This window comes from Bubalus kerabau, chromosome 1 (assembly GCF_029407905.1).
Source record: "Bubalus kerabau isolate K-KA32 ecotype Philippines breed swamp buffalo chromosome 1, PCC_UOA_SB_1v2, whole genome shotgun sequence".
Lineage (NCBI taxonomy): Eukaryota > Metazoa > Chordata > Mammalia > Artiodactyla > Bovidae > Bubalus > Bubalus kerabau.
Genome location: NC_073624.1, coordinates 6,479,853 through 6,588,858, shown reverse-complemented (window position 1 = coordinate 6,588,858; position 109,006 = coordinate 6,479,853). Strand labels below are relative to the sequence as shown.

At 51.5% G+C, this 109,006-nt stretch overlaps 4 protein-coding genes, 1 long non-coding RNA gene and 1 other non-coding gene across 9 annotated transcripts; 3 read left to right on the top strand and 3 right to left on the bottom strand.

The window, feature by feature from the left end:
* Positions 1 to 6,772: 6,772 nt before the first annotated feature.
* LOC129641397 (serine hydrolase-like protein) lies at positions 6,773 to 14,662 on the top strand. Of its 3 annotated transcripts, none has more exons than XR_008709317.1 (4): positions 6,773 to 6,901; positions 11,842 to 11,924; positions 12,715 to 13,598; positions 14,436 to 14,650. XR_008709317.1 is itself a non-coding variant. In XM_055566137.1 (4 exons), exons 1-4 carry the CDS (start codon positions 6,887 to 6,889, stop codon positions 14,553 to 14,555), a joined length of 315 nt encoding a protein of 104 aa, XP_055422112.1. In that variant the 5' UTR covers positions 6,773 to 6,886; the 3' UTR covers positions 14,556 to 14,662. The 3 variants fall into 3 exon arrangements, 2 of the variants coding, with proteins under 2 accessions (XP_055422112.1, XP_055422107.1); XM_055566137.1 differs by having other exon boundaries at positions 13,502 to 13,598; positions 14,436 to 14,662; XM_055566132.1 differs by lacking the exon at positions 6,773 to 6,901 and adding an exon at positions 10,699 to 10,823 and having other exon boundaries at positions 13,502 to 13,598; positions 14,436 to 14,662.
* RRP7A (ribosomal RNA processing 7 homolog A) lies at positions 13,795 to 21,954 on the bottom strand. The gene is made up of 7 exons (XM_055566104.1): positions 21,746 to 21,954; positions 19,696 to 19,838; positions 17,646 to 17,771; positions 16,837 to 16,954; positions 16,486 to 16,583; positions 16,010 to 16,208; positions 13,795 to 15,328 (listed from the first exon to the last, which is right to left on the bottom strand). Exons 1-7 carry the CDS (start codon positions 21,816 to 21,818, stop codon positions 15,243 to 15,245), a joined length of 843 nt encoding a protein of 280 aa, XP_055422079.1. The 5' UTR covers positions 21,819 to 21,954; the 3' UTR covers positions 13,795 to 15,242.
* Positions 21,955 to 25,143: 3,189 nt separating this feature from the next.
* On the bottom strand, positions 25,144 to 48,206 carry POLDIP3 (DNA polymerase delta interacting protein 3). 2 transcript variants are annotated; one of them, XM_055566069.1, is made up of 9 exons: positions 48,018 to 48,206; positions 35,740 to 36,130; positions 34,900 to 34,986; positions 33,838 to 33,933; positions 31,834 to 32,013; positions 31,171 to 31,248; positions 29,521 to 29,650; positions 28,385 to 28,451; positions 25,144 to 27,409 (listed from the first exon to the last, which is right to left on the bottom strand). In XM_055566069.1, the coding sequence occupies exons 1-9, from the start codon at positions 48,074 to 48,076 to the stop codon at positions 27,232 to 27,234; spliced, it is 1,266 nt and encodes a 421-aa protein (XP_055422044.1). In that variant the 5' UTR covers positions 48,077 to 48,206; the 3' UTR covers positions 25,144 to 27,231. The 2 variants fall into 2 exon arrangements, with proteins under 2 accessions (XP_055422044.1, XP_055422054.1); XM_055566079.1 differs by lacking the exon at positions 34,900 to 34,986.
* Positions 48,207 to 48,234: 28 nt separating this feature from the next.
* Positions 48,235 to 51,610, top strand: LOC129641365 (uncharacterized). Its single transcript, XR_008709310.1, has 3 exons — positions 48,235 to 48,448; positions 50,810 to 50,865; positions 51,344 to 51,610. It is a non-coding gene; the product is annotated as an uncharacterized LOC129641365 (long non-coding RNA).
* Positions 48,459 to 48,608, top strand: LOC129642435 (U12 minor spliceosomal RNA). The gene has a single exon (XR_008709710.1). It is a non-coding gene; the product is annotated as a U12 minor spliceosomal RNA (small nuclear RNA).
* LOC129641354 (NADH-cytochrome b5 reductase 3) lies at positions 51,548 to 76,441 on the bottom strand. Its single transcript, XM_055566090.1, has 9 exons — positions 76,291 to 76,441; positions 66,763 to 66,894; positions 63,258 to 63,330; positions 62,788 to 62,894; positions 60,519 to 60,648; positions 59,985 to 60,068; positions 59,697 to 59,782; positions 56,179 to 56,278; positions 51,548 to 52,680 (listed from the first exon to the last, which is right to left on the bottom strand). The coding sequence occupies exons 1-9, from the start codon at positions 76,309 to 76,311 to the stop codon at positions 52,508 to 52,510; spliced, it is 906 nt and encodes a 301-aa protein (XP_055422065.1). The 5' UTR covers positions 76,312 to 76,441; the 3' UTR covers positions 51,548 to 52,507.
* Between the last annotated feature and the right edge of the window lie 32,565 nt (positions 76,442 to 109,006).

Sequence of the window (109,006 nt, the reverse complement as noted above, 5' to 3'; positions counted from 1 at the left end):
GTTGGCGTGAGGTGGGGAGAGTCCTGATCTGGGTGGTTTTCGTGACCATGGACAGTCCCATGTCAGCACCCGGCCGCTGCAGCTCTGACTCGGTCACGAGCTGGGCTGCCCTGGGGCTGCAAGCCTGATTTGTTTTGACTTGTGCACTTGAAACACAAAAATTTGACACGAGGGGAATTTTGAATAGATCGCTTGTATTTAGAATAGAAAGACTGTGTGTGAAAATGGAGAGTTCCACTTTCTTTTTGTTCGTTTTTTTGGCTGTGCCAGGTCTCAGTTGTGGCCTGTGAACTCTTAGCTGTGGAGTGTGGGATGTAGTTTCCCAACCGGGGATCAAACCTGGGCCCCCCGGGGTTGGAAGCACCGGGTGTTAGCCGCTGGACCATCAGGGAGGTTTTCTTTTGAAAAACGCAAAGAGCTGGCCACACCTTCCCCATAGACAACAGCAGGTGGACGGAGACCCCACCACGTGCCGGTGGGTGCAGCACCCGCTCTGCCCAGCTCCTGTGGGTGTTTGAGTCCATGAGCTTGGCAGGTCCCAGTAGAGAAAGGGAGTGGTGTGCCACCTTCCCAACACCTCCCGCAAGCTCTCCAAATGCAGAGATTTCTATGGGCTTTACCCCATAGGCATGCTGCTGCTGCTGCTAAGTTGCTTCAATTGTGTCCGACTCTGTGCAACCCCATAGACAGCAGCCCACCAGGCTCCCCCTGTCCCTGGGATTCTCCAGGCAAGAACACTGGAGTAGGTTGCCATTTCCTTCTCCAATGCATGCAGGCATGCTAAGTCGCTTCAGTCGTGTCCAACTCTGTGCAACCCCAGGGACAGCAGCCCGCCAGGCTCTTTTGTCCATGGAATTCTCTAGACAAGAATACTGGAGTGGGTTGCCGTTTCCTTCTCCCAATTCAGCCTCTAGTCCCTCTCTTTTCCCCAAAGGACCAGGGTGGAGCTGAAAGTTCCAAGCTCCTAATCATGGCTCGATCTTCCTGGTGACCAGCCCCCATCCTAAAGCCATCCAAGAACCACCCAGGATCACCCCATTTGAACAAAAGACATTCCTACTGCCCAGGAAATCCCAAGGGATTTAGGAGTTCCGTGTCAGAGACCAACTGTTAGGACAAAAGATGCCCCTAGCATTTCTACCGCTTTAGGAAGGGACAGTTTTTAGGAGCTCTGGCCAGGAGCCAAAGAGCAGGACTCAAAAATATGTTGTATTATATCACCATGGCAGTCTCAAACTATCGGCTGTTGCAAGAAAGGGGGGAGTCTAGGGTTCTCATAACATCCCCTGCCTTCAAAACTATTTTCTTATAAAATGTACATTTCATGCAACTTTCCGGGGATTTCTAAACCCTTGGAGGAGGCATCCCTCACAAGTCAGGGGCTGGGCCAGCCTGAGGGGTCCCAGCCGCCAGGCCAACCTCAACCTCAACCCTCCCTGGTTCCTTCCCAGTAAAACAGATGCTGGCATCTGCCTCTGTGTGGTTGTTGAGGGAATTAAATGAGGTGAATTTGCCCAAAGCCCTGCTCATGGCTGCTGGCACGTGGTGACTGTGGGATTGGAAAGAGACCACGCACCAGTCTCTTTCAGGACCAGGAGCACCAGGGCCACTTGCTTTTGGACCTGGTGCTTGGACTTCTTATTTAAGTGACATCTGCTATGGCCCACCAGTCTGAGAAACACCGTTCTTGCCCTCACAAAGGTCACTGTCATAGGAGAGGCAAGCAGAAAAGCAGGCAGGTGCGGGAGTGCCCAGGCGGGGCGGGTGTCAGCTGGAGGCGAGGCTTGGAAGAGACAGAGGATGACCTCAGGGCGGGGCAGGGCCTCAGGGCAGAGAAAACAGCACAGTGGGGTCCTCAGTACCTTGGGAGTCACCCCACCCCCAAGATAAACCCCCCCTTTCAAGTCTTTTCACATCCTCTGAGCAGCAGAAGCTCAGGCTTAGGGGAGGGAGGAGGGCAGTGAGCCTGGAGGCCAGGAGACCCAGAGGTCAGCTCCAGTCCTGCACATGCAGCGGAGCCAGTCATCTGTGCAGGGAGGTCGTGGCCGGAGCCGAAGGCGGCCCAGAGGCCTCGGCCGTGGTTGCATCAGACAGCAGTGATCTGGTAGCGCAGTGACCAGAGAGTCTTCCAATTACACGCTCCTTCTAAGTCTTTTGAGTCACGAATGCCTAAGAACCGCTGCCAACAATTAGCTATGGGACTGCCTTGGTGGGCCAGTGGTTAAGAATCCGCCTGCCCATCAGGAGACGTGGGTTCCATCCCTGATCCTGGGCTCCTAGACTCCACTTGGCGAGGGGCAGCTGAGCCCGTGAGCCCGTGCTCCTCATCAAGAGAAGCCACGGCAGTGAGAAGCCCACACCACAGCGGGAGCAGCCGCCGCAACCAGAGAAAGTCAAGGGCAGCAACGAAGACCCAGCGCAGGCAACAAGACTTTAAAAAAATCAGCTGTGGACAAAAAAGAGACCAAATCCCCATGTCCTCGTGGAAGCTGTGACCTAGCAGAGGAAAGAAGCACAGAGGGTAGATGACAGAAGGCATTAGAAATTTCTGGGGAGAACGGAGAGAAAGAAGTCATCTGTGCAGGGAGATTGGGTGTGAAGGAAGGTCCTGGAGGCCTGGCTGGGAGCGTGGTGTTTGTGCAAAGGCGCGTACGAAGGAGGGAACAGCCTTGCTTCTCTCAGGCAGCACGTCTGTGGGGTGACCCATGTCACGCATTCTCTCCCCTACTCAGGCCCTACACTACTCAGATCAGGCTGCGTCCAGGCTCTGAGATTCTGTACCCTCCCTGACACCCTGCAGCCCTTTCTTTTTTTTTTTAAGTATGAAAGAATGCAGGGAAAACTGTTGGTTTTATTGGTATTAGAGGGTAGTTTTAATATAAGCTTGTTAGATATTCAGTCACTTATCTTGCCAAACAACATGCCAAGATGAACCTTGAAGCATTTATACAAATGAAAATGTTTTCATTTTTAGAGTCCTCAATTAACTCTAAAGACTCAGTATACAAATGCAAAAACTTGAACTTATCAATGATCCATCAAAATGTTGCCCTACTAATAACTGAGCAGTAAAAAAAAAAAAAAAAATTCTGATTTTAAAATTAAATAGCTCCAAGTGAAACCATGTAATTTCCCACATCTATTATTTTTGTATTCTGCACAGAGTTACAAGGCAAAGATTGCTTCTAGGAGAAGGAAATGGCAACCCACTCCAGTACTCTTGCCTGGAAAATCCCATGGACGGAGAAGCCTGGTAGACTGCAGTCTATGGAATTGCAAAGAGTCGGACATGATTGAGCTACTTCACTTTCACTAAGGAAAAAAATAACATCTATACAATGAAAGATTTGTATTGAAATATTTCAGGGGAAAAAAAAAAAACTTGGTTTAGACAGCAATCTGGAAATACAAACTATTATGGAACACAAATGAAAGAACTCAGTAAATAAGAAAAAGCACAGCACCCAGACTCAGAACTCTGAATGTCATGCAGACCAGATAGAGTTTCAACTTAAAGAGTTGAAAATATCAAAATAAGCCAGAAAGAAAAACACCAATACAGTATACTAACGCATATATTTGGAATTTAGAAAGATGATAACAATAACCCTGTGTATGAGACAGCAAAAGAGAGTGATGTATAGAACAGTCTTATGGACTCTGTGAGAGAGGGAGAGGGTGGGAAGATTTGGGAGAATGGCATTGAAACATGTAAAATATCATGTATGAAACGAGTTGCCAGTCCAGGTTCGATGCACGATACTGGATGCTTGGAGCTGGTGCACTGGGACGACCCAGAGGGATGGTATGGGGAGGGAGGAGGGAGGAGGGTTCAGGATGGGGAACACATGTATACCTGTGGCGGATTCATTTTGATATTTGGCAAAACTAATACAATTATGTAAAGTTTAAAAAAAAAAAAGATTGCTTCTAGCTTTATGTCCTACCAGAGAGGATGACCCATGTGGCCGGCTCATCATGGCCTCTTAGCCTTCTTTCCTGAGAGATCCTTCACTTCTTTAGGGGGAGGCATAGGAATTGGTTTCCATGGAATTGGGTTATAAAAGGCTGGTTCTGGATAAGAATCCCCACTGTAAAAAATGGGTTCTTTTTCTGAATGCATCCCTCGTGCTTTTCTTCAGCAATTGTCTTTCTCTTTTCAGGTTCTTCCACTTCTTTCTTTCCAGCTGTTGATTTAATTCCTACTGGTCTTGGAGAGTCTCCTAGGCCAGCATGAGGTGGCTGTGACTCACCCTGGGGACATGGGCACTGGTGATGGAATAGCTGGCAGTGTTTGGCTACATGAGCTGATGGGGCTGCCGTCCTGACTCCTGCAGCCCTTTCTTGAGGGGACATTGCCCAGGTGGGAATTGCTGGGTCATATGTCACTGTGCTGTGCTGTGCTTAGTTGCTCAGTCGTGTCAGACTCTGCGACCCCATGGACTGTAGCCCATCAGGCTCCTCCATCCATGGGATTCTCCAGGCAAGAATACTGGAGTGGGTTGCCATTTCCTTCTCTGGGGAATATTCCCCACCCAGGGATCGAACCCGGGCCTTCTGCACTGCAGACAGATTCTTTGCCGTCTGAGCCACACGGGATAGGTGGCCCCCGTAGGGACCGTGGCAGAGAACCCAGGTGGAGCTGGGACCACCCAGGCCTCCCCCGACACACAACCTTTCTTTTTTGGCTCAATTTCTCTCCAACAAGTGATGATGTTCTTCTTAGCTTTTTGGTACTTCCTGGAACATAAAGATCCCAGTGAACATTTCAGGGCTCCCAGAGATGAGATTGTGATGCCAGGTGGGTAGTTGTTCCCACCACCTCCGTCACTCTGTGCTCCCTCCAGGATGGCCCGGAGGCACCTGCCTGGGCCACTCCAGTCCATGGCAGGGTAGCTATGGGCAAGCTCTGCTCTGAGGAAGCCCGAGAGGATGCTCAGGGTGGTCCCTGCGGGCCCAGACTGAAGCAATGAGCCCTGGCTGCAAGGACCCAGGGTCCCTGGAGAACCGAGCTGTGTCTCCACCCCCCTCCACTTGCAACTGGCGGTGCTGAGTCCACGTCTCTCTGCTTCCTTCCAGGTGTGTGGCCGAACAGAGATCGGAGGATCACTTGGGTGAGTGCTACTGTCTTCTCGACCTTTCACAGTGCCTGTCAACCTCTTTCCTTTTTTATGGTAGTAAGAGATATATATGTATAGGAGGATAAATAACCATTTTCAAACCATCCGTGGCATTAAATGCATTCACGATGTTGTGCAGTTTTTACCACCCCAAAATTGTTCATCATCCCCAATGAAACCTCCGCACCCGCTAAACACCACCTCCCCCGTCCTCCTCCTTCAGCCCCTGGAAACCGCCAGACTGTTTTCTGTCTCTCCCAGTTGACTCCTCCAGGCGCCTCATATAAGTGGGATCACACAATGTGTGACTTTGTGTCCGGCTTCTTTCACGTAGATAAATGTTTTCAAGGTTCCCTCATGTTATAGCATGTGTCGGAATTCCATTCCTTTTGTGTCTGAGTAACATGGACATGGGCGTCCCTGGTGGCTCAGCAGTAAAGAATCCCCTGACAATGTGGGAGACACGGATTCGATCCCTGGGTCGGGAAGATCCCCTGGAGAAGGGAATGGCATTTTTGCCCGGGAAATCCTGTGGGCAGAGGAGTTTGGTGGGCTACAATCCATGGGATTGAAAAAAGTCACCACCACTCAGCAGCTAAACAACAACAAATATGGATATACCATTCATCCGTGAAGGCAAGGCCTGCCATCAGCCACGTCGTGGGCAGACTTGCAGTTCTATCTCTTTTCTTATGAGTGTCTGTGTAGAAAGACACTCTACACAGACAAATACAGACATTCTACAAAGACAGACTTTTGTTCTAGGGCTTTTTTTTTTCATTGCTTAGGTGTTTACATGTTTAGTCGCAAAGTTGTGTCTGCTGCTTTGGGACCCCATGGACTGTAGCCCACCAGGCTCCTCTGTGCATGGGATATTCCAGGCAAGAATACTGGAGTGGGTTGCCAAATGGTTACAAATGCTTAGATGGATTTGGAATGACTGGAAGGGCAATAGGAGTTCTAGGGCAGGCCAGCCGACAGCTGGGGGAGGGCGTGGTCAGAAGTCCCTTAGAGCAGGTGGGCCGTGCCAGGCCCCAGGAGCAGGGTGGAGAAGAGAAGGATGCTCAGGTAATTGTGACCACACAGGTAAGGCCTTGGAGTCAGTTCTGGGCATCTGAGGGCGTTCCTGCTGGAGGGTTTGAAGCCTGAACGAGACAGGAGAGGGACTGGTTAACAAAAGGCCTTAGAGGACTTCCCTGGTGGTGCAGCGGTTATGAATCTGCACTTGAGGGCTCGGGTGTGATGCCTCGCTGGGGAAGTTTTGCATGCTGCAGGGTGTGGCCAAAAAACAAGCCAACTAAAGGCCTCAGAAACTGGCAGGCAGCCTGGAGGCAGCCTGGTGTGTGACAGGAGTACTCTAGAAACTCAGTCATCTCTGCCACAGAGAGGCTCTGTGACCTTGGGCAAGGCACTTACCCTCTCTGAGCCTCAGCTGTCTTGTGTGCAGAAAGAAAATGCATTCGTTCATTTATTCATTCACGCAGCCAGGTGGTGAGCCGCCAGGAGGTGCCAGCCCCTGTGCATGCCTTCCTGGGGTGGCTGTGAAGACTAGCTAAGGTCACGAGCTGAGTGACCGGGCACCGTGCCGTCACTTCCGGCGCTCACAGATGAGGCTCTTTCTGCGACCGTGTAAGAGGGTTAAATGCTCTACACTGTGAGACGCTAGCATTAGAGGAGGGACATTCTGGCCCCATGGAGCCTGCTGAGAGCTGTCGCCCAGGCCCAGGCATGGACACGAGGCCTGAACCAGGGCATCAGCCAAGGGGATGGTAATGTTCAAGGTTTGTTTTTGATCCAGCTGGAATTTGTTCTCAAGCAAGGAGGGGTTGTTTGTTTGTTCAGTTGCTCAGTCGAGTCCAACTCTTCGTGATCTCATGGACTGTAGCCCACCGGGCTCCTCTGTCCATGGGATTTCCCAGGCAAGAATACTGGTGTGGGTTGCTCTTTCCTCCTCCAGAGGATCTTCCCAAGCCAGGGATCGAACCCAGGTCTCCTGCATTGGCAGGCGGGTTCTTTACTGCTGAGACACTAGGGAAGTCCATGGAGGGGTAGGGATCCATTTTCATTTTTTCCCCAGAGGAACACCAGTGGGTCCACCGCCAGTTATCCAGGGCCATCCCCACCACAGGGCTCACTCTCTGTGGCTTGTCTTCTGGGTGCCCATCCTTGGCGGGGGAGGCGGAGCTTACAGCTCGATCCTAATCAGCAGGATCCTGGAGGCCCTGATGGAGAAGTCTTCTTCCAGGGTGTCTCCTGGCTGGCCCCCCTGGGGCTGAGTCAGGCTGCCGTCCCAGCTGTCCGCTTCCCAGAGCACAGTTTGGGTTTTTTTTTTTCAGTTTCTGTAGTAGTACTACTCTTGCCAGTTTATTATTTTTTAGACTATTTATTTACTTGTTTATTTATTTGGCTGCGTCAGTTCTTAGTTGCACCACAAGGAGTCCCCACTGTGTCTTGTGGGCTCAGCCATTGGGGTGCGTGGGCTGAGTTGCTCTGCTTAGAGTCTTAGTTCCCCCACCCAGGGTCGAACCTGCATCACCTGCATTGCAAGGCGGATTCATAACCGCTGGACCACAGGGAAGTCAGTTTGTTTTTGAGGGTGTTTGGAAATGCCCTTCCAGCCTCGGGGACTGTGCCCACAGCTGTTCTGCAGGGGGAGCCATGTGGTCATCACAGGGCCAAGGGAGAGGGCCACCCACAGATGGGAAGACTCCCCTTGGGGCAGAAACTAAATCACCAAAGAGACAAATTCTAGGATGGGCCTGTCCCTGCTTTTTATGCCCCATCAATCTCTTTGTCCGCATCAAGTCACACATTCTGATTCCTGTTTCTTTCTAATACGTTTTGATACCAGAACTAGTCCACTCTCCTTGTTCTTTCACACATGTTCTTGCTTTTTCTCACATAGTCTCACTTCTGAATGAAGTTTAGAATCATTGACTTCTGTTAAAAATTATTTTGGGATGAATTTGTAGAATACTTTGGGAATTTAATTATGAAAGTTATGAATGAGGCTCTCCCAACTTATAATAAAGGCACCACCTCAGTTCACTGGGGGGCGGGCAGTAGGTTATCTAGATGGAAAACTATGACCCCAGGTCCCTGCCTCACACAATATACAAAAAATTAATTCACCATGGATCGTAGATCAAATATGAAGGGTGAAACAGTAATGTTCTAGAAGAAAAATTAGGGAATGGTTTCATGACCTTGAGGTAGACAAATATGTTTTAAGTAGACTAATACACACACACACCATGAATCAATGAAAATGTTGATAGATACAGCTTTATTAAAATTTAGAATTTCTATTCATCAAAATAGAATAGTAAAAAAAAAAAGAGGGACTTCCCCGGTGGCTAAGACTTTGTTCTCTCGATGCAGGGGCCCTGGGTTCGATACCTGGGGAGGGAACTAGATCCCACATGCTGCAACTAAGACCCAGTGCAGTCAAATAAATAAATATGAATAAATATTTTTTTAAAAAACAGAATATTAATGAAAAAAGGGGACTTCCCTTGTGGTTCAGTGGCTAAGACTCTGTGCCTCCAATGCAGAGGGCCCAGGTTCGATCCCTGGTCAGGGAACTAGAGCCCATGTGCTACAATTAAGACACGACAGAGCCAAATAAGTACATAAATACACAGGTTTGTTGAAGGACTCATGTCTGGAATATGTAAGGAACTTCTACAAATCAATAAGATTAGAGGCTGACAACCTCATTTTTAGAAACTGGCGAAAGATCTGAACAGGCCCTTTCTGAAAGAGGCCATCCAGATGGCCGATGAGCACATGAACGGTGCTGGACGCCATCAGTTATTAGGGCAACGCAAATCAAAGCCCCAGCGAGAGACCTCCACACCCGCTCCAGAGCAGCTAAAACCGAAGTCATGACAGTAAATACCAAGTCTCGGTGGGGATGTGGAGAATCCAGAACTGTCCCACACTGCGGGAGGAAGTGTAAGTTGATGCAGCCATTTTGGAAAACTGGCAGTAACTACCGAAGGAAAATATATTGAAATTCTCTGCCCAGCAATCTCAATCCTAGATATACAGCTGGCAGCACTGCGTGCTGTGTGCTCCAGAAGACATGGCAGCTTGATTCATAATAGCCCCAAAGTGGAGATCACCCAAATGTCTATCAACAATAGAATGTGTAAACTGCCACACATTCATACAGGAATGTGAAAAACACACATACAGACCAAAAGAAGCCCGAACTCGAAAAGAACACTATGACTCCTCCTATATGAAGTTCGAACAGCGGCAAAATTGATCTAGGGAGCCAGAGGTCAGAACAGGTGGTGTCCATGGAGAAGACCCCCAGAGGGAGCCGGCTGGTTGCTGAGCAGTTCCAACCTCCATCTGGGTCATGGTTACATCCTTACGTGACACATGTATCCATGTGTCAGAGGCCATGATGAGGTAACACTCAGATCTGTGCACTTCATTATAAGTTATACTTGAATTTATTGTTGTTGTTGAGTTGCTAAGTCGTCTGACTCTTTTGCAGCCCCATGGACTATAGCCCATCAGGCTCCTCTGTCCATGGGATTTTTCAGGCAAGAATACTGGAGTGGGCTGCAATTTCCTTCTCCGGGTGATCTTCCCATCCCAGGGATCAAACCCATTGAATCTCCTGCATTGGCAGGTGGATTCTTTACTGCAGAGCCACCTGGGAAGCCCACACTTGAATTATAGAAGAAAAATATAGATCAGGGAATGGAAGCAGACTAGGAAAAGAAGGTCAAGAGAGGGATGGAGAAGAAAAGAAAAAAAGACAGAAGGAGATAAGATGCGGCCAGCAGCTGTCCTCAAAGGCTTTTTGGAGCCTTCATATGGTTGCCTTCGAGGAAAGCGCTCCACAAACAGATCTGTGTTCTGTTTTCACGTCTGGAGACGTGCATGGAGGTGATATCTGTCAACCTCTGCCTCAGAGACCTGCCTGTAATTCTGTTGAGGGCCTGCCTGGGCCATCAAGCCACAGGGTCCCAGTCCTGGTGGGAGAAGCAAAATTAAAGCAAGGCTGAGAGACCGAGCATCGAAGAATTGATGCTTTTGAGCTGTGGTGTTGGAGAAGACTCTTCAGAGTCCCTTGGACTGCAAGGAGATCCAACCAGTCCATCCTAAAGGAGATCAGTCCTGAATATTCATTGGAAGGACTGATGCTGAAGCTGAAGCTCCAATATTTTGGCCACCTTATGCAAAGAACTGACTCACTGGAAAAGACCCGGATGCTGGGAAAGATTGAAGGCAGGAGGAGAAGGGGATGTCAGAGGATGAGATGGTTGGATGGCATCACAGACTCAATGGACATGAGTTTGAGTAAACTCCGGGAGTTGGTGATGGACAGAGAAGTCTGGCATGCTGCAGTCCATGGGGTCATAAAGTGTCAGACATGACTGAGTGACTGAACCGACTGAAATGAGAGACTAGGGGTGGGGGGCAGTCCATGCCTGAGCTGAGTCTGGCACCATCTCCTGTCTCACCGGTTGTTGTTTAGTCACTAAGTCGTGTCCAACTCTTTTGTGACCCCTTGGACTATGTATAGCCCGCTAGGCTCCTCGGTCCATGGGATTTTCCAGGCATGGATACTGGAGTGGGTTGCCATTTCCTTCTCCAGGGGATCTTTCCAACCCAGGGATGGAACCCACATCTCCTGCCTTGGCAGATGGATTCTTCACCGTTGAGCCACCTGGGAAGCCGGTCAGCTGCTGACCGAGACACAATTGCTTTGCCTTTCTGATCCTCTGGGGAGGGGATAACATGTGGCATGTCTGGGTCCTCAGTAAATCTTCATCCAGCAGGCCTTGTGGTTGACAGGGGTACCTCTGTTTCTGGACATTGCAGCCTGAGGAGAAGGAGATAGCTGGGAGGGGTCAGGGCAGAACAAAGATGAGTTTTCTTGGCTGACCAGATAGGTGTGGGTGTGCGTGCAGCTTCCTCTAGATGCTGTAGGGGAACTGGACATTAACAGTCAGTCCATGTGGGGGCGCTCTTGAATTAACCCACTCGGCACACACTCACTGAACCCCGTGCCTGTCACACGTGTGCCGAGAGCTGTGGACACAGGAAATCCTGAGTGCCCGCCCTCAGAGGGCTCTCGGCCCAGAGCAGCGCAGTCCAATAGAAGTATGACGTGAGCTCATGTTAAAGTCTCACCTTCTTGTGGCCATACAAAAAGAGTGAAAAGAAACAGGTGAAGTCAACTTTCATAATACCTTCTAACTCAGTGTATCCAGGTGTTGTCACTTCAGCATGGAATCAACATAAAAAAATAGTTGAGACATTTGACATTATTTTTTCACACTAAGTCTTTAAAATCCAGTGAGACAGCATGTCTCAGGCTGGACAAGCCCCATGCCAAGCCCTCAGCAGCCATGTATGGTTACCGTGTCACGCGTCAGTCCTAAAACCTCGGCCCGAAGCGCCCTGGGTCACTTCTCTGCATGTAGTTGCATGGCCTCACCTGGCAGAGGGGGGCCATGTCGTCTGACTGGGCAGCCATGAGCCCAGGAGGAGGGAGAACGATTACGGGGACTAAAGTCTCCAGTCTGAGGGAGGTGAAGCCTCTCTTGAGGTGGTGATGTGGCTAGGCAGTGGGCTTGGTCCTGGTTGGGTGCCCGAGGTGGGTGTCTGCTGCTCCCAAGAGAGCTGGGTTTCCACCCACAGCAGCGCCTGGGGCCTCATGGCAAGAATTCACTGGGGTTTTTTTTCTCTGCAGGCAGAGCACTGCCTCGATTTCATCAGCAGGGAGCTGTTTGTGCACTACATCAAAAATCTGGAGGCCCACGTCCTGCTCGTCAAGTAAGTTGGAACCAAGCACCCCAGACAGACCCGAGTTTCAGGAATGCCCAGGTCTCCTGGTATGAGACCACTCTGCCATCTTTCCTGGGCAGTGCCCCCCCCCGACCTGTCACTGGTACATGGAAGGCAGGCGAGGGGAGGGGCACGGGGGAGGGCACTGGGGGTGGGCAGGGACAGCACCACACCTTTCCACAGATATCTGTGTCTGGGGGGCGGGGCACACTCAGGTGTGGCAGAGGGACCAGCAGTCAGTACCGCCTGGCCCCATCCTCCCAAACCCTCCAGCCACATTGGGCCCCGTGCACCCCCAGGCCGGCCCTGTGCCTCCATCTGCTGTCCCCCCTCCGCCATCCTCAGTCAGAGGCCATCCGCCACCTCCGGGACCCACAGCCCGTTGAACATCCTTCGCGGGGGCTCAGGTGCCACCCCTGCTCCACTGCATTCAGCCTGGACCTGGGACCTGGCAGGAACTGTGACTTCCGGGGACTCGTCTGCCGAGAACAGGGGTTCAGAAGGCAGGGACTCACGGGGGGCAAATCCCAACTCCAGGGAGGGACGCTGCGCACCCTCTGGGACATCTAGACTTTACGCTGAGGGCCTGGAGGAGCTAGAAACTAGAACCCTGCCAGGCTGCTGTGCGACTGTAAAACAGTGCAGCCACTTTGGGAAGGTCTGGCAGTTTTTCAAGCCTTGAGATCACCATGTGACCCGGCAGTTCCGCTCCTCGGTGGGATCGCAGCATCTGCCCACACCACAGCGAGTGCTGGTGGCTCACAGCGGTGTCCTTCAGAACAGAATGAGCCGAGCATGGGAGGCAACTCCCATGTCCCTCAGCTCACCGCCAAGCAAACGGGCTCCATCCACACGATGGACTGATGCCGCAACGAGATGGAATGACGCAGACACTACAACAGGCAGGAACCTTGAAAACGTTAGACTCGTTGAAAGAAGCCAGTCAGGAAAGCCCTCGCACTGTGTGATTCCATTCACTTGCAAGTCCACATCCATCATGTGCTCAGTCGCGTGCAACTCTGCGACCCCGTGGATGGTAGCCCTCCAGGCTCCTCTGTCCATGGGATCTCCCAGGCCAAGAATACTGGAGTGGGCTGCCATTTCCTCCTCCAGGGGATCTTCCCCACCCAGGAACTGGACCTCCTGCATTGCAGGATCCCCTATGGCTCAGTTGAGGTGATAAATAGGATCTAAAATTGACTGTAGGGATGGTTGCTCACCTCTGAATGTACCAAAATCCATGGAACTGTACATTTTAAATGGGTGGAATTAATAAAGCTGTTAAAAAAAAGAGAAAGCACGCACTCAGAAGCTGGTTCAGATCCTGGCTCCACCATTCAGTGGCTAACCCTGGGAAGATCCTGAGATTAACCTTGTACAGGTCTCGCTGAGCTGCGAGGCCCAGTGGGGACTAAATGACTCAGCCCTGAACTAAACCTGGGCTTGAAGGGCCCGGCGGTGGGAAGGTGAGAGGAATGCTCGTGCTTGGGCCCGTCTCAGAGCCCAGGGCAGAGACAGAGCATGCAGGGAGCGGTCCCAGGTGAACCTTCCTTCTCATCTTCCAGAGCAACCGAAGGACGTTATGCCTTGAGAAGAGAGGACGACACCGACAGGGAGACCGTGATGTTCGTGGTCAGCTCACTTAAGTCTGTCCTGAAAGAAGTGGGTGCCCAGGGCTCAGGGCAGCTGGGGTCGGCAGGGGCTGCCAGGCTGCCCTGGGCTCCACCTGTCCATCTCTTTTCTTGCACTGGGACCCCTGCTCTGGCCCCAGGTCTGACAGGTAACCCCAGGAGCAACCAGGCCTCATGTTGCTACTGCAGTCCCTGGAATCACATGTAAATCAGCACAGAAAGCAGGCTTTTCATTGGCAGAATCTCCTGGTTTTATTGTCCTCCTGTATTCCTGGGCCATGCCCAACTGAGTGGTTCTACAATTTCCTAGGGTCTCAAATGGGAACAGATGACCAGTCCCACCAGTGGGTGCCAGACTCCAAGCTGGAGGGCTGGGACGTGCGCTGTGACTTTGATGTTTGCCTGGGCTTCTGGGAGCACCTGGCATTTCAGGAGCATCATCCAGTACAGACAGCTGACCCTAGGGCCTGAGCAGATGGCCGGGCGTCATCACAAAGGGGAAGCCCCTGTGTGGCTAGCCAGGCAATGTTCAGTGTCTTTCTTCCTGCCCTGTGGGCCTTTCTTCTGGGCCAGTTGGAAAGGCTGCTTGTTCCTTCTTCAAGTGAATATTATCTGATGACCAGACCCAGGAGCAGCCCCTGGACTGCGGACCCCTCCCTAGCCGAGCTCTACAACTTCAGCTCAGAATGGCCTAGAACCCAAGGGCTGGGCACTTCCCTCCCAGGAAGGCCCTTCCCACTGGCTCCGAGCCAGGCCCGACTGGCCCCTCCCCTGACTGACTAGGGCCCGCAGAGCTGTGGACACGCGGAACTGCTGGGAGGCGGCCTTCCACTGGGTCACCTCATCCCATGTCCCCTTCCCTCCCCAGAGGTTCCAGTACTTTGAAGTCCCAGGCAATCACTACGTCCACATGAACCAACCCCAGCAGGTGGCTTGTGTCATCAGCTCCTTTTTACAGAACAAGGATGGGACCCCAGCCTCCCTGTAGCCCTGGGCCTGGGGCTACAGCCGCATGCTCCCAGCTCCCGAGCCCAGGCCAGTGTGCTGGGGACAGGGCCCCTGGTCCCAAAGACCAGCACGGCCAGAAGCGAGTGCTATGGCAGAGCTGGGGGTGGGGGCGCGGAGGGGTGTAAGATTATGACTTTAACATCTGTGACTTCCAGGGGGCAGGGATGGTGTCTGTTTTGTGACTGGGCAGAGGGCATGTGTGAGGCCTGAGATAGGCCCAGCTGGCTTTTGTAGTCCTTTCTTGCCACCCAGCTGCATGAAATATAAAACGTTCTTGTATTCTGCTTGTGAGGCCGTCTCACTGCCCACAGGGGCTTCTCCATCAGGAGGAAGGGGCGAACACAGCGGACAGTCAGCCCTGAGAGGAGAGTCCGGAGCCAGGCAGGGACAGGACCCAAGACAGGGAAGGAGCCAGCTCTGGGCCAGGGGCTTCCAGAGGCCAAGTCCTCGCTCCGGGCCCTAGGACAGCTGAAGCACATGGGAACCAACGGGTGACTCTGTCCTTCACCCCACCCCGTGGGCTCAGGTCTCTGGGGTTTCACACAGCAGCCCCTCGGCCTGGGCACAGCCATTGAGACAGGTGTTCCAGGACCCCGGGTCCTCGCTGGCCACACACTGCCACCCGGTCACCACCCTGCTCCTCGAGGCCCGTGCGGACGGGAGAGGCTCAGTAGGGTCGGAACTTGCGCTGGGCCCGCATCAGCTCGATTCTCTGCTTGTCCTCCTCGAACTTCTTGCGCAGCTGCGCAATATCTGGGGTGAGAGGTCAGGAGGGGAAACAGGACCGGGATGAGACGGCAGGCTGGGCGGGAGCTATGCCCCGCGGCCCACACTGGAGAGGACAGCAGCTCCTCCCCTCAGCCCCCACTCCCCTGGTGGGCGCTCAGTACGACCTCCCCCATTGCCTCTGTGCTGGGAAACGGTGCAGATGCTGCCAGGAAATGGAACTGGGCCGCAACCCAGTCAGAGGATGCAGGCTGAAGTGGAGAAGATGGCATGCCTGAGGTTTCAGACAGAAACTTTACCAGGTCAATGGGGCTTCCCTGGTGGCCCAAGGATTAAGAATCTAATCTGCCTTGCAATGCTGGGGACTCAGATCCCACACGCAGCAGGGCCACTAAGCCCTCATGCCACAACTACCCGAGCCCAGGCACCTCAACTAGAGAGAGACCCACCCATCACGGTTAAGATTTAAAACCCAACAAAACCAAATAATAATAAAAAAAACACAATCTCTGTTGTGCCCCCCACCTCCAACACACAGCCCAAGGTGAAGGAAGAAGGTTTTGGGGGTGCTGGGAGACCCCCAGGACCCCTCGTCCAGCCTAACAGACCAGGAAGCTCCACACAGCTGGGGCTGGCAGAGCGGCCACGAGACCACGGCCCAGGCACGCAGGCAGTGGGGTGAAGGACAGGGGCCCTGGGGCGCCTTACGCTCCATCTTGGTCTCGCGGTGCTGCCAGGCATAGAAGTTGAGCAGCTCCTTGCGGGCCCGCTTCCGCCTCTCCCGCTCCAGCACCCGTAGGCTGGCCGCCTCTGTCCTCGGGAGCACTGGTCGGCGGCCCCGGCGGGTCACCTTCACCCAGCCCTCCTCGTCGGGGACGCCTTCCTCCTCCTTGGCCTTGGCCTCCTCCTGCAGGGAACAGGGCCCGTGATGGGCGGGCGCCTGGGACCCACCCTGTGGCCCCAGGAGCCCCTCGCCGCCTCCTCTCCGCTCTCCCTCCCATGCCTGGCACCACGCTGCCACCTCGGCTGCTCCCTCCACGCCCAGCACCGCGTGCCCTCATGCTGCTCCCCTCCAGCCCTGACCGCCCGGCCCGCCAGAGACCATTTCCCACGAGAGGACCGTTTCCGGCTGGATGTTACCAGCAGGGAGGCCCAGCCAGCTGCCGCCCGTGCAGAAGCCCCACCTCGGCTATCTTCCGGTCGTATGTCTCCATGAAGGCGTCCACCTCAACCCTCAGGGCCTTGGGGTCTGGCACCGAGTCCGTGTAGTCTCGGATCCACTCTGAGGGAGAAGGGGGCGAGGGAGACGGGGATTCCTAGGCCCGCCCCTCAGGGTCCCCCCAGGACCTGGCAGCGGGCCGGGATCTCCTCGCCCAGGCCGCCAGGATGCTGATGCGTGGGCCCGGGTTCGCGCCTGAGGATAAGTCCGGGGGCGGCGAGCGGGGGCCCTCACCCCTGCCCACCTGAGGGCCAGGCGACACGGGCAGACATGGCCCCCAAAGCTGCCCTCCCCGCCCGGGGCCCACGGTACTGACTGAGGACGCCGCTCCTCACAGGGTGACTCTCAGTGGAGACCAGCAGGGGGCCCTTCAGGGCCAAGGCGGCCGACACACTGCCTGGCTTCTGGAACAGCACGTAGGCAACCTGGAAGCCCTGGAGGAGGTGAGAGTTCAGTGGCCGGAGCCTTCCCCAGGGGGACTCACCCCAGGGCCCCCCACCCGCCCTCAGCCTGACTGTTGCGGGACCAGGAGGAGGGCTGTTCTAACCCAGGGGTGGGGCGCCCACACTCCTAGCTAGGCAACTTCTGCTAAGAGTGACCTGATCCCACATCTTTACCGGGGAGCAGTGGACCCTGGGGGCCCCTGTTTCACTTGTGGGAGGGACTCAGGGGAGGGCGTGCTCTCCTGGGGCCAGGAGTGGACGGACAGATGGGGCGGGGGGGGGCGCCCACAAAGTCCCCTCAACAGGAGGAGGTGTGGGCACCGGACGCAGAGAAGGGAGACCAGGGCCACCGAGCCTAAGGAAGAATCGACTTCCGCGGGGGGAAGCCAGCAGCGGGGGTGCTCGGGGAGGCCCCTCGGGCGGGGAGCAGAGATGTCTCTGAGCTTCCCCACTCCCAGGATGATGGAAAGAGCCGGACAGGGAGGCTCCAGGACGTGGCAAATCCGGGTGGAGGCCACTCAGCTGACAGGACTCCTAGACCACACAGGTCAGGACGGGCCTGACCACAGGGAACACCTTAATTGCCGCAGCCACCCCCGATGCCACGTTCCCCTCACACGCCGGGGACACCGCTCGGCCCCGCCCACACCCTCACTGGCGCGGCCCGGTCCTGCAGGCTTACGGGAACTGGTTTGGGGTGAAAGAACTTCGACGGGGGCTCCTTTGGGCTCTCAGCAAGCTCCGGCTTCTCCTGTAACTCCACCGACTGGACGGGCCCGCACGGGGAGAGGAGGCGCAACAGGCACTCCTGCCGGGGTGGAGAGAAGCGCAGGGTGAGCCTCCCGCCACACCGGAGCCCCGGAGTCCAGCCTGTGGAGCGTGCACAGAGAGCCTGGGCACACCACCCAGCTCCTCAACACCGAGGTCACAACCCCAGCCCCCCACGGCCCAAGGGGGCCACCTTTTTTGACTTTGTGTTCAAAGCTGTGGGTAAAAAGGGACTCCAGAAGGAGGATACAGAGGGGAGACAGAATTCAGGTATAATTGTTTGGTTTTATGACCTGACCCTGCTGGAAGCATGTGCCCAGGGTATGCTCTGTCTGTTCCGGAAAGGGACTGCTCCCTTTGAAAGGCCATCTGGCTGAAAGATCTTTCTTCCCCTGTCAATGTCTCTGAAGGATCTCCAAAGGAGGAGTGGGTTCTCAACTTTTCTTTTTCCCCCTATTACAAGAATGCATGCGTGCTAAGTCACTTCAGTCGTGTCTGACTCTTTGCGACCCCATGTTCTGTAGCCCTCCAGGCTCCTCTGTCCATGGGATTCTCCAGGCAAGAATACTGGAGTGGGTTGCCATGCCCTCCTCCAGGGGATCTTCCCGACCCAGGGACTGAACCCAGGTCTCTCAGAATAGGTGGGGAAATTTTACTACCTGAATCAGCCATTTAGAAAGAATTAAATCTCCCCTATTGGAATCAGGTTGGTGGTTATCCTTGGCAGGGGGAAGGGGCGCAGCGGGATTTCTGGGGTGTGGGTGATGCTCTGTTTTTCAGTCTAGGCGCTGATGACACAGATTTGCTCAATCTGTGAAGTGTAGTGAGTGCTACACTTGGGCCCACGTGCTTCTCTATTCATACACTAGTCTTCAGGAAACATTAAAAACGACATCCTCCCCTCTCTCTGTTTTTCTCTTTAACTGCAGAGGAATCTTTTAGAAATTAATATTTCTTTTCTAAAAAAAAAAAAATCATCAAAAATCCAGCAATTCCTTTAGTTTCTCTTCTGTAAATTAAAGGAATACTAAATTTAGTAACTTTTATGAAGGAAAAAAATAACAGACATATCTGCATAGTAGTGCATGCGTGCTAAGTCACCTTAGTCATGTTCAACTGTTTGCAACCCTATGGACTGTAGCCCACCAGGCTCCTCTGTCCATGGAATTCTCCAGGCTAGGATACTAGAATGGGTTGCCATGCCCTCTTCTAGGGGATCTTCCTGGAGGGATTGAACCTGTGTCTCCTGCATTGGCAGATGGGTTTTTTAACACTAGCGCCACCTGGGAAAACTCTGAATAGTAGACTCAGAGGTAATGTTATTTTCTCCTACTTTTCTTATTTTTTTTTTTTACTATGGATGAGTATCAATTAAAAAAAAATGTTTATGTTGTCAGACTTCACACAAGTAGTTAGCACAACCTTCACAATACTCAAGAAAACATGTGAGAACAAGTGTCTGTCCTGGAGGAGGGCATGACAACCCACTCCAGTGTTCTTGCCTGGAGAATTCCATGGACAGAGGAGCCTGGCAGGCTACTGTCCAAGGGGCTGCAAAGAGCAGGACACGACTGAACGACTAACACTTTCAGTTTCAAGTGTCTCTGTCCTCGGGTGGGATTATGCTTGGCAGACATAGTTATGCAGCAACTGCTTTAGGCAACAGAACACTTCGGCTGTACTATAATACTACCTGCAACGGACACATATCAATTTTATAATCGGGGGAAAAAACACGTAATTCAAACAATTCTGGGTAACATATAAAAAGCTATGGGCTCCCTAGAGAATTATATTTAAAAAAGGACACCTTTAAAAAGCCAACTTCCTGTCACAAGAGATGCAGACTTCCAGACACCAGGGCTTCAGTTAGCTGCTTCCCTCTCATCACTGAGGACTGGGGGGTGGGGGGCCCACAGGAGCCCCTGCCCCAGGCTCAGGTTCCCTCCCAGACACCCATTTACCTCTGTGCAGTACGGGGGCACGTTGAGGACAAAAAGGGTCCGCTTCGGAGGCCAGGGAGACTTGGTGCCTTCTCGAACTTTGTGCTCTCTCACATAGAGGTAATGAGAGGATTGCTGCTTTTCAGAGAATTTGATCGGAATGGCTGGAAGGAACATGGGGACAGTGAGGGACGACACACGAGTCAGGTTCAGGCTGTCCCTTTTTAGTCCTGTGTGCCTGTTGGTCCGCCCATCCACCATCCATCCTTCACTGAACCCTTCTCCTAGGCAAGGCCTGTGCAAGATGCTTGGGCAGGCTACGCGGCTGGACGAACACCATCTGCCCAGGAGGGGCTCCAGTCGGTAGTAGAGAGAATGAAAATGAGATGCAAAAGGAGAGAGATTCAAACTCTGCTGCTCTGGGGGTAAACCCCAAATCCTTACCACGGTTCCCCGTGTAGCCTCTCTTCACCCCATCTTCCCCTCTCCACACCACATGCCTCCTCTCTGTTCCTCCAATCAGCCAGGGCTTCACCCATGCTGCTCTGAAACATCAGCCCTCATCCTTCCACCCATTCTTCAGGTCCTCACTTCCTCGGGAGAGCCTTGCATGCCAGGTTAGAGCTACCTGCTTTGTGCCTTAACATCTCTCTCGGTCTCTAAGCCCCCTGCTGTGTGATGATTTGGATAATCGCTGGCATTCCCATAAAGTTTAATCCTGTCACAAGAGATGCAAACTTCCAGACACCACCTCTCTGGGCACAGAGAGCATGGAGAGAATCCAGCTGCAAGCCCTGCACTCAGGAAGCTCACGTGGTAAAGTGGGAGGACAGAACAACTCAGCATGTAACAAGCTGCTATCAAATAGGAAGGAAGCACACAGAGTGAAGCAGAGCAGGCTGATGGGTGGCAGAGGCCTTTTGGGACCACCTCTTTGAGGAACTAACATTAAAGCCTCCACCAGGGGCTTCCCCAGAGGCTCAGTGGTAAAGAATACACCTGCCAATGCAGGAGACACAGGTTGGATCCCGGATCCGGGAAGATCCCACATGCCACAGAGCAACTAAGCCTGTGCACCACAGCTACTGAGTCTGTGCTCTAGAGCCCGGGAGCAGCAACTGCTGAAGCCTGCATGCCTACCTAGATAGAGCCGGTGCTCCACAAAAGAAACCGCTGCAATGAGAAGCACGCTGCAACCAGAGAGCAGCCCCACTCCTGGCAACTAGAGAAAAGCCTGAGCACCAACCAAGACCCAGCACAGCCAAAAATAAATAAAATTCCAAACAGGAAGGAAACACACAGAGTGAAGTAGTGCAGGGTAATGGGTGACAGAGGCCTTCAGACAGGCATCTATCAGGACCACCTCTTTGAGAAAGTAACATTAAAGCTTCGACCAGAATGACACGAAGCCCTGTAACACAGCAGAGCTGTCTGAGGAACTCAGAGGAAAAAGACACAGTAAGTACAAAAACTCTGTGGGTGTAAAGAGCTTGTTGTCTCGGAGAAACAGACAGAGCTATAGGTTAGCTAGAGCCAGGATAGAAGTGATGTGATGTCTGGATTTTGTTTTACGTGCTAACTTTAATCACTGAAGAGAGTTCGTCGGGGATGGGCGTGTGAGGCAAGATCTGAGTTAAATCTGACTTTAGAAAGTACATTCTGGCAGCTGAGTGAAAAACAGAAGGCAGGGGAACCAGTGAGGAGGACACATAATAACAGGCGAGGTGAGCGCTGAGCGGGCTGGACCAGAAATTGCAACGAGGGGCTGATAAGTGGATGGGTGTATCTCAGGGGAGAGAATGTAGACAGACACAAGTTCGCCCTGGAAAAGTGTAGACGGAGGTGCATTCACTCAAGGAAAGCGTTGGCCAAACTAGGTCCGTCCCGAGCCAAGTGAAGCCAGACGAGAACAGGCGCCGCGTGGGCTAAGGGGGCCCGGGACTTCAGAACCTTCTGCGGCTCACGTCCAAGCGTGTGACGGCTCCTTGGGGTCCTGAGCCACTGCCGACCCCCCAGGCTCTTCGTGGAGAAGCATGGCCACTCCCCGGCCTCGCGCCCCGCATTCCCTCACCTGAGTAGCCGGGCAGGGTTGGAACCCCCGAATCAGATTCCGGCACCGCACGCTTCCTTCTGCGCGCCACCATCTTGCCGACCGGAAGCTGCGGGGGATGCTGGGAGTTGTAGTCAGTCGCTGGCGGCCGTTTCCGCGATGACGGCGCCTCCTGGGGCCCCGCCCTCTCGGCTCCAGGCCCACCTCTTGCGACCCCTACTCCCCGACTGCCCCCTCCCGCGGTCCTCCCAGGGCCCAGCCTTCAGTTCAGTCCAGTTCAGTCGCTCAGTCGTGTCCGACAGTTTGCGACCCCATGGACTGCAGCACGCCAGGCCTCCCTGTCCATCGCCAATTCTTGGAATAAGGAATTACATTAAAGTACATAATTATATTATGTATATGTAAAACAATACATGAATATGTAAACATTATTTTATATGTAAATATTTATTATGTAAATACATATATTAAAAAGTTACCACAGTATACTAGTTGATATTTTATCAGTGTTGATATTTCTAAGTGCAGAAACATTCCTTCTCTAGATATCCCTCAGCCCTTTCCCATTTATAAAATAATTGTTTTAAATATTTCCTTTACATTCACTGAGAACATCGTTACTATTTTTGCTAATCACTAGGCCACCAGAGAACTCCCAACAGCCATTATTTCTTCGACTTTTACTTTTCTTCTGGGACTCATGTGACAGATTTTAGACTTTTTGTTACAGTACCATAGGCCCCCAAAGTCCTTCATTATTTTAAAGTCTATTTTTCCTTATTGTTCAGATTGGGTAGGTTCTATTGTTTCACCTTCAAGTTCACGGATTCTTCTCCATTGCTTTTTTGGGGGGGCGGGAGGGGGAGAATGGTAATTGTACTTTTCAACTTTATTTGGCTCCTCTGTGTGGCTTGTAGGATCTTAGTTCCCTAACCAGAAATCAAGCCCACAGCTCCGGAAACGAGTGCAAAGTCCTAACCACTGGACCTCCAGGGAATCTGGTGTATTTTTCAACTTGAAAAGGTTTTCTCTACCTTTGAAACCAACTTAAAATGGTTTTCCATTTCTTTATTCTTCAATTGTTTGAAGTTCAAACATTCCATCAATTGTTTCGTGTTAATTGCTCATTGACACATTTTTAATGGTTGCTTTTAAATCCTTATCAGTAACTAACATCTCTGTCATTATGGAGTTAACATCCATTGTCTTTTCTCCTTCAGGGTGAAATTTTCCTGATCTTTAGTATGATTTACTGTTGACTGAAACATGGGCATTATGAAAGGTCTGTATCTTATTTAAATGTTACAGCACACCTCCTCTAATGGGCATGGAAAGAAACTGCTTCATTACTACCAGGTTATGGGTGGCAGTGAGGTCCATCATCCTAGACCCTCTGCTAATACCCTGGTTGGGAGGAGCTGTGGGGGGTGCCCATTTCTCCTCCTGTGGCCTCCACTGACATCAACTTAAAAGTCCCAGCTCCCTGTTTGGCCTTCTCTGACTCCATCCCTGCAGATTTCGGGGTGCCCCCAGTACAGCCTAGTGAGTGAGGATGCATATCTAGGACTCAACTTGGAATTTACTAGTGAAGGTGAGGCTGCAGTTTTTCCTGTGGTGTTTCACTAGTTTTTTCAGTCTTGTTAAGCTATCCCTTTTCAGGTCCTCACTTGGGTTTTTGGTTGGTTGTTGGTCTGCTTATTCAGCACCCAACTTGGCATATATGAAGCAAAAAGGAAACCCAGGGAACTCAATGCCAGTCATTCATTGGGTCCCCAGCCAGTCTCTTTTCTTTCCACCTTCCAGTCTTATGTTTTATGTAAAATATACAAGGTTGTATTTAGTGGAAAGGATAGAAATAAAATACTTGCATTCCATCCTCCCATAAATGAATGTAAAATGGTGCACCCACTGTGGAAATCAAAATGGTTGAGCCTTCAAAAAATTAAAAATCGAACTGCCACATGACCCAGCAATTCCGCTTCTGGGTATACACCCAAAGAGCTGAAAACAGTCTTGAAGAAATATTTGTACATTCATGTTCATAGCATTATTCACACTCGCTAAAACATGGAAGCAACCCAAGTGTCCAACAGATGGATAAGCAAAATATGGTACAGACACACAGCGGAGTATTATTTAGCCTTAAAAAGAAATGACACATGCTACAACATGGATGAACCTTGAGGACATTATGCTAAGTGAAAATCAATTCAGTTCAGTTGCTCAGTCGTGTCCGACTCTTTGCAACCCCATGAATAGCAGTACGCTAGGCTTCCCTGTCCATCACCAGCTCCCAGAGCTTGCTCAAACTCATGTCCATCGAGTTGGTGATGCCATCCAACCATCTCATCCTCTGTCATCCCCTTCTCCTCCTGCCTTCAATCTTTCCCAGTATCCAGGTCTTTTCCAATTTCCCATCAGGAGGCCAAAGTATTGGAGTTTCAGCTTCAGCATCAATCCTTCCAATGAATATTCAGGACTAATTTCCTTTAGGATGGACTGGTTGGATCTCCTTGCAGTCCAAGGGACTCTCAAGAGTCTTCTCCAACACCACAGTTCAAAAGCATCATTTCTTCAGTGCTCAGCTTTCTTTATAGTTCAAGTCTTACATCTATACATGACTACTGGAGAAACCATAGCTTTGACTAGATGGAACTTTGTTGGCAAAGTAATGTCTCTGCTTTTTAATATGCTGTCTGGATTTGTCATAGCTTTTCTTCCAAGGAGCAAGTGTCCTTTAAATTTCATAGCTGCAATCCAACCACCATCTGCAGTGACTATGGAGCCCAAGAAAATAGTCACAGAAAGACAAATATTGTATGAGTCCACCTATGCAAGTAGTTAAAATCATGAAGACAAAAAGCAGACTAGTAGTTGCCAGAGGCTTGGAGGGTGGAAGGAGAATGAGCTGGTGTTTAATGGAGACAGTTTCAGCTCCATAAGATGAAAAAGCTCTGGAGATGGATGGTAGTACAACTCTTGTGAATGTATTTAATACCACTGAGTTACACTTAAGACAGTTAACATGATAAACTTTATGTATATTTTATCACAAAATCAAAAAACCTACCAACTAATTTTTTTCTAGTACATAGTTGATCTAAGAGGTAAATTTTACCTGTAACTTCAAGGCAGCGACTCCCCTGCTCCCTATGAATAGACCTATGTTCGAGTTGACCATGCTTATACTCGTGAGGCACTTTAGGCCCAGGAGGTACTGAGTTTCTCTGCTAGGTCCTTCCCAGACATTCATGCTCATATTCTCTCAACTGTGAAGACCAAAATTCAAAGAGTCCTGTGAGGAACTGTCTGAAGGTCATAGCTGGTGAGCAGCAAAGCAGAGGCAAATCTCTTGTTTTCTGGTGCCAAATTCCAAGAAGCCCCTTAACATAATCTTTTAAGAAATGACAGCTCAAAAGTAGGAATAACAAACGTTTATTCAGAAATGGATAAGTAACACATAGTCTCCTCCATCCCTTAATGCCTCTTCCTCTCCTTTTGGAAGAAAAAAAAAGAGACAAGACGGGGAATGTAGGGGAGTGCGAGGTGGAGAGGGACACAAGGACTGGCCTACCACCTTCTCTTCTGTTTCCCACGATGACACCTGCCTGTAGAACGGGGGAAAAACAGACTCTACCCTGCAGTAGACCACACAGCCACCCAGAGGACAAGGTCCAGAGGGCCGGTGGGAGGATAAAGGCATACAGCCAGGGTAGTTACCTTCCCTACTGAACGCAGAGTCCAAGCAGTGATCTGTCTGTCTCCAGACCCGAGAAGCCAGCTCCTAGTGTCTTATGGACACTCTCTGGGGTCAAGAAGGGGAAAGTGTAGGAGGAATGTCTTCTAGCTGATGAAGAGAACTCAGTTTGCACCCATTCAAAGAGGGAGAAGAGAACAAAAGCAGCCTTCTTCAAAGTACTGCAAAGTGGACCACCATCAGGCACATTCCCTGGACTTCCCAAGCCTGGGCAACCTCAGAGCTGGAGGACTGAGCTGAGTTCACACCTGGGTCCTTGCTGCTTGATCTAACTCTGTGGAAATGTGAGTTTCCAGGTTTTTCTTCGCTGGACTGGCCCCAAGTAGGTCATGAAAGACTCTGTCTCAGGTCCCCCCTACACTTTCTAGGCTTGTGCCTTTTACACTATTTACTTACAGAATCTTGCTACCCAAGACTTGCCAGCTCTGCTAGGCTGGATTCCCTCTACAGTCCCAACAAACCAGCAAGAAACTGAGGATGAACACCCCTGGAATAATGCTGTTCTGGTGTATTCAGGGCTTCCCCTTTGGTTCTAGAGTTGTGCCCCCAATGCCTGGAAGCACGCTGAGGGGACAACCTGTCCACTTGCCTGGAAAGGCTGCTCCACTCTCTCAACTCCCTCCCCACTGCCCCCTGCTCCCCCCCCACCTCAGTCAAGGCAGGAAAATGCCCCTCTGGTCAGGATGGATGGATGGGTCACTCATAGTAGTGGAGACAGTGCCCTCTGGTGGCTGCTAAATATCTGCCACCTCTCAGCATCCCTGACTATTGCATGAACCTGAGGCCAGGAAAACACATCTTGGAGCAAGCCAACATCCTTATTCAAACAACCCCAAGGTCCTCAGTGTCACAGAACAGGAGGCAGACCCTTTGAAAACCCAACTAGCAGACAGCTGACATTTGCACCAAAACCAAGTGTGACGAGTGCTAGGCTGGGTGAGAAATGAGGGGCTAACAAGGCAGCCCCGCCCAGCAGTGACACTCAGAAGGCCAAGAGAGCTGGGCTGGGCCACTCGGCACAACTCAGGGAAGGGGAAATGTAAGCTTGAGCATTTATTCTGGGTTGACTGAGACAGTAGGGTCCCCCAAACCAAGAGCTAGGGTACACTCTTCCTGGCAGAGCAGTAGCCTCACCCTGCCCTTGCCACAGGGCTCTCTCCAGAAAGCACTGGTCTGGAGCCAACTGCGGGGAGAGGACAAGGAGCCCGCGACCTGATCCCCACCTAGGCCATCTCCACTGACCAGGAGAGTGAATGGCAGAGCTTTTGAGCTGATGTGGTTCCTATTAGGATGGCAGGGGCTTCCATTCCCTACTTTGTTTGAAAAGTTTTAGAAAGAGAAAGGGGAGTCAAACCCTCACCCTGAAGAAAGCAGTATCCTTCAAATAGCCCCTGCCCTGTATTCTATGGGGCCACAAGAAGGCCACTCAGAGAATTTAGGGCACCATTTCCAGATTTTAAAAAATCTATTTGGGGCTGAGTTTAGGGGGAAACACTCTGAACAACACAAGTCTACCCTGGTGATGAGGTGGAGAGAGAAGAAACGCACTACAGGAAATGTGAGCACACAGAAGAGCACAGGCAGAACACAACACAGAAAGGCGGCTGCCGTCCAGCGAGGAGGCTTTCTACCCCCATGACCCTTCCTGCACTCGGGGGCCCCCAGCCAACGGCCCATTGGTCACAACTTTTGTTTAAGGAAACAGAGCCACCCTCCTCTGCCCCCGCTTCTGGCTGTCTCGCTCCCCCGCTCAAAGTTTGATTTTGAATTCTGTGGGCTGTGTGGTCACAGAGGCCCCCGATGACTTGAAAAGCGCCTTCAGGATGGTGTCAGGATCCACTTCGGCTGGAGGGTTGGATGAGGGGGCAGAATTCACTCTGCGAGGCAGCTCACTCTCCTTTTTCACTGAGGGGCTATCACTCAGCCGTCTGTAGAGAGCAGAGAAGAGTCAAAATCCTAGTCAGGTTCCCCTTCAGTGGAGAAGGGTCCCACCATTAGCTGGAGATCTGTTATAAGCTAGGCACCAAACATAACGCTTTCCATACCCTTTTACCCTATTTCTTATAGCAAACCTACCATTCTTTAAATTTGCTAAGAAAGTCGAGATGCAGCCTGCTAAGATCTGGGTTTTTTTTTAAGTTTAAGCCTCAAGGATAGCCAAACACACATCAGCATATCACACATTTTGAGAAGCCCAGTAGATTTAACTGGGTCTAGCTCAGTGGTTCCCAAATCCACTAGGTCATAAAACCCACATTTTTCAGAATACAACTTAATCCTGGAACACAGTTTAAGAAACTCATCTAAATCACACAATTCAATATCCAGGGTTCAAACTGCAGTCTTTCTAAATTTCAAAGTCTATTACAGGCCTGCCCCGCATACCCATGTTGGCAAGCCTAATATTCTCCCTGGGTCTCTGTCTCCTCCTCAAAAGGACCTCCTTTTACATATCAATCTAGACATTTTCTGCATCTCAGGCTTCAAAAAGTCCTCAGTCCTGGGCCAGGCATGTACACTGGGTGTGTAACAAAATAAGGGGGAGCACCCAGCACAGTCCCTATCAGAGTCAATCATGAGGAGGGGGGTTTTCTGCTCATCTGAAGATGCACACCCAATCATGCAAACAGGGACACAACCAGCCTGCTCTCCACTTTCTAAATTATAAGGCAGGGAATGAAGTTAAGTTAGCCCCTGTGGGGTCAATCTCCTGTAGAAATGATATAACAACCCACTCTGTACAAATTTAAGCCTCCTAGTCGGCTGGCTGCTCTCAGAGCAGAGGAAATGGAATGGAGCTGTTATGCAAGCATTTCTCTCCTCAGAACAGAGAGATGATCATGCCCAGTAAGCAAGCAGAAAAGCCCCACATGGTCCCCAGCACCTCTGCCTTTGGAACTTACAACAGGATGGGCTGGTCTGAGGTGATAACGTTCCCATTCATGTGGAGGTTGCACTTCATTGGTTGCCCTGAAAAACCAAGAAAGAAATGCCATGAGCCCTCAGCTCCTCACATGGAAGGACAGGGACTGCCACTTTTGTTATCAGAAGTCAAAGCACCCACCGCTGGCAGCTCTGGCTTCACAGCTAAGGCTGGGGCTGTCAGGTGTCAGCAAAGCCCAGAGACTACGAGGGTTATGAGGTCCATGAAACTTCGGTAATGACAGTGTCAAGAAGCAAACTGGCAACAGACCCTGCTTCATGCAGGAGGAGATCAGAATCAAAGTAAGGGGGAAAGTACACACAGCATGAAACAACCCAGACTGGTTGCGAAGCGAGTAGAAAGGGGAAATGTTTATGGTACAAAATCAAGTGAAGAAGAATTTGAAAGCGTATGTTCAGATTTCTACTTTGTCCATGAAAGATTAACCTTACAAGTACCAGACTCCCACTTTGCATTTTATGTAGTAAGTATAACAATAACAGCACAAAAAAAGGGGAAAGTGGGAATAGAGCCTTATTGGAGTAACATTTCTAAATTTCACTGTGGCTACATTAATATTAACCTGAAATAGACTCTGATAACCTACAATATATACTATAAATCCTTGAGCAACTGTTAAGAAAAGAAAGTGACTCAAAAAATATAGTGGAAAAAATCATTAAAGGAACTAAAATGCTACACTAAAAAATACTTATATAATGCAAAAAAGGCCACATAAAATGTATGTAAATGGATTAAATAATACAATCAAAAGGCAAAGGCTGCGATAACCAACAAGGGATCTATTGCATAGTATAGCACAGGGAACTATTCTCAGTATTTTGTAATGACCTTTAAGGGATAAGAATCTGAAAAAGAAGATATATATAACTGAATCACTGTGCTGTATATGTGAAACTAACACAACATTGTAAATCAACCACACTTCAATTAAAAACAAAGCATCACTGCTTATTCTTAGTACACAGGAGGCCCTGGAGAGTTTAAAGCACTAGGTAGATGTCCACCCACTCGCCCCAGAGGAGGGCTTCCCCCGAAGGCCTGCTGTGAATGGCGAGGGGCATCGAGGTGAGAAGGCTGCTTTCTCTGACTTACCATCCAGACACCGGTTGTTGTACTTCTTATACGCGGTGATGGCATCGTCCTTCTTTACAAACACCACCTCTGCTACCCCAGGATGGACCAGCCGAGCACGCTTCAGGGCTCCACAAACACAAAAAAGCTCCTATGAAGAGCAAGAGGGCTTGGGTTGGGGAAGAATTTCAGGTGGTTGTTCTCCCTGCCTGCAATTCACACATTTCAGACAGGGCTCTGGGTTGACAGGTGGCTTCACTCTGATTGAACATGCCAAGCAGCCAAGATTTCAGGAAGGCTCCATGTCAGGTAGTATTCCTGGGACATCCAGAAGCCTCAACCTGGGGCCAGGTGAGGGGACAAGTTGTGCTGGGCTCATAAGCCTTGTGATCCCTATGACTTCAAGTCACCCCCAAAGTCCTCCTGCCTCAGTGCCCACTTCCTCAACAAGGGTAATAGTTATGGAATATGGTATTTCTGTCAAGAGTGCTGTGTCATGAAAATGGATGGACATGTAGGACTCCAGTGGATGTCCACATGGATGGACAAAGAGTGGTTAATATATCACCCAGGAATCAGTTAGAAACAAAATTCCGCAGTTCAATGCAGGGTAACCAATCATCCTGGTTGGCAAGATTGAGGGGTCTCAACTGAAACCATTTTCAAGGCAGTGCTTTGTACACGTGTCGTCATCATCCTTTACTCCCATCCCTCACTTCTCAGGTGAAGAGACTGAAGTCAGAGAGGGAACACAGTATGGACACAGACTGCAAAGGCTAACTAACAACCACACCATTTCTTCACCTGCAACTGCCTTCACAAGGTTGTAATGAGGACAAAGGGAAGATCTGTGAAAACATCGTTGAAAAGATTTGCAACAATAAAAGGGAAAATGGTACATATCAAAACCAAGACACAAAACTGAATACTAAGTGTGATCCTAATTTTATTATTATTGTTTTTAAAGATCTACTTTAGGCCATGCTGTGCAGTATGTGGGATCTTAGTTCTCCAAGCAGGGATTGAACCCAGGCCCCAGCAGTGAAAATGCCGAGTCCTAACCACTGGCCACCAGGGAATTCCTCTGGCTCTGGTTTACAGGCTATGAGGAAAAAGGGTTAACATATCTGGCCTGCCTGCTCTCCTTTGGAAGGCCTGCTTCCAAGGTTGACCCTTAGCTCGCGTTTGGGATCTTGGATTCTGGGAGGGCGCTCATCACCATAACTGGTAAGAGTGGCAACTTGCAACTAAATTGTGCCAACAATGTGCTTCACGCCAAACACTTGATTTCCTTCTGTATCTGGAATTTTGGTATGTGGCAGGCAGACAGTGCATATGTGATTAGTCCCTGAGAAAAACTCTGGGGACTGTGTCTCTAATGAGCTTCCCTGGTCTTTACAACTGACTGCTGGGGGAGTAAGTGCATCCTGTGTGACTCCCCTAGGAGAGGACTCCAGAAGTTTGAGTCTGCTATCCTCTAGCTTTTCCTCCACAAGTTGTCTCCCTCTGCTGATTTTGCTTTGCATCCTGTAATGCATCTCAGCCCGGACACAACTCTATGCTAAGTCCTGTGAGTCCTCTTAGACAATCAGCTAACCTGGGGGTGGTCTTGGGGACCCTTGGAACAGAAGTGGCTTGAGATCTGAAATTCTGGCAGGCCACAGTACTCACAACAATGTCCTCCTCGGTGACTCGAGGGTGCAGATTATTCACGGTCATCTTGGTGCCTTCCAAAGGGCTGAGGACAGGCTGCCACAGATAGAGGAACGTTACCAGAAGTTACCAGAGAACAGAACGTTACCAGACAACAGCTGTGCTCAAATGGCAGAACTCACTTCAGCAAACGACCAGGAAGGCCCAGAGGAAACCTCTATGGAGAGTTTCCTACCACAGCTGGGCCCCTCTAATCATGTCCCAGTCACCTTATGCTAAGGAATGGAACTTCTCATGTTTCCCAAATATTCCAGGCCCTTCCAGGCCTGAACCTCTGCACAGAATGCCACTCGTGTTTCAAGAACCATCCGGCTCAAATGGCACTTTCTCCTTAAAGCCTTCCTGTATCCCTGGTGGAATGAGAGGCTCTTTCATCGGTGCTCCTGGCAGCCCTGTGCTGTGGCAGACAGTGCTTCGTCTGCAGCTCTGTTTCCCTACTGGCTTGCCTGTGGGCTCTCTGAGGGCGGGGTCTACTGGATCTTGGTCTGCTCATTTGTAAGACAGAGGTGGCAACACCTACCTCCCAGAGGCACTATGAGGACCCAACGAGATGCACACTGCCCACCCAGCTCAGGCTAACTCTTGACTAGTGTGAACACTTCTCCTTCGCCTTCACCTCACCTCTGCAGGCGGCAGCTCTTTGGGGGGCTCCTCCTTGTTCACTAACGTCCGGGACATGTTGGTCAAGGCTTTTGTCCGAACAGAGGAGGAGAGAGCAGGAGCAGTGTACGCATCATTCTGAACCACTTTGGTGAGAGGAAGGGCCTTGGACATGGACAGCTTGGAACTGCTCACCCCGGCCTAAACAAAGAGGCAGACAGCAATCTGAGAAGCCAGGGACCCAGATACCCTAAGTGACTGACGACCCCCAATCTCAAGACCTCCTACCTCCCCAGTTCCATTACTGATCTAAAGCCAGAAAGATACCAGCTGCCAGGGAAGGGACAGGAGGAGAGAAAAGTAGACTGCACACGTGCTCACAGAAGCCACGTTCCAATGTAGGTAGCCCTTGGGAAGCATCCAGGCAGTTCCCGAACAGAAGCCGCAGCTCAGCCATACCATTTAGATTTGATAAAAACCTACAATCTGGAGTTAGAGTCCAAAAGCTTGGAGTCAAGTTCATTCCCAGATATGCTTCTATCACCATGGGCTGGCTGGGACTAGGAAGTCACTCTGAAGAAGGCCCAGACCCCCGCTTTTTGGTCCCTGTTCTAGTCATATAGAGGAACCACAAGCAGCTCACCTGTGCAGCTCCCAGATGGTCAGGTGCATGCTAGCAGAGTCAGCACGTGCAAATCAGCAGAAACCGTTCCCTCCCTCCCTCCCCTGCTACCCTTAACTGGGGAAGTGATCCTTTAGAAATATAAACCAGCGAAGTGCCTGGTTTTAATGTGTCTGGAGAAAAAAAAAATGCATGAGGCAGAAGCGGTTAGTGGTCTTGCTGACTGAGGACAGTGTCTACCAGGCATTGATTCATGGAGAAAGGAGGAATGCAGCGGCCAGAGAGACAGATGATGGAACAGAGTTAATTCACCAGCTTCTCCCAACCCAGGTGACTCAGTGTGGATCCCACACTTCTCAAGCTGTTTCCTGAGTTTCAAGAGCCAGCAGAGTGCATTGGTTAAAACATGGCCTGGGAGCCAGATTGCTGAGGCTTAAATCCTAGATCCACTACTTACAAGCTGAGCAGATTTATTTAACCTCTCTGTGTCTAACTCCTAGTCCATACAATAGGGGTCGTAACAGTACCCATCTCACAGGGTGGGGAGAGAGGGAACTCTTAAATAAGTTAATATAAACAGATTTTTCCAATTAGGGTTAGCCACTAACTGAGTTAGCTGACAGCCCCCCTGGTAACAGACACAAGCACTCTAATGACTAGAAAGGCTCAGCCCCTTTGTAACAAACTGGCATCATTCAGCTTCACATTTCAAAGTTAAGAGCTTCAAGGGTAACCAGGAAATTGGTCCACATATTCAGTGCAGTGACTAAAACTGAGTCTTTGGGTGCCTGAAGACCAAATAAAGGCATGGGTACCCATGTCTTTAGCGTGGGCACCCTCTCGCCTCCTATGTGTGATTTGGTTCCATGCACTGAGACAAGCAATGCAGCGCTCCCTGATGTTCCCAGATATACCGCTTTCTTTCCTTCTCTGCATGGCAGAACATCCATCAAACTTTCCCTCCACGCAGGCAGCACCTGGTGGAGCTTTCAGGAAAGGTTCAGTTTATTCTTGCTAACACATCAACCAATGGAATCCAGATTCAAGAATGGGGCCAGAGCTGATGACCACAGAAGGAAGGGAACCAGCAGAATGTCCTGCCCTAAAGGAAATAAAATGTGATTCTGTCCTGTGGGATCACTCACATTTCCCCTGAAGTCTCCAAACACAGCAATTGGGAACTAGAGCCTGCACTTCACTGTCTGTTGGATCTTGAACAAGTCCGCAGACATGCTAAGCCTCAGTATTTATAAAAACCAGGGGCTGGATTAGTTCCGGTTCTAATAATCTTAGGACCCAAATAAGGAAATATCTCTGAATTGAAAGATCCTACTCTCCACCACATCTCCCATGCACCTAATCAGACACACACAGAGTGTTAAGAAGAATGTAAGATGACATACCATGTGGTGGAGAAAGCTGCCTGAGGCTGCAAATTTCATCTGTTTAGTAGGAATGGGAGCTATAACATCGTCATCATCATCCAGGTCGTATAAATTCTGAAAATAAAAAAATACATGCTAATGTAGCATGCAGGCTCTCAGCAGACATTTGGAGTAAGGACAGCAGGGAGATGAGAGCTGGAGTAATTAAGCAAGGCGTAGGGAGAAGTATGTACACGTGGAGTGCCTGGGCAAACTGGCCTGGGTGACTGGGGCTCAGTTCTGGCAGGCTCCCTGCCCGTAAGAGCCAAATGAAAATGCTGTGAAATTTCAGGTACATCAGAAGTACCTTTCTACAAATGGGCAATATCTATTAAGGATCCCTAAAATGCCTGTTTATATCCTTTGGCTTAGAAAGTCTGTGCCGGGTAATCTAGTCTATAGAAATAAACTCAAACTGTAGAAAGAGCTTTATCCTCCAAGATGTTCACAGAAGGATGTCTAACAGTGAAAATTACAGGAAAATGGTTGAAGTCAACTAAATGTCTACTCAATGGATCAAGCAGTTGTTAAAATGTTTACAGTAAATGTGAACCACAGAAAAATGCTTGAATTATAAAGTGAAAACAGAACAATATGAAACTGGATAATAACATAATCACAACTACAGCTATGCATTAAATAAATAATAATCTCTCTCACATATACACACACACAAACAAGAAAAACACAGGAAGAATTCAGGGCAGAATTTCAACAGGGGCTCACTATGGAGAGCCATAGCATAAGAACTACCCCCATCCCCCCAATCTTTCTGTTTTGCTAATTTTCTATAGTAAGCACACACTACTTTTACTTTAAAAAAATAAAAAGATTTTCAACATGCCTCTCTGCTTCTATGCATTCAAGAAATTTCTTCTTAAAACTCATAAACTGCAAAGTGTCAACCTCCAACTCTTCAAATTGGAACCCTGGGCCAGGCCTCAGTTAATCCACTTGGAAGATCACATCAAAACACACACTTGTGTGCAGTCTCTCTCTCTCTCTCTCTCACACACACACACACACACACACACACTCCACCTGTTTGGCCTGGTGGTTATTGACGACATTGATCCTCATTCCAGCAGGATGAGCATGAATTGGTGCCATGGCCTTCTGCTGTGGAACCTAGAAACACCCAGTGGTCATAATTCATCCCACTTGGCCTATATGCGTTCTCTACAAGTAGGGGATAAATGAACTTTAATATGGTGGGCATTCAGTTTTGATCTGTAGTAAAAGGTCCTACAGACTGCCTCATTCGCAAAGCAGGAAAGCGACAGGAAGACTCATCATCCCAGAGATCATGTAACAATGCACCTGCAGGGCTCAATGAACCTGGCTTAATAAATGTTCACCGCTTCAGTAGTTCCTATTACCAAAGTTGCTATGAAGATTAAATGATACTGTTTCTATTCCCTTTGGGGCTGTGGCTCTGCAGGTGGCCAGGACTCTGCACTAAGAGCCAGGTCTGACAGGGCTTCTATCCTGATGCGTCCACTGACCAGATGTGTAACTGTGCACAAAGATTCACATCTTTGAGACTTAGATTCTCCTTTGATAAACTGTGGTAATAACTGGGATTGCATGAGGAATAAATATTCAGTGTCTGCACACAGCACTAGCTCAACTAGTCTGTCCTCTCCTCTCTTCCCTCTACCACTATTTCACCTGGAAAGTCACTTAATTTCTCTGGACAAATCCCCACCACCACCCCACCCATTTTCTTTTACACGAAACTGAGATGATATCTTGCCTCCACATATGGTTACTCTTCAAACAGTTGGGGGGACTGTCATTTTGCTTAAACACACCTGGTCTCTGCCTGATTCCACAGTTGTTACTGGTTTTGAGGAGTTTTTGGCAGGAGTCTCAACCTACCTGGATGGTTTTAGTGAGCTTCAGAGCAGGGGTCACTGTCCCGATGGGTGGGCTCATGAAGGCAGCAGGGGAATTCCGCTTCAGGCTGATTTTCTCCCGGGCATCAGCAACCTGGTGGGGCTTCTGGGGCACTGTGCTCTGCTGCTTGCGTGAGTTCAGCATCTCTCTGGCATCCTGCACTTTCCCTTTGATCCGGAACCGAGCATCTTTCTGCAAAAGCTTTTCCCGGGCATCCTTGACTCCCAGCTTGAGGCGGGCATCTGAGAGGCCAATTTTCTGCCGGGCATCAAACCTCTGCTGGAAGGTGGCTGTGCGTGCTGGCTGGCTAAGAAGGCTCTGTTGGATCCCAACACGCGATCGGACACCTCCCACTCCTGGTCTGGCATTGAGCCTGCAAATAAAAACTGCAGTATTAAGAAGATCTGGATGTCAACAGTAGCCTGTAGTAGTAGTAGAGTCGTGGTAATACTGGGAACAAAGGAGGTCCTGGAGAAACCAGAAAGCTGCTTCCTCTTAGAGCAAACAATTCAGTCTATACAGAGACTTCTTTCACAGTTTTATGCCTTTTAAATCTGCATGGTAAACAAAGGGAGGAGGGCCTGGTGGTTTCTATCATTAGGCAAGACTGCTTTGCACCCCAGACCAGGTGTTTTGAGACACTATCATGGATAATATAACCTCTAAACAATACCAAATGAAATAAGAATATTTCCCAGATATCGTAACCCCACACAGCGAAAGACTAACTTCAGTTTCCAAAATTCTTTCATTCCTTGTTCTCCATCAGCCCTCTCAACACCCTGTGAAGCAAGCAGTATTATGCCCATTTTACAGTGGAAGACACAGGCTTAGAGAGGTTCAATGATCAACAAAGGGCGCCCAGCTGGCCTATGACAGTCTCATGTCTCCAGGGCAGGTAGACACCCTCAATGGGCTGGGACCAAGAAAGTCAACACATGGGTCTGTCTCGGAGTCTGAGGTCTAATAAAAACATAAAGACTTGGAAGAAAAGAAAAATAACCACTGTCTGAACTGTTTCTATTCATAACACTGTGACTTCAAATGTGTAGGATTTTTCCACATGCCAACGAATTCTCCAACTCTTGAGATACAAACTCGGTGTGTGACAGCCCAATTTTGACACTACCTACCTAGAGCTGGCACAGACTCCACTGGTTAAAAGCTCAGTCCCACAAAACTGCCCTCATTTCAGAGAACAGTTTCAAGTCCTAGGCTTGCTGTTCATTTGACAAAGGTTATAAAATGGAGGGTTCACAGGACCCTCCCCTCAAGTTAAATAATTTGCTAGGGTAGCTCACAGGACTCTGGAAAACAATTTACTTATTATTATTACCAAATTATTACAAACGATACAACTCAAGAACAGCCAAATAGAAGAGATGTATAAGGCACTGTATGGAGAAAGGGTATGGTAACACCACCCTCCTGGCACATGGATGTGTTTATCAACCCAAAATTTCTTCAAACTCAACTGTATGAGGGTGTCTATGGAGGTTCTATTACCTAACATAATTGATCAAATCACTGGCCACAGATGATAATCGCTTAATCTCTAGATCCTCTTTTCTCCCTGGAGGTCCAGGGCAGAGAGTGGGGGTGGAGTTGCAAGTTTCAACAAGCTAAGCAGGCCTCCATCTTTCTGGAGGCCAGCCTCTGTCCTGAAGCAATCCAGGGGCCCACTGAGAGCTGCCTCATTAGAACAAAAGATGCTCCTAACACCCTTACCACTCAGGAAATTCCAAGGGTTTTAGAAACTGTATGCCAGGGACAAAGACCAAGTATATATTTATTACACTCTGACACAACAAGAACATCAAGTTCAGAAACTTAAAATTGGAAAGGAACAAAACTCCCTTAAACAAGCCCCATTCTCTTCTGGGGCTCCTTTGTTGGCTCTTCAATGACTTGAGAGTAAACAGAAGAGCCCTTCAAGTACAATCCTTAAAGTCCTCCAGGGGGTCTGCGGGCTTCTGCTTCACCCCACCTGCCCACACCACCACAAGCCTCCAGCCACACATACACTCCTCCTGTGGCAGGTGCCCTGCCTGGGGACACAGACTCCCACAGCAACATCTCCTTTTTGGGAAACCTTCTCTGATCCTTCCAAGACAGCCCTCCTTTGTGCCTATTATCACGACTGTTTGTGTTGTTCTTTTCTCTCCCCACCTTGGACTGGGAGGGAAGGGGCAGATGGGGATCACTCCTGTTTCAGAGCCCTGTGCTTTGTAAGTGTTGCTCAGACCTGGCTCAGTATCAGAAACATCTAAGGAGCTTCTTAAAAATACAGCTCTCTCTTTTAAAAAAAAAAAAAAGGCAAGGAAGAAAACAAAAAGATACAGCTCTCCAAACCCTACTCCAGAGCTACTGAGTCCAAAATTTGTGTAAAGGCTTGGGCATATGCATTTTTCACTCCACAGGTGATCCTGGAGGATAGCAGTGCTGAGAATCTCTGGCCTGGAGTTTAAGGCAAAACTGCTGAATAAACAAGTTCCTGCATTATGTCCCACATTACAGCCCAAGCCTCCCAGGAGGCATTCTTCATCACCGGCAAGCCTCTGGGTTCTCCTACTGCCTCGTGCTTCCTCAGCTGGAAGCTGGAGCGAGACTTTCTCAGCTCTTCTGCTAACAGCAGAAGCACACCCAAAGGTGAGTCTTCCTAGCACCAGTAAAAGAAAATCTGGACCTTCATCTTGTTATCCAAGCACAGCGGAAAAATACCTGCTGCCTCTAACAGGCCAGAGCCAGACCTAAGGCAGTGATGCACAGTACCATTTTACTTTGAAAATCGACAGATTAGGATTTAAGTACTTTCCAGTGGATTTACACAAAAAACAGGTGGGAGAGTGGAAGGGGTCATTTACAGAATCGATCAGATTAGGCTGAAGGTGGGTGGGACTGCTTGTGCATCCCTGCTCTATTTTCCCATGTAGTCTCTGGGAGACTGAGGTGCTAGAAAAAGCAAGGCCCAAAGGAATGAGGTGTTTAGGGAGACCAGTAAGCACCATCAGGGAGAGGGAAACAGCTGTGTGCAGCAGGAGCATCTATTCATCCCTGAACTGGGCTACCCTAGACTTTGTAGCCTGTGAAGCCATGGGAAATAGTGAGGCTATGCTCTGTGGTAAGCACAGAAAACTGTAGCTACAGAGGGGCCCTTGGTATTTATGGAGAAACTCTGTAACAAAGCCCTGTCCCCAGGACCAAATGGCAGGTAAGGCCTCCACTAAGGCTTGTTTGGTGTTTTTAAATGCTTTCAACTCCCTGTATCTGTTGATGATGCCCATCAAAGAAAAGCAACAGGTTTTCGGTTCAGACCAGGGTCTACTACTGAAAGTCTACTCATAAAACGTGGGGAAAAGATTTGGATCAACATTTACATGCACATCCAGATGAAACACGAGTTAGTGGAAAGCATGCCAGATGAACTTCCTCACTCGTCAAGCACTGGAACCCTCTGAAGGCAGTGGCCTTGGGTACCAAAAGGAGCACAGTGAGGAACAGGATGCCAAACTATGGGGTGGGGTGGAACAGATGGGACATACAGATCAACAAATAATCAGCATGCTCCCACTCTAGGAGAGGAAGGGCCAAGGTCTGTGGGCTATGGGCAGCCTTCCAAGATTTCTGGCAAGAGTAGTGTCAAAGGACATCCTCAGTTCAGTTCAGTCACTCAGTAGTGTCCAGCTCTTTGCGACCCCATGAATCGCAGCACGCCAGGCCTCCCTGTTCGTCACCAACTCCCGGAGTTCACTCAGACTCATGTCCATTGAGTCCTTGATGCCATCCAGCCATCTCATCCTCTGTCGTCCCCTTCTCCTCCTGCCCCCAATCCCTCCCAGCATCAGAGTCTTTTCCAATGAGTCAACTCTTCACATGAGGTGGCCAAAATACTGGAGTTTCAGCTTTAGCATCAGTCCTTCCAAAAAACACCCAGGACTGATCTCCTTTAGGATGGACTGGTTGGATCTCCTTGCAGACCAAGGGACTCTCAAGAGTCTTCTCCAACACCACAGCTCAAAAGCATCAATTCTTCGGCGCTCAGCTTTCTTCACAGTCCAACTCTCACATCCATACATGACCACTGGAAAAACCATAGCCTTGACTAGATGGACCTTTTCCAAATATGGAAAGGACCCCCAACAGCCCACAGCTTGCAGCTTCTTTGCTCTTGGAGCCCTCAAAACACTGGACAAATCTCCTATCAAAGCACTTACCATGCAGCATCACAATGATTTGTTTACAAGCCTGCATCTCCCACATGACTAAGAGCTTCTGAGGATAGATCCTCAGGTCCACCTTATAGGGGAGAAACCAAATCAAAGAGCACAGTCTTTCCAATAACAGATTTCAAGCTCCCCTCTTTCCTACTCCAAGCCTCAGGGGAGTTAAGATGGGAGAAAGGATGGCTGCCCTGGAAGGGCTTCTCCTAGAGAAGACTGCCTCTGCAAAGGCAGTCCTCAACCGTGCCCTAGGATCCTGGCCACCAATTGCTCTCCCAGCTGAGAGAGGGCACCCACAGAGCCATGGCACAGGGGCCCCTCTGGTCCTTACCCCAAAAGTGGACCGTGATGCCATCCAGCCATCACGGGTCTTGTTGAACTGCAGGCACTTCAGGAAAGGCCTTCTAGAAGAGAAAGCAGCTGGTCTCTGACTGAGTGGACATTACAAAGGGAACCAAGCTACATAAACACTGACAACGAAGGCATCACTGATGACCAGGTCCACCACACAGGAGGAGTCAGACACATCCACATACAAATGTGAGCAGGTCCTGAATGAAGATCTCCTATCTTCATCTGTCTTCTCTCATCACCAGGGTACCCCTACCACAGGCTCCTGATATTTATAACTATAGGAGGTGCGGTGACCTTATCATGTAATACACCATGATCTTCAGTTCAGTTCAGTTGCTCAGTCACGTCCCACTCTTTGCGACCCCATAGACTGCAGCACGCCAGGCCTTCCTGTCCATCATCAGCTCCTGGAGCTTGCTCAAACTCAGGTCCATCAAGTTGGTGATGCCATCCAACCATCTCATCTGTTGTCCCCTTCTCCTCCTGCCTTCAATCTTTCCCAGCATCAGGGTCTTTTTCAATGAGTCAGTTCTTTCCATCAGGTGGCCAAATGATCTTACCACACCATAAAACTGGGCAAATCTAGACCCCGTGGCATAAATTATGCTTTCAAAAAATCTAGTTACCCAATTTCACCATTCAATCAATTAAACATTACTGCCCCCCAAAAAAAAGAAACAAAGGAAAAGAAAAAGCTGTTGAAAGCAACATTTTGAATAAAGAAACAATGAGATTCTTGAAAACAAAATTCATATCCCTGGACAAAAAAAAAGGAAAGGGGCAGGTTCAAAGTTTTCTGGTTCATTCCAACTGGGTCTGAACAGTAAACCTTTGCAGTAGGAGAAGCAAGGGAGATTAGGTCTCTGCAACCTTAATTTACTCATATTCCTTAACAATTTCCCTTCTCTGATAAACTATAATGGCTGTTAGAAATGTCAGTACTGAGAATTCACAGGAGTTTGTGCTTGATAAGCAATGTCTACCATGACCAAATTAAGGGGCAACTGTCTACTACGGTTTATGAAAAGATTTTACAATGGACGCACTCTCAAATAATCGTTTTGAGCACTTAACTGCAGATCCATAAACTTTGCCTCACCTCCTTTAACCCTCACAACTCTGAGAATTAGATTATCCACATTTTATAGATGGGGAAACAAATTCAAGGACAGTAACTATTTCAAATCATAGAGCTATAATGTGATTTGAACTTCAAAAATAACAGAATGGGAAAGACTAGGGAATCTCTTCAAGAAAATCAGAGATACCAAAGGAACATTTCATGCAAAGATGAGCTCGATAAAGGACAGAAATGGTATGGACCTAACAGAAGCAGAAGATATTAAGAAGAGATGGCAAGAATACACAGAATAACTGTACAAAAAAGATCTTCACGACCCAGATAATCACGATGGTGTGATCACTGACCTAGAGCCAGACATCCTGGAATGTGAAGTCAAATGGGCCTTAGAAAGCATCACTAGGAACAAAGCTAGTGGAGGTGATGGAATTCCAGTTGAGCTATTCCAAATCCTGAAAGATGATGCTGTGAAAGTGCTGCACTCAATATGCCAGCAAATTTGGAAAACTCAGCAGTGGCCACAGGACTGGAAAAGGTCCGTTTTCATTCCAATCCCAAAGAAAGGCAATGCCAAAGAATGCTCAAACTACCGCACAATTGTACTCATCTCACACGCTAGTAAAGTAATGCTCAAAATTCTCCAAGCCAGGCTTCAGCAATACGTGAACCGTGAACTTCCTGATGTTCAAGCTGGTTTTAGAAAAGGCAGAGGAACCAGAGATCAAATTGCCAACATCCGCTGGATCATAGAAAAAGCAAAAGAGTTCCAGAAAAACATCTATTTCTGCTTTATTGACTATGCCAAAGCCTTTGACTGTGTGGATCACAATAAACTGTGGAAAATTCTGAAAGAGATGGGAATACCAGACCACCTGACCTGCCTCTTGAGAAATCTGTATGTAGGTCAGGAAGCAACAGTTTCAACTGGACATGGAACAACAGACTGGTTCCAAATAGGAAAAGGAGTTCGTCAAGGCTGTATATTGTCACCCTGTTTATTTAACTTATATGCAGAGTACATCATGAGAAACGCTGGGCTGGAAGAAACACAAACTGGAATCAAGATTGCCGGGAGAAATATCAATAACCTCAGATATGCAGATGACACCACCCTTATGGCAGAAAGTGAAGAGGAACTCAAAAGCCTCTTGATGAAAGTGAAAGTGGAGAGTGAAAAAGTTGGCTTAAAGCTCAACATTCAGAAAACGAAGATCATGGCATCCGGTCCCACCACTTCATGGGAAACAGATGGGGAAACAGTGGAAACAGTGTCAGACTTTATTTTTGGGGGCTCCAAAATCACTACAGATGGTGACTGCAGCCATGAAATTAAAAGACACTTACTCCTTGGAAGGAAAGTTATGACCAACCTAGATAGCATATTCAAAAGCAGAGACATTACTTTGCCAACAAAGGTTCGTCTAGTCAAGGCTATGGTTTTTCCTGTGGTCATGTATGGATGTGAGAGTTGGACTGTGAAGAAGGCTGAGCGCCGAAGAATTGATGCTTTTGAACTGTGGTGTTGGAGAAGTCCCTTGGACTGCAAGGAGATCCTACCAGTCCATTCTGAAGGAGATCAGCCCTGGGACTTCTTTGGAAGGAATGATGCTAAAGCTGAAACTCCAGTACTTTGGCCACCTCATGCGAAGAGTTGACTCATTGGAAAAGACTCTGATGCTGGGAGGGATTGGGGGCAGGAGGAGAAGGGGATGACAGAGGATGAGATGGCTGGATGGCATCACTGACTCGATGGACGTGAGTCTCAGTGAACTCCGGGAGTTGGTGATGGACAGGGAGGCCTGGCGTGCTGCAATTCATGGGGTCGCAAAGAGTTGGACATGACTGAGCGACTAATCTGATCTGATACCTAATTAAGGGTTTCTCTGGTGGCTCAGTTGGTAAAGAATCCACCTACAATGCAGGAGATGCTAATTTGATCCCTGGGTCCCCTGGAAAAGGAAATGGCAACCCACTCCAGTATTCTTGCCTGGGAAATCCAATGGACAGAGGAGCCTGGTGGGCTACAGTCCATGGAGTCCCAGGAATTGGACACAACTTAGCAACAAAACCACCACTACCACCACACCTAGTTAAAATACCAATAAATCAAGTATGGGTCAAAAACAACGAACAAGACTAGAAAAGTTAAGGAAGGGTGAATACTGTCCTCAAACTAAGAAAAAAAGTGAGAACACCAGTTACATCCAGGGACACAGTGCACCCTCTAGTGACCAGAGGGTGAACACACACACACTAAGGATGGTGGGCTCACCAGAGACCCATACACCATACTGCTTGTCTGGCAAGAAATGCCACCGTGATGGCCCATGCTGCTATTTTTATCTACTTGAACAGCACAAAAGGTAAATTTTCAGGAGGGAGGTGATACAGTGTGGATGTAGGAGCCTAAATAAGCTACTTTCCCTCAATTACATATATTCGGTTCCCTGGTTACATCACTTCTCAACTCCTTTCATGAGCAGCTTTAGGGGGGTTTCAGTGTTCAGGATTTTTCTAATCACTGCTCCTCTCCCTGCGTGAGAAGACAGCTATTCATCCCAGCAGGCAGCGGTACTGCTTATATGGCAGGCATTAGTCATCAGGAACTTTTCAAGTAAATGTTCCTGCTAGGAGCAGGTCTCTAAAACATTGAGCCAATTCTGTTCCCCTCCTGGCTCCAATAACTGCTAAGGACTCCCTAAAAAAAGTGCAACCCCTCAGTGGAACCCCCAGTCTGTCTCCCACAGACTGCAGCCTCCCTTCCCACTGCAGACTATCTGATGTTCCTGAACACATTCTGGGTTTTTGGCCTCAGTAAACATTTGGGAGGGAGAGAGAGGAGTGTTTTTACTGCCCTGCCTCATGATACCTGTAACAGTGCAACTGTGCACTGCTTCCAGGCGCTCACCAGGTACTCTACCAGGTCCTAGGAAGAGCAGTGTGGGCAAGAGAGCAGACACTTACTGGAGCCTAAGCCCTCTCCCCCAGCACCTCTCCTCCACTGGAGCCTGGCAGACACATGACCAGGGAAGGTCTGTCTGGGGCTAGGAATGCCTCACCCTCTTGGATCTGCCTGTGGAGGGGACAGTGGCCCCTGGCTCTGGACAGATGTCCAGTCCAAAGGATTTGGAGGGACCCTGAATTGTTCAAAGTGGATTTTAATCCATGGGGTCTCTGGGTTAGAATGTGTGTGTTGAGGTCATCTTAGAAAATCGAGTTTAGTTCTAACAATTACTGAGGGTTAATTCTGAACTATGTGCTTTAGAGACACAAAGAGAAACAAGACAGGATCCCCTTATCTTTGTGCCGATGTTTCATTTTAAATTATAATTCTTCCCTTCCAAGCTAATGTAACAACTCATTTCCCTCCTCTTTGTTTTAGGTCTAATTTCTTTTACCTTATTTCAATAGGAAACCAGCAGAGAGTATGGGAGCAGAGCCCAGGTCTCAACTGGAAAATTCCCTAACCTCCTCCCCCCACAGCTCCAAGGATTCTCCACATTTGTATCTAGCTCAGAGCCACTCACCTCCAGCACACTCTAGGCCCAACTTCCCCACTAAGACTGCCGGTCACCATCTACCTGCATGGAAGCAGTGACAGCTATCCTCTGACGGTTGAACTAAGCAAACCAAAGAGGAGGGTGACTTGACTAACCAATTACATCCAAAGGAAGAAACTGACAAGAGAGGCAGGCCCACACTGCAGCTGGTGCCCAGTGCTACCCTGAGGAGACTCATCTATGGGTCTTGAACAACTGAAACCACTAGAGACATGCTGTGTTGGGGGAAGGACAGCACCTCACCACAGCCTGGATGAAGTATCATAAAATAATTCCCCACTTTCTTGAATCTCATATTAATCAAAGAACTTTCTGATGATTAATTGAGGGCCAAATAATAATGATGGTAATGACACCTTTCTTGACTTACACAGTACAATGAACACAAAACAGAATAGCTGTTCTGAAGAACAAAGCACATTCCACGACTTTTGAGAAGGGGTTATTTACACTTGCAGAGGCTCAGTCCTTTGCTATTTCCTTTAAGAAAAGAAGTTTTCTGAGATAGTCATAGGCTCTTCCTAAATTATTAAGCACAAAGTTGTCTCTGTGACATCCCTATACTACACCAAGGTGCCAGTAAAGAGATTTCTTCTAAGAAGCAAGTAGAACAGCATTTATTTATTGTAGGAAATACCATCTTTTCAGACCTTTCACAGTTCTTGACAAGAACCCTAACCCCCTCACCCCCGATCTAGTTTTTCTCTGTTGGCTGTGCAAGCAAAATGGAGTTTCCAGTAGGTTTAATCCAAACCCAGCATGTGGTCCAGTTTCTTTCACACTGTCTCTTTGCCTGCATTTCCCCCAATTCAATTTTTACCAAATAGCAACACAATATTCTCACACTGAAGACTGGATATTACTTCTTTCCTTAAAAGCCTTCATTAACAATAATGATGAGAGCTAACATCTACTGGGCACTTAGTACCCACTAGATGCTTTCTGAGGTAATTTAGATACATTAATTCACTTAGTCCTGACAATACCCAGTAAATATCACCCATGTTTTACAGATAAAAAAGAGAGGCATGGCATGGTTAAGTAACTTTCATATGGCAAGTGGCATTGAAACTTGGCAGTCTGACTCTAGGACCCCAATGCTTACTTATTATGTCCCCTAAAGGAGGGATTTGGGCTTCTACTTCTTTAAAGCCATCTACTGAACACTTACTATCTGGTACAAAGTTTAAAACATACACTCTTACATCCTCATATTTAATCTTCTCAACCACCTACCTGGAACCATTATTACAAACGAGCAAACTGCCTAAATCAGAGGTCATCAGGACACAGAAGCACAGAACCCCACAATGGGGCCTGCCAAGGGACCAGGTCTGCCTGGCTGCAGTCTCTGCTCTTGTGGTGGATCCACACATCCTCCCTTCCCTGCAGTCCCATCCAAGGGCCAACACAAGACACTGCACACATCAACATCAACCGCAGGTACACACTGCCTGCAGTCGGGAACTAAGGGAGCGCCTGCAGGAAGCCCAGGTCCTGGGAAGCTGGCTCCCCCAGCAACTGTTCAGCAAACCTGTGAAACCTGGATGGGCTCAGACGTGACCAGAGGACCCAGTACCAATTCCCCGCCAGTTACTAGAGGGTAGACCTAAAAGAGGGCTTCCCAGGTGGCGCAGTGGTAAAGAACCTGCTGGCTGATGCAGAAGCCACAAGAAATGCGAGTTCGATCCCTGGGTGGGGAAGAACCCCTGGAGGAGGAAGTAGTAACACACTCCAATATTCTTGCCTGGAAAATCCCATGGACCAGAGGAGCCTGGCAGGCTACAGTCCTGTGGGGTCGCCAAGAATCGCACACGACTGAGCACACAACACAACCACAACAAGGATAGAGAAAATTAACGCTGCATGCCTATTATGAACCAGAAACCTCGTGAAGGGCTGGCTGGGGATGAGGCGGGGGCGGGAGCAGTTGTGGCGGATCTGTGTGTACAGGTTGAGGGTGAGGGATACTTTTCTTCATAATCCATCTTCCAGCCACCACACAGGCAGTATTAATAAACATCTGCCGAGTGAACGACTGCGGGAGAAAACAACATCCTTCTTTACAGCCTGGCTTCTCCACAAGGACATCTGAACTAATCTAACGTGTGCTAGAAAACCACTGGCCCAGGTTTCCCATCTCTTTCACACAGCTGAACTGGAGCCCCTATCGAGTCTGGAAACGACTACCAGTATTTTGAGGGTCCAGAGGGAGTTTGGGTCACGGAACGGCAAACCAGCTCCGCGACTCTTCACCCGACACAGAACAGGGGTTCTCCGCGAGTCATCAAGAAACGGCCGGCCTGCCGCCCCGTGCCGCCAGTCCGTCTCGCCCAAGCCTGAGGCCAACTCTGAGCGCGCCCGGCCCCGCTCTGAGCTCTCCTCGGCCGCGGGCAAATTCCACCTCAAGCCCCGCATTTGGAAAACATTAATAGCTGGCTGACAGGACCGCGCGCCGGCGGCAAAGCGCCCCCGAGAGCCTGAAACGCCTCACAAAGGGCCGCGAGTGTGAAGAGCGGGGAACCGGGCGCAGGACTGGGACATTTTAAATGTCTGACTTTGGGTCGCGGTTTCGGCAGGAACAGACCCGGAGAGTCTGAGCAAGTCCTTCCCCGAGAAACTCCAGGCGTCCTAACTCGCAGGCCGCGCTGAGACGTCGGCGCCGCGCCCGTCTCCTCAGAGGAGGAGGGGCTGCGCCGGGGAGACCCTCCGGACGCCAGGCCGGCCGCGGGGCAGCGAGTCCCGCCCGCGGCCGCAGCTCCGCCCCCGGCGGGCCGCTCGCACCAGCCCAGCAGGCCTGCCCCTTCCTCGGCGCCAGCCGCACCAGCCTCCTCCGGCCAGCCGGAGCGACGGCGCCCACAGCCAGTGGGCGGCCGGGTGACCCGGCCCGCGGCGGCGGCGGCGGCCGGGCCAATGAGGAGCGCGGCTGAGGGAGGGGGCGGGCGCAGACTGGCCCTCCGCGTCGCTCCCGGGCCGCTCCCCTCTCCGCCCCAAGCCCCGCTAGGACGAGGGCCCTGAAACCCGAAGGGAGAAAAGGCCACTCACCGCCCCTTCGCTGCAGCTCCTCGCTTTCGGATGAGCTCGTCCAGAGAGATGTCGGCCATCTTGCAGCGCCGAACGAGCCGAGAGCAGCTTAGGTTCCCTCAGCCTTCGAGCCCGCCCCTAAGGTCGCTGTGGAGCGACTAGCGGCTTCCGGCGTTCGGCGGATGAACTCTCGCGACAGTTCAGACTGAGAAAGGAACCGGAAGGGGCGGGGCTCTCCCCGTGAACCTTTGCGAGCCGGTTGCTTATCTGCATATTGTGGCCCTACCTTTCCCCCTCTCTCGCAACTAAAAAATAGTAAAATGAAAAGCGACATAAAACAATGAAATGAATAAGGCAACCTTCAACGAACAAAGTACGGGCTTTAACGTTCCACTTTTGTACTCACCGTATTGCTAATGAGAATGGGATTCATTACCTAGGAAGTAAGCCAGGTACGTCTTTATGCCTTAAACTTATGAGTAAGGAAAATAACGATTCGGGGTGACGCCCGAATCCTCACTGCTAATGTGAGACGAATTTTTGAGCGGGTAAAGGTTGCCCCTAAGGTGACCCGCCTACTTTGCGGGATGCCTGGGAGTTGCGATCTGCCCGTCCCCCTTATACTTTAAAAAGTAGACCGACTTAGGGTGTGTATGTACGAGGTTAAAGTAGAAAATAATCATTGATAGTATGATTGTTTCGGATTAAGTTTGCTGTGAACTATTTGTTGCTGTTTTTTAAAGAGTATGGTGTAAACGGGGAGTATTTTTAATGTTAGCTGTTTGTGTTTGAATGTGGCACACGGGTCAAGCAGTTCCCGCTGTCACGTGTCGTGTTTCCAGGCTGTATAATCTCCAAAGCCAGCCGTTTTTCTTTCCTGTGTATATGTGTGCTTGTGTTTTCCTGGTCTGTACGGTGAAAGTGGGGCATACAGCACAGGCTTTTTGCGATCTAAGTGTGCAACACGTGGAATCGCATTTTTGTTGAACCGCCTGCACTGACCCTGGCATGAGATGGGTAGTCAATCGTATCTGAGGAGTTAATGAAACCCGGGTTCCTTGTGGTTCAGATGGTAAAGAATCTGCGTATAATGCCGGAGACGCGGGTTCAGTCTCTGGGTTGGGAAGCTCCCCTGGAGGAGGGGGAGGGCATGGCAACCCACTCCAGTATTCTTGCCCGGAGAGTCCCAAGGACAGAGGAGCTGGTGGGCCTCAGTCCATGGAGTCGCCGAGTCGGACACGACTGAGACATTAACACACACAATCAATGGAAAATACAGGCAATGCCTTGAGCACAGTGCCAGGCACGGACTAAGTGCCCTATGAGTCACTACTGTTATTCTTTTCTAAGTCCCGCGAGTGGAGTTAGTTACTCTTGACAGAGCCGCACAACACAATAAAAAAAAATCCGGCGTCGGAAGGTCTGTGGAAAAACGAGCTGCTGAAGCCGGAGGGGGTCTGAGATTGGGCTCCAGACGGAGGGGGAAAATCCAGGTCGCCTCTGCACTGCCGAGACTGGGTGCCGGCCCCCTAAACTACCACTAGAGTAGGGTCCTTAACTGATACCATATCTGACAGTGAGCGGGATGGCCCTCCACCAGGAAGATTTCGTAACTCTGGGGTCGCACTTGGCGGCCCGGGCGGCGGGGATCCGGCCACGTGAAGGGTGCACGGGGTGGGGCGTCCCGCGGGCCTTCTACGCCCGAGACGTCCCGGGGCTGGAGGTGCGGGTTACGAATCTCTGGACATGGGTTTCACTCCGTTTCTTGTACGAACACACAGGACTTTTTGCCCGATGAGAACACACATGGATTGCCAGCAGTGCAGCTGCGCTGTAGCCAAAGGTACTGGGTTCTGCCTTCCTTGGAGACGAAGCAAGGATTGTGCCCGGGCCTGGGAGAACCGCACCGGGGAGGCAGAGCCCGGGAGGCGAGACTGCACCGGGCGGAGTGTGTCTGGGCACAGGCGGGTGCTTCCTCCGGGGCCTGTGCCCAGCACTGACATGCTGAAATGTGCATCACTTTATACATTCCTTTTTTTTTTTTTATGGCCCAACGGCATGTGAGATCTTTGTTCCCCGACCAGAGATGAAACTCTACCCGCTGCAGTGAAAGCACTAAGTCTTAACCTACTGGATCGCCCCCCCCCCCCTTTTTTTTTTTGCTTTTATAATATAGTTGGAGCTTTGCGTTGACTTCTTAAAAATTCTGTATGGGTAGGTGATATCTATCACCTGTGAATTCACTTCAGGAGAGTAAGTGAAAGTGAAGTCGCTCAGTCGTGTCCGACTCTTAGTGACCCCGTGGACTGTAGCCTACCAGGCTCCTCCGTCCATGAGATTCTCCAGGCAAGAATACTGGAGTGGGTTGCCCTTTCCTCTCCAGGGAATCTTCCCGACCCAGGGATCGAACCCGGGTCTCCTGCATTGGAGGCAGACCCTTTAACCTCTGAGCCACCTGAAGTGGAAGTTGCTGAGTCGGGTTGGACTCTTTGCAACCCCATGGACTGTAGCCCACCACTCTCCTCTGTCCATGGGATTCTCCAGGCAAGAACAGTGGAGTGAGTTGCCATGCCCTTCTCCAGGGGATCTTCTTGACCCAGGGATCAAACCCAGGTCTCCTGCATTGCAGGCAGATTCTTTACCTGGACCCTGAATGAAGGAACTCCCTTCTCTACCTGTAGCCTCCACAGGACAAGGTGACACCTGCCTCACCTTGGGGCACCCCACCCCCAACCCTGAAAACCACTCACTGCCCTCAGCCTCAGTCTCTCTGTGGGAGAGGGGGGCTACTAACTTCTTCCTACTTCTTTCAGGGTGTCCAGAGGAGCGTACAATGGAAAAGACTGGGGTCATATGGGGTTGTCTGAAGGTAGGACTGGGCACACCTTCTGACACGGCGGAGATGATCTGTGCAAGACTGGGTGTGAGGGATGCTTAACTGCCAGGGTCCACACTGTTTTCCAGGAATCTATTCTAAAAGAAACCACCAGAGAGGAGGCTGAAGATAGCCAGTGATTTACAAAATCCACAAACTGGAAACAGCCTAACTGTCCAACAGCAGGGATCTGCTACATAAAAAGCCATGATCCATCAGGCTTATGGCGCGTTTCTGACCAGAGGGAAAGCATACCTGCCATTAGGGCGAGCAGCGGCCGCACAGTGGACCGTGTGGTTTTATCTCAATTATAAGTGTTTGCCTCTGGATGTCCACTATTTTCCTGGGTATAGTTTTTATTTTTACTGCATATATATTTTTTTCTGTGACTATTTCTTTTACTGTGTATATTTTTCTCTACTCTCCACAAATTTTCTTTTTTTTTTTTTTTTTTTTTTTGGCCCTGCTGCAGAACCCATGGGATCTTAGTTCCCTGACCAGGAACAGAACCTGTGCCCCCTGCAGTGGAAGCATGGAGTGGAAGAACAGCCAAGGAGTTCCCCAAAGTTCTACTACAAACACAAACAAACCTCAGAAATAAATGCCAGGTCTTGCACAGCCCCTTTCCCCCTCCTGCCCCAACAACGTAGGTCACAGAGCCTCCAGGAGTTCCAAAAGGGTTCAAACTAGCAAAGTTTTACTTCAATGTTACGTTTGCTCATAAATGACTGAAAAAGCCGATATGCAAGAGGCTAACACGCTGTGTCTAAGGCAACGTCGAGGCCACTGTGAATGTTCTTCCGACAAGGGGTTCTGCTCGAAGTCTCCCTGACCTGGGGCAGGGGCAGCACGGGTGCTCTGGGACGGATGAATAAACGCACACCATCTCAGCTCTGCCATCAGGGCTGGCTGCCTGGGACGCTAAGGCAGTCGATGGGAGGTGGACTGCTTGGAACTTCCAAAGCTGCCCGAATGTTTGGGTGTTTTTGCTGAAGCTTTGGGAGGGCCCATGTGCCAGCCGGAAGGGCCCTCGGCCAGCCCCCTCCTCCCACACCAGCCCCAGGGACAAGCCCACCTCCCTGCTAACCGGACCTGCTGGGCACTGGGTGGTTTGGCCAACCTCTCACCCCAGCAGCCCCTGCCATGGGGACTTACTGGTGTCAGCTAGCATGTAGTGTCAGCTGTGGAAGCCTGGCCGTGGCCCTGAAGCAGGCAGGGGCGGCAGGCGAGGGTCTGCAGCTGGGGTGAGGGCCTGCGGCCTGCAGCTAAGGGTTGCCTGTACATTTCTGCTTATTTCCAGGGTGTGGGATGCTCTGGGGAGGTTGGGGAGCATGGTGCTGGCAGCCTCCACCCAGTAGTGTGTATGCTGGAGGGAGCGGAGAGGGAAGGAACATCTCCGGCGAGGCCTAGACAGGAATCTGTCTTAAAGGTGGCCAACAGCAGTCCACCTGTGACAGACACCTGCTCCCAAAGGGGCCCCTCAGGGGCCAGCCCAGCGGGGTGACCTCCCAGGCACGGGCAGGCCAGGCTGAACCCGGCCGCAGCTGGAGACGCGGGGTGGGTGGTGTTAATGAACAGCGGCAGGAGGGGTGGTTGCGGCCAGGGCACAGTGAGAGCGGGCAGCAGGGCCCGTCCATCAGAAGGCGAAGCAGCGCTCCTTGGGATGGCCCACGCGGTCCAGGTTGGGCAGGCAGGCATACTGGATCATGGGTGGGGGTCCACACATCAGCACCAGCGGTTCCTCCTCTGGGGGTGGCAGGTGGTCCCGGATCATCTCCTCGTTCACGAAGCCCTGGCTGTAGTCCCAGGCTGCAGGACGGGAGACTAGGTGAGCCTGAGGGTGGCCGTGTGACTGACCACCAACTGCCCACCGCCCCGTCCTCCGTGACGAAGCTGCTGTGCCTGTGAATTCCTCCTTTCTTTCAACAAACACGGAAGAATGGAGCAGACCTTGGCCCTGATCCCCTGCCCCCATGCCTGGCTCACCTGGATCACAAATGCAAGCCTGTCAAGGTTCCCTAACCATACTTTACAGTTTGCAAAGCCTTTCACTTCTACTGGCCTCTTGTGTGACCCTCGTGAATGGACAGGGCGGGGCTTACTGATCTCATTTTACAGGTGTGGAAACTGAGGCCCAGAGGACCCAGAATTGTCTCAGGTCACACAGTGAGGCATGGACAGGGCTGGGACATTAACCCCAGGTCCCAGAGGCCCCCCAGCCAGTGCTCAGTGCCAGGCTGGTCAGGGTGATGCTGCCTACCCCCCACCCCTCTTCTTGCTACCTACCAGCCCCGTGCCTACTGCCTGACTCTTCCCTCCATGGGGCGTTGGCCCACAAGGAGCCATCTCTAGTCCACAGCTGTAGTCCCAGTGCCTAGACAGCCGAGCACAGAGTAGTTGCTCAATAAATAATGAACAAAGGAATGTGTCCCAAATAAGCATTAGATGCTTTTGAAATGTGGTGTTGGAGGAAACTCTTGAGAGTCCCTTGGACTGCAAGCAGATCCAACCAGTCCATCCTAAAGGAAATCAGTCCTGAATATTCTTTGGAAGGACTGATGCTAAAGCTGCAACTCCAGTACTTTGGCCACCTGATGCAAAGAACTGACTCACTGGAAAAGACCCTGATGCTGGGAAAGATTGAAGGCGGGAGGAGAAGGGGACAACAGAGGATGAGATGGTTGGATGGCATCACTGATTCAATGGACATGAGTTTGAGTAAACTCCAGGAGTTGGTGATGGACAGGGAGGCCTGGCGTGCTGCAGTCCATGGGGTCACAAAGAGTCGGACACGACTGAGCAACTGAACTGAACTGAAATGAGCCAGAAAACAGTAAGGCCAGGACACAGGCCGAGGTTCCAGATGCAGGATCCTCAAAACAGCAGCCTCCTCGAAGTCCTGCTTGCCTCCCTGTCTTGCACATGCACACGCGCAGTTGTGTCTCCAGGTTTCACCTGAGACCCAGAGCTGCCTTTTATTCCTCCCAGTGACTGCAGGTGCCCATGGTGAGAACCTGACGCCCCGGGGCTGGCAGGACTCTAGTCCCACACGGACCCTCAGGACTGACCCGCTGATGGGGGCTGCTCAGGGATGGGGACCAGCCGGTCCTGGCACATGGCTCCCTGCCCCCTCACCTGTACTGCCCAACAACGTGGCTCCCTTTTGCAGATGCGTGAGGAGCAACCTGGTCTGAAGCTCACCTTGCTCCGCAGTTCTTCAATGGTCAGTCGGGACAAACACTGCTTAGGGACTGAGGGCACATGCTAGGCCCTCAAATGACCCGTGCCGAGCAGCTCAGCAGGATCTCAACCCCGGAGGGACAAACAGAGGGACTTGCCTGATGCCTACCACCCGCTGCCTACTCCCTCCCCTCTGAAAAGCCACCATCAGCCACCTCCTGATCCCATGGTGGGTGCCTGACCCCAGGCCAGCCTCTGAGCCCCGGCCAGTGAGTGGGGGGCTTACCTAGGCCAGCCCTCTGGCTTTGCTCTGGTGAAACAGTAAACTGAGGGCCACGCGGCAGCATGAGCAGCAGACAGAGCATCACTGCATCTATCAGACGAGCAGGGCTCCACCAGGCCTGCCTGAGGGAGGGATCCTGCACCCTGAGTCCCTCTGGCTCCAAACACTCAATTACCTGGCTTCTCTCTGTCCTTCACAATTTGGAAGAACCTCACTAAAGCCTTTGACACCAACGCAGCTGCGGAAGTCCAAGGTCACACGGAGGTCACCGAGGGATCTTGTCTAAATGGACACTGCTCCCTGTGTCATGCCCTGTACACTCCATGGCGGGGGTGGGGTGGTGGAGGGACGGGGGGGTGTCCCCTGAGGGAGGGGGATAAGTCGGTCTCAGCTGGTCCTGGATGAGGAAGCCTCCACTGTGCTGAGCAATGGGGTATATTCTACCTCACCGGCACTGTGCTTAGTAACTGACCACATGCCCCCTTTCACATTGGCTGCTGGGAAGCTCAAGTGATATGCATGCTCAGTCCTGGCAAGGGTGCACCACAGCCCATGCTCCTGTACAAACCTCACTCTAGATTCCATTTTATGGGCCTGCCCTTGTTTTTCTTTCACTCTGACTCACTCCATAAGTCTCTATAAGCTGCCTAAAATCCCCCTGGAATGGGGCAGGACATAGGCAGGTAGATCACATTTTATTAATGGATCTCCAAGTACTTTGTAAAAAACTTCATGGGATTAAACCCTATTTGCTAGTATATGAAATGTACAGGTGTATAAGATACCTCTGTTTTACAAGATTTTTTTTTTAGGCAAGTATTTCTCTTGTGTGTATACTGAAAGAGACTGTGGCGGAAACATGGTCAGCGGGCCCCTCCCCTGACTCCTCTAGCTCCACAATCGCCACGCTGGCCTGGTACCCTGTTCTTTTTCAACATCGGCCTTTTCCAGTTTATACCTGATGGTACAGCAGTCCTCCAGCTACTCTCGAATCGTGGTCAGGGTAATAATAAACGTAACTGTAAAATACCAGAAAACTACCTAACTGTATCTCTTCCTGGGCCATGTTACTTGGTTCCTCTTAAAACAGTTCCTAGGAGGAGGCACTTTGGTCTCGGCGTTGCCAGGTGCCACCACCAGAGGGCGGTGTCCGCGACAGTGCCTGCATGCATGCTATGCATGCTAAGTCGCTTCAGTCGTGTCTTTTTCGGTTGACTCTTTGCGACCCCATGGACTGTAGCCCAGGCAAGGCTCCTCTGTCCATGGGATTCTCCAGGTAAGAATACTGGAGTGGGTTGCCATGCCCTTCTCCAACTAACAGTGCGGCCAGGCCTTTTGCTGGCAGGAGACTGGAGCAGGGTCTAGCTCCCAGAGGACAGCCTCGTTTCGAGTTTTGGGGCAGCCTTCAGTCCCTGCCTCCTATGAGTCCTTGGCAAAGAGCCCAAACACCTGGACAGGCAGAGTGAAGGGAACTGTACATGAGTGCAGCCCACCCCACAGGGCTGGTGACTGCACTGTGGAAACGATCACCCTTCGCCCCCAGCACTGGCCCCAGCTCGAGGGGAGAACGCCGGTCTTCTATGTCCAGCAGTGCAGGCAGGGGGAGGCCTAGGGCTCCATAAGAGGCAGACAAGAGTTCAAGTCCCAGCTCTGGGGTTTTCTCGCTGTGCGCTGTGGGGCACTTACCTCCCCTCTCTGATCCCTCTTTCCTCACTGCCCTCCTCTCACAGGACCACCGTGAGCTAGACCAAGGGAGATCTCGCGGACAGAAGGCTCCACCTGGCAGAGGGCTTGCAGCACAGGCACGCATGGGCCAGCGCGCCCACCCGCCCGGGCACACTCACCTTCAGGGGCTTTGTCCACCGTGTACCAGAGCTTAAAGCGCGCAGAGTGCTCGTTCCTCAGTTCCTCCAGCTCGGGCCGCAGCAGGATGTCCTTCTCGGTCTGGGGGAGTGGACAGGGCCCAGTGGTCAGGAGGGACAGCGACAGGGACTGCCCTTGGAGACCCTGGTCATCCCGCCCACCCGTGGGCCACACGCTTGGCAAAGCTTCCAGGGAAAGTCCAAGTCTTTTTATGTTCTGGCATCTCAGGCTGTATCAACAGGTCCATAATTTAGGGACTATAGATGCGACTCCCCACATCACACAACCCGCAACCTTGCGCACATTGATCCCTCTGCTTGGCGTGCAGCTCCCCACCTTCACCCCGCTGACTTCACTCAGCCAGCCCCACGCGACCCTGTAGAGTTCAGCTTGTTTCACCTCCTCCAGGAAGCCTTCCTAGACCCCCAGGGAGTGTTAGCAATCTACTCCGGAAATGTTCCCTCTTTCCATTCCTAAGCATAGATTTGCCTGGAATGTTTGCAGGTCACTCAGATCTGGCTCCTCTGGTCAGTGAGCGGCACGACTGACTCATAGGACTGTTGTGAAACTAGGGACAAAGAGCACTGTCAACCAGCAAAGGTCACCCGCTCACTGACCTCTCCTGAGCCCCCCGCTGGGACAGGCAGGCAACGAGAGGGATGGAAATCCTCTGAACATCCTCCTTTGTGAACACCTCTCTGACCACCCTCCTTTGTGAACACCTCTCTGACCACCCTCAGCGCCCTGTCAATTCCTTAGGATCAACTTGAGGAAGTGGAGTCCAGGGCAGACAATTCCACATAGTTAGGGCCTTCAATACAAGCTGCTGCTTTATTCCCCACGTAGGTTACAACCAACACACACGCCAGCAGGGAGTCCTGGGGTACTCATTCCTCTACACCTCTACCAGGACTAGGTAATGCTCATTTAAGCTTTGCCAATCAGATTGATGGAAAATAAAGCTTGTGTTTTATCTTTTATTATTAATAAGCTTGTCACTGGTCTGCTCATATTTTTTTCTTACTAGTTTGTAAAAACTTTTTATATGAAGGATATTTTTATTGATGATACATTATGTGTCTCATCCTCAGTTGTGTATCTTTCTACCTTATTTATCAGTTCAGTTCAGTTCAGTCGCTCAGTTGTGTCCGACTCTTTGCGAACTTTTTCCCCAGAGGAGCTTTTCATTTTTAAGCAGATGGCTCCATCAGTCTTTGACGGGCTCTCCTCCAGTGTCTTGCTTAGCCTGACCATCTTTGTTCACTCATTCAGTAATACTTCTTGTATTTAAAAAGGCTCGCCCTCTACTTTTAAAGCTTCACTTTTTCACACATATATCCTTAACCTATACTTCATTTTTCTATAAGTAAGGTAGGGACCTACTTCACTTCTCCCAAGTGCACAGCAACTAACCCAACACTCCTTTTCGTCTCCTCAGGTTTGACATGTCACCTGCATCAGATATAGAGTCTCATTTACACTCAGGTCTGCTTCTAGGTCAGGGCTGTTCAACCGAGCCTTCTATAATGATGGGAATGTTCTAGATCTGTGTTATCCAAGAGGGAAACTAACCACTGGTCACAGGAGACTATGGAACCAACATGTGCCTAGTGAGACTGGGAAAGGGAGCTTTTCATTTTATTTCATCTTAACTAGCCTCAGTGTAAACAGCCACATATCTAGCATGTTCCAGCACAGTCCAGACTTCCCGCTGTGTTACCCAGAAACACAGCCAGTCCAGTAAACCCAGGTCTCACGTGTGGCTCCAGAGCCGTGCTATTTTCATCACTGACACTTCTTAGTATTCTTCCTTGTCTCTCTTCTTTTTCAAAATTTTCTTGGCTGCCCATGTATACTTTGTCTTCCAGGCCACAGTGCATCATTTTGTCATATCATAAAAGGAAAAAAATGATCCTACTGGGACTTCTGAGTATTACTTTCTGAAGAACCGACGCCTTCAGAACATCAGTCTCCCTGCCCAAGAACCGGGCTGCCCTGCTGCTTATTGTCTCCCTGACGCCCTTCTGAAAGTGGGGCTTCCCTCCTCGCCCTGGGTCCCCACCGGCCTCCACTCCCGGCCACCCGGTGCCTCCAGGAAGAACGCATGCATCTGCAATGTTAAGCGCTCCTGTCCCAGGCCACCTCAGTCCTCACACGGTCCTGAGAGGTGGGCCCCTGTTACCCTACACTGGAGATGGGGAATTGAAGCGGCTGCGGCCCCCGTCCAAGCCAAGCACGCACGTCACAAGGGCAAGGAGGGAGAGGCAACAGCCCGACTGGAGCAAAGCCGTGGTTCCCCCTGTGGGGTTCCCTGCGGACCCCTGAGGTCCCTGAGACCCTCCAGCGGGACGCTGAGGTCAGAACGATTTTCACACGATACTTTTTTTTTTTTGCACTTTTTTCACTCTCGCTCCCTCGCAAGCGTGGAGTGGAACTTTCAGAGGCTACGTGACTTGTGACACCACACTGACTAAATGCAGAAACAGATGACAGAAGCCACTGTTCCCACCGACGGGCAAAACGACGCCGTTTCAGGCAACGGAAGGCCTCCTCGGAGACTGCCCAGCACCACCAAACCGAGTGCAGCCCACCCGCTCACCCCACCGGCCAGCCTGGAGTTTCTGGCTCTGTCCACCCACCCCTGGGCCTGATCAAGGCCACGCTGGTTGACCTCAGGGCAGTTTTCTGCAGCTGTGTGGGAGTCCAGGGACCTCAGGCCAATCTTTCCCCTCTGGGCTCAGCGTCCTCGCAGATGGACAGGGCAGAGCCTGGGCCAGACGGACCCAGGGCAGGCTGACCTGAACCACATCTGAGAGGTGCGGGGGGCCTGGTGCACGTGCCCCCACGCAGGCAGGGGGTGTCCCATCTGAGCCTCCCCACAAAGGGGCCTCACTACAAAATCCACATATTCAGTCATGAAACGCTGAGCCTGGAGAGATCCTCGTGATGACCGGGCTTTATCGGCTCATTCCTCAGGGAGACAGGGAAGCCCAGAGAGGGAGAATGACTTGTCCAAGGCCACACAGCAGGCCAGGGCAGGCAGGCAAGGGGCAGGCGTGGGGAGGAGGACATGTGCTCGGGAGCCAGACAGCCCAGGTCCGAACCTGAGCCCAACACCCCCAGCTCAGGGACCTCGTGTGGGTGCGTCCTCTGCACCTCATCTGTGCAGACGTACCCTCAGGCTCTTCCCATGTCCCTGGTGGGTCCCAAATTCCATGGGCGGTAGAGAGAGTGCTGAGGTGCCGAGGAAGCGGCCAGGGGAGCCAGTCTCGGTGTGGGGGTGCTCCAGGGGCCTTACCCCCCAAACCAAGCAGCCCTGCTCGGGTCAGACGCTCTAGCTCTGCCCAACCTCACCAGCTGCTGCAAGGCTGCTGTGCACAAAACACTCAACACACCTTCCAGCCATTGTGAGCATCTCCGCAGTGCCTTGCAGACCCCTGAGCAGTGCCTGCCCGGCACCCTACCCTTGGGCCTACAGACCTCAGGACCGCCCACTGACCTGGTTGGCAAAGAGCAGGTGGCACACGGTGTGGTCATCAGGGTCCTTCATGATGGCGCGGATCACCTGCAGCATTGGGGTGATGCCTGCAAAATGAGCCACCCCCACACGCTGTGTAAGTGCCTGCTGCATACACACAGCTCCAGGCAGATGCCCGGGGAGGTGCCAGGACAACCCTGACCTCAGGCAGCTCCCGGGTGCTCGTAACCTGTGTGGCATCCCACACGCTGCCCCCGACTCAACAACTCCGCCCGCCAGGGACTCAGGCAGGGATCCAGGTCCACATACCCGTTCCTCCTGCGATCATGCCCACAGATTTCACCGTCTTGATGACAGGGTCGGACTTCTTGTCTGGACGGATGGCAAACTTTCCTGGGGAGAGCAGACGGGGTGAGACCCAGTTCTCAAACACACCGTGCTTGGGGGTCAGACGGGCTGGAGATCCTGCCCCATCTCAAGGGTTTGGGTGTGGTGACCACCTTACCCCCCCAGCCAGTCAGGTGAAGGGGATGGGAAGCGGGGGGACTAGGGCCAGCTCAAATGCCAAGAGTAGCAGGAGGCTGGAGAAGCAGGGGCCCCAGCTCAGCCCTCCCCTGGTTTGCTTTCAGCCTGACAGAGCTACTCTGTGGGCTGGATGTGCCCCCCAAGGCTGATCTACAACCCCTGCACCGGCCACCTTGATCCCTAACAGCTGGGGAAATGAGGCCCCGGAGAGGAGGTGGCCTGCCCTACAGGGTCACCCTTCCAGGCAGCAGCAGGGGCGGGACCTGTACCAACATCCACCTCACCCGCCGGGCCCTTGGGGAGTCCAGCCCAGGTCACCTTTGCCCTGGTAGACCAACAGCCCGTTGGGGCCCCGGAACTCAATGGTGTCGCCAATCTTCATGCTTTCCAGGTACTGGGACATCTTCCCTCCAGCGGGAAACTTGGGATGGGTGTCTTTGAAGTAAACCTGAGAGACACACGCACCGTCCTCAGCCCCCATTCCCAGGCTGCCAGGGTGAGCTCCGGGGTCTTCTGCGGCTGCGTGTGGCCTGCTCACTCGGTGCTCCTCCCACCTGTCAGAACTTACCTGTCTGTGCCCCGTCCCCCCCGGGGGCCTGCCTTCCCCGCAACATCCCCTTGGAGGGCAAAGCACCAGCCTGGTGTCCACGGCAGCCGACCCGAGGGCCTGAAGTGCAATGTTCTGCCAAGACCCGTGTCCGTGACCCCTCCCGGCAGGAGATTCCCACGGCTGTCAGCCCAGTGCGGGCCCTGCTGGTGGCTGTTCAGTTCTTTCTGCTTTGCGTTGCCATGAAAACATCACTCTTGGAACAATTTCCTTTTCTGTGCCCTTTGGGATTTCAGCTTTGGGAAAAAGGGATGCAGCCACAACCCTCGAAAAAGAGACGGGCAGACAGAGGAGGAGCTCCAGGACAGAGGGGCATCTGTGCTGGGTCTTGAAGGGCAAGCAGGAGTGGGCAGAGAGGGGGCAGGGCAGAGTGTGCCAAGGCCAGGGGCCTCACAGGGCTTGGAGCCTCTGGGGTGCGGAGGGGAGAACTCGTGGCTGCAGGACAGCCGACATGTCTGTGTGTCTGGGGTCGGGGAGGAGAGTGGGCAGAGCCCACTCTGTGCCAGGCCAGCGCTCTGACCTTTACCTAGGGTGAACCAAGTGGGCCACGAGGTCTCCAAGCCAGGAAGGACCTGGTCCTCGTGAGCGTTTCATCCTCTACTTGAATCCCCCCGCCCCAACACCTCCTCCACATCCGGCTGGGGTGAGTTCAGCAAGAAGAGATGCATGAACCCTCACCACCTTCCCGTTCCTTCTGGACAAAGCCCTCCTCCCTGCAGGGCCTCCAAGGCTCTGCCCAGCCCCACTGACTTCTCCCCTTCTTGGCCCTCAAGTCCTCAAGCCTCCTCCTGACCCCAGGGCCTTTGCACTGGGAGGGTCCTTTCCCTCCATCTCCACCTACTCGCCTCACGGCTGCCTGCTGAGAGGGACGAGGTGGGGCACAGCCGCCATCACCCCGCCCCAGCTCCAGCGTCCGTCCCCAGAACAAGCACTGACCTGTGTGTGCCCACCTGTTCAGTGCCCACTCTCCAGCCAAAGACAGGCTCCCAAAGCCGGGTGGGCTGGGCACCCGGCGTGTGGCCTGAGTGACACTGAGCAAAGAAGGGACCCAGGCCAGAGCCAGGACTGCCAGGCCAGCTCCCTTCCTGCCCTCACAGACCCAGCGCCCAGCCCAGGACCCTGAAGCCCCCAGGGCTGAAGCTGCAGCCCAGCGGGGGTCTGTTTCTGCCCCATCCCCCATCCTGGGGTCCAGTGAGGGGGCCTGGGGCCTGCACAGCAGCGTTGGGACAGTAAGCCAGGCCCCCGGGGGACTGCTGAGCCAGGGTGGCTGTGGCTGGGGGTTGTGGTTTGGGCCTTGACTGGGGAAGGTGTCTGACACCCCACACCCACCACCAGCTCTGGCAGGTTCCCACTTTTTGGGTGTGTAATCAGAGAAAGTGACTCACTGCTGTAAAGCTTGTGTTTCTAATTTTCAGAAAAATGTACTGGGTTAGAGGCATCACTTCTCCTTCTGCTCAGTGTCTTGTTTTTTAAGATCCTTTCTGGGTTGTCTGTGTCTCTCTGGTCTGTTGCTTCTAATGGCTCTATCTTCCCCATGGTGTGCACCCACCCCCTGACTGGTGGGGGATCCCAGAGAGCCCCTCACCCCAGTGCCCACACAAGGACCCATGAGCCCCACACTGTACCCCCAGAGGGCCTGTGGGGTGCTTCTCAAGGGTGAGCGGGCGCCCAGCTCCCCAGGCCTCCCCCATCTGCGAGTGGAAGGTGGGCCCTGCATGAGCTGGTGGGCCTGCCTGCTTCCTCTCCGGCAGACCATCTGTCCTGGTTTGAAGACATTGAGCCTGAATCCCACCCCCTGCCCTCTGCTGAGACCCCATGCTCAGCTTGTGCTAAGAACCACAGGGTGCCCCTCACTCCGAGACCAGGCTCAGAGAGCACAGGGCCTTCAGAGGCCAGATTCTGGGGTGCGTGGGCCCCGTGGAGGCCTGGGCTGTGATGTGGTCACCCCCACCCCACCCAGCTGTGGCCCCAAGGCTTCACCTTGATGACCAGGTCCACAAAGCCCTTGTCGTCATCGCTGGAGACGGGAGTGTAGGGCCGAATAACCAGGTTTCCATCGATTCGAGCCGAGAGGTAGATGTGCTGGCCTGCAGGATGGCGGGGGTGAGTCTGGGCCTGGGACCATCCCGCAGCGTCCCCTGGATCTTGTCAACCCACTTCCCTGCGCCCCACCACAGCCTGAACAGACGGCACCTGCTGTACCCTTCACCGCCCCCCACCCCAGGGACTCCCATCACATCCCAGCTCTCTGCCTTTGCTCGTGCTGGGGCCACTGCCAGGGACACTGGAGCATTCTGCCCTCTCACTGTGACACTCATCCTCGAAGGCCTGGGATGGCTGACACCTCCTCCTTGAAGCCCTCCCTGCTCTCACTGAAATGTAAAGCCCCCGCCCCCCACCTCCCTTTCCCAGCGCTGGCTCCGTGTGGGCTGGGTCGGGGCTGCACTCACCAACAGGGAGGCCCAGGATGTGCTCAGGCGACGGCAGCGCAAAGCGGAACCGCCGGGTGTCATGGCTGATGACCTGCAAGGAGGCCGAGCTGCTGGACGACACCCAGGGCAGAGGGGCCACCGGACCCAGAGCCCCCACCCTGCCCCAGCACCAGAGATGACACTGACAGGTGGACACATGTCCTGCACACACGTGTGTATGTGAGGGCACAGAGGTCAGCCACACACTGCAAGTGTTCTGTTCTCATTGGCCGAGAGGGCAGTGACCCACCCAGGGCCACAGAGCAAGGTGGCTGGGGCAGGAAGCGAGCTCCAGATCCCAAAGGGAGGCTGCCAAATGGCCCAGAAAATTCCAGGGCTTCCAGGGGCAGGAGGGAAGGAACCACCTCTGCCATAGCTTGAGAAGTGTCCTGTCCTGGGGTGGCAGGAAGAGCCTGGAGGCTGACCACAGAGTGGGGAGGGCTGAGACAAGGCTCCTGTGAGTCTTGGGGCTGGGACTTGAGAGAGGGGTTCTAGAAGCCACTAAGCTAAAAGCCCCCAAAAGGCAGGATGGCATGACTGTGGCAGGGCTACGCAGGGCAGGAGGCATGGCAGCCTCACTGCCCGGGAGGTGGACATGGCCATGCGCACCCAGGGCATGGTCAACGGGCAAAGGCCATTGCCCCTCCAGGGCGGGACAGAGGCGGCTTAGGACCAAGGCTGGGCCAAGGATGGGGGCTGGTCTTAACAGAGGCCAGGGAGGCAAGCGTCCCAGTGTCAGAGCTAGGATGTGAACCCAGTCCTCCTGACTGGGCTCCAGAAGGCCCCTGAGGGGGTCTCCCCTGCACCAGGCGCTGCAGGACGGTGGCTGTGGGGGGGCCATTGGAAAGACAGGCAGCTAGCTGTCCAGCACTTGTGTTCGTGCTCACAGGAGGCAAGGTCCAGTGAGGGACAGTGCTACCACCCAGGGAGGGTCAAGAGACCTCCAAAGGGCCAGAGCATCACTGGAGTGAGCGAGGTGGGGCAGGAGGCCTGGATCTCAGGAAAGACGGCACCCAGCCCCCACTCAGGATGCAGGGCTTGTTGGAGGCCGGTGGGTCTCTCTGCCCCACAGTCCAGCTGCAAACAGAGGCCCAAGGCCTCCTGCAAGTGGATTCCAGGATTATCAACCAGTCCTGGGGTTTGAGGTCAGAAATCCACATGCCAGACATTTTTGGAGGAAGAACAGAAATGAGGCAAAGACCCTGCTGATTACTGTGTTCGACAACCTCTAGCCCAGGACAGCAAAAGTCACGAGCTAACGTCTGAGAGGGCTTGGCACGCTGCTGTCTCCAGGAAGCCGCTGGCCATGACAAGCTGAGCAGTAGACTCTCAGGGCTCAGGGCGACCCTGCCCGTCACCTGGTCCAGTCCCGTTCGGAGAGGGGAAGGGCAGGCAGCCGGGACCGTCCCTGTGCCACAGCAAGTAGCAAGAGCAAGTCCACCTGCTGACCCTGCAAAGCCACCAGGAGGCTACAATGGGGGAGGGTAACTGCTCGGACATTCGCCACCTGCTCAATCAAAGGGGCCTGGAGGGTCCACTGCGGACATCCCTGTGACAAAATACCAAAGAGCTGTCAAACAGAATGAATCGGCTTTGGGTTAGACATGAAAAGGTGTCTGTGCTGTGTGTGAAAGGGAAACTGTTAGTCGCTCAGTCGTGTCTGACTCTGGACTGTAGCCTGCCAGGCTCCTCTGTCCATGGGGACTCTCCAGGCAAGAATACTGGAGTGGGTTGCCATTTCCTCCTCCAGGGGATCTTCCCGAGCCAGCGATCAAACCTGCATCTCAGGCATTGCAGGTGGATTCTTTACTGTCTGAGCCACCAGGGAAGTCCATGTTGTACAGACAGGTAAAAATGTCAGGTTATTAGAGAAACTAAGTATACACACATCTGAACATCCACACGTCATGTACATAACCAGTGTGACACCAGGAAAGGCTCATGATGACCCGTGAATGGGACCCTCTTGCACAGGGGTCACGGTGCGGGGGAGGGGAACATTCACACCTTGAGAACAGAGCACGTACAAATATGTGCTTTTTTTTATAAAAGTACAATTTTTACAGTGAGCACATGTAAATCATACATTACTTCTGGAATTAAAAAACAGTAACAAGGGCATTCCCTGGTGGCCTAGGGGTTAGAATTCTGGGCTTTCACTGCCGTAGCTGGCGTTCGATCCCTGGTCCGGGAACTAAGATCCCACGAGCCACGTGGTAAAAAAAACAAGGAAAAAGAACTTTATGAAAGGAAAAGGATTCAAAACGTTGTGATTTCATTTTAGTAGGAAGAAACTGTACAGGATATATTGAAAGGATAAGTCTGGTCTCATCTGGGAAGTGGTCTTTTTTTTTTTTTGGCCTTTCTTGTTTTCGACTTCTAAGAAGAACTCCTGGTACAATTACGGTCACAGGCGCTCCAGATCTAACATGGAGCCCGGGGCACAGACCAGAGCCTGGGATTCAGGCTTGCAGCAGGTGACTGGCTTTCTCTGCCCCATGACTCAATTCCTCCCTGCCACACCCCTTCTGAGGCAGCTGCCTGTGGCCAGAAATAGCACGGGGGAGGCTTTGATGGTGAGGAGGGAGGCGGCCCTACAGGGTAGGCAGCTGGGCAAAGATGGGGAGAGGATGGTTTTAAATCAAAACCACGATCGGAGGTTTGAAAAAGGAAAAGCATCAGAGGGGAAGGGCAGGAGTGAGCCTGCCGGAGGTGCAGACCCAGCCACAGTCGAGATCACGGGAACATGCAGGGAATCAGGACTCTAGGGGCTCTGAGTGGGTGGGCCTGGGAGTGAGGGAGGGAGAGGGGAGGAGACCTTGTCTTTAAGGAAGGGGCCCTGGGATGCGGCACCTCGGATGACCACAAGGCCTAGGCCTGAGTGCTAACCCAACCCCTAACTCACAATGTGACCCGAGTTAATCCTCTCTTGCCCTCTGTTTTCACATCTGTTAAATGGGTATCTGGACCCAAAAGTCCTTACAGCATCCCTCCCACTCTGATTTTCTGTGGGATAGTAAGTGTAGCTCAGAGAACCTGCTCTGTGGTCAGAGACCCGGGTTCAAATCCCTCAGTAATTTACTGGTAGCCTTAGAAATGGATATGCGTGCATGCATGCCAAGTCGCTTCAGTCATGTCCGACTCTTTGGGACTCCATGGACTGCAGCCCGCCAGGTTTCTCTGTCCATGGGATTCTCCAGGCAAGAACACTGGAGTCGGATGCCAGGACCTCCTCCAGAGGACTGAACCCACATCTTTTATGTCTCCTATATTGGCAGGCAGGTTCTTTACCACTAGCGCCACCTGGGAAGACCTTAGAAATGGACATCACCTCACTTTCCCCATCTGTAAAATGGGCAAATAATAGGATCTACTTCACGAGGGTCCATGCCCTAAGTACACAGTAGATGCCCATGAAATGCTCTGATGCTGAGAAGGAAAAAGAGGTACCCGTGCCCCATGACCCCTCGGGCCCTGCACTGACCTCCTTGTCAATCAGCCGCAGCGGGTACTTGACATCTGGATTCTCGAGCGTGATGGCCGGGGTGGAGCGCTGGAACAGCTTCATGATCAGGCTGTACAGGAACCAGACTGGGGAGAGGACCACGTGGCCCAACTGAAACGACAGGGCAGACCCAAGAGGTCAGCTTGGCCCCGGGGAGGGTCTGCCCCCTGCCCTTCCCCCAAACACACCAGTTGGTCCACACCTCTGGACCACTCCTCTGCCAGGAACATCCTCTTCCCACTTCATCACCATCCCCACCCTGGCTCCATCTTGGTGCCAGCTGGGAGACGCTATTAATACAAAACTCAAACTCATGAAACCCATCAGGGTGTTACTACGTCACTGGAAAAGCTCCATTTCCCCTGAGGAACAGGGACAAAGAAAGCTATGTAACTGAGCATGTAGCCCCTTTTCACTATGGCTGCCAGGAAGCTCAGAACAAAGTTCCCAAGTACCTGTGCTTAACCTTGAGTACTGCGTATCTGTGCTCCCTTCCTCCCTCCTTGAGTCAATCTCCCTGCATTAAGTGATGTCAAGTGCTAGCTCTCTACAGACAAACCCCTGAGCCCTGGGGTTCTGCTTTCAGGTGTGAGGGGCAGCCAGGGCACTGAGCTGGACGCTGGGAAGCTCTGCTCCTTGCTGGCTGGGTGACCCTGGTCGAGTCCTTTCCCCTCCTCTGAACTGAACTGGACAAAGGTGATCTGCAAGGTCCCCCGAAGCTCTCTGCACCGTGCCGAGCCCCACACGGGGGTTAACCTCACAACGACCCTGAAGAAGGTGCTGACGTCACTGCCGCTTTACAGACAAGGGAACGGCTCAGGGAGGCGAAGCAACTCACCCAAAGGCACACAGCTGGCAGGTGGGGGGCTGGAATTCAAGGCTTAGTCCACCTGCCTCCCCAGCCACGCTCTTATAACATCAGTCCTCGCCCTCAACATCATGCTCAACCTGCTATGTGGCTCTAAGGGGCTCTTCCTCGCCAGCCCCCTGCACCCCTGCCCCGTGCTCTCAGCCTCACAAAGACCCTCAGAGGTGGTCTGGATACTTTGAAGACAGAGAAAACTCAAATCACATGGGCAGATAAAACTGCTTAGGTTTTACCTGGGGAGGACATCCTTGCAAAGAAAGGCAACTAGCCTGCTGCTCTTTCTAGCTGTGTTTGTCCCTAGGAAGCAAAACCACTGAGCCTCTCTGCCCTGCTTCTCCGTCGGTGAAATGGGGATCAGAAAACACACTTCCTGGTTGTCAAGACGGAACTCAGCCATGGAAAGCGGCTAACCCAGGCTGTCCCCCAGCAGGCCTGTGACCTCACTGGGCGTGTACGTGGGTGCAGCGGCTACCCTGGGCCATCTGGAAGTCGCGTCCTGGGCAGCTTCCACAAACTAGACCACAAGCAAGACCCAAGGAGAAGACAAGAACAGCCTCAAGACCGCTCAGACCAACCCTGCAGTAGAGAACCTGGCAGACCCCACCCTGACCAGCGAGCAGCATAGGAAAGGGGCCAGGCTCACCAGACAACGCCTGACATGGAGCGAGAGGGGCCGGCACTGCCCCGTGCCTTCTTTGGGACCCACCTCCAACATGAGCAAACACCGAGGGGCCGTCCTTTGGGACCACTGGCACGACTCTTCAAAAATATCAAGGCCACGAGAAACGGAGGCTGAGGAACGGGTTCCAGATTAAAGGAGGCTCTGGTGGGTTGCAGGGTGGCCCCCAAAAGATCTGTCCACCCAGATCGTGGGGATGGAAAAAGGGGTTTTGCAGCTGTAATTAAACCAAGGAGGACTTTCCTGGTGGTACAGTGGATGAGAATCCGCCTGCCGATGCAGGGGTTCAATCCCTGGTCGGGGAACTAAGATCCCACATGTCGCAGGGTAAGGAAAGCCCAAACGCCACAAATACTGAGCCTGTGCCCTAAAGCCCACAAGCTGCACCTCCTGGAGTCCCCGCACCGCAACTATGGAAACACACACCCCAAAAGCCCGTCTCCACAACGAGAGAAGCCGCCGCATGAGAAGCCGGGTACCCTAGCGAAGAGTAGCCCCCGCTCGCCGCGACAAGAGAAAGCTCTCACAGCACGAAGACCCAGTGCCGCCGAAATAAATTAACCAGGAGAAAAAAAAAGGAAACTAAGGATCTGGACGTGATATCCTCTTGGATTCTGCCAGTAGGCCCCAAATCCCATGACAAGTGTCCTTCTCAGAGAGAGAAGATTCAGGGGAGAGGGCTGCATGAAGGAGGAAAGGACCCTCTCCTCGGCCTCCAGAGCGTGCCCTGCCAGTACCCCGATTTCAGACTTCGGGCCTCCAGAGTGTGGGAGAAGGAATTTCGATTGCTTTGTGCCACCTAGTTTGTGACAATTTATATGCAGTCAGAGGAAATGAAGACAGGGTAGTCCCCTACCGACGAACAAGTTCCGTCCCGAGAACGCTTTTGTGAAGTCCAATTTGTTCGAAAGTCTGACACAGGCACCCAGCTCGCACAATCGGCTATGTTGTACTGTACTGTACTGGGCTTATAATACTTCTCGCACAAATGATACACAAACAAAAAATAAAGACAACACTTAAAATCTTACAGGAGAGGACCTTGATAAATACAGTATTCCAGTACAACAGCTGGCACACAGGGCCTGGCACTGAGTCAACAGACAAGAAGAGTCACGGACTGGAGACGGGAGAAGAGGTGGGAAATGGTGGAGCTGAAGGACCGCCAGTAGAGGAGATGGAGGGCAAGCAAGACAGTGTGCTCTCATTCACGCCTCACGCGGATGGAACACACGTTCGCATCTTTGAAAGTCTGCAACTTGCAGGTTCGTGGGTAAGGGATGTACTCTACACCCCTGTGTTTCTGTGTTCTGAGTCGCTGGGAAAACCACCACTTCCCCTGAAGAATAGGGGCAAGGTTCGTATGGAGGAGACTTACTGTACAGAGGCTAAAGGGACAGAAAAACTGCAGGAAAAATGCAATGGGCAGTTCTGAATTTGATTCTGGGCCGGGGGGAAGAGAACACAGCTGTAAAGGACAATCCTGAGACAACTGGCAGAACATGCATTAAGGCCCACGGATTAGACGATAGCACTGTATGTTTCTGATTTGATCACCATCCTGCAGTTATGCAAAAGCAAGTCCTTGTTCTTGGGAGACAGACACAAGTATTTAGAGGCAAAGAATTAACTTAATGTCATCTACTCTCAAACGGTTTAAAATACACACACACAATAATAAGGTAAATACAACAAATGTTAACATGTGGTATATTTTGGTGAAGAGTATATAAGGGCTCTTTTATGCACTCTTCCAAACTTACTGTAAGTTTGAAATTATTTCAAAATTAAAAGTGAGGAAGGCAGTCCACACTAGCAGTTCAAACAGTGAGGTCAAGAACCCAAAGTTCTCCCCAAACACTGGTTCTCAAGGAAACGGTCTCACAGCTTGTTCACTCGGCCTCCCTAGGGTACCTCCCTGAGCTTGGTTCTCACGGTAGACAACCGTGCATATTCTTCCGCGCAAGTTCCCCCTTTTCCTTGGCCGCCAGGAAGCTCAGAGCCCAGTTCCTTGCCTGCAGGGAGGCCTCTCTGCTTCCTCTGCAGACCTCTTGAGAAGATCCTCCCCTCTCTAGGCCCAGTCTCAATGCTCCCTCCCTTCCTGGAAGCCCTGCCAGTACCTGAGGCCTCTCTGAGCCTTGGAGTTCTTATCTATGGAAAGAAGGTCAGGGCCACTGATTGGCCTACCACCCAGGGGAGCTGGGACATGAGACGAGGTAGAGGGCTGAGGTCACAGACTATAACCTGGGGAGTGTGGGCACATGTGCGTGCGTGCGCACACACACACACAGGAGCTTTCTCTACCACCCTCATGGGGCCCCCACCACAAGCGAAGGAAGAACACAGGCACCAGGATTCCACACCAGGCCTGGCCCTGCCCCCCAAACCGGCCCAGCGGCTTCAAGTTGCCCAGCCGCAGCTTTGGTTACAGGCCTTTTGTGGGGCTCAGAACACCATCGATGGTGCTTAGTGCCTCTCCGGCAGACGGGGCCTCCAGGCTGCGTGCAACCAAGGCCTCATCCCACGGGGCCCCTGGTCTGTGCCAGTGGGTGTAAAGGGAAGGCCCGAGGGAGCTGGCCCAGCACACACCCGCCCCCAACCCCTGGCCTGCACAGGGCCTCACAAAGGGTCTCTGGTCTCCTGCTCATTTACCTACCACCTACCATGTCCTGACCACCATGTGCTATTTCTCCCACCCTGAATTTCATTTAAGGCCCATTGGGGGGGACGTCCCTGGCGGTCCAGTGGCTAAGACTCCTCGCTCCCAATGCTGGGGGTCCAGGTTCAATCCCTGGTCGGAGAACTAGATCCCATGTGCCACAACTAAGACCAGACACAGCCAAATAAATAAATGAATAAAATAAATATTGAAAAAAGGCCTGTTGGCAGCCCAGGACTCCAGGGTCAGGAGACCCGGGGCTGAGACCCAGCTCAGGACTTCAGGAGAGAATCTTCACCTCTCCAGGCTGCACCTTCCTCAGGAAGGTCCCACCAAAGGCTCGTGGGGCATCAAGGCTGGAAAAGGCCATGTGCACACATGGCCCAAAAGCACACGTGGCCCTGAGCTGGCACTGCTCCACGAGTAGGGGGTGAATCCTCTGAGCTAATCCTCACTTCAATCCCAGGCTGCAGCACCGTGACTATCATCCAGTTAAGGATAAGCAAAGTTTGTCCTCAAGGGACCACACTCAAGACGAGTGAGACTGCTGTCCCCATTTTTCAGACAGGTTAAGTGACTTGCCCAAGGCCATGAAACCCAGTCCTGTGTAGTCTGGTTCTTCTGGAGGTGCCTCCCAAGACAGATGCCCTGGAGCCCACAGCCCAAATCCCCGGCTCCACCGAAATCCCATCTCCTACCTCCCGCAGCCAGGCCCCAGCAGCCCAAAGCAATGGGCCGCTCCCCCCGTCCCCCAAACACCCACCACGTGGCTCCCCACTGCCTACGCTCAAGGTCCCTACCATCCTGTCACCAGCCTTTTTTGCTTCAGGCCTCTGCATACCCTTCCCTCATCCAACCAGCACATTCCTTTCCTATTTAGCTTCCAAGAGCCCAGCTCAAACCTCAAATCTCACCTGCCAGGCCCCTCCCTGGCTAATCAAGCCCTTAGCAGACTTCCAGAGCCCCCATTGCCCTCTGCCAACTCCCCGGGGATGAGGGTGGGGCACTCTGATGATTCCTCTGCTCCAGGCCCCTTCCACATCTATCAGGGAAGGCATATCCACCGGGAACATTGTTTAGGAAAAAAATTGAGCCAAGTTACATTTGCAGGAAATCACTGTTGTCGGCAGCCCTGGAAATAAACTTAAATGACATTAAGAGCCAAGTGGAGCTGTGCTCCCTGGAGTTTTCCTTCCTCCCAGCACAGCTGTTTCAGTGCATGCACAGCCAGGTTTGATAACTAGGACCCCTGGCTGGCAGGTAAAGAATCTGCCAGTGATGCAGGGGACCCGGGTTCGATTCCTGGTTTGGGAAGATCCCTGGAGAAGGAAATGGCAACCCACTCCAGTATTCTTGCCTATAGAATTCCATGGACCAGAGGAGCCTGGCGGGCTACAGTCCATGGGGTCACAAAGAGTCAGACACGACTGAGCGACTCACACACACCCCTGACCTGCAGTTCGATGTGCAGTCTGCAAAGCACCTTCCTCTGCATTTCCTTACTGACCCTCAGCCGTGGGAGACGGGCCAACTGCCTTCCTCATCGGCTTGGCAAGGCCCAGGGTAGTCTGCGCTCCGGATCCCCTGTCTCTCTCCTCCAATCTTTCACCCACCCCAAATGCCAACCCAGGGTAGGTGCTGAGCCGTGAAAAAGGCTCATTCGTCAACAGCTCTGAAGGCGAGCCCTCAACACTGACCTTGGCCCTCGCACAGAACTTGCACATTCCAGGCACCAGCTCCGTATGCCCTGGATGCCAGCCTGGGGCTCACACGCCTGGGCCAGCTCCCCACGCGCGATCACAATGCAGAATGGCAGACACAGGGAGGCAAGGGCCCTGGTGTCTCATCTCCAGCAGTCAGAGCAGAGACTTGGTAAATATCTGTGGATTAATTCACATGGGGACAAGCACCAGCGGCTACCCCACAGTCTCTGTGACTTCTCTTACTTTATCTGAATGTTTCAGTGACCAGGACAAGAGACCAGATGCCCCCAGGGGGAGGGCAGGAATCGGCCCTCCACCAGGCATTGGCCAGATGGGTGGATCCTGAATTCCTGGCGGACACACCTGCCTCCCAGAGGTGGGGCTGGAGCCGCTGCTGGAAGGAGCTGACCTGGGACTGATGGGTAAACATTAGCGGCCTTTCCTCCAGTCCCTGTGCCCGGCTGCTCCGCGTGAGCACAGGTCCTCGAGTCCAGCACGCGGGCACTACAGCCACCCTACTTCAGTGAGGACACTGAGGCAGGGTGAGGACTGGCAGCCAGTTCGGTCTGTGCACTGAGCCCCGCGACCACAACTCTGCCCCCGCGGACAGTGTGGCCACTGAAGAGAGCAGGGGTGGACTTTGCACAAATTCCTTTCCAAGGGGCAGCTGTGGGCAGACTCTTGCTGTCAGTCGGTCCTTCAGGACACAAACCCCAGTGGGCACAGCTGACAGAGAAAAGGGTGCCGTGGAAAGGTCAAAGCTTTGTCTCTGGGAAACTGGAGGCTTTACCAGACCCACAAGGGGTTGGGACGCCCTGCCACCCCTGCAAACAGTGGGCAGAGTAAACAGGACGGACGAGGCTAAGGCCCCACCCCAGCTCCTCAGTGCACTGCACACACACGTGCGCGCACGCATACACACACACCACCTCCCCCCGGCCACCCCAGGGGCTAGGAGACAGCTGCCTCCCAGGCCTTGACCTGGTGCCTCAAAGGTTACACTCTGCCCCCCACGGAACCCACCTGCCTTTCCCCGCCTCTGATAACATAGGACAGGGAGAGGAAAACAGGGCACCGGGGTGTCTCCAGGGAGCCCCCAGTCTGCCCAACAGAGCAGAGAGGCGGGGTAGCCCTGCCACCTCATGTGGCACCCTGCCAGCTGCTCACCCCCTGGAATTCCCCCCCCTCCCCCGACCCTGGGACTCTGCCATCCTCTCTACCCAGGTCAGGTCTCAGCGGGCAAAGGGACCTGCCAGGACCTCCACCTGGCAGGCGTGTTCCTCCCCAGGTGCCAGCCCCCTGTGCTGAGGCTTACCTGCCTGCCGCCTGCCTGCCAGCTATCCTGCTGGGATCTGAGCGTCCACCTCCCTCATAGCCCCCTTCTCAGGAAGTGGGAGGGAGCAGAGGAAGTCCTGCAGCGAAGGGCTCCTGGCCCAGGGCTTGGAGTGAAGGGAACCCAGGAGGAGGGGCAGGTGCAGAGCCAATCCTCCGCAAGGGAGACCCAGCCCTGCTGCCCAGGGGCAGGGGGGTTGGGACCACAGACTAGGCACAGGGCTGCCGGGGTCAGGAGAAAGCCTTGGAGTCTACCTGTGGTGGTGGCCTGTCCGGATCCACTGAGCGCTCACATCTGTGCTGGGGGCAGGGGAATCAGGGTTGGGGCCGGCCGGCTAAACCCCTCAGCGTGTACCCCCCGGTGGCTGGCAGAGTCCAGAGCTAACCCCTCTTCCGTGAGTGGGAGGAGGCCTCTTGCAGGGCCTGCACGTCCCAGATAAAAAGTCTGGCGCCCCAAGCCCAAGCGGGCCTCCGGCAGACTGCGTGGAGCCTCTGTACCCGGAGGCAGGGCTGGGGTCTGCTCCGGGTATTCTGGGCCAAGCGGGGACCCCAGCAGGGCCCACGAGGAAGGGACCATCCCACCACCCCTTGGACAGAGGAGGCTCAGGAGTTGGGACAGATCTCCTGACGCTCAGGGGGCTCTGTCCCTCACGGAGGGGCTACAGGGGGTCCTTGGCTACTCAGCAGAAATACTGAGCAGCCACATCCCAGGGTGCGTGCTTAGTCACTCAGTCGTGTCTGACTCTGTGCGACCCCATGGACTGCAGCCCACCAGGCTCCTCTGTCCATGGGATTCTCCAGGCCAGAATATTGGAGTGGGTTGCCATTCCCTCCTCCAGAGGATCTTCCTGACCCAGGGATGGAACCCAGGTCTCCTGCATTGCAGGTGGATTCTTTACTGTCTGAGCCACCAGGGAAGCTCATCGAAGGGACGCAGAGACAAATCCAGGCAACGTGGATGGCTAGAAGGTGAGAAGCCCTGTGGGAAAACAGCAAGGGGTGGGGGGTGTCTGGCCTGGGGGGTAGAAGGCTGAGCGGTAAGGAAGGAAGACAATTTCTGGGAACACAGTCAGGACGTTCCACTGAGCTGGGGCGATGCCCCCAGGCTTGCCCTGAGTAAAGCTGCCCCTTGGTCTGAATGGCCCTGAGTCCCAGGCTGGGCCACTCACCCAGAGCAAACTGGCCAGGCCAGGAGGCTTTCTGCCTTATACCCAAGGGGGAGCCACAAAGAGCCAGAGGGCGGAGGTGGGGGAGGAGGCCAGGCAAGAGGCTCTGGGCCTCCTGCTCCCAGAGAACCCCAGCCAGCCCCAGGGACCAGAGTGTGGGAGGCAGACCTGGCCACAGCCTGGAGGGGTAACACAGGCCACCCACCCCCACTGCAGCTTCTGAGGAATCCCAAAGGAGGCAGCCCTGGGCCCGGCCAACATGACAGCGTGACAGTGGACTTTGCGGCCCTGGGAGTTCAGACTCGGCCAGCCGGGCGGGTGGCCAAGGCCCCTGCGGCATTTTCTTCATCTGTAAAATGGGGCCTCGCCAGTTTCATGGGTTAAAAGAAACTAGAGCCCAGCATGCAGCCCAGAACAGGGCTCAGGGGTGGTGGGTGGTTAAAAAAAAACACTCCGTGATCCAGCAACACTGCACGTGTGCACACACACACACCCACTCCACACGCACACACTCGCAGGTACGCACATGTTCACACTCCCGCACAGCTGCACACTCACTCACCGTCCCTAAAACCTAAACACACCCCTAAACACACGGTTGCACATGCACACACGTCACACCCACACCCCGGTCACACACACATCTCACACTCGCACGGAAGCGACCGTTCACACTTCACACGTGTTCACACTCATGAACTCACACGCGGGGTCCCCAGTCTCCTTCACCGCCCCCACTCTGCACTCGCCCATCCCTGGCGCGCACACCCGCACGCCTGGGCCGGGCAGAGGGGCGGGGCTCCCCCGGAAGGCTCGGCCACCTCAACCCCGGCTCCGGGCGACGCCCCTCGGCCGGGAGGGCCGGGCCGGAGGGCAGGAGCCCGGGGCCTGAGTCACGGCCGCCAGGGGACGGCCGGGGCGCGGCGGGCAGGGCGGGGCCGGGTGGGGTCCTGCGTCCCACGTCCGAGCCGGGCCCCCCGCCCCGACCCCGAGGCCGGCCGCAGTCGGCGCTGCCCGAGATGGAGGCCCGGCGCCCGCGGCTCCGGTCCGCAGCGATGCCCCCCCGGCCCGCGGCGGCCGGCGCCCCGCTCCCCGCCTACCGTGCTCAGCTGGGCCCCCATGTTGGCGCCGCGCTGCGCTCGCTCCGCCGCCGACACCGCCGCGCTCCGGGCCCGCCCGCGGCCGCGTCAGCCGGGAGGAGGACCGCGCCGAGCCCGGTCCAGTGGCGGCGCGCGGGGGGCGGGAGGCCGGCCTCCAGGCCCCGCCCCGCCCGCTTCCGTCAGCCGCCAGAAGGTACCCCGGAGAGGGGCCGGCGGAACGCGTGGCCGCCGGCGCTGTTGGCTACCGCCCCCCGCCCCAAAGCCCACCCACCGACCCGCTATGTGGCCTCCAGTGGGACGCTGGCGGTCTCTGGGCCTCGTTGGCCGTCCCCTAAGGGGAGAAGATGGCGGCCACCCCCACTCCCCCCCCCCCCCCCCCCCCGCCCACTGTTGGGCTCCAAAATAAAATCCGGAAACTCTTTGTGGCTTCCCAGGCTGGCAGGAGGAAGCCCCCGCTTGGTCTGACTTCTGATCGCGCCCCTGAGCCTCCCCGGGGCCTTCTCGTTCCTCAAACTGGCCGGCTCCCACCTCCAGGCCTTGCCCTCTCCCTGGAAGACCATCCCCACTTGCCTCAGGGTCAGTGCCGCCTTACCGCTTGGGCATCAGGTCAGATGTTCCCTCCTCAGTAAGACCTGCCCTGGCCCGCCCGCCCCCTTCAGGCCGCCCCTGGTGGTCTTCCCAGCACTTAGCATTGAGCTGAAGTCATCCTGTGTGTTTCCTCAAGGGTGGCGTGCCCCTTGTCCTACCCCATCACAGTGAACTCTGGGCTGCCTGCATGCCTGGTGCCTAGCACAGAGCATATGGTAGCAAAGGCGGGGGCGGGGGCCGGGCAGAAAAAAAGTGAAAGGGTTGTGTTAGTCGCTCAGTCCTGTCCGACTCTTTGTGACCCCCCCATGGACTGTAGCTCGCCAGGCTCCTCTGTCCATAGGGATGCTCCAGGCAAGAACGCTGGACTGGGTAGCCATTCCCTTTTCCAGGGCATCTTCCTAACCCAGGGATCGAACCCAGGTCTCCCACATCACAGGCAGATTCTTTACCGTCTGAGCCACCTAGGAAGCCCAGTCGCATATAGTTGGTGCTCAATAAATACTTGTTGAATGAGTGACTTAAAAACAGGCAGTGGGAAAAAAAAAAACACAACAGTCAGTGGGCACCTGTTCTGGATAAACCCATGCTGGCTCCACGGGGCTGTCTAGCTTTGCTCTTCTGGAATGGTCTTGGACTGGAACGTGAGCTCCTGGTACTGTGGTCAGCAGCCTGTGGCAGGCAGTGTGTTCCTGCAGTGTGGAGCTGCCCAGGCAGAGGACAGGTGGGCCTTCCTGGCAGAAGGAGCTGGGCAGAGCCTGGGGAAGAGGTGGACAGACGCAGGGTCAGCAAGACCAGAGGGGCTGATACAGTGGGACCTCCAGGTCCCTCCCACTGGTGTGATGTGAGGTCAGGGTGAGGCAGTGTGGGGACCCAGGTGGAGGGAATTGGGATGTAGGGGGTTGTGGGGAGCTCTGGAGGATTTTGGAGGAGGAAATGGCAACCCACTCCAGCATTCCTGCCTGGGAAATCCCATGGACAGAGGAGCCTGACAGGTTACAGTCCATGGGATCGCACAGAGTCGGACATGACTGGGCAACTAACACTAACTAACTAACTAACTGGAGGATTTTGGCAGGTGGGGGAGTGACCAGCTGGTTTTGAAAGGGAAAACTGGGACTTCCCTGGTGGTCCAGTGGTTAGGAGTTCGCCTGCCAATGCAGGGTACACGGGTTCAATCCCTGATCTGGGAAGATTCCATAATGCGATGGAGCAACCAAGCCCATGAGCTACCACTACCGAAGCTGAGTGCTGCAACAACTGAAGCCCACACGCCCAGAGTCCGTGCTGCACAAGAGAAGCCACTGCAGTGAGAAACCCACACCACCCGCAAACAGAGAAAGCCGGCATTCAGCAACAAAGACCCAGCACAGTCAAAAATAAATAAGTGAATGAGTCAATCATTTTCAAGAAGGGAACACTGGGCACAGCATGGAAAGAAGGACGGGGAGAGAGGCCTCTTGCCGTAGAACATGAGGGTGAATGTCACCGCAGATCAGTTAGGAGTTCTTTCAGTTTTAACGATCACAGTTTTATATTACAAATAGGAAAGCTTGACATCGGCGTGTGCAACCGGTAAGTTCCCAGTGCTAGGTGCTTCCTAGGCTACCCACGGCACAGGTACCCTCTACAGAGCCGCCTTCTACGGAGGCTGGGAGAGCAGCAGGTCACACCCCCAACCCCTGCTAGTCGAGGGTATGGTTTTTCCTGTGGTCATGTATGGATGTGAGAGTTGGACTGTGAAGAAGGCTGAGCTCCAAAGAATTGATGCTTTTGAACTGTGGTGTTGGAGAAGACTCTTGAGAGTCCCTTGGACTGCAAGGAGATCCAACCAGTCCATTCTGAAGGAGATCAGCCCTGGGATTTCTTTGGAAGGAATGATGCTAAAGCTGAAACTCCAGTACTTTGGCCACCTCACGCGAAGAGTTGACTCATTGGAAAAGACTCTGATGCTGGGAGGGATTGGGGGCAGGAGGAGAAGGGGATGACAGAGGATGAGATGGCTGGATGGCATCACTGACTCGATGGACGTGAGTCTGAGTGAACTCCGGGAGTTGGTGATGGACAGGGAGGCCTGGCGTGCTGCGATTCATGGGGTCGCAAAGAGTCGGACACGACTGAGTGACTGATCTGATCTGAAGTTTGCTTTCTCCTTTTAATTATCCTCTCACAAGCTGTGAAGAATTCCCACAGGGCTTTTCTTCTAAAGACTCATCACCTAAATGGCATTAAATCAACAAAACTTAAATCCTATTTAGATCAAAGCTATAGACACTAGTCCAACAACAACAAAAAAATCCTACAGAATTACAATTAAGATTGAATCTCAAAAAAAAAAAAAAGATTGAATCTCTTTTTCTGTCTTACATTCTCACTTCAATTACTATATGCACTTGTAGACTCAAAAAGGAAATAGCTTTTCTCTTAAAGTTGTCATTGCTGTTGTTGCCTCTCTTAAGGTCATATGAACTGCCCATTTCTTTTCCTGTTTATCTTTTTGAGCCTTTTCATAATTGTTTTGATTTGTAAAATTTACACGATCAGTTCACTTCTGTTGCTCAGTCGTGTCTGACTCTTTGCAACCCCATGAACCACAGCACACCAGGCCTCCCTGTCCATTACCAACTCCCGGAGTTCACCCAAACCTATATCCATTGAGTCAGTGATGTCATCTAACCAGATAACAATCAATATAAATTACTGAAGCATTTTACTCTCACCACAGGAAAACCTGTTGTGTTTACACCTCACCCTGCTGACACACTTCTATTTGTAAAGTGCAAAAGGGGATTTCACTTCTGCTTACATCTGAAGACTTCTCTAGAAAGTAACCCGCATGCCAGCCTTGGCCTCACAGGCGGGAGTTGTGGCCTAGTTTCTTTGTAGGATTACAGAGTAAATTTCTCCCCAAACTCCGAAGGGGCTGTTCACCTCTTGCTTGACTGTAGGGTGGCCTCAGTGACAGAATGTTGGCAAGTGAGAAGGAGCGATGAGAAGAATGAGGGGTGACATTGATTAGGTGGCCCATCCTTACTCTGGGGACTCAGACCCAGTGGAGCGGGTTCAGCAGCCAATTCACTACATGACCACAGGCCAAGACCTTTCTCTCTCTGGGAAAGGGCAACTTGTGATATTTTATTCTGGGTCGGTGTTCCTTCAGGCTTTAAAAAATCTTGTTTTATTTATTTATTTTGGCTGCACTGGGTCTTTGTCTAGCTGAGGTGAGTGGGAGCTACTGTTCGCTGCGGTGTGCAGGCTTTTCACTGCAGCAGCTTCTCTTGCTGCGGAGCACAAAGGGAAAGCTGGCTTCAGTAGTTGTGGCACGCTGGCTTAGTTGCCCCGGGACACGTGGAATCTTCCCGGACCAGGGATCAAACCTGTGTCCCCTGTGTCGGCAGGCAGATCCTTAACCATTGGACCACCAGGAAGTCCTCCTTCAGGCTTTGTATTTGGAAAAATGTCCAACGTACAGAGAAGTTGCAAGAACAGTATGATGAACTGTCTGATTCACCAACTGTTATCATATGTTTTTTCCAGTAGTCACGTATGGATGTGAGAGTTGGTCCATAAAGAAGACTGATCACCAAAGAATCGATGCTTTCAAATTGTGGTGCTGGAGAAGACTCTTGAGAGTCCCTTGGACTGCAAGGAGATCAAACCAGTCCACTCTAAAGGAAATCAACCCTGAATGTTCATTGGAAGGACTGATGCTGAAGCTGAAAGTCCAATACTTTGGCCACTTGATTCGAAGATCCAACTCAGTGGAAAAGATCCTGATGCTGAGAAAGATTGAGGGCAGGAAAAGAAAGGCATGACAGATAAGATGGTTGGATGCCATCACTGACTCAATGGATATGAATTTGAGCGAACCCTGGGAGATAGTGGTGGGCAGAGGAGCCTGGTGTGCTACAGCTCACAGGGTCCAAAAGAGTTGGGCACAGCTTAGCAACTGAATGACAACAACAACATCATTTGACGTCTTCCTTCTTTCTTCCCTATCTATCTGTTTGCTTTGGCTGAACCATGGAGAGTTAGTTGCAGACAAATGGCCCTTCACCTCTGAACCGTTCACCATGTGTCTCCCAAGAATGAGGCCATTCTCCTACATACCACTATGCAAGCATCAAATTCAGGGAATGTAACACTGAAACAGCACAGTTATCTTATCTCCAGTCTACATTCCACTCGTCCCAGTTGCTCCATAATGTCCTTTCTAGCCATTGTTTTTTCTGGCCCAGGCTCTAATCCCAGGTCAGGTTTGGCAAGTTTATTTGGCAGGTATCTTTAGTCTCCTTTAACCAGTGGACAGATTGGATCACAGGGCAGGTGACGGATCTATTGGCGCCTGCCTGGTCTCCCTATTGTAAAAGTAACTTTTCCTTTGATACCGTGTGAACGTCCTAATTCCCAACAAACTTTCATCTAATGGTTTTAGCATCCGTTGATGATCTTTGTCTGAAACAATTCTCATTAAGGTGGTTTAATTGGTTTACAAGGTTGTCGTTTAGTCGCTAAATCATGTCCCACTCTTTTTGACCCCACGGACTGTAGCCCATCAGGCTTCTCTGTCCATGGGATTCTCCAGGCAAGAATACTGGAGTGGGTTGCCATTTCCTCCTCTAGGGGATCTTCCCGACCCATGGATCGAACCCACGACTTCTGTTGGCAGATGGATTCTTGACCACTGAGCCACCTGGGAAGCCAGGTTTACAAGGTACTTTGAGGGGAAAAAAGGGACCTTTGTCTTAGTTATTCCTCAAGGCCCTTCATCGAGTCAAACAACAGAAACTCTCACAAGCCTGTTTGCCTTCGGGGTAGGCTGAGAATCCCCTGTCTACTCAAGTGTCAGGTCCCTGGGAGAGGCGGGGGAACAGGGCAGAGAAACCACGAGTTTCTTTTTGTTTAGGAGGAACCTTTTATATAGGAGGAAACTAGGTCCAGAGAGAGGAGAGAAGTGGGAAGCTGTGGAATAATTCCTCCCAAGGCGTCTCTGGGCTCCTGTCCGTTCCATGGACCAGGGCAGGAGTCTTGGAAAGGAGGCTTCCAGGCCAACTGCGGGGCAGAGCATCAGGGTCCAGGTTGGGACTATCCAACCCCTGCCAGCCTCCCTGGTCTCTGTTACCTATGTAGGACCTAGGTTGTTAGATTTGGCAAATAAAATTTCAGGATTGCCAATTAGATTTGAATTTCAGTTAAATGATGAGTCATTTTTTGGTTCAAGTATTCCAAGATATTGCACTTATACATGAAGTGAAAGTCGCTGTCGTGTCTGACTTGTTTGAGACCCCGTGGACTGTAGCCCACCAGGCTCCTCTGTCCATGGAATTCCCCAGGTAAGAATACTGGAATGGGTTGCCATTTCCTCCTCCAGGGGATCTTCCCAACCCAGGGATCAAACCTGAGTCTCTTATGTCTCCTGCATTGGCAGGTGGGTTCTTTACCACTAGCACCACCTGGGAATCCTTAAACATACGTATATATACCTATGCACTTAAACATACCTATATTTTAAAAAATTAAACTAAAAACCTCAAGATGTCCAGGGTGTTTGGACTAACATTAGGGTTGCCAGGTAAAATATGGGACACAGTTCAAATTTAATTTCAGAGGAACAGTGAATAATTTTTTCGCCCGGGTATGGGGAATTAAAAAAATGTATGGCCCATATGGGACTTCCCATATGGTCCAGTGCTTAAAACTCCAGGCTTCCACTGCAGGGGGCATGGGTTGACCCCTGGTTGGGGAAGTAAGGTTTCACATGCTGGGTGAAATGGCCACATAAATAAATAATGTTTGGCACTTAGAGCTCATTCACTTAGTTACACAGCAGAAACTAATACAACATTGTAAAGCAACTATACCTCAATTTAAAAAGAAAGAAAGAAAATCACCAGGAAGAAATCAGAGTCAAAAGCACTTTCAAGGAACCTCCCCAGTGGCCCAGGGATTAGGAATCTGCCTTGAAATGCAGGGGACGCAGGTTCAGGCCCTGGTCGGGGAACTAAGATTCCCCATGTTGTGAAGGAGCAAGCCTGGGTGCCACAACTGCTCAGTCCACACGCTGCAATGAAAGATCCCACCTGCTGTAACTAAGACCCAAGGAAGCCAAATAAATTTATTTTCCTTTTTTTTTTTTTTTTTTAAAAAAAAGCACTTTCCAAAGGGGCAGAGGGTGATCTCATAAATTTTGGTAAAATAAATAAGTAAATTTTAAAAATGTATAGCACTTGTTACCACGTGTAGAAAATGAGGCAGGTAAAGTCAGTGGGGGCCTTGAATGCTGGGCTGAGCTGCGCTTCTGATAGTAGCCGACAGCTTTGAAAGAAAGGATGAAACCTTGGAGGTCCATTGCCAAACAGTTCTAGAAAGTTCTCTGACTATGGAGCATGGGCAGAGGGGAGCAAAACTAAAGGCCAGGGACCAGTCAAGGGAGACTGCGGTGGCCGGTGACATGCTGTGAGGCTCAGGCCAGTGGTCAGCAGATGCAGAGAGCATTCAGGAGGCAGGACTGATGGGGCCCGGGGCCCCCCAGGGGCGAGTAGGCAGGAGGCTTCTGGCCTGGCATGCGAGGGGGCAAGTTTCGGGGGGGACTTTAGGAGGGGGTGGGGAAAGTCTGAGAGGCAGTGGAGACCAGAATCTGAAGTTCAGAAGGAGGAGAGAGTGGCCCTGCAGCAGGGAAGGAGGGGCACGGAGCTAGGGCGGGTGGTGGACTGTGGAGTGACTGCCCAGGAAGCATTTCTGCCCAAAGTGTTCCCCTGCCATATTTCTGCTATAGGAGGAGCTGGCTGGACCTAAGGGCCCTGGGAGAGGAGGGCTGTGTCTCCTGGCTCCTGGAGGCAGGAGGGGATGCAACCAGAACCATCCTCACCACCCGCCTGACCTGCACTCAGAGTGAGTGCCTGGAGAGACCAGAGAGATGATATGTTGGGAACTGATGTTATTAATCTCCTTGCGCATTTTGCAATCCGAAGACAATGTGCATGCTCGGTCGCTCAGTCTAAAAGATGGAAGGAGCAGCAGGGACTGGAATCACTTTTTAGCCAGTGACTGAGGCTAACTGGTAGAATTAAGCACCTGTTCAGGCTGCGAACTGGCTTCAGCAGGGAGGGGGCGCTGGGACCGGAGGGCGGCTCCGGTGTCACCAAGCCTGTCCTGCAGAGGCCTTTCTGGAAGCCACACAGTCTGCTCTGGTGCAGTCCCCGTGCCAGCGGAGCTGGAACGTTGATGCAACAGGAACTGGTGCCCTGCATGTGCTATAGCAACCGCGCCAAGTTCTCCAGAGGTATTCACAGCACAGGCCCGGCCGGCAGGATCCCAAACCCCATGGAGCCAGTGGCATCTGGTCAGCACCCCTGGACCAGCAAGGCTGAGAGTGAGTCATCAGGGCATCTGGTCTCCATCTTACAGAGGAGAGGCCGTGGCTCAGAGAGGGAAGAGCCTGGCCCAGTCACAAAGCTGACGAGGGTTGGGAATGGAGTTTGAACCCAAGTCTGTTGGCTTCTGAAACTTAGCTCTCCCCACAGCCTCCTGCCCCTGGAATCAGGCAGCTGTTTTCCTACTCCCTGCTTGCCTGAGCCACCTTCCAGAGAAGGTCAGAGACTGACTAGGGGTTGAGGGGGTCTGTGTCACTTCCTCCAAAGCTTGCCTTCTCCGGAACAGAGATTTTCAAATCTTGAATCTTGCTGTGTGACCTTGGGCAAATTCCTCTCCTTTCTGGGCCTCAGTTTTATCGGCTATAAAGTGAGGGATTATCTAGAATCTAGCAGAATCCGATACAGCAAAGGTGGCAAATTGTTGGCCAAAGGTCGGCATCCTGCCCACGTCAGAGTCTGTTCTGGGTTTAAGCTTCATTTGAGTCAATTGCCAAGTTAGGATTTCTGGCTTCTTGTGACAAATCTGAGGCTCCTGCCACACCACCTCCCAGCTGCAGGCCTTGCAGATGCTGGGGTCACAACCTCTGGTGCAGCTGATTCTAAGATCCTCCCGAGGTGCTCCCACGGTGTAATTTCCATACTCTTTGCTTCCGGGGAAGCGGGAGATGGGTTCTAGGCATGGCTCAGCTCCTAATCAGCTGTCTGATCTTGAGCCAGTCAGCAGCCCTCTCCAAGTCATAACTGTAAACAGGGATGACACACCCATCTCAAAAGTCTATGGGAAAGATGAATTGAGACGTCAGGTGTCAACCTGCGTTACAAAACCAGCTCTATGGACAGGTGGAAACTAGAAGCATCATTACCTGTGTGTTTATGTTATGCTGAACGCTAGGCTGAGGAATCACACCTGAATGAGGCTTCGTCCCCAGAGACACACAGAAGGCCCGAGCTGAGGACAGTGGGGAAGAACCCTGGGTCTGGGTCTTTCACTTATGAGTGAAATCAAGGGAGACCTCATCAAGGAGGTGACATTCATTCATTCATTTCTCATCTTTTTTTGGGTGGGGGGAGCTATGCTGTGTGGCTTACAGGATCTTAGTTCCCAATCAGAGATTGAACCCGTGCCTTCGGCAGCAAAAGCGTGGATCTTTTGGGTCACTGGACCACCAGGGAATTCCCTCATTCCCCGTATCTTTACTGAGTCCCTTCTCTGTTCCAGGCACTATTCTAGGTGCTGGAGCAGTGAACAAGACAGACGAAAGTGCCTTGGAAGAGCTGACATTGGGGGTAGGTGGAGAGTAAATAAAAAAAAGTGTTAAAAATAGACATGTGACTTCACTGGGAAAAGGAACAGCAGACCAGAGTCACAGGGACACAGGTAGTAGCGGGGGAGTTGCTGTTTTATTTAGGAGCCAGGGAGGCCTTCCAGAGATGATGTTATTAAAGCAGAGACCTGCAGGAGTTCAACAAGCAAGCCCTGTGGATAACGGGGGAAAGAGCATGCCACACAGTGAGAACAGCAAGTGCAAAGGCCCTGAGGCAGGAGGGGGAGGGGGGTGCTTGGCTGCTTTAAGAAGCAGCAATGATGTCAGTTTGTTCCTTGACTGTGAGGCCACATTTGATCACTTGGCCCAGCCACGTCTGCCAGGCTTCTCCCTATAAAGGTCTTTTTTCCCCCCTTCTTTGTATTTAATGTCATCCATGGAGTGGTCTTTTGAGACCATGATTACATGATTTGACTTAATCCTCATAGCAACCCTAAAGCAGTTTTAAAATGTATCTGTAAATTCTTTGACTTTCCATCCGTTGATACATGGGAGTGTGTGTCCCCTCCCCTTGAATCTGGGTTCTGTGACTTCTTGACCAACAGAAGCTCTGTTGACTGAGTGACATGCTGCCGTTTTGGTGGGGGCCAGACCATAAGAGATTGGTGGCTTCCACTTCCCATCTCTTGGGATGCTTGCTCTTTTTTTAGATTCTTATCGCGGTATAGTTGATTTACAGCATTGTCTTCGTTTCAGGTGTACAGCAAAGTGAATCTGTTACGCGTACACATATGTTCACTCTTTTTTAGATTCTTTTCCTATATAGACCATTATAGAGTACTGAGTTCCCTATGTTATACAGTAGGTCCTGATTAATTATAAATTTTATATATAATCGTGTGTTTCTGTCAATCCCAATCTTCCAACGTATCCCCCCCCCACCCCTCTGGAGCTAGCTCTTGAAACCCAGCCTCCCTGCTGTGAGGAAGCCCAAGCAGTCCACAGAGAGGTGCATGTGGAGAAGAACTGAGGTCTCTGACCCTCAGCTCAGCTGAGCTCCCCAGCCAACGGTCAATAGCAATTTGCCAACTTGCCAGCCATGTGAGTGTGTCATCCCGAAGCAGGACCTCCAGCCCCTGCCCCCCCACCCCCACCCCATTAAGCACCCCAGCTGACACCTTGTGGAGCAGATGCGCCACCCCCCCACAAGCCCTGCTCACATTTCACATCAGTAAGCAAATTAAAAGACTATTGTTGTTGGGCTTCCCTGGTGGCTCAGCGGTAAAGAACCCACAGCCAGTGCAGGAGACATGGGTTTGATCTCTGATCCGCGAAGATCCCATATGCTAAGCCCACGTGCCACAACTCCTGAAGCCTATGCACCTACAGCCCAGGATCAGAAACAAGAGAAGCCATCGGAATGAGAAGCCTGAAGACTGCAGCGAGGAGTAGCCCCTGCTTGCCGCAACTAGAGACGGACCACACACAACAGCAAAGACCCAGCACAGCCAAATACAATCAATCAATAAATTAAAAAACCAAAGACCACTGTGATTTTGTGCAAACCAAGGGGGAAGGGGGCCAGCCCCCGGTGCCAGGCAATTTGCCTGTGTGGAGAGACAGGACCCGAGACGTCGATCGGTGCCGGTGCCAGCCGGCAAAGTCGATCAGGTCCCGAGAACGTGCTCGGCGGGGCTGAGAAAGGAAACTAAAGCAAGAGAAATCTACAACAAAGATGGGGTCGAGAGGTTCAGACACGTCTCCACGAAGGGACGCAGTCTGACACCAACTTTATTCAGCATCTCATATTTATACAGAAGAGCGTGAGAAAGACAAGACAGTTAACATTTTCTTTGTTTGACCTACACATCTTACAGTCACAAGAAATCTTGAGAGCATGGGAATGGCACCCTGTTATTATTTCTTACACCAGATAACATTTCTCTGTGCATGAGAAGTTTGCACAGAACTCCAGGTGCCTGCAGTAAATAAGCGCCTAATCTCTGGGGTGGCGGGACAGAGAGCTATGTTTGCAAGCAAACCCTCAAGGACTGAGGCAGCTCCCAGAGCTGTGTCTTTTGGACAAAGGACCCCGTTCTCATGGGCAGCTCCCCGCAGATCGGGCTCTGCTTTCTCTCGTTTCCCCTGCATTTTTCTCCTTCCCTTTCCATGTGCTCACTGCCCCAGCAGAAAGGCCGGGAGAGCGGAAAATCAGCAGTCTGGGCCAGGGGGAGGGTTCACGGCATGCGCAGGGCTCCCTAAGGACACATGGAGGAGGGAAGGCCCCCAGCCCTGCCTGGAGAGATGGACCCAGGGCTGCACCAAGAGGGGAGAGGCTAAGGGCCGAGGGGTCTGCGTCCAGCACTGGCGCTGGCCCGCGGGACGCCTTGTGTGAGTTAGGGAAAGGCACCTCTCTGGGAGAGGCCCCCACTTCGGCCCCACGCTGGGATCCAGGGCTTGGTGAGTGACCACACTTGGTGTCGAGCTGGGTGTCCACTCCCGCCTCCACTGGGTTCCTGCACAGCAAGACAAGACGGTTCTGAGTGCACCTGCTTCCCGGTGGGCTATATTGCCATAGTGCAGGGGTCCTCCCGGTGTACATGGGCCACTGGGGCCCAGGCAGTCTCCCCAGAGAAGCCTCTTGGGCACACGGGGGTGGGGAAGAAGCAAAGAGCTGCTCAGTTTCAGCCCCCCATGCTGATTTGTGAAGACACGTGACCAGCAGAAGCCTCCGAAGACTGGCGAGCGAGGCTCTTCCCACCCAATTCCTCATCTGAAACTTCCTGCCTCCCTTTCTTCCTTTCTTATCTTCTTTCAGATTGTTCAACCTTTGCTTACTGGGAGCTCTTTCAGTTAGTTGGTTCATGTCCTTTTAACACAGTATACGTGTGTGTATGTGTGTGAGTCTTTCCGTAGTTTCTGGCATTACAAAGTGCTCCAGGCTCATTCTGTATAAGAAAGAAGAAATTCAGTGCTAAGGCGTGTCCAACTCTTGCAATCTCATGAACTGTAGCCTGCCAGGCTCCTCTGTCCATGAGATTCTCCATGCAAGAATACCAGAGTGGGTTGCCATTTCCTTCTCCAGGGGAACCTCCCTACCCAAGAATTGAACCCAGGTCTCCCGCATTGTGGGCAGATGCTTTACCAACACAGAAGCTACACAGGAAGCCCAGACAAGCCCAGACATGCTGTATAATCCCTGCCCTAGTTCTAGGATCAGGCATTTCTCCAAGGAGACCAGGTTCCTTTTATTGGAGAATGGCATTAGAAGCCAAGATCTGGCTGTATGATACTCCATTGTATGGATAAATACTTTATCCATCCATCTATTTATGGACATTTAGGCTGTTTTCTGGAGAAGGCAATGGAACCCCACTCCAGTACTCTTGCCTGGAGAGTCCCATGGATGGAGGAGCCTGGAAGGCTGCAGTCCATGGGGTTGCTGAGGGTCGGACATGACTGAGCGACTTCACTTTCACTTTTCACTTTCGTGCATTGGAGAAGGAAATGGCACCCGACTCCAATGTTCTTGCCTGGAGAATCCCAGGGACGGGGAAGCCTGGTGGGCTGCCATCTATGGGGTCGCACAGAGTCGGACATGATTGAAGTGACTCAGCAGCAGCAGGCTGCTTATTGGCTTATTCCACTTATTGGCTATTATGAGTAATGCTACTATGAACAGCATCTATGTACAGATTTGTGTACAAATTTTTGTGTGGGCATGTTTTCATTTCCCCTGGTGGCATACTGAGGTGTGGAGTTCCTGGGTCACATAATTCTGCTTATCTTACTGAGGAAGCACCAGTTTGCTAAAGCAGCTGCACCATTTTCCATAAGCACCAGCAGTGGAAGAGGGTTCCGATTTCTCCATGTTCTCACCAATGCTTGTTATCATCTGTCTTTTCGATTATAGCCATGCTAGTGGGTTAGGGTGTTCTTGCCTGGAGAATTCCAGGGACGGGGAGCCTGGTGGGCTGCCGTCTATGGGGTCGCACAGAGTTGGACACGACTGAAGCGACTTAGCAGCAGCAGCAGTGGATATGATGGGGTATTTATTGACTTGTATTTCCCTAAGAGCTGATGGTCTCAAGGGCATCTTTTTATATGCTTGTTGGACTTCTGTGTACCTCAGAGAAATGTCCATTCAGACCCTATGGGTGGTGTTAGTTGCTCAGTCGTGTTCGACTCTGCAACCCCATAGACTGTAGCCCGCCAGGCTCCTCTCTCCATGGGATTCTCCAGACAAGAATACTGGAGTGGGTTGCCATTTCCTTCTCCAGAGAATCTTCCCAGCCTCAGGGACTGAACCTGGGTCTCTTGTATTGCAGGCAGATTTTTTACCACATGAGCTACAGGGAATTGCCCACTGTTAACTGGGTTGTCTTAATCACTGCTTTTGTGCACCCCTTCATTTGGGGGCCTGAGGAGACAGCCTCTCTGGCTTCACCCAGTCCTGACCTTAGTTTTAAAGAAATGAATGGGGGGCAGTGGACTTTAGTGAGGGGGCATCCTTTCAGTTCCCAGAAGTTTTGCTCACCAGATGTGCGATAAGAATGTGGCAGCCACAAGGGTGAGGAGTCCCAACTCCGGGGGGGGTGGATGCCCTGGTGTGTGTGGGGGTGGGGGGCACTGGAGGGCTCACTTGGCCCATAGAAAAGGAGTGGGGACTATCAGGGTATCTGGGCTTGAAGAGCTGACATAAAACAGGCACAACCTGCTCGCTTCTCTGACCCCCTTGTCCCTCCATGCCTGCAGGAGCCTTGCTGTGCGCCTCCCCAGGTCACCCCCAGCTGAGCCAGCTCCAGGATGTTTGTCCCCAAACCGGTTTGTGCCTGTTGCATCCTTTCTACTGTAACCCTTCAAGTAATTCAGTGTTACATAAGCTGCTGAAATTTGAGGGCTAACAGAAGAATTGTGGGGGTTTCTGTGGAAACAAACTTGAATCTCATGGAAAAGTTTGATAAAGGCAACTTGTTTAAAAAGTTTCTGCAGGACGGAAACCTCCCTCCTGGCCCGGTAGTTAAGACTCCATGCTTCCACTGCAGAGGGCCTGGGTTCGAACCCTGCTTGGGGAATGAAGATACTGCATGCTGCATGGTACAGCCAAAACCCCCAAAACCCTGCAAATTAGGTGGGTGAAATGACTGCTTCATTCTGCACTCGGATGGCTTCTCAAATCTCGGAAGATTCAAGCTCTCCCTGGGAGCCAAGCCTGGAAGTCCCAGATACGGCCTGGTGGGGGTTATTGTTGTGTAGTCGCTCAGTTGTGTCTGACCCTTTTGCAACCCCATGGTGCCTGCCAGGCACCTCTGTCCGTGGGATTTCCCAGACAAGAATACTGGAATGGGTTATCGTTTCTTTCTCCAGGGGACTTTCCTGACCCAGGGATTGAACCCACGTCTCCTCCACTGGCAGGCAGATTCTTGACCATGGAGTCACCAGGGAAGCCCCACCTGGTGGGGGTGGGTTAGGGCAAAAGCAAGGGCCTGTCTCCAGGCAGCAGCTCCAACCTCCAGAGACGTCTGGGGTCCTCATCAGCAAATTCCGAGGGGATGTCCATTCACAGCAGTTAAGGCAAGCTGCTTGAGGCACGCATGTGCCTCTGAGTCCGTGAGCCCCTTCACTAACTGACCATCCCCGTCCCACCAGGGAGAAGAGGGAGCCTGACCACATGATGGCATCCTGTGTGGGGAGATGGGCGGGAGAGACCCAGGGTCCGGGAGAGGAGAGGAGCTCGGTGAGGGCCGGGTTTCAGTCTCAGCTTGCCTGCCACGTCCCTGGGCCCACACTGCAGCCTTGGGTGGGCTACAGACAGAGTTAACAGCCCCGTTTCCCGGGGGCCATGACATGCCCACAGCAGGGCAGAGTGGCCCCACGGCTGGTGTGTGGACTGGCTGTCAGGGCTCTTTTATGCTTCTGGGTCTGGCCCCAAGCTCGTGGGGACAAGCAAGGCATAAAGAAATGAGTCCAGGCTTTCCTGGTGGTCCAGTGGTTAAGAATCTGCCTGCCAGTGCAGAGGGCATGGGTTCGATTCCTGGTCTGGGAGGATCCCGCCTAACTAAGCCCGTGCACCACAACTACTGAGCCCAAGCGCTGCAGCTACTGAAGCCCGCTCGCCCTGGAGCCCAGGCCACTGTTTTGAGAAGCCCGTGCACCGCAATGAAGAGCAGACCCCACTCGCCACAACTAGAGAAAGCCCGTGCGCAGCCCAACCAAAAATAAATAAATAACGAAATAAAATTTTAAAAAAATTTAGAAATGAGTCCAGAGAGACCCCAGGGGTGTAGGTCCCCCAGGACACGGCCTCCAGGATTCAGAGCCTCAGTACAGCTGGGACTTGGGCACAGGAAAGAACTCAGGTCTGGCGTCCAATAGACCTGGGTTCAAGGCCCGCCCCCTCCATGCACTGGCCGCGTGGCCAGGCTGGAGTCTGTTTCCCCCGCTGCAGCGTGGAGACAATGACGCACACGCATCCTCTGTGGGACACACCCCTCCTGCGGGTCTGTGCTCCCTCCTCCACCAGGGGGTACCTCTCAGGAGCCCAGCGCTTTGGCAACAGAACTGCTCCTCAGGCCCTCGACACCCCAGGGCTTTGCCATCCCAGCCCCCAAACCCAGGTACCACCCAAGGTGTGGGCTCCTGGCCCCATGAGAAGGGGCCCAGGCTCTGAGATGCCAGGGAAGCGCATTCCCACCCAAAGGGCTTTCACTTTCATGGTCACTTCCCTGCTTCTGGCCTCAGTTTCCTCATCTGTGCAAGGGGACGATACCAGCTACCTGGTGGTTGGGAGGCTCAAGAGCACGCCTTGCATTTCCCAAACCCCAGCCATCCCAGAGCCGGTGACAGGTTTGCTCCCCTGAGCCCCACCTCCTCTGTTAAGTCCTTAAATCCATTCGCTTTTTTCCTTCATGGCGTATAGATGGGGAAACAGTGGAAACAGTGGCTGACTTTATTTTTTTGGGCTCCAAAATCACTGCAGATGGTGATTGCAGCCATGAAATTAAAAGACACTTACTCCTTGGAAGGAAAGTTATGACCAACCTAGACAGCATATTAAAAAGCAGAGACATTACTTTGCCAACAAAGGTCCATTAATCAAAGCTATGGTTTTCCCAGTGGGCATGTATGGACATGAGAGTTGGACTATAAAGAAAGCTGAGCACCGAAGAATTGATGCTTTTGAACTGTGGTGTTGGAGAAGACTCTTGAGAGTCCCTTGGACTGCAAGGAGATCCAACCAGTCCATTCTAAAGGAGATCAGTCCTGGATGTTCATTGGAAGGACTGATGCTAAAGCTGAAACTCCAATACTTTGGCCACTTCATGCGAAGAGCTGACTCATTGGAAAAGACTCTGATGCTGGGAAAGATTGAGGGCAGGAGGAGAAGGAGATGACAGAGGACGAGATGGTTGGATGGCATCATCGACTCGATGTACATGGGTTTGGGTGGACTCTGGGAGTTGGTGATGGACAGGGAGGCCTGGCGTGCTGTGGTTCATGGGGTCTCAAAGAGTCGGACATGAGTGAGCGACTGAACTGACTGACTTTTTCCTTAAAAAAGAAACTATGTCATCACTGGTAGAGGACAAGGATCCCTTATCAGAAATAGAAAGTAACCATAAAGATAAGCACAGCAGAGATTATGGGAACACATTCTAGCTGTGCGCTGGGATGACCAGAGGCCTGATGGGGGCTCGCTGTCCTCTGGACAGAAGGTGCTCAGAGGCGGCCAGGTGTCCTCGCCCTGAACTGAGCTCTCTTCTCCACAGAAGGTGGGAAAGAGATTTGAAAAGGTAGGTGCTTTCTCTCCATGACAGTCCATGTTAGTGAATGCCTGCCACACCTTGCTGCTGTTCAGTCGCTCAGTCGTGTCGGGCTCTTTGCGACCCCATGGACTGCAGCATGCTAGGCCTCCCTGTCCATCACCAACTCCCGGAGTTGGCTCAAACCCATGTCCATTGAGCTGGTGATGCCATCTCATCCCCTGTCACCTCCTTCTCCTCCTGCCCTCAATCTTTCCCATTATCAAGGTCGTTTCCAATGAGTCAGCTCTTTGCATCAGGTGGCCAAAGTATTGGAGTTTCAGCTTCCACATCAGTCCTTCCAATGAATACCCAGGACTGATCTCCTTTAGAATGGACTGGTTGGATCTCCTTGCAGTCCGAGGGACTCTCAAGAGTCTTTTCCAGCACCACAGTTTAAAAGCATCAATTCTTCAGCGCTCAGCTTTCTTTATGGTCCAACTCTCACCTCCATACATGACTACTGGAAAAACCATAGCTTTGATTATACGGAACTTTGTTAGCAAAGTGATGTCTCTGCTTTTTAGTATACAGTTTAGATTCTGACTCAAGGACCCCCTGGCCCCAGTGGGACATGCCCACACTCAGGTGAGTCCCTCTGTGTAAACTAACGTGTGTCCTCTCTGTAGACTAAGACCTGGCCGCTCTGGTTGGTCAGTTGCTTGGGGTCTGGTTAATAGAAAGTCAAGTCCTACAGTCCAACCCTGCTGGGAATGCCAGGGGCAGAGGACCCCAGGGCAGCCCCCCTGAGGTTTGGTCCTGCAGAGCCCTGTCCTGTCCGGAAACACTTCTCTACCCCAGGGGACCTCGTGCTGTTGGTGTGCCCTGCGCACTGCATGGAGGGCCCTGTGGGCCTGCCTTCGGGAGCTGCAGGGATGGGGTGCAGGCCCAGAAACAGGTGTGACAGAGGGAGATGGTGGGGGTGGGCACCAAGGAGGAGGGAAGGCCAGGCAGGCCCTGGAGGTCACCTGTGTGGGGCCTCGGCTTTAAGGCAAAGATGGAGAAGGAGAGGGAGGAGAAAAGGGGAGAAGAAAAAGGAGTTCTGGTGATGGAGGAGGTGAGGGGGCAAGGCCCAGGTCCTGGCTGGCCCGGTGAGAGGCCAGTGATGGGGCCAGACAGCCTGCATCTTGATGTGTGACCTTGATCAGCACAGGCCAGGCCTCTCGCATTCAGGGCTGGGGAGGGCGAGCAAAAAATGTCACCTGGGGCGTCTCTCCAGGCCCCTGGGCCTGCGTGGAGGAAGAGCTGGTGAGCAGAAGCAAGAGGGAACAGGGGGCCCCAGAGCTCTCTGCAAGCTGCTTTCACAACCTTGTTATCCGGCGCCCCCAGGTGGACAATGTGAGAATTACAGAAAATCCTGAAATAAGGCGAGGAAACCAGCCTTGCCCTCCCTTCCCACGTGGAACAGCTACAGGCAACCCCATCTGAATCCCTCCACCTCTTACCTGCTCTGGGTCTTAGGCAGGCCACTGGAATTCTCAGTTCTGTCACTTGTAAAGTGGGATTCAATCCCAGGAGGTCATCAGCTAATTGGCTATCCCTACCCGCCCCCTGACACCGTGTTTTCACTGGTGTGGACAGGATGACAAAGGTCTGCAGAAGGCTGGAATACTAACACCCCGACACTGTTGTAGCCACGTGTTCCGGGAAACAAACTCACTCAGAAGGACAATGCAGATAACGGAGTGCAGTTTATTACACCGGCAGGCCCAAGGCAGAGTCTCCTCTTAGCCAAGGACCCCGACCAGTTTTTGTAAAAACCTTATATACCCTAAGTGTATGTGCCCAAACCCACCTCCCCAAATTCCCTGAAACTAGTCTGAACAAAAGAAAAGAAAGATACAAAGTTAATCCATGATTCATATGCCTTAAGCCTAGGTAGTGGACAATTATCAATAGACCTGTGGTCACACCCCAATAATCATAATAGAATGTATGATTCTATTCGGTTACACAGATAATTAGGGTATTCTTATAGGCGACAGAGAGTCTAGGTACGAGCCCTGGGGCTCTTCCATGTTGGGGGGCAGAGGAGGGGTCTGGTTTTCCGGTTGATAAGTCGTTTCCACGGATATTGGGCATATAGCTCAAAGTCCACAGTCCAGCCCAAGATGGAGTCCTGTTTTCAAGAGGGAGCCTGTTCTGTTTCCTCCTTCACCACCACCCCCCTGGATAACTCCAGGTAAGGATTGTGTAAGTCCTATGTGAAGAAAGACTTAAATAAAAAGACAGGCTTTATTCTTGAATGAGAAATCTAATCAACATCATTAAAATGCCCTTTTTTTTTCCTGAAACACTTACTCATTTAAAAAATCCAAATAGGATATTTAAAAATTAGTCAAATGACTCATCTAGAAGAGTAAATGTGTGAACATAGCTAGGAAAATTCTGAAAAGGAAGAGTAATGAGGAAGGGAAGGACTGACTCTATTCACTGTTAAAAGATGCGATGCTTGTTATTATAATTTTCCACAGCAGTTGAGCACTTAATATGTTTCAGGCCCTGTTCCAACCACTTTAAAAAGACAAAAGCATCCGATCTTCATTACAATACTTGTGGAAGTAGGGGCTTAATACAACTACCCTTTCCTCCTGCAAAGGTTCAGATCCACTGAGAGGAAGACAAGGAAGTCAGGGATTAATATATCCTTACTATTGATAGAAGCTGGATTACAGCCTAAGGCAGAGGCAGGGCCAACAATGGGCTTCTTTTTTCTTTAATATTTATTTATTTGGCTGCACTGGGCCTTAGTTTTGGCATATAGGATCTAGTTCCCTGATCAGCGACTGAACTCAGGCAGCATTGGGAGCATGGAGTCTTAGCCACTCGATCACCAGGGAAGTCTCTGCGTTTTTGTTTTTTTTAAGATTTTTTTTTTTTTTTATACTGTGGTGGGTGTTTGTTGCTGGGCATGGGTTTTCTCTAGTTGTGGCGAGTGGGGGCCACTCTTCTTTGAGGTGCTCAGGCTTCTCACTGTGGTGGCTTTTCTTGTGGAGCGGGGGCTCTAGGGCATGTGGCCTCGGTCATTGCAGCCCCTGGGCTCGAGAGCACAGGCTGAATGGCTGTGGCACACGGGCTTAGTTGCTCCATGGCATGTGAAATCTTCCCAGATCAGAAATTGAACCCGTGTCTCTTGCATGGACAGGCGAATTTTGTACCACTGAGCCAGCATGGGCTTTTTAAAGTAGAACTCCATCAAGGGAATGAACAGACAAGTCAGACACTGGGAGAAAATATTTGAAAAACACATATCTGATAACTTACATGCGAAATATACAAAGAATGCTTCTAACTCAGCAATGAGAAAAAAAAAAAAGAATGATCCAGTTTAAAATGGTTTAAAGATCTAGGCAGACACCTCACCAAAGACGATACACATATAGCACATAAGCATAGGAAAAGATGGCCAATATAATACATATTCAGTTCAGTCCAGTCCCTCAGTTTAGGCAACTGCAAATTAAAATAGTGAGATACCACTACATACCTATTAAAATCCAAATGGCTAAGATCCAAGAAAACAGAAAAACAAAACGAAACCCACAGCTCAAAACACGGATGTGGAGGTGGAGCAACAGGAAGTCTCATTCATTGCTGGTGGAAATGCAAAGCAGCCCCAGCAATCACACTCCAAGGTATTTACTCAAAGGACTTGAAAACTTATGTCCACACAAAAACCTGTACATGGATATTTATAGCAGTTTTATGATTCCATAATTTATTAATATTAAATTGTTAATTTCATAATGTTTTCATAATTGCTGAAACCTAAAAAGCAGCCATGATGTCCTTCCATAGGTGAATGGATAGTGAAATATACATCCATAAGCGGAATATTATTCAGCACTAAAATGAAATTTTGGTATCAAGCCGCAAAAAAGATGTCGAGTAACTTCAAACTATCAATTAGTTAAAGAGGTCAGTCTGGAAAGGCTATTTACTGTATGATTGCAGCCATATGACATTCTGGAAAAGGCAAAACTACACAGAGAGTAAAAAGATCAATGCCTGGGGTCCTAGGGGAGCAGGGAGAAGGATGAACAGTGGGTGTTCAGAGCAGTGAAAGTGTTCTGTGTGATTCCGTGATGGTGGACCCCTGACATGCATTTGTCTAGCTCAGCACTGTGCAACACCAAGTGTGGACTCTTGTAAATTGTGTTTATGTGTGTGTATGTGTGCTCAGTCACTCAGTCGTGTCCGACTCTTTGCAACCCTATGGACTGTAGCCCTCCACGTTCTTCTATCCCTGGGATTCTTTAGGCAAGAACACTGGAGTGGGTTGCCATGTCCTCCTCCAGGGGATCTTCCCAACCCAGGGATCGAACCTGCGTCTCATTATGTCCCCTGCATTGCAGGTGGGTTCTTCACCACTAGCGCCACCTGGGAAGTCCTGTCCGGTGCAGAGTGGACATCAATGGAACCATTTGAGAGTCCAGAAACAGACCAAAGGATACGGGTGGCATTTCAAATCGAGGAGGAAAGATGATGAATTAGTCAATAAAGAGGTTGGGGGAGATTACTGAGATCTCTTCCCCCACCACAGTCTGTCACATGACCTAAAATTCCACCCAACATAGCCCCTCTTGCTGAGTTAAGGTGCAGTCACGCTAGTCATTGTCAACCCCACTCTTAGAGCAGTGCTAACTTATTCCGTAATCTGTTCCAGGGGCCTGGCTCATGAGTGGGTTATGTGTGAGTAGGCAGTGGAAGGGCCTAGTCTGGAAGGTGGGCATCCCTGGAGGATTCTGGGAAATACCAATACTACCCCTGCCCTCGCTTCCCAGGTGGCTCAGGGGTAAAGAACCTGCCAATGCAGGAAATAAAGGAGACTCTGATTATATCCCTGGGTCAGGAAGATTCCCCTGGAGGGGGAAACGGCAACCCACTCCAGTATCTTTGTCTGGGAAATCCCCTGGTTAGAGGAGCCTGGTGGGCTACAGTCCCTGGGGTCAGACAGGACAGAGGGACTGAGCAGGCACACACCCCTGCCCTGCAGCTAACCTGAGCAGCAAGAGGGATTGAGGGGGGAGGCAAGGCCTGGGGATCACCATCTGGGGATGACCCAGGCGAGGTGAGGTGGGCAGAAGGGTGGACCATACTTCCAGATAGGGTGCTGTGGACGCGTGCTTGAGCAGGCACAGGTGAATGTGTGTGAGCGCCTGTCGTGGGTGCCCAGAGTGTGCGCTTGTCACCCAGGGGAGTTGGGGGGTGGGGGGTGGGGGATGGTCGGAGACAAAAGGCAGGATCTTGGCGGATTCAGGTCTGCCTTCCCTGCCGCTCCTTCTCCAGTGTTCACCAGGAGGCGCCCGGTCTGATTCAAGACCTACAGTCGTGGATTCTGGGAAGAGGTTGGGCGGGGGGCTCTCAGGGGCGCACCCGGCCAGTGATCAGATTTAGGGGCTCTTCGAGCTAGGGAACGTGCCCGCTGGGAGGCTCTGGCCTGCAGGGGGCGGCCTCGGGCCAGGAAAGGACTCCCTGAGGCCACGCCGGGTCCTGCGGTCTCTGCCTCCATCCACGTGGCCGCCCCTGGGGGCGGACGCGGGGGGGGGGGGGGCGGTCCATGGGGAGGGATGGGGCTGACCCGCCCAGCCCCAGGTCCCCGCCGCTCCAGCTGTTCCAGTGTTCAGCGTCTGTCTGTTGGAGCCTGCGGACCCCTCGATGGGGAGGGGAGAGGACGCTGGACCTGAGGGCTGTGGAGCTCTGGGGAAACTGTCCCCGGGCGGTGTGCACTGCCGAGGGAGGCTGCTGGGGAGGCCTGGCAGGACGCGGGTTAAATGCGTGGAGGAAGGGTTCCAGGCCGGGGGCACAGCCCTGAGGTTGCGAGATCTGGGGGTCGGGGGGCCCTAAGCCAGGGCGGGAGAGGCCGGCTGGGGCGCCGGTGAGGGGCGGGGGTCCACCTGCCGAGGCCTGCGTCCCCCGCCCCGCGGCCGTTGTCGAGGGCGCCCGCAGACTCCCCGGGAGGCGGCGGGTGTCCCCGGGCGCCTCCGAAACCTCTCATCTGCCTCCCAGGAGGCAGCACCGAGCCCCCCAGCGCTCAAGACAAAAATCCTCCTCCTGTCCCCCTCCAGCTCCTTCCCGCATCGGCCTTTCTCCGGTTTATTGCCCCGCTGCGCTCAGCTCTTCTAGCCGGGTCCGCCTAGTTCTGCGCCCCTGGTTCTCCAGAGGTCGGATGGAGAGCTTGCACGGAGGCCGTGCTGGGGTCCGCGGGGCGGCACCTGTCTGTGGACGGCTCTCCGCTGGGGGTCTCCACCTGGCGGGTTCATGGAGCTCAGAGCCGGGCACAAAGAACGTTCTTCATCCTCGAGAGCTTTTCCGAACTGCAGTCTCCCCCCGTCGGACCCAAAACCTCCCGTAGGTGCCAGTCCACCCCTCCTCTGACTTCCACACTCTGGACTTTTCTTCCATACCTTTCCACTTCCCTTCCTTCCAAACAGACTACATCCTTTGACTAAAATCCAGAAAGACACCAGCCCTTGCTGTCTGCGACCCATTAGGAACTCTTAACACTCCCTTTCCGGCAATTTCTGTTTCTTGACGAAGTTCCGGCCATATAGCACCTTAAACCCAAAGGAGCCAATAATGGTGCACCAGCCAGCTGGGGGTGAGGTCCTGAGGGTCTCCAAGTCCAGCCTTCCCCCCTGCCCCCGCACTCCCCCCCTGCCTCCGCACTCCCCCCCTGCCCCCACCTCCATCCTCCTAGGCAGGCGCAGGTGCTGAGCCCACTGGGAGAGTGGGGCGTTCCTGAGCCAACATTTCCCAGGGGATTCCCTGCAACGCTTGAGCAGGTGAGGCCTGAGCCAGAAGGTTCAAGCTACTGCAGAACCTCCCATCATCCCAGGCCACTTGTCCTCCTGGCCATTGGTGACGGCGGCCACCTGTGCCTTCTGTGAAATCCTGCTGGGTTAGGGCAGAATCCTAAAGAGGGGGATGTGACTGACAGAGAGAAAGCCTGGTCCTGCCTTTGACACTGCCTTTGACCTTGAGTTTGTTACTTAACTTCCTGAGCCTCAGTTTCCTCACCTGTAAAATGAGAATAATTGTACCCATTCTGTCTCTGGCAACCTTTTTAATACCTCTGAGCTTCAATTTTCTCATCTGTAAAATGTGGTTAATTATAGCCTTTTCTGTCTACCTTATGGTTTTACAATGAATCCCATTCATCTGTTCATTAGATGATTTGGCTGATGACGAAAGGAGAATGTTTGCTATTTGCCTGACACTGTGCACATACCTTAACTCATCCATTCCTTCGACCACTCTGGGAGGAAGATGGCTATATTACCACCATTCCACAGATGAGGAAACTGAGGCCACTTACTCACTCAGTGTCTACTCACAAGTGTCTGCTTTTATCCAACCTTGGCTACTTACTGGGGTCCTAGTTTTTTCTTCAGATTTTATTTTCAGTTAATTAATTTTTATTTTTATTAGATTATAGTTGCTTTACAATGTGTTAGTTTCTGCTGTACAGCTCTGCATATACATATATCCTGTTTTTTTGATTTCCTTCCCATTTAGGTCACCACAGAGCCTGAGTAGATCTCCCCATGCTGTACAGTCCGTTCTTACTGTTTTATACGTAGTATTGTATATATGTCAACCCCAATCTCTCAATTCTTTCCCCCCACTCCTTTTCCTCTTGGTGTCCATATGTTTGTTCTCTATGTCTATGTCTCTGTTTCTGCTTTGCAAGTAAGTTCATCTACATCATTTTTCTAGATTCCACATGTATGTGTTAATATATGATGTTTGTTTTTCTTGGGGTCCTATTTTCTTCAGCATCCAATAGCAATCTCCTCACGGTTCTTTAAGCTTCACTAACAGTTTCCTCGAGGCCCTTCCTACCATCTGGTTCCCAAACCAGTGCCACATGTTTAAAGTTTTTATTTCAACAGCATCCTAGTTGTACATATCAATTTGCCTTCTGGTCATCTATTGCTGTGTGTTTCACTGGTGGCTCAGTGGTAAAGAATCTGCCTACAACGCAGGAGATGGGGATTTGATCCCTAGGTCAGGAAGATGCCCTGGATAAGGAAATGGCAACCCACTTCCGTATCCTTGCCTGGAAAATCCCATGGACAGAGGAGCCTGGTGGGCTACAGTCCATGGGGTCACAAAAGAGGCAGACACAACTTAGTGCTTGAACAACAACATCTGTTGCTGCATTAAAAACAATCCCCAAATTTAGCAGCTTAAAAGAACAATCATTTCTTGCTCACAGTTTGCAATTTCATAGACTCGGCAGGATCATCCCTCAGCTCTACATGGCATCAACAGGGATAGCTGACTGCCAGGAAAATTCCCTTCCTACAGGGCTCCCTCACGAGGCTGGGAGCTCAGTGGAGACTGTTGGATGAGCTAGGAGCCTAGTTATCGTCTGTGCGGGCCTGTCCAGGCAGCTGCTTAGGCTTCCTCACAGCATGGCATTCAGGTACAAGAGGGAAGAAGTAGAAACTGCCTGTTTTCTTAAACGTCAGGCCCAGAGTGGCACGCCCAGAGCTTCTGCTGGGTCCTAGTCCCATCCCAGACTCAAGGGTTAGATGTAAGCTTCAGGTTTTGATGGAGGAGGGGCCTGTGTGTATCGGGGGCTGGGACTGTTTGGGGTCATCTTTAGAGACTACCACATCTCTGATTTTACAGATGAGGAAACTGAGTCACGAGCAGGTAGGTAACTTGCCCAAAGCCATTTGCCTTGTGAGAGGAGAGCGCAGAATCAAGCCTAAGCAGTCCAGAGTCCACCAGCAGCCAAGTCCAAAAGCCATTACATTTTTTTCTTGAGATGTGATTTTGGCATTAACAACAAAGTGGAGCTGTGCCCAAGATGCTAGCGAGTTCCAAATAAAACAAAATGTGACATTCTTCATGCTTCAGCACAATGAATTCTGGACATTTGTGTCATAAAATGACTTGCATTTTTCCATAGGAGCCCTCTGTGGCAGACATGGCCAGTTCCTCCCTAATACCCATTTCTCTATCTTATATAGCAACAGATTTTTTGGTTGGGCACCTGGCTTCCCAACTAACAACTGTTTTTGTGTTTTTTTTCCCCCAGTTCTCCTTGAGAGCAGAAGTGATGAGAGTGATCTCTGGGTCAGATCTGCTGGCTGAGTATGGGTGCAATGGCAGGAGCTGGAGCAACTGCTTTGGACCGTGAGATGAAAACTGAGTGTGAATGGAGAGAGTAGCCAAAGCCTGGGCTGTTTGAATGAATTTGGGGGGTGGATAAATCCTTGAGCCCTAACTTCCCACCTCTGGCCTCTTACCTAAGAGAAAAAAATCTGCCTTCTTTTGTTGTCCAATCACTCAGTTGTGTCCAACTCTTTGCGACCCTGTGGACTGCACCATGCCAGGCTTCCCTGCCTTCACCATCTTCCAGAGTGTACTCAGACTCATGTCCATTGAGTTGGTGATGCCATCCAATCATCTCATCCTCTGTCGTCCCCTTCTCCTCCTGCCCTCAATCTTTCCAAGCATCAGGGTCTTTTCCAGTGAGTCAGCTCTTCACATCAGGTGGTCAAAGTATTGGAGCTTCTACTTCAGCATCAATTCTTCCAGTGAATATTCAGGGTTGATTTCCTTTAGGATTGACTGGTTTGATCTCCTTGCTGTCTAAGGGTTTCTCAAGAGTTTACCTTCTTTAAGCCATTGTTAATGCCAGTGTTTTTTTTTCACATATCAAATCATGGTAATTTATAGACAATCCAAATGGAAGGGAAAATGCTTGTCCAGGGATGTAACAGCTGGGCCAGTAGGTCTATAGTAACTTTCAGTCTTGAAATTCTGTGGCTTTTTGATGAGAAAGGGCTGGGCTGGGCTGAAGGCTTCCAGCAGTTTCTTGGCTCTGGACTGGATGCTGATCTTGCCTTCCTTTTCTTTGTGTGAATATTTTCCCTCAAGCTCAGTTCTGACCTTCTGTAATTGAACTAGGGGTCGGAATATATTTAAAACCCAAATGGAAAGTAAGAAGCTGTTTGCAAATGAATTTTCCTTTCAGTCTCTCTGGGAAGTAGGGACAGTTGATGATCATTTTGCAATAGCCAGAAATCCATTTTGTGAAATGCTTGTTTTTGTTTGTTTTGTTCTCTGCCAAAACATTGCAAAGTAATTGGAGGTTTCATGAACTCTGATTAAAAAACAAACAAACAAAAAAAGCTTGTTTTTCCAGTATGGCTAGGATGTAGAGTTTCCTGGTGAAGAAATATTCAGGTTTATTTGGCTTCTCTTAGGTTTCTGGTTAGGTGGGGACTTTCTTGGGACAGGGAACAGAATGGGCAGGCTCAGGGGTTGGGGGAGACGAATGCAGATGTGAAAGGGGAGGTGGGGTTGCCAGGAGATGGAGCCTGGAGCCCCAGCATGGTGAGGCTAAGGCAGAGACAGAAATGGAAGAGAGGGTGACGGCAGCATTGGCTGAGAACGGAGGTCTGAGGGCAGGGAAGCCAGGTAGCTGGTTCCAGGAGCACAGTCCCCATGCTGGCCTTTCTCTGATCTTATCCAGGGGGACTCACCCCGCATGCTTCATCAGGAGTCAGACTGGCCAAACAAGGAAGTGGAAAGACCAATGTCAAAATGACATTGACTACAAATGAATCATGCTGACCTTAGAAGGTGTTTCCAGATCTTGCGAAGTGGGGTCAATATACACCCTTCCTCAAAGGCTGAATGTGGAGTAAATGAGGTAGCGTATAAGAAGTGCTTAGGTGGCGCTAGTGGTAAAGAAGCTGCTGCCAGTGCAGGAAATGTAAGAGACGCGGGTTTGATCCCTGGCTTGGGAAGGTCCCCTGGAGGAGGGCATGGCAACCCACTCTGGTATTCTTGCGTGGAGAATCACATGGACAGAGGAGCCTAGAGGGCTACAGTCCATAAATTGCACAGAGTCAGAAACAACTGAAGTGACTTAGCATGCCATTATAGTGCTTGGCTGAGAACAAGGGCTGGAAAATGTTAGCAGCCACTGCCGCTACCACCATCAATCATACCGTTATCATTGTCATCGTCCTTCCTTCCCCCGGCCCCCCTTTAAACAGACAGTTATTCACTGGAGTCAGCTGTGGTCTTTCAGACCAAGAAAGTTTTGTCATGAGAGAGTTCCATGCTGCTTTAAAAACAGTGAATTGCTAAAGGCAAATAGTGAGCTGTTTCAATTTCCCTGAAGTTTGAGGACCTTCTGGTTTGGGACTTCTGGCTTTTAAGCACAAGTCAGCCTTGACACATATCTGTTGGATGGCTTTCAAATTCGAGCCACTGACTTTGCCATAGTGCTTCCTGACCTGGCCTCACACTTCCCATCACCTTTTTTATTATCATTTCTAAAAACTTAATTGTGGTAAAATATGCATAACATATAATGTATGTTTTTACATTTAAAAATAATTTTCTTTTTTGGCCGCAAGGCATATGGGGTCTTAGTTGGACCAAGGATTGAACCCACTCCCTCTGCCTTGGAAGCGTGGAGTCTTGACAATTGGACCACCAGGGAAGTCCCCTCTCAGGCATTTTTAAGTATAAAGTTCAGTGATGTTTGGTATAGACTTCCCAGGTGGCTCAGTGGTAAAGAACGCACCTGCCAATGCAGGAGATTTGGGTTCAATCCCTGGGTCAGGAAGATCCCTTGGAGAAGGAAATGGCAACCCACTCCAATATTCTTGCCTGGAAAATCCCATGGACAGAGGAGCTTGCCTGGTGGGTGTCAGTCCATGGGGTTGCAAAAGACTCATCACGACTCAGCAACCGAACAACAACAACAATAATTTTTCAGTCCATTCACATTGTTTTGGTTCATCATCATTTCCATTTTGAATATTATCTTGCAGGATCTTAATGGTAAAATTTTCTCTCTCAGCCATCACTATTCAATCCTTGTTTCCTTTCCAGTAAAATGAACTCTTCCTAAACATTTCAGCTGGGGTGGGGGTGGGAGTGAGGTGGGGATGGGGTTCCCATCTCACTTATGACTTTAAAGCAAGCTGGGGTCACAGCTGCTGCTCCCCTGCCCTTGTCCTGCTTGATAGCTGGGCGAGAAAGACTGGGCACACTTCATCTACAAGCCAGGGAGGAGTGGGCCCTTAGTAACCTATTGTCTCTAAGATGCTTTGCCACTCAGAAACAGCTGGTTTGGGACTTCCCTGGTGGTCCAGTGGCTAAGAATACAGCTGCCAATGCAGGGAACACAGGTTCGCTCCCTGGTTCAGGAAGATCCCACATCCCAGGGGCAGCTAAACCCGTATGCCATGTTCTCCTGGTGCCTGCATGCTCTAGAGCCCGTGCTCTGCAGCAAGAGAAGCCTCTGCAATAAGAAGACCCCACTCGCTGCAGCCAGAGAAAGCCTGAGCACAGCAGCAAAGACCCAGCATGGCCAAAAATAAATAAATAAAATTTTTTTTAAAAAATAAAAGAAACAGCTGGTCAAAGAGAGTGGGGCATGACCCATACCATGAAGATTCAAGGGATGACAAGTTGGGAAGCAACCCCTGAAAAACGGGGTCCTGACTTTGGAGGCTACACTGTCTGTGAATCAGAGACCAACATATCCTGTAACAAAACACACAGTCAGGAATCATGACTATACCCGGCGATCGCTCATAGAATTTTTGTTTGCTTTTCCTAAAACTTGCAGGGGGAGTGTTTCCAACAGTGGACAGATCAGTGGTTTCACTGAATTGGAAGCTGGGACTGCCACAAGGTCTTGCTAGTCTCCTTATCCCTGAGACCAAGGTAAACAGATAAAGTAAATATATGTAACATATAAAATATAAATTATATATCTAAAAATAGTATTATTATTACCTTAGCATTTGCCCCATTGTTTTTTTTAAAGTATATTCACAGAATTAGGCAGCCATCATTACTAATTTTAGAACATTTTCATCATTCCAAAAAGAACCGCTGTTGGGGGCCGGCGTGAGGCACTCCGCCCATGGCAAAGGTCATGAGGAAGGAGGCTCGACATACGCAAAGGCGGGATTGAGCCTCAGGAGTCCCCCTGGAAATCCTCAAGCATCTACCCCCATAACCAGAGCCTGCCTACTTTACTACTTTGCGCTCTCCCCTACACCTCTGACTTTACGGGGGGCTGTCCCCCACCACCTCTTTCGGAGAAGGAGTTAACTTAGAGCTCCAGTTAATAATAATTCCTGGGCGTGATAGGAGTGTTTCAACCTACAAACTCCTCTGAAGGTTCTCTAGCCTGCCCTTGTCCGGCCACATGTGATTGCTCACAGCCTCCCAACCGTGAGAGGCACGAGATGCTTTAAACCTTCTAAAAACAGGTTCCTTAGAAAAGTTAGAAAACCATTAGTATAAGTATAGTGGGCTGATTAGAAATTGTATTGATGAAGGGTTTTTCATTTGTTGAGCCAATGTTTGCTGCTAAGTCTCCATATCCCCTACCCTTACACACATTAATGAATATATAGAAGAAATAAGTATTAACCTTTGATATAAATCACATTAGACCTTAGGCTAAGTAAATTCTTTCCTTAACTAAAACCCACTACGCCCTCATCCTATAGGAATGTAACTTTATTTGGGTGGCGTCTGTTTTAAGAATAATCACCCTTGGAGAAATAAGTGTCCTGGTTGATTGACCGCTGTCACAAGGAGAGGGTCGTAAATTGTCAGCAGGCCCCCTGGCCAGAAGATGACGTAACACCCCTAAGACCTCTGTATACATTTGTATGAAGCACCTGACTTTGATAAAAGTCAGGACTGCTGACCCCGCGTGACTTTTGCATAACATCTCAGTGTATAAAAGTAGACCATGGAAAATAAAGAATTGGGATCAGTTCCTCAAAAGACTGGTCTCCCCATGTCTCTCTGTCTCTCACTCTGGCTGAGTCTCCATCTGGAGCGCGGAACCCGCCATGCTTACTAATTACGCCTGGGCTTCTAAGATCCGACCAGGGAGGCCTCAGTGTCTCCTCTCCTTCGGGAGAACGGAAGGACGCCTGCGGCCTCCGTAAGTGGTGCAAACTTCTTGTCTTGAAGTTTTATTGGTCTCCCGCGTAAACCAAGCTACTCAGCCTCTTTTCTCCACTGAATTTTCCTACTGAGCTATCCTCATTCTATTACTCTTTATATCTTTGATGAATAAGTAATTAAATAGGTCGCCGATGCCGTCCCCGCTTCGAATACCCTGGCTCAGCCGGGGCTGGACCCCGGCAAACCGCTGTTTCTATTAGCAGTCACTTCCCTTCCTCACTCCCTCCAGCCCCTGGCAACCACTAATCTGTTTTCTGTCTCTATGGATTTGCCTATTTGGTACATTCTGTATAAATAGTATCATATGATTCTATTAGAATCGTATGAATCTATTCATAACGATTCTAAAGACTTTTCTGTCTGGCTCTTTTCACTCCTCATGTTTTCAAAGTTCACCTGTGTTATATCATGTGGCAGTACTTCCTTCCATTTTATTGTGGAATAATATTCCATTGTATGGACCTACCCATTCATCAGTCGATGGATATTTGGGTTGTTATCACCTTTGGCTATAATGATGATACTGCTATAAACAGTCATGTATGTGGGACTTCCCTGGTGGTCCAGTGGCTGAGACTCTGTGCTCCCAATGCCTGGGGCCTGGGTTATATGTCTGGTTGGGGAACTAGATCCCACGTGCTGCAACTAAGATCCGACACAGCCAAAAAAAAGAACATTCATATACGTGTTTTTGTGTGGATACATGTTTTCAGCTCTCTTGGGTATATGCAGGTAAAAGAGTTTCTGGGTCATGAGGTGACTCCATGCTTAGCTTTTTGGGGAATTTCCCAACTGTTTTCCAAAGTGGCTACACCGTTTTATGTCCCCCAGCCATGTATGACATCTCTCTGACACTTGTCATTGTCTCATCTCTCTGATTACAGCCATCCTAGTGGGTTTCCAGAAAAACATCTATTTCTGGTTTATTGACTATGCCAAAGCTTTTGACTGTGTGGATCACAATAAACTGTGGAAAATTCTGAAAGAGATGGAAATACCAGACCACCTGACTTGCCTCTTGAGAAACCTATATGCAGGTCAGGAAGCAACAGTTAGAACTGGACATGGAACAACAGACTGGTTCCAAATAGGAAAAGGAATACATCAAGGCTGTATATTGTCAACCTGCTTATTTAACTTATATGCAGAGTACATCAGGAGAAACGCTGGGCTGGAGGAAACACAAGCTGGAATCAAGATTGCCGGGAGAAATATCAATAACCTGAAATATGCAGATGACACCACCCTTATGGCAGAAAGTGAAGAGGAACTAAAGAGCCTCTTGATGAAAGTGAAAGAGGAGAGTGAAAAAGTTGGCTTAAAGCTCAACATTCAGAAAACGAAGATCATGGCATCTGGTCCCATCACTTCATGGCAAATAGATGGGGAAACAGTGGAAACTGTCAGACTTTCTTTTTCTGGGCTCCAAAATCACTGCAGATGGTGATTGCAGCCATGGAATTAAAAGATGCTTACTCCTTGGAAGGAAGGTTATGACCAACCTAGAAAGCATTTAAAAAGCAGAGACATTACTTTGTCAACAAAGGTCTGTCTAGTCAAGGCTATGGTTTTTCCAGTGGTCATGTATAGATGTGAGTTGGACTGTGAAGAAAGCTGAGCGCCAAAGAATTGATGCTTTTGAACTGTGGTGTTGGAGAAGATTCTTGAGAGTCCCTTGGATGGCAAGGAGATCCAACCAGTCCATTCTAAAGGA

Bases quoted from the DNA above. Each gene is read 5' to 3' on its own strand.
- POLDIP3 (XM_055566069.1), bottom strand. From the start codon at position 48,076: ATGGCCGACATCTCTCTGGACGAGCTCATCCGAAAGCGAGGAGCTGCA. The intron at 33,934-34,899 runs GTGGAGTGTGTG...TTTTATTTTCAG, and splicing joins ATAACCACCAGGCCAAACAG to AATTTATACGACCTGGATGA. The intron at 28,452-29,520 runs GTAAGTCAGAGA...TTGGTTTTTCAG, and splicing joins CAACAACCGGTGTCTGGATG to GGCAACCAATGAAGTGCAAC.
- LOC129641354 (XM_055566090.1), bottom strand. From the start codon at position 76,311: ATGGGGGCCCAGCTGAGCACG. The intron at 59,783-59,984 runs GTATGTGGACCT...CTCATTTTGCAG, and splicing joins CATGATCGCAGGAGGAACGG to GCATCACCCCAATGCTGCAG. The intron at 56,279-59,696 runs GTCAGTGGGCGG...CCACTCCCCCAG, and splicing joins ACCTGCTCTTTGCCAACCAG to ACCGAGAAGGACATCCTGCT.
- LOC129641397 (XM_055566132.1), top strand. From the start codon at position 10,761: ATGGAACCCACATCTCCTGCCTTGGCAGATGGATTCTTCACCGTTGAG. The intron at 10,824-11,841 runs GTCAGCTGCTGA...TTTTCTCTGCAG, and splicing joins TTGAGCCACCTGGGAAGCCG to GCAGAGCACTGCCTCGATTT. The intron at 11,925-13,501 runs GTAAGTTGGAAC...CTCATCTTCCAG, and splicing joins GCCCACGTCCTGCTCGTCAA to AGCAACCGAAGGACGTTATG.
- RRP7A (XM_055566104.1), bottom strand. From the start codon at position 21,818: ATGGTGGCGCGCAGAAGGAAGCGTGCGGTGCCGGAATCTGATTCGGGG. The intron at 17,772-19,695 runs GTAAATGGGTGT...CCACCCCGGCAG, and splicing joins TGCCCCCGTACTGCACAGAG to GAGTGCCTGTTGCGCCTCCT. The intron at 16,209-16,485 runs GTGGGGCTTCTG...TGTTCCCTGCAG, and splicing joins ACGACCGGAAGATAGCCGAG to GAGGAGGCCAAGGCCAAGGA.